The following is a 110,419-nucleotide window of genomic DNA, read 5'->3' as shown; positions in this document are numbered from 1 at the left end:
GGAGGACAGCAAGAGTGGAGGGAGAAAGAACAACGAGAGAATTATTACAATAACCGGATTGGTGGTCATGGAGGTCTGGACTTCACTGGGGAGGCCAGGGACACTTTCCAGAAAGGAGGGGCACTTTGCAAAGGTGCTGTGGGGGCCATGGAGGGGGGCTGTGCACCAGATGGGAGGTGGGCGTTGACGTCACACGGAGGCTGGAGAGAATGTTGCGGAGGAAATCCAGTCACCTGCTCAGCCTGGACTCACGTAGCCCCTTATCCTGGGGGCCAGGGTGGAGGTGTCCTCCAGAAGTGACCTGAGGTCAAGACGTGAGAAGGCTGAGGGGAAATGGCTACGGTGGTAGACACTGTGGGTCATCCCCCACTATCGGCTCTTCCTTTCTTAGAAATAGAACTCCTAATTTGTGTCTAGACACATGCCTCCTACCCCCCCACTCTGAATAAAGACACTTCCCCCCTTTCTGGCATCTAGGCATGGTCCCCTGACCACATCTGGCAGTCGATTTGTGATCAGAAGTGTCAGACTGTTGGAAAGTAGAGTTGTTCTTGCTGGTTGGAAAGCAGTGCGATCTAAGCGGATTCAGTCTTGTAGTGAAAATCAGATTTGAGTCCTGCCCTTCTGATCGGACACACGGAACAGCTTACCTGGCCCGGAACCCACCTACAGGGGTTACTTCTGCAGGTGTCCACTGTTTACACCCTTAATACTTTTACATTCAGGGTGCTACTTTATCCCTTTATTTCTATGTTTTAGGAGATATTTTGTTCTATCTACTAACTGCAGAGGGTAAGTACAAATCAATAGCCTAAAGTGAGGCTGACGTCAAGGGTTAGCTGCTGGAAGGATGGAGGAACCAAGCCTCACGTCCCAACCCTGTGAGGAGGTTAAACTCTAGGTTAAACACCTAGAGGTTAAACTGGTTTTTGTAGGGAGATGGCGAGACGGGCTCCATGTCTGCAGAAGCTGCAGTTCTAATCAATAGCTGGTCATATTGAACCCGTATGAGCACTTGCTTTGTGCCCGGCAACGTCCTAAGCATTTAAACTCATCACCTCACAACTGCTATCCATGCAGCTCCTGCGACTCCCCCCACTTGCAGATAGGGGAACTAGGAGCCAAAGAGGTGAAGCCATTTGCGCATTGTCACACCATTAGCGACTAGAGGAGCTGTCACTTGAATGGAGTGTTTTTGATGCCCGGGCCCTTCAGTATCATTACGTTAGCTGTTGTTAGGGAGTGAAAATATTTTCTTCCCCATAAGCTCCCTCTTATAAGAACATATCTATTCTCTGTGACATTGATTCCATGCTTAAAGGTTTATTTGAGAAAATCCCTACTAACAGGCTGATACTTTCCCTTTCCCCGGTGACAGTGTTTGAAGTTTGCTAGGGGCTTTGCAGGGGTGTGCGGACAAATCCACTAAAGGGCGGTGGGGACAGGGCTCTCCCTAATTTTAGCATTTGCCCATTTCCGTGGTATAAATGCCCCCCCACCGTGATAGTTTTCAAGCAGCTATATTGCAGCTTGCAGAATTCCTTAATATTTAGTCCTTGACTGTGATACAGCAGCTCCAGCTCACTCACCACTGGGGGCCAGAGGATTGGACCGTTGCTAAAAGAGAACCCATGCTAGCTGGGAATTCTAGGACCCCATGGCCGGACTGAGAGAGTACAGGTGCTGCAGAGCTTCCTGTGCTCGTACAGGTATACCATTGAGGGAGTGTCCAGACATTTCTCCCTAGAGGTCTGGCCTGGGACATCTGGGAGGCTGTGCTACGTCCTGAGAGCTCCGTGGCCCCTGGGCTCACCAGGCACCCTCCCTCCTAGGCTTAGGCTCACCGCCTGAAAACCGCCCCTGCGGCCAGCAGGTGGCAGCACCCTCGCGTTCAACGCTCCGTGCCTCAGCAAAACGGGGAGCCTTTGTTCTGCGCCAGAGGCGGTGTCACGAAGAGAAAGGCCCAGAGGGGCAAGCTAATCAGCCTGTCCTTAGCTGACCTTGGCCGACAGAGCCGTGGACAGGCTCCCACAGCTTGATATAATGAGAGCCACCTTAGCCAACAACAGAGATGGGTCAGTCTCCACCCCGCTGCCTGCGGGTCCTCAGGGGTTAGGCCTGGTGGGGGTGGCAGGGAAGCAGGCACCGGGCTCCTTTCAAGAAGGGCGCTAAGTGCCAAGAATGCTGTTTCCAGTCCTAAAGGGGACACTCGATTGCTGCCTGCCGCTACCCACAAGCCACACTGCTGCCACTGACCTTGATTGTTGGCTACTGGATGGTCAACTCCTACTAGGGTGACCAACTGTCCCAGTTTGCCTGGAGACCGTCCTGGTTTTAACACTGGAAGTCCTGTGTCCTGGGGACCCCTCTTCCCCCCCCCCCCCCCGTCCCAGGCACATACGACAGTTTGCCACCATAACTCCTGGTCCCAGTTCTTGCAGCGTGCCTGCCTGGCACGCAGTAGGCACTTTTGTGTTGGTTGCTGCTGCAGGTGGCCCTACAAGGAGAAGGGCCACGCAGGAGTCAGGTGGGACTTCAAGGGACCAAATCCCGCAGACAGGATTTCATTTCATTTCATTTTAAAACCTGCCCCTTTGCTTTTTATCAGAGGTAAGGGCTGGAATGTGTGAGGGGGAAACGTCAGGCTCCCTTCTTTCTCCCCTCTCGCTTTCCATCTTTGACCTCCCTCTCATTCTGCCCCACACCCCACCTGCCACAGCACGTCCTGCCCGAGGGCCAGGGCCCTCCCAGAGTCCAGGGGCCGAGAACTCCATGTTCCAGGGGAGGGTGGGGCCGCTTGCGGGCAGGGTGGCAGGGGTGAGGAGGGCAGGCCAGGGGAGGGGTGAAACAGGTCAGGGGAGGGGTGCAACAGGGGCTCTTCAGCCACCTAGAAATGGAGGAACAGGAAGAACATTGTCCACAGGAGCGCGAGGTGCCCTGGAGCTCTCAGCTGTCCCCTCAGCTCCAAGCAGGGACCAGTGCACCCTTCTCCTGTAACTCAAGCCCCACTATGAGGGGGCTTATCTGCTGCGGCCCTGTTGAACCCTCTAGATGGTTCCCTTCCACTTCAGCTGCCTAGCTCAGGGGAGTTGAGCTCAGCAATCACTGACCTGCTCTAGGGCTTCAATCAGAGCAGAAAGCTTTGCTTAAACCAACGTAAGAAATTTGCAAATGATTCTTCCCTGCTCTGGACACTGGGATAAACAGCAAACCTCGCACTGTAGCCCCCAGGTTCTGTACCGACTGGTTCTTATCGATTGTCCCAAACTTGTCTCGTGCCGCTTTTCCCAGCACTCAAACTGGAGAGCAGGCCTGGGTGTGGCAGGGTGTTAGCTCTTTTCCTGTCACCCGGTTAGGAACGCGTTATTGATGCTTAGAAATACACACTTCTGGTGCGCTTTGTGTCTCAGATTTTCTGCATAAGCCATCACTCCGCCTGTCAAAATCTATCGAGCTCAGCGGGTTCATATTTACATTCCACTAGTGACAGATTAATGCGGGCATAGCCCTGTTCTAGACAAAAATTGACCACGTAGGTGAAATCCTGCTGACTCCAGTCTCCAGCCAACACTTGCCATTGCTGGAGCCTGCGTGAACCCCAAGGTCTCAACAGAAACTTGTCGGACTTGGTGGTTGTTCCTAATAGGTGTAATCGTGTTCACCTTAAAGAACAAAGGCTGTTTTCAGCCACCAGATAATGATAAATGTTTGATTGGAGCTTATTGAAGAAACACTGAGTTTGTGACGCGGAGTTTGCCAGTAAACCCAAATCCTAGATAGAATGTACGGACGGCAATGCTGGTTATTAAGACAGGATATTTCCAAATCACCAAAGCTTTGAGGGAAAGGTGAGAGTCTTTATTGATGTCAAAGAAGGGCCTGCCCCTCGTCTCCAGGGCTAAAGGAATCTTAACTTCCACAGAGGCCATAGCAGGTGACCCTCACTGTAAGCTACAGGGACACCTGGAGGGCAGGCTGCACAGAGGCTGGTACCAGCTGCTCACCAACCCGTCACTGAGCCATGAAAAGTGGAGTGCCTTGTGCATTTTTGAACCAGCCACTTTCAGATCCAGGGGGTGGATCAAGTGTTTGGGTTTAAACAGCATTTGTTCTTTTCGAAGAGCCTGGGTGTATGACCACTTCCTTTCCAGGCTAGCTCCAGCCACATTCCCCAGGTCCTTCTCAGAGGAAGAAGCCAAGCTGTTGGGGACAGTCCCAGGTTCTGGGGCCTCAAGGCAGTTTCAGGGAGGTTGAGTCACGGTTCTTCTTTGCCCCCATCTGTCGTCTAGAAGTGTGAACTTTCCAGGTTGCCATGGCAAGGAGTCCAAGGCTGGGGTGTGAGGGTATGGATGGAAGGAGGGGAAAATGGAAGGAAAGGACCCATGGCACCTGTGTCTGGCTTCCCCCGCCACCCCTGGCTGCTTTAATCCTGCTGTTTCATGTTGGTACCTGAAGAGTTCCCTGGACAGCTCACCTCAAGCACCACCCCACCCAGCACGCCCTTTCACCTCTCCTGCCACTTGCCGCTCGCTTTTCGGTAAGCACCCCACCCTACCCAGAACACAGAGTTCTGTCGCAGAGTTCCGGAAGGTGTGTGGGTGTGCAGGGAGGAGGGGGATGGGCAGCTGGAGCTGGAAGTGAGGAAAGAGAGACTATTTTAATGTTTCTCCCTGACCTACCTGGTTCCCACCTGTTGTCAAGGAGCCAAGGTGGCAGGATTTTCCAATGAAATGACATCTTGCTCAGCACCTATGGTGATCCTTCGTGATGCCCTTGAGCTGGCCCCTCTGGTTCAATCACACCAGCGCCTGCAGCAGCATTTGCTGAGTGTCACTGGGGTGGAGCTCGGCCCAGGGGCTGGGAGTTCATGTTGGATTGGGTTGATGGTCCAGCAAACAGCTAGAGGCGGCAGTGCGTGGTGGAAAGGTAAAAACTCCCTTCTGAGAATCAGAGACAGTGTCCGGTTTTTAAACAATGGTTCTGGAGTTCACCTTCCTTCTTAGAGGAGCCACAGCTGCCTGTTTCCATGAAGCCATCCAGGCAGCAGTCTCAACACTTACTTAAGGTGGGAAAGGAGGGGTGTTGAGGCTGTGCCATCCCCATTGACTGGAGATGTTGTGTCATCCTGCCTGTCCCCTGGGGTCCCCACAGATGAAGGTCATCAGGCCAGACAGCTTGCCCTGCAGGACCTCTTTAAGGAAACAGTCTGTGGCTCAGACAGAACCCTGGAATATGCTGGTGAGCCGCTCCTGTAGGGGCCACCAGGGAATCAAGTCCCCTTCCCAAGGCTCTTAATGTGGACAGAGATTGAGTAAGGAATTAGTTAACTTTAGGTATAAAAAGATAATCAGAAATTGGCATCTGTGTTATGCATTACTGTTCAGTAACAACAAAGAGCCAACTATCGCCACATGCAACACCTTGGATGGATCTCCAAGCAGTTATGCTGAGTGAAAAAAGCCGGTCTCAGAAGGTTACACACTGTATGGTTTCGTTTATGTGACATTCTTGAAATGCCAGCATTATGGAGACGAACAGGTTAGTGGTCGCCAGGAGGTAGGAGTGGGTGGGGAGGGACTGGATGTGGCGATCAAGGGACAGCATCCAGGCGCCCTACGGTGACGGTGGCACAGTTATACGTCTTGAATGCGCTGATGGCCGTACAGTGCTACACAGAAGATAAAATTGCATAGAACCACACACACACACACACACACACACACACACACACACACAAATGCTTGTACAACTGGTGAAGTCTGACTTAGCTCCTGATTGCTCTAGTGTGAATTTCCTGGTTCTAATTGTGGGGTGTAGCTAGGCAGGGTGTTACCATTGGAAAAAGCTGGGGTAAGGGTACATGGGACGCCTCCATTTTGGGGGGGATATAAAATAAACATAACAAAATTTATAATTTAAACTCTTTTGATACAATTTATGTAGTTGTGTAGTTTGGTGTCATTAGGTATATTCACATTCTGCGCATCGCCAGAACTTTTTCACCTTTCCATACAGAAACTCCATGCCCATTAAGCAACGCCCCGTTCCCCCAGCGCCGCAGCCCCTGGCAGCCACCCTCCGACTTTGTGTCGTATGAGTTGCCTACGCCAAGTACCTGATGTAAGTGGAGTCAATACTTCCTGTTTCGTGTCTGGCTTACTTCACTCAGCATAATGTTTTCAGGGCTCATCCATGTTGTAGCCTGTACTTGAGTTCCCTTCCTTTTTTTTTTTTTTATACATAACTTTTTTTTTTTTTAATTTTTATTGGGGAATATTGGGGAACAATGTGTTTCTCCAGGGCCCATCAGCTCCAAGTCAAGTCGCTGTCCTTCGAGCTAGTTGTGGAGGGCGCAGCTCACTGGCCCATGTGGGAATCGATCCAGCAACCCTGTTGTTCAGAGCTCATGCTCTAACCAACTGAGCCATCCAGCCGCCCCCGAGTTCCCTTCCTTTTTAAGGATGAGTAATATTCTATTTTATGTGTGTGCCGCATTTTGTTTATGCATTCATTGATCAGTGGACAATCGGGTTGCCTCCACCTTTTGGCTATTTTGATCCTTGTATTTTTTTTTTTTGCATCTTTCTTTGCATTTATAATTATCTCAGAATACAGGCATACCTCGTTTTATTGAGTTTCACTTCATTGCACTTCTCAGATGTTGTGTTTTTTTACAAATTGAAGGCAAGATCTTCTACCAGCAAAAACAGGACGACTCACTTTATTGTTCCTTTTGTGGTGGTCTGGAACTAAACCCGCAATATCTCAGAGGAATCCCTGTAAAATGTTAAAAAACATAATCAGAAAGAAAACTTGTGAATTAGCTAATTCCTTCCCCTGCTGAGCCGGTAAACCAGTGTTTGTTGTTGAGCTTTGGACCGTTTTCGAGTCACAGAGGTCAAGTGACCTTTATGGGGAAGACAGGCCCCCAACTGTCCCCCTGCTGTTGGGGAAGCAACTATATTGTGTGAAGGTCCACAGGATGGCTCATGGAGTTCTGTAAACTGGAGTCACCCTGCCTGTGACATTGTTTACAGGGGTAGGTCAAGAAACAGGAAAGAAAATTCAAAGCCTTGTTGAAACTGACAGGGGATTTCAATACAAGCAATGGCACTGGCATAGGTAGGGCTAGAATTATACAGAATACGAAATCATTATGACACTACCTGAAATAAACGATCAGCAGGAGAAGCGAAAGCTTCGTTTGCATTGTAAGTGGTGGTTTGGCCACCATCCCTTGGTCCATCTGTGTGTTGCTCTGTGTTTGTCTTAAGGACCCAGAGGATGTTTCTGTACAGAGTGGATAGCGCTTCTTCCACGGGCATCTGGATGGCTTGGAGAGGGCACAGTGAGCGAGGGGACCCAGCGGGCATGGTCCCCTGGGAAGCTGCATCGGGGGTGGACCTGAGGGAGGAAAAAGAGGGTTGCACTCTGGAAGGACAAAGCGGAGGTTCAGCACACAGCTGACGCCATAGTCGCCTTCCCACACCTGTTTCTGGAAGGCTTCACGTTGTGGAGGGGTGCTGACAGAGGAGACACGGCCCCAGCTGCTGGAACACTATCAGCGGAACACAGGGTTTATTTTTATATATTTTTAAGGAAGGTCTTAGGCGCTCAGTGACACTGAATGACACTGGATGCAAAATTTCTCTTTGTGCGTATTTTTCTGGGGAGAAAGCCCATGTCTTTCCTCTATTTTTAAGGGCCTGTGACCCTCAATAACATAACAGACGACCTCCAGGAACATAATATAGGCAGGACCTTAGGCTAATATCTGCTCCCCGGAATCCTCTCCTTAGGAACTGCCTTGACCAGCTTCCCCCCACTTTCTCTCCGTCCTTCCCGTTCCTTTTTCTTCTCATTTCCTTCTCTGGCTTTGCGTCCTCTCTTCCCTTCCTCACCTTTCGTCTTACCCCCTCCTATGCCTGCTCCCCTATCACTTTCCTGCCCTCCTCTCCTATGATATTCTTTGACATTTAATCATTACAACCACAGCGAAAAATTCCACTGCGCTTCATTAATCCGGAGGAAAATACCATGTCAGCTGGTGAGTGCTGTAGGGTACACTCGTGTGTTCTTCCCAGGGTCCAGAATAGTGGAAATTTCTCAGTTTCCATTCGTCACAAAGCAGGAGGCCCTTGTGGAAGGGCACAGTGAGCCTGGTGGGGGATGGGTGAGGGGGCGGGAATGTGGGTGGTCATTCGTCACCCATCACGGACCCTGACAGACCTGGGGCTATTCAAGGACTCGAGTTGTAGAGGCTGAGTGGTAAAACTCTATTCGGGCTGCCAAAACCAGAACAGCGTGACTTTAATGAGGTTAGAGTTTGGCATTTTTACAGCGTCTATTATGATAAGGTTCTTAGTCACAGGATGGGGAAAGAGCTAGAGAGGGTCAGCCCAAACTTAGCTGGTCAGTCCTCGGGGTAGGGTCAGGCCTGGCCTCTTGCCTGGCTCCCGAGGGCGTCCTTTGTCGTGCTGTGGGTCGAGCTTTCCAGCTACACGTTCTGCCTGGCACATTGGAAAAGAAAGCCTGCTCAGCCACATCTGGACTCTGGGATTAATAGGGGAAGTGAATCCAGGCAGCGATTTCCAGAGACAGGCTGACGTGTGAGAGAGAAGCAAACGCCCTATTCCCAACCAAAGGTGTCCTCTGAGCTTGGTCTGCCATCATCAGCCGTCACCCGTAGTAGCAGCAGAGGAGAATGGTCCCAAAGTGCTGCTGGGTTTCGAGGACCTTCGTTAACGTCCTCTGGCCTGGAATATCTGTTGTCCATCAGGATCTGTCCATCCTTCAAATGTCCCCTCCCCTGGGAGGCCTTCCGTAACACATCCTCCCGTCCTGACCCCACAAGGAGTTCCTCCACTCCCACCTCGCTCACAGAGTGGAGGCCATCCTCCGAAAGCAGCACCTGTCCCAGTGTAATGTGTTCATTATGCACGCGCCTTCGGCACCACAAGACGGTGGAGCCTGCAAGGAGGGGGCCCATAAATGTTGAAGGAAGGAAGGATTTAGCAGGAGGCACATCCCTTCCACTGGGAAGACAGTTTACAGGCCGTGTCCTCTATGCACGAATCACCTTTGCTCACGAAGAGTAGTAAAAAGTATAGTGTCTCCAAAAGGTATTAGTTTCTCGAAGGTGGAATTTGCGCCAGTCTATGTATCCATAGCGTCTGCCATCGTAGGTCCGTCAGCGTACATTTCAAATGCATCGGAGGGTCTTCTCTGTGTCCATTATGTCACAACACTGAATCATTTACAAAGTAGAGTCCTCAGGTCGAACAAGTCAAATCAACAGCATCGATTAGGCAGCTATCCTGTGTCAGAGCTGGCACGAGGCCCTGCAGAGAAGCAGAGATGAGAAGGCCCCGCCTGCAAGGAGAAAATAAGAGCCGGAGATGTCCTCAAGTGTTCAGGGCATAGACGTCCTTCTTTGCATGCCAGCTGTGAGCTGCTGTGTTCAGACTCACGGTAAAGGCACAGCACGTTCCTTTGAGAAGCTCTGGTCCCTCTGGGGGGCTGAGCCATTCATGGGTGGATGACCACCCAAACACACCTGAGTATTTCCTTGGTGACAGAGCCCCCCTTTGACTGCTGCCCCAGCAGCATGGCATAGGGAGCCCCCAAGCTTCCCCTAGTTTGTGAAAGCAGGGGAGAGGAATACCGTGGAGGGAAGGGAGTAACCAGCAGGAAGGAAGACCTACTGCGGCCCTAATGCTTGGAGTCTGATGGACTCCAAGTGCCACTTTGGTTTTGTTGCAGAGCCGGAGTTGTTCTGATGGGCCCAAGATGGATGTGAACTAGCAGGGCCGCCGTGGAGTGGAGCTGGCTCTCCTGCTGGGCTCTGGGGGCCCCCTCTTGGGGTTCCTTGGGGGAGAGGTGCCCAGGCCTGGGCTGGACCTCCTGGGGCTACTTTGGACCAGAATGAACCCTACTTCTGGCATATTCTCACCTCAGGACCAAGCCAGCACTATGCTTAATTGTATAGCAGGAAGGAGGACTGATGGGTGACATCTCCTAGGGTGGCCGGATCTAATCATGGGGACACATCACCCATACCTCAGCTCACACACAACCTCAGCCCTTTGGTCCACGGCATGCAAGTTTGTGATATGGCGGCCAGAGAGCCACTGGCGCCTGGGCCGCAACGTGACAGCTGGCAGCTGCCTTCCCACGGTGCTCCAATTGGCTTTTTCACCTGGGAAACTCAAGGTGTTAGAGGGCAGCCTAAGCCACCAGCGGGGTCTTGGCTTCCCTGAGGGGCCAGGAGGGGCTGGGGATTTTCTCCTGTGTTTTCCCAGGAGCCTGGACAAAGGAGGAAATCAAAAAGGGTCCAAGGAGGCCCGGCTCCGATGTGAAGAATGAGGCTGATATTGCAAATGCACTCTCTTGATCCTAAGCCCTCCCTGCCGGGGAACGAGACCCCCTGGGAAAGGCCATTCCTGGCCCCCAGGTTTTCCAGCTGGCCCAGAGAAGCAATTCTTTGCCCTTGGCCACTCCTTGCTCATGAATGAGGCACGTGAAGGCGACGCGGGCACACGCAATAGCTATTTTCCTATCAATATTCCCAGCTGTTCTGCGGGAGGCCTCGGGTTCTTATCCAAAGTACACTCGTTCTTATTTATGAGCTGCATCAGGCGCCATTGGCTGCCTACCTTTGGCCCCTCAAGGCCAGCTTCGTGTTCTTTGTTCCCTAAAGTCTCACCAGAGTGAAATATTAACCAGTGGTGGGACAAAAGGGCCGGGGAGACGGAAGGCAGGGCTGGTGAAGAAGGATACCTGGAGGGGGTGTTGTTCCCTTACTTGGAATTTTCCAGTCCTCTGAACCTCACATGACCAGGCAGTGTTTTCTTCAAGCCACACAACGAAGATTGTTGCCAGGGTGGCGAGTTCTAAATAACGGCATGGTGGGTGACCACAGCTGTTTATAGCACCGTGGTCACTGGGGATACTGGTCTCAGGGAGGCAGGGGTGGTGGAAATGACTAGCCCTGAGAGCCAGGAGCCCCAGGGCCTGGCCACGGCCCTGCTTCCAGAGCAGCCTGGGGAATCCTTGAAGAAACCACTAGATGTCTCAGGGCTTCTGTTTCCTTGTTTGTAAAAGGAGGGGCTAGACGAGAGCACAAAGGTCCTTTCCGGCCTGCACATTTTCTGGTTTAGATGCAGAGTTCCATAAACGCCATTTATAGCCGATTGTCACTGTATATATCACCTCTGAGACGTTATGAGGGCCTGCCCTCTGCTGCCTTTGCTTCTCTCGCCTTTCTGTCCGTCTGCCTCACCGCTTCTTGGCTGTATCCCCTTTACCTCACTTCCTTTCTCTTTATCTCAGGGCTGAGGATGTCTCCTTCGAAGCCAGCACACGAGTTAATCATGTGTCTTTTGAGTCAATTGGACCTGCGTTCATCGCTTTCTAGCTCTGCCATTTCCTAGCTATGTGACCTTGGCCAAATCGTTTGGTTTCTATGGGTATCAGTTGCCTCATCTATATTAGGTGTTTTTTGTTTTTCTGGGTTTTTTTTTTTTTTGGTAAGAATTATGCACAGTGCCTCACATACAAAGTCGCCATAAATGTACGCCACTGTAGGATTAGAACTTTGAAGTTGGCACACCCAGAACTCATCGTCCTTCCCAAAGACTTCTTCTTCAGTCTCTGCTTTTGTTAACAGGGGCATTCTCCTTCTAATTACTGGGCCTTTGGGCTTGATGTCACCTTGATTTCGCGCTTGTTCTCTATAAGAAGCCTTCCTTACAGTCCCCATGGGGTCTGACAGCTGTGGGCAGAAGGCCTGCAGGTCCAGGCCCAAGCAAGGGCTCGGCCTTCTGTGGAGATAAGGGTACTTATTATCTTTGGGAATTACTGGAAGTTTTACACATCCAGGCACTTTTGGGGGGTGGGTGGGAGGGATAAGATGGAATCACAGTTCTTGGCCAGGATTCCCTGAAAGTGGGTGTGAACCTCATTGACTGGGGTCAAGTGGACCAGGCTATACTTTCTTGGATTTGCTACCGACTTCCTTACGGCCCAGAATGCACCCTGGTGCAGAGTCACGTTCCCTGGGCCCCGCAGGTTGTCATGGAGATCGTTCAGAGCGACTTGGCTTGAAACAAGTAAGGGAGGTGGGTACTTCCAGAGAGCCCAAATCATACTTAGGGAAAAAAAATTTTTAATTGCTTCCTCTGGGGGTTGTAGCTCTGTGGGTACGTAGTGGAATGTGAACTGGCTTTTGGTACCCCCTTGGCCAGGAGCATTTGTGCAGGGCCCACCCTGCCCAGCTTTCAGTGGAGACCCTGGCTCTTACCCATTGGATTCCAAGTTCCATAAAGACATGTCTGTGTCTCTCCCATAGTGAAGCCCCAGTGCCTAGCAGAAGGCCTGGCCCAGTGGAGACGCTCGCTAAACAGTGTTGCGTGTTGAATGAATGAAGCGGAAGTGACTTCTAGCTAAGCATGCTTGGCGTAGCTGGTGCCCAAGGCCTCTGATGCCAACAGAGTGGGGCAGTTGAGGGCACATGCTTTGAAGTCAGACAAAACTGAGTGTGGCTTTTGCCGTACGTCTTCACAGATGCATGATGTTCACTTCTCCGAGTCTCACTTTCTCCATCTTTGAGATAGGGGTCCGAGGACACCGGCCCCACTGGTGATGTGTGGTGTTCTCTGAGGTGACGTACGTAGATCAAAGCACCCAGGTCAGTGATTGGCAAAAGCCGTGTCGTCATGCTGTCCCCTGGAGAGCACTGCGGATGGGCGTTCCCCTGGCCACCCGCCCCCAAGGCTTTAGGGTGGGCACACCAGGTGGTCTTTCCAGTCACTCTCAGTGGGGACCTCAGATAGGGATTGAGGTGGCTTGTGGTCACAGTGATTTGTTTGCTCCTGGCACCGATCCCCACACACACTTACTGGGGCCTCAAAACCCATTAGGCACTCAAGCATCCCGTATTTCAATTTCCCAGAAAAGGCACAACTTCTGTGGGTTGGATTACAGATAGCTTCTACAACTTACTGTACCCCCAGTGGCTCTTTGGCTTGGTTTTGGACATCTGCCACCATCATTTCGCTGATCTCATGCTATCCACAAAGGCAGGAAAACAATGTCCTCTCTGCAGGACTCTGCCCTCCTGCAAGCTCAGGGACCACAAAGGCTTCATGCTGGCGTCGAAAAGGAGTGTCCCCGGCTTCTGAGGATGCTCAGCCGCGAAATCCAATGCGCACCCCTACTCCCTGGTGTTGTGTCTGTGTTTGGAGGGGCACAGCTCTCCGTCCGCCTGAGAGACAACCTCGGTACGTTTCATCCTCTGCAGTGTTGCGAGCAGAAGCCTGTGTCAGGCTCTCCAGAGGAACTGAATCAACCCTGAGTCGAGGGGAAAAAGTGGGAGAGGATTTTCTATCGGTGGTCGCATATGTCCGTGGGCACCTGAAGAGGATCTTGCATTTTTTAAGCCTAATAGTTTGCTCTTTAGCGATAGCAATATTGGCCCATGCTAATCGATTGAGCGATCAAATGACTTGGCAGAGACAGGCGTGGGGTGGGGTGCAGGCGAGAGAGGGGAGAGTTCGTGGAATAATGCAATGAGCACAGGACTGAGAATAAAAAATAACTTAGGTTTAGGTCTCTGTTTTGTCCCTGATCGGTTATGGGATGGACTGATGTGACTTCATGCCGGTGCCTCTGTTTCCCCACCCGTCATGGGAGAGCAGCACAGAGATGTGTGCGACTCATCAGAAATCGTGGATTTGAGCTTGTGCCCAGCACATGGTGGGTGGGAAGCCATGAGACATGGGCCGACCTGACCCCTGCGGTCAGCCAGGGCAGACAGCCCACCTTCTCGCTCTTCCACCGCTTTGCGGGGTTGCGAGGACACTTTTGAGGGAGGGAAACAGAAAACAGATCTGTAGAGGATTTGGAGTCTTTTTCCATGGAGGGAGCTGTCTTGATGATTCAGCCAGGGAGCCTTCCTTTCCTGCCCAGATGACAAGATTTCATGACAGGCATTCAAAAGCTTCTTCTGTTATAAAGCAAGTCCGTTGTGCGTAGAAGGGAGGGGGCAGGCAGATAGAGCAGATGACAAAGGACACACAGCCCATGTGTGGAGGTTGGGCTGAGATGGTGTCAAGGTGAGAGAGAGCTCGGAGAAAAGCATCTGTGAGAGCAACGGCAGAATACTCAGCCTGCTGGAGGGGTGGAAAAGGCGCTGGAAAGGCAGACACCAGGAAAGCAGGGCGGTGAGCCTTGCAGACTGGCAGGCAAGTCCAGGTGACGGCCGATGGCCAGCTCCTGCACAGGGAGTATGAGTGGCCCCTGCAATGCACGTGCTGGAAGACAGACCCCACGGGGCCTCTGGCGGTGGGAGGAGGCACAAAGACTTAAGGGGGAACAAAAAAAAAAAAGAAAAGAAAAAGAAAAAAAAGCCTCAGTGATCAAAATAATTGACATCCGAATGTATTTTTTTAATAGACTTTATTTTTTGGAGCAGTTTTGTGTTCACAGCAAAACTGAGCAGAAGGTATAGAGATTTTTCCATATACCCCTGCTCTCCCACACGCACAGCCTTCTCCATTATCAGTGTCCCCACCTGACTGGCTCATTTGTTACAGTTGATGAACTTACATTGACACGTCACCGTCATCCAAGATCCACAGTCTATATTATGGTTCACTCTAGGTGTTGTACACTCTACGAGTTTTGACGAATGTATAATGACATGTATCCATCATTATAATATCAAACAGAATTCACCTTTCACTGCCCTAAAAATCTTCGGTGCTCTGTCTATCCATCTCTCCCTCTCCGCTAACCCCTGGCAACCACTTATCTTTCACGGTCTCCATGGTGTTGCCTTTTCCAGAATGCCATACAGTTAGAATCATAAAGTATGTAGCCTTTTCCAATTAGCTTCTTTCACTGCGTATTCATTTAAGTTTCCTTCATGTCTTTTCAAGGCTTCAGAGCTCATTTCTTTTTGGTGCTGAATACTTTTCCACTGGATGGACCACAGTTCATTTATCCATTCACTTCCTTGGTACCAAAGACATCTGGGTACTTTGATTGCATCCAGGTTTTGCCAGTGAATCAAGCTGCCGTCAACACCTGTGTAAAGGTTTTTGCGTGGACATAAGTTTTCAACTCCTTTGGGTAAATACCAAGGAGAGCAACTGCTGCATTAATGCAGCATTTAAAAAAGCAAAATCAATGTAAATCTATGAAGAACAAGCTAAAAACGATGTAACTAAAGGCAGAATCTGACCCTGCATTTGTTGAACTGGGCCCCCTCACCCGCCTCTAATCCAGCCCTGTTGGGTTTTCCTACTCGATCTGTCTTTCTACCCATCGTATCTCCAAAATGATTTAGTCTTTACTGGGGTGGAATAGTACCATTAGTGATTTCAAGTATCAAGAGAACTCTCTGATACTTTTCCCATTAGAGAAGATTAAACATGCAAGGGGCGCTGTACGTAAATGGGGGGAGGGGTGCCGCCTGATTTTATACGTTGAAATATGGACATGTGCCCAGTTGTTTGCAAATGGTTTCATTTGTAGGTATGTTCACCTTCCTACCTCCTATCAACCAGCTATTGGTCAGAGGCATTCATTCATCTGTGCACTCAGCAAACATTTATCAAGCTTCTATTATGTGACAGGTATTTACTTGGTACAAGGAATACAGAGATAAATTGCATGGGCCCTGACCTGGAAGTGCCCACGGCTTGAGGGGGGAGACACGTGAGGGACAGTGAGGGTAGGAAGGACCATGGTAAAGGATGGTGCAGTTCACAGAGGTGAAATCTCTAACACACCCCCAATACAGTGAGGGGTGGTCATGTGGGCACTGGAATTTGGCTAATGGAGGAGGGGAGGAAAATATTGCAGGCAGAGGGAACGATAAGTGCAAAGCAGTGACTCCTACTGGCCTCAGTGTACCAAGGGGTATGAGGGCCAGGCCCTCTGCATGCACCCTGTATAGGCGCTCCAAATACATCCACGGTCCATGCAAGGAGAAGGCGCCTACTCTGCAAGTGCAGCTTCCTGGCAGGGAGCGCTGAGTCTGTCTGGCTGGCTGTCCCTTGTAAGTGCAGGCATAAGCCCCTGCCCTTCCCTCTTACTGCATTGATCACACTGCCTGTCCTGGCAGGGCCCTTGTGTGCACCCCCCCACAAGGCTCTGCGTAATGATGCCGGGGTAAGTCTGTCCACTGTTGTAGCCCCACTGCCCAGTCCAGTGTGTGGTTCACAGTAAGTGCTCAATAAAATTCCTTTATTCCATGAATGGATGAATGAATAAATGGATGGAAGGATGGATGGATGGATGGATGGATGGATGGATGGATGGATGGATACATGGATGGATGGATGGATGGATGGATGGATGGATGGATGGATGGATGGATGGATACATGGATGGATGGATGGATGGATGGATGGATGGATGGATGGATGGATACATGGATGGATGGATGGATGGATGGATGGATGGATGGATGGATGGATAAATGGATGGATGGATGGATGGATGGATGGATGGATGGATGGATGGATACATGGATGGATGGATGGATGGATGGATGGATGGATGGATGGATGGATAAATGGATGGATGGATGGATGGATGGATGGATGGATGGATGGATGGATGGAAGAGCAACAAGTTTAAGAACTCACAAGTCACTTAGCACTTGGATTCTCTTATATTCCTTTTATATTCTTTTAATATTATTATCTAATGTGTGGACTTCAGAGATAGCCAGTGTCCAATAAATACTTTCAATTAATTGTGATCCATTGACTGGTAGTAGCTTGGGAAAACTAGACCCATGGCCTAGGCCTTATCTGAGAACTGGTAGCCTTCTCTTCTTTCCTTTCTGCCAGTGGGGTCCATATGGCAAATCATTACTTATGGGCTGGACCCTTGAGGTTAGCTGGTGTATTCTTTACAACGTGATACATTGCCCCTGCCTTTTATGTTTAGCTTTCAAAATAAAACATAGAGGGATTAAGAACTATTATGCAATTGTGGACAACACCAATGAAATGATTAAAGGGTCGGTTAGAAATACGCTACTTGAACATTCCCTACCTATTTCAAATAGCTATGCTGAGTAACAGATTCTTTCTGTTACATGAAGCAAACATATCATTTATTAATGAGCAATGTTCAAAGACCAGAGGTTTGGTAATACAACAGCCTGGAAAAGCGTGACCTAAAGCAGAGGTGGTGAAAGAACCCATCGTTTTGAGTCATGGGCGCTCTGTTTACTTTGTATCCATCCCTGGGTCGGTTACTTAGTCTCTCTGAGCATTTCCTCATCTGTACAGTGGATGGTTGGCTTACTCATCTCATCAGCTGCTGTGCAGACCCAATGAAAACACGGAAGTGAAGATATTTGGTGAACCACGATGTGGTGTACAAACACAAAGAATTATTATTAACGGACGTTATAGTCTTACATCAAAAGAGATATGAGTAGCATTCATCGAGGATGCAAAATTGCTAGATTTTTAGAAACATGGGGATAGCAATGAAATTATCCCTCCACAACCCCCTGCCCATCAGCCCAGAACCCGAAGAGCAAGGAAATGGGAAAGCCTTCTAGAAGTTAAACTGGCAGAATCTGTCTCCAACAGATAGGCTTGGCCTTCTGCAATCATAAACCAAGACGCTGTGAGTCATTGACTGACAGGGTGGGAACACCCAAACTCTGGTCGAGGTGACCTAGGTGCAGTCTCAGGAGGATAAGCCTGAATGTGATGGCAAATGAGAAAGCAGGACCCTCACGGCTTGCATTCCACTTTGGCCAAACCACCTGTGATGTGACACTGTGCTTCCCGGTGTGGTCTACAGGGAGCCCACATCAGAAGTACGTAGGGATGGTGTATGTGTGGATGTGAGTTGTTAAAATGCACATTCTGGGGCCCCAGAACCAGGAATCAGAATCTCTGGCAATGAATTCAGGGAGTCTGCACTTTTAAGACATCCCCTAGGTTCCACAACAACTACTTTTTAGAGTCTGTTTGATGACCATCCTTTTAGAGGCATCTCCTTATCTTAAGGCAAAAGCAACCTGGGAAAGATTTCAGGAGGAGAAATAAATGATTTCGGGAAAATAGGACTTGTTTATACAGGAACATTAAATATATAGGATTGACTATATAAAAGACATGACTACGGTTTATAAATATTTGAAAGGAACAAATTTAAATGGTGGAATCTCGATGTTTTATTCAGGTAGCAGACGGCCTAAGTAGGAGTAATGGAAGGACGTAAGCAAAGAGAACTCGGGCCAGACATCAAGGAAAACATCCTGACAGTGTGAAAAAAAAAATGTTATAGAATCATTTCACACTGTTAAGTCAACCAAAATATCAGTCCATTCAGTGGAAAAAAACATTTGGGCAGCATTTGAAAAAAAACAACCAATGGAGTGGTTGAATTTTTTCTCTCTCGTTTTTTTTTTCAACGGTTGTTTTGATGTCTGAAGCTTTGTTATCCTAAGTCACCGGAATCAAGATTCTTAATAAATGAAAATGTAGCTCATGAAGAATGTTTAGGACAGGAAGTGCCTACTGGTTCTGGCTGAGGTCTAAGATGAGGAGATGCAGAGAGTTAGCATAAAACTGCTTCGAACATCATTATCTGGCCTTGGACCCCATCCTGGAATTGGTGTCAGCACCAAAGAAAGTGACATTTATTGAGAACTGACTATGTGCCAGGGCCTGTCTTATTTAATCTGCACAGCTTTGCCAGGCAGGTGTTACACCCAGGTGAAATGAGGAAAGTCAGGCTTGAAGAAGCTCTGTGAGAAATTCCTGTCATTTGTCTCCTGTCAGACCCTGCCATTGTCCACAAAAACTTGATGTTTTGATTGCTACTGAAATCAGAGTTAATGCGGCAGTTAGTGGAAGGGGATGCTATTTGGGCAATCTTTCGAGCCCAGAGGAGGTCTCGGAACCAAGAGCAATAGTGATGGAAACGTACACTTCTCTCTACCACTTCCCCATCTCTTTCCTTCTCCTCCTCATCTTTCTCTTCTTCCTCTACCACCAACCTCATTCCCACCATCTCTACCACCACCACCATCATCACTTGTTTATGAAAAACACTTGAATATTATGTATTTAATATTCACGAACAGTACTCGCCACCACTCCCAAACCAGAACACAGAGCAATGTGTGTGCTGGACAGTTCTTCCTTTTCTATCAGCCACACTTTGGGATCGTGAAGTAGACCAGTTACCCCAAAACAGAAACAAAAACAGTACCATACTTCCTTCCTCCAACCTTTGCAAAAGAACAGCCGTGTACTCAACCAGGTACAAAATTGCTAAGGCTTTGGAATCCCTTTAAAATGAAACTAGATATGAAACAGGTATGAAGGGAGCTGAGCTTTCATCATGCACCCTTGGGGCAGCCCCCGAAGCTACAGACCACCGGTTAAAAGAAAGGAGCGTCTGGTAAGCCCCAGACGTCCCGGTGCCAATTTGTGCCTCTCTTCACCTCTGGCCCTGAGCTGGGAGCTCAGTCACGTGGCCTAAGAGGACGCCTCAGAACCTGCCTCACACGTAAACACATGATGCAAATAGTTGTGCCGTGAAGGCTTTGGCTCCACCGGGAAATCTCAGACTCAAGAACTCTCTGACATAAACAAGGGAAAGGCTTGGTCTGTCAGAAGGCTTGTTTGTGGAAGCTGAACACTGACATGGGCAACAATGGTTCTCCATAGCTCCCTAATTGCACCCTCCCTGGGAGGCCTAGGAGGCTTTCTTGAGGCCCCTGGGGCTTGGAACTACCTAGGTAAGAGCTCTGTGCAAATAAGTCCCCTTGGGCCTGCAGACGGGTAAACAGTTCTCTACTGACATTTAGACACAAACTTAGCATTCAAACCACCAGGTTCCAGATCCCTGAGTACAGGAGAGGGGCTGGCCTTGTGCCTGAGGGATGGGGCTCAGACGGGGAGCAGGGGGGGTGTTTCCAGGATTTTCACTGATCCCAGTGGGCCTGAGGGCAGGTGCTACGAAAAGGGGGGGTCCCCTGCGGGAGAAGGGTGTGGAACCAATTCTGAGAGCACTTGGGGGGGAATATATAACCAAGGTAAGGGCTGAGATTGCTCCAGGAAAGACACGTTTGGCTGACAAAGTAAAAGGAAAGTGAAAGGGAAAGGGATTAGAGAGAGACAGAGAAGATGAAAGAGGGTAAGGTTCAGTAAAGAGCTGAGTGAGTCAGTCAAGTAGTTTTCAAAGAACTTGTCGCAAGGGGCAAGGAGTGAAGGCTCTTTGCCTGGCCCAACGTTACAATACAAAATTGTGGAATGAGGGAACAATCCCAAAGTGCTAGGGTGTCGTGATCAATAAAAAATGAATGAAGTGGAAGGTGAAGCCTGACTGGGAAAGCATATGCCGGAGACACGGCCATCACCGAGGCTGGGTCTCCACATGTGGACATTTTAGACACCTAACCCAAGTCAGTGGAGGGAGACATGTTAAATATGATTGATGGACATGTCTCTCTTCCGTGGCCTGTGTCAGCTTTGTGTCTCGACTTCCCATTCTGGGCGTGGTTGACGGGACACTTGCTTCTGCGTCTTCCCCCCAAGTCTTCCTGCCTGCAACGCTGCAAAAAACTCCCCTTGCCTTCAATTCTGCAAACAGTACGTAACACTGAGTCATGTCCTCCCCATATCCTGCTTGCCCTCAGAGGGATGGATTCTTCCTTCTTCTTCCTACCTGAGTGGGACCCCAACTAGGACCCCTTGTATTGATTGCTGAAAGCGATACTGACTTCTAAGTCTCGCCCTCCAAACGGTCTCTGGTTTTTTTTTTCAGCCTGCCCCTCATTTTATTTTCTCTTTTCACCAGTCCAGCCTGTGAGGGAAAAGGAGCAATAGACCTTCCTGGTTCTGTTAAAAAATGGGGAGGGGTGTGTGTGAGGGGTGTGTGTAAAGATAGAATGGGACATGAGAGAAGCGGGTCCAGAATCCGTGGTTATCATGTCACTTTCCTCTGGCCACCCAGAGGGATTATGTATTTTCTGACTTAAAAATGTTACAGCTCTCTGTCACTGAAAGCAAACAAAGGCATGTTAGTGAGCTTGACAGTAAAGTGAGTCTCAAAAATTCAAAGTCCATTTTTCCACTGACTTCATCACGAGACCATAGCATGTTCCCACGGGACAAGGAAATCCCCCAATAATAGGGGAGGGAAATTCTTCAGGTGAAGAGGCTAAGAAGAGGCCAGGTCTGTGGCAAGCAGGCTAATCTGTAATTCTAGCAGGTTTATACCTGCCTGGAATCCACTGATGGGGTCCAGGATGATAGCAGTGACCAGAGCACAGGATTTGGAGTTCAGCAGGTTTGGGCCCCAGCTCTGCGTCTAACAGGTAATGTAACACTAGGTAAACTAGTTAAATTCTCTGAGCCTCAGTTTCCATACCCATGAAAAGACAGTGCTGCTACCTGTTGAGTAGCGTTGTTAGGAGGCTTACATGAAGTCAGATTGCAAAGTACTTGGTATATAGTAGGCACTCATCAAGGGAGCTTATTCATACCTAACAGCTCTTTCCTTTAGAGATTAGAACTGACTCCTACTGAAGGCCTACTATGTGCTGCCCACTGGCTACAGGCCCTCTACGTATCACTAACGGCTAGTATTTATTCACTCGTCTTTTGGTGTCCAGAGGGGATTGGTTCCAAGACCCCCACAGATACCAAAATCCAAGGACACTCAAGTCCCTGCGTCGGCCCTCCATATCTGCGGGCTCTGCATCTGTGGTTGTGGAAGGTCGACTGTACTGAGTACATGTGCATACAATGTGACAGTCAGGTGCTTGATGATTTCAGTGATGGTGCTTACAGCAATCCCTCTGCACAGTAAGTGTCACCCTCCCCATTCCACAGATGAAGGAATGGAGGCCCAGAGTCTCACACAGCAGACACCCTCGCAGCACTGGAGCCGGTCCAGGATTGCCCTCTGCGGCTCACGCAGCTGCTATCACAGGTCAGGGGGGCTACTTGCATATCTTGGATTTAGGGTTGCCAGATGTTGCAAATAAAAATACAGGGTGCCCAGTTACATTTGAATTTTAGATAAATAACAAATAAAAATTGAGTATAAGTATGTCCCATGCAGTATTTGGGACATACTTAGACTGAAAAAGATAATTTGTTGCCCTGTGTTTCATCTGGAAACTCTCCTTGGATTCCACTTATGGCGTTCTCCGTGTTCTATTAAGAGTGACTGCATCCAGGAAGTACTCTCCTGCTTCCTGGCAAGGGGTGCCCCCCACCACCACCCCAAGTCCTGCTTGCCCTGCACACTCTCTAACTTGGAACCATTTGGAACGACTCTACGCCCATTTTCCTTAAAAATGAGACTCTATGCATGTATTTCTGCTGAGACCTGTAAATATTTTATTTGTTGCTGCTATTCAATTAAAACCCCCAATTATACCATGCTTGGATTGGCAAATGTTAGCAGGGTTCGATATTAAAGCAGTTCCAGTTCCCTTTTGATTAGATGTTTAACTTAATTGGCTGCTAGTCAGTAGTTTCAGAATACGTGTTCTCAGCTTGATGAGCATGGCAAAGGGACCATGTGTGGAGAACACAGTTCACTGCTTGTTTCCAGTGAGGCCTTTGCTCTCGCTGTCCGTTCTTGGCGCCGTGAGCGTGGGCTCCGCAGCCAGTTTGATGTCCACCCTGGTGAGAAGCCATTCTGATGAGTCCTGTTCTATGTTGAACATGCCTGCAGAAACACTGAAGATGGGAGGACAGAGGGGGAAGCAGGGCCAGGAATCCAAGAAATGTGAGGCCAAGTGTGGAGCCGTCAGACTTGCACTTGACAATGTTGGAGCAGGTGCCTCGGCTGCCGTGGGGAGGTGGGGTCCTGGGGAGGAGGGTCGGGCTGGCCCTTTGGTGGTGCCTGGGGAGGGGACATGGGGAGTTTCAGCCCAGGTTCCTCCATCGTTGGGACCCTCTGGTCCCAGATACTCCCACTTGCCCTCTTCCCTGGAAATAAAAAAAAGACAAAGGGATTCCTGCGTCCAAACACCCAGCAAATACTGTCCTTAAGGAGAGCAGATCCTTTGCTTTTACGCGGCTCATCTCTCCACATCTTGGTAAATTCTCAAAACTACACAGACGTGGCACATAATTGCTGTCAGGTCTCCTGTGCCCTGTGCAATTCCCTCATACCTCAGGGCAACACCTTTTCGGCTTTCACACAGTGTTCTACACAGATATCTGTAGAGATTCACAAACCGCTTGTTCTTAGGTTTTTGCAGAGCTTTTGGTCGACTTGTTCATGGCACAGATTTGAGTCACTGCCAACTTGATGTTCTCCTCGACTTGTTGATGGCTCCTATTTTGAGGCATGGATGATGATATTTTTTGAAACTCTCTTTGCTTTCCTCATTGGCACCAGCACTTGTCATTCTCATGGCGTCTGTTTTTTTGTTGTTTTTTTTAATAGAGAAACGTGAATTTTTGTCACTCATAAGAGGCTCTGTGAACAATGGCAAACAGAGGAGAACAAGCCTGGGATGTGATGCAGGTGGCAAGCAGCTGGCTTGGCTCCCTCACCGGTGTCCCTCTACTGGCTCCTGAATAGCATATGTGACTCAGAGTTGTGCCTCAGCAACATTAGAAATTGCTATCTGTTCTAGATCTTAAAACAAACCAGCTCATATAAGATATAGGAACGCCAGCGATCACGTTCTTGGCATTCCTTGGTGTAGTTCTGTATCCCCGACTTGAGTAGAACTGGCAGTGTACCAGATGCCCTCTTTATCACGGTCCAGCGTTACACAGTGGAAAAGGGAGATGATTTGTGGCTTTGGGGAGGTCATAATACTAATTCTTGTACCACTTGCCAAGCACCTGTTGTATGACGAGTGCTTTCCATTAGACTTTGCGTGGTGATTAGGGCTCCACTTCCTGGGTTTGAAGCCTGACTCTGCAACTTACCAACTGGTTGACCTTGGGAAAGTTACTTAATCGCTCCGTGACTCGATGTACTCATCTACAAACTAAGCATATACACAGTGTCTGCTTCATCGAGTTGTTATGAGAATGAAAAGTGCTAATATTTGTCAAGTGCTTAGAACGGCGCTTGGCACACAGTAAGCACTAAGTGTCTGGAATATATATATAGTAGCTCTGAATTACTTTTGGCCCTCTCCGCCAGCAGACCACAGTCAGAGGTTTAGTTAGGGACTGAGAAGCCAGCTTGGATCTTGCAATAAATGATCTTTAGTAACTATGGAGGAAGGGCTTGGCTGGAGCTTATTTATTCATGTGGACAATCAGTAGAACCTGGGCCAGGGCAGCCACCCAGAGGCTAACTGGTCAGATTGCCTGGGTCTGTTTGGGCCTAGATGTTCCTGAGGCCCTGAAATGTGACCGCTTGTCCTGAAGAAAGGGGAGACACAGGCAGAGCTGGAGGGTGGCTGCTGAGGGTCTAAGAGGCCAAAGGGAGACTTTCTCCTGAGAGGGGCCTGGAAGGGAAGGGAGGTTACACGCACAGGCAAGGGAGGAGCACAAAAGGATGACATCACTGGCACCGGGAGTTTTCCATGCTGTCAGAGCTAGGAGTCCACATTAGCCCTGATCGTAAAGCCTCTTGGGGTCTGAAGGTCCAGGACTCTGCTCTGGGGATGGGTCAGGAAAGCCCATCTCTTTAGACACGGCCTCTGCAGGGTCCGGTGGTCCCGTTTTACCCTGTAGGGTGGGCACCCACTGTTCTAGCACCTCTCCTACAAAAGATCCAAGAGCTGATTCCTGCCTCCCTTTTCTGGGGAGGGGCGCCCGGGAGAGGTGAGCTGTAGGGGTCGCCAGGGGCTGGAGTGGGGACGACTGGAGGTCAAGCTGAGATCTTTTCAGAAGCCCCAAAGGCTGGAATTTGGGGATATGCCAAATTGAAGAAGCCAGAAGCAGGTAACAGATCCTGGGCACAAAATCAGGAATTTGAGAACCAGGAGACCAGAGCAAACACCAAGTGGGCTGAGAGTCACGAAGCAGTTCGTTCTTCTTGGCCGGCGTGGTTCATGGATGGGTCAGCGGAGCGTTTGGCAGAGAGCCTCAAGTCATCGATCGCCTGAGATCAATACCTCAGCTCTCACGCTGCACTCTTCTGTCCCCGTGGCCTCGCCTCGAAAGGAACAAGTGTCATTCCCTGGGCTTTCGATCTCAACTGTAACTACTCAAATCCTCCAGCCAGGCCTGTATCTCCCAAGGCTATTGCGCCTGAAGGAAGGGGGGCTTTCCATGCCCTCCTCCCTCCCTCGGTTGTAGCCACAATCACATTTGTCAACCATGTTCCAGAAGCAAGGATGGTGTCTTCAGACCCTTTCTTGTCGGTGACATGCTTACCTAATGGTTGCCTCTTGGGCAGTGGGCAAAGCACCGCAAGCACTTCTGCAATGAGCTGGAGTTAGGAGGCAGAGTAGGACCGGCCGGAAGGTGGGGTCCACTGGCTGTCTTTACTTCACAGCCTCAGACCGATTGCAAGGGCCTGAGCGCAGGCAGGAGCTACGGGCCGTCCGAGTTAAGGTGGGCTGATCAGAGCAAGGGGCCGGACTGCTCGTAACAGCGTTGTGGTTTTTTAACAATGGAGCATGACCCTAACAATTTAAAAACATTGGCGTTGGCCTGAAAATTATAGGACCAGTGACACAGGGTGGGCCTAAAATGGGTCTTCCGAGTTTTCCAAGTGGGAGACATATTTTGAAGTGACTTGCCCTGTTCTGATGGAGCTCACCAGAGCCCTACTGCGCAGGGTGGGAATTTGCTGCTCCCAGATGTGGCCCTGGGCTTTGCAAGCCTTAAAAATTAGCGCCTCAGGTTGTCACAGGCTGGCGGGGACAGCAGTCCCTGCTGGGGATGCCCCAGAGTCATCTGCACCCCCGGGAGGTGTAGACTCTGGTCGTGGAACTGTTCTTTATCCTCTCAAGGGCACCGAGGGTGACCTCCAAGGGCTGCCATGGCGTCAGTCTGTTCCTGAGAAGGGATGAGATGACAGAGGGTTGGGATTCCACTGGCCCTGCCCCAGCTGTGCCCTGAATGCCATCAGCTCAAGTGTCCAAGCAGTGATGACAGAAGCCCGGCAAATGACAGGCAGCTGGAAGGCATTGTTGTGGAAAGAGTCGCAGATGGCCACACGGTCCAGCCTGCTGGGTTGTTCTCTTCACATAGTTTCCACAGAGGTGAAGTTTGTGCTATAAATAAGCTAAGTCCTGGGCAGCTGCTGTCCAGTTTACTGGCTTTGTTTGTGAGTGTGAACATACAGCCTAAGAGGAATGGCAGCGTCTCCCTGAGGAGAAGGGCTGAGACCTTCTGGGCCTGGGGTCTGAAGGCCCTGTCTCCGCCTCCCTTGGGCATGTGGGGGCATGCGTGGTACAGCTACCGGCCTCACCCTTTCTCCTCAGTCACATATTATCATTCCCGTTTTTAATATTGTTTCACCGTCTCCCGACTCAGAGCTAGATCGTAAAGCCCTGCTCACCCCAGGCAGCCTTGGGTCGGTGGGGATTAGACGCTCTCCTGCACCCTGGGTGTCCCCACTTCAGGGTCCTTGAGTGTGACCCTGTGTTGCTCTCTCCCCAGGGGGCAGTCACGGGGCCGCACTTCTGGGCCGTGTATGAGGAAGCAGAAGATGGGAGGAGAGGCTGGTATTAGAGAAACCTGAACTGCAGCCCCTGGGGAAGAGAACTTGACAGTATCTAACAACAGGACACATGCATTGACCCTTTGGCCCAGTAATCCCACTTACAGGACTTTACCCCAAAGATAGGGTGGCAAAAATAGAAAAAGATGCTATTCGAGGCCATTTGTTGAAGCACTATTTAGAGAGTAAAAGACTGAAAAGTAATCAAATGTCCATGGACAGGGAAATGATTAAATAAACTACGTTATATGCACATAAGGGAGTATTATGTAGCTGTAAAAAGGAATAAAGAACAATTCTATATAAGGCTACGCAGTAATCTCCAGGATATAATGTTAAGTCAAGTTGGAAAAAAGATGTGTAGCGTTTTATCTTTTATCTAAGAAAGGAGGGGACTATGAATATTTATACATATTTTCTAATGTTTTTAAGGGAAGCATAAGTCCCAATATATAGAAAAAGATTACTAATGGAGGAGAGAGTGGGCAGAAAAGACAGGATGACGAACCAGACATGGATTGACTGAAAAAGTAATCAAGTTTTAGCTCCAGGACCCCTTACAAGGAGAGACCTTTTTTCAAGGCCCTAGAAGCTCTAGCTATTCTATGTTCTTTTTCTTAAAGAGGCATAAAAACGTGACTCCCTCTTTAGGGGGCTTCTATGGTGCCTCACTTGCGGAAGATGTCCGAAAAGTGCTCGTTGAATGGAGATACAGAATAGGATGAGCTGACGATAAAATCAGCACACCGCGGTTTCAGTCTGGGTCCCGAGAAACACAGAGAAACACAGAGCAGTCCACTCCCTCTTCCACATACCCCCGGCCCCGCTTCAAATGGCGAACACAGTCTCTTGTCTGGCAGTCCCGCTAACTGTTCCTTCTGAAAAATCACTGGGCTCTCCTCTCAATCCTGCTGTATTATCTCTGAACAAGCGTCTGTTTTGCCACAACCGGTAAGGAAGACATCAACTAAAATGGGACCATGGCTTCAGAACGGTCTTCAGAATACAAATACTTCGCGATGTTATCTGAGAAGACCAACCCTTTAATTTATGGTCATCAAAAGCTCATACCCACTTCTCTTACTCATTCATTCATGTACTCCTTTATTTGATAACACTTATTTGGCACTTGTTACTTGCCAGGCACTAAGCCAGCTGTTGGGCACACAAAGTCCGTCCCCATTTAACTAGTGTAGTCTTTAGAAACCCTTTAAAAATTGGAGCAGCCCAATGTGAAAAAAAAAAAAAAAAAAAGCTGTGCGTTATTGTCCCAGGTCCTGTTTGCTGTGTGATCTTGGGCACGTTATGTAACCTCTCTGAGCTTCAGGTTCTCATTTACAAAATGGTTGGTGTCAACAACTACCACAAAGGGTTGTTATAAGGATCGATGCTGGCACATTTGTAAAGTGCTTATTAATGGGACATAGTACTTGCTCGGTTAGTTCATTTTTGTTCTCTTCTGAAGGACTCACAGTTTGGCTGTGTGTGCTGGGGGTGGGGAGGGGAGGCATGGGTTAATTTTGGTGGCAGTGGGTAGGGGGTTGGAAAATCTGGAGCATGGAGAACTGTGTAAGGTGGAGGCCTCTTGGGCAGCCAGAGCAGTGTGTGGGTTTGGGGCAGAGCATGGAGGTAGGGCGAGAGGGCTGCCCAAGGTGTGTTTGTGTGTTGAGGTTGGATGGGAGGGCAAGAGGCTGAAGACAACCTTAGCCGTTTTGCTCAAGACCAGGCTGTGTCTTGTGTGTAATAAACAAGGAGTATAGGTTTAGACTAAAATAACCAGCCTCTGGTACTCTGGCTCTCTGTTGTTGTTTGTTTTCCCATCCCTTTAGGACGTGTGTCTGTTTGAATGAGTGTGTGGGTATGAGATAAAAACTGGATCTAAAATACTACACGGTTACTAGTGGAGTGGCCATGTACACATGGCTCTAGATGTCCCTTTGGTGCCGGCCACGGTGTAGGGCTGCCTTCCAAGCCAGCTCTAGGCATTGGACAGTCCACAGTGGGCCTCTTCGTGACATCCTGCAAAACGGATGAGGAGGGCCGAAGTGTGCAGGGACGAAAGGACTTGGCTTTGGTGCTGGCCTCAGCTGGGCCCCGTCTAAGGAGGGAGGGCAGGCGCAGAAGAAGGACAGTGAGAGAACCTGCTGGCTTCTCCTCCGGGCACAACCCTGCCTCGCCCGTTTCCACAGGAATGGTTTCTCAGGGAGGATCATCCTGGTCTTGACTTAACCACCGTCTCGACCTCCTCCCGCCCCCGGCGCACCTTCCCACACAAAGGCTCTCATTGTCTGGGCCCCGGAGCTTTGAATCTTGGCTTGAGCCTCTTACCCCTCTCGTCTGGACCTGGCTGTTGAGCCAGACCTGCCAATTTTATTCTAACTACACTAGAGACTCACCCCTCTGGAGTTTCCACCCCCAAATCAGGCCTACCTATTTTCATGTCCAGCCTGGGCCCCAGAGAGACCTGGCAGGGGCCTAGACTCTGGCCCCATGTGGGCAGGCAGACTAGACATCTACCCTTGGCTTCTGTTTCTGCTGCCTGACTTCCCTTTCCTTCCCCACCTCTTCTGAAGCCCTTTCCCTCCCTCTGTCCTCTCCCTCCTTTCCTTTCAGTCCCACTCCTCACCTTCAGTATCTATTGCCCCGTTTGCCCACACTGAGCCCTAGCAAGCTGCCAAATAAAGCGAGTGAAGGCCTAGACTGAGACAGGGCTCCTTCCATGAGGGGTCCCTTGGGCGGTCCAGTCTGAGAGGTCAGCAGGATGGTGCCTCACGGCAAAGCCCCCTGGGGCATCTCAGAAACCTGCTATTAAGAGAGACTGTCTGGATGGAAAAGATGCTTCTCTGGCCTGGTTATGGGGCCTGGTTAGGTTATGGGGCCTCCACGTCTACACAGCCGGATTCATTCCTCTCCACTCCTAGCCGGGAGAACCCACTTCTCTCTCCTTCTTTTCCATTCCTCCCCCGGCCCCCAGCCGCTATAATCCCACCAGAGGGAGGGATCTGAATCCAGCTCATCTCACAGCAATTTGGAAAGACAGAGGCAGGTCCCTGGTACTCTGCAGGCTGCCCTTGGTGGGTTTCCAGAAGCAGCTCCCTCCCAAGCTTATTAGCATTGGTGCTGGGTGGGCCACACAGGCAACATTTATACAATATATGGGATCAAGTCTCAAGCGAAGGCAACAGAAAACAAGAGGGGTCGTGTCACTTTAAGGGTAAGACTTAGAGAGTGGGAGTTCCCGCCCCATGGACTCCTTTACCTGCTTGAAACGTGGAGGGCGGGGGAGCAGTTTTCCAGCAGGACTGGCAGCATTTCTGAGATGAGGGTTAAGTTTTGAGCATGCGTAGTAACGGCTCCATCCATGTGGCTGCCAGAATAATAATTGCTAACATTTTATTGCCTGCAGTCCATGTAGCATTGGGCTATGGCAACCGTAAAGCTTTGGTTTTTCTCCACAGCCCCTCTGGCAAGGGTCCTAGGAAGAGAGTGAGGAAGGGAGAGAATTTAGGATTCTGTCCTTAAGGGCCTGGGAGAGTCCTACCGGTTCAGAATTGGCCATCGTCCCACCCTTGTTTTCAGAAGCGACACTAGCCCTGAGGAAGATTCAGCTATGGGTCCAAATCCGGCTTCTGCCCCTAACTCTAGGACTCTGGGGAAATTATTTTTCTCTCTGACTCTCCTTTTTTATCTGTGAAATTCCTATCTCGCAGGAATGCATGAGGACGACGTCACAGAATCCTGTGGAGAGGTTAACACAAAGCTGGTCTGGCACAGCGCAAGTGTTCCATAAGCAGTTATTATAATTAGAATAATTGTCATTTTAGAGAGCTAGAAATCTTAAGAGATGAGGAATATACAATTCTCAAAAAAAAAAAAAAAAAAGGGGGGAAAAGAAAAGCAGGTTTCTTAATTTTCTGCTAACCTGTTCTCCATTTGGGGTCTTTGGTTTACAAATTCACTGTGTCTGAATCCTCCTCGCACTGACTTCTGTTTTCTGGGAGAGACTTTCACAGATGTTTCAGTCTCGGGCCTGTTTGTCAGAGTAGATATTGATTTCTAAATATAATCATCTCCCATTTTAAAGATGAGAAAATCGGGGTTCATAAAGGTGAAGTGATTTCTCTCAGGTGATAGGGAGAGCCAGGACCCCCGTCCAGGTCTTCCGTGCAAACCCCTGTCCTCCCTCTGTCACTGACCGTGCCACATAGCCCCTCCACTCACTCTGTCTCCCACCCTCTCCCATGCTCCCCGACCCAGAGCAGCCCCACGTTGGTTACACTTTGCCATCAGACTAACACTTTGGGAACCTCAAAAGTGACAAGTCCCAGACGTTATGGTTATGAAAAAAAATCCAGAGTCCCACTGGGATTTTCTTGTATTAAGTCATCACGCTATTCCCTTTGTACAACAGGGCAACCACATCAACAGCCAGGCACTCTTATGTTTCCTACAAAATTCCTGATGCCACTATGTATTTCACTCCTTCATCTTTTGCCCTCTGGTCTCTCTCTTTCTCTCTATTCTATTTCATAGGCAGGGCAAAAGAAGCTCCCAAAATGGGCAAGATCCCCATCTAATAAATGGTGGAAAAGATGTGTCACAACAGGGCACAGAAGTGAACTGATTTTCCTGCTGGCTGAGACTCTTGCCTAAGATCCACTGAGGGTTATTAGCTGAGCCCACAAGACGCTGACTTTGCAAAGTGCTGTGATATGTTGGGCTGTTGGCAACGCAGGAAAATCAATGCTTGGCCTGAATTCCGTGGAGAGAGGCAGAGCTGAGGCTGTAGGGAGGGGCCGGCCACCTGATTCTTGGGCCTGGCTTAGCTGAGGGCAGAGCCGCAAGTGGGCAGATGAGATACAGGGAGGGGTGGGGTGGGCTAGGCGGAGGCTGCTTTGCGCACTGTGTCTGCGGGCCCAGCATTTGGCCATTGGTCATTGTCCACCACATCCATCAGACTTTATTTACCAACATATTCTAGAATGTTTCCTTCTGTGCTGGGCAACCACTCTCTGAGCTCCCACAGCACTCCATCTGGAACACCTGTTTCATTCTTCCTGGAATTGCAGTCAGCCTTTTTAATATCCTTCCACTGGTTTTTAAGTTTCTTAGGATCAGGGATTGCGTCTTAATCATCTGTGGCCTTTGAGCCCTGCACAACTAAGTGCCTAATATGCATTTGCTGAATAAATGAATTAATGAATCAATGAACAAGTCAATTGCTTAGTAACTATTTATGGACTATGTCCTATAATAGGGTTTGGGCAGGATAACCCCTTTTCTGGGCGGGCAGCTCCTTAGCAGAGTCCACCTTATAAAGAGACTGTCTTTCTTTGTTATTTGACTGTTCCCTAAAGTAGTTGAAACTCGTAAGCGTAAATAGGAAACTGACGGACACAAAGTGATTATGATTTCATAGGTGGGATTAGGTGCTTAGGCTGTGGTTAAAATATAAGAGCCTACATGGTTTTGAAAGTTTGGGGAGTTGTTTGCAGGTAGGCAGCTCTGTCCCTGAATGATTGGCCATTCTCATTGAGAATCAAAGCGAAGCCCAACTGGTCCCATGAGAGATGGTCAATGTGACTGTGTCTTCTGGAGAGGCTGAAGCTTCAGACACCTCTCTACCTGGTATGTCTACTTAGGTTGCATTCGTATTTGGAGGTTCTGTTCTTCTCCCACTTAGAAGAATCCGGTTTTCTTGGCTGAGACTCACAGGCCAAGAAATGAAGCCCCATACATTCTTATCACGTTTAGCTCGAGCCACACCCTGAATGGACTGATAAGAAGTCATATCCCTTAATTCACCTTTTACCTGGGTATGCTCCCTCTTTCCTAATGGACCTCGGGAGGATCAAAATAAAATCTAACTATACTTGTGTTTTATCAACGTCTGGGTCTTCATGTAAAGGACCATTTCCTAGAAAATTAGTTCTGAAGCAGAATGTTAAAATAACCAGCACTTATGGATTTTTATTTTTTTTTTTACCTGCCAACCACTGGTGAATGCTTTGCAGGCGTCATCTTCCTTTAATCACGAAGCACCACTGTGAGACAGGCATTTTAATTTCTACTCTGCAGATGAGGAAACTGAATTGGTGGCACCTGACTTGTTCCTTTTCCTGGAGTCGCATGGTGAATAAATGGCAGAGCCAGGACACCTTCCCAAGCCTGTCAAACACCAAGGCCTCTCGTCTCGCCGCTGTGGTACCTGGGACTGCTGTGTCAGAGTCTGTGAGCATCCGAGGGTGAGCGTTTTTTTGCTTCCCCTGATACTTAAGGGACAAACAGGCCAAGTTCGTAGGAACATGTCTCAGTCCTCGTTACCCTCTGATATCCTTACGCAATTACAGCGCGAGTTCACCTGGGGTTCCTGGGGCGTGCCCTGTTTGTGCCCTGTCATGGTTAACTCAGAGGGAAGCTCAGAGCACCGTATGCTGAGACTGTTTTAAACATTAGGTGCTAGGGTTTCTCTTTGATTGTTTCTCTTTGAGGAGCGGAAGGCCCTTAGTCATGAATGGTCTCTCAAAACTCCCTTCCGCCCTTCAACCCCAGTGATACAACACGTGGACAGAGGTGTGTGGGTTCTCCTGCCCATCCAGCTTTGCCTGACCCCCTGGAGGATACATGTTTTCAGGGAATTTTACCAGTCTTCCCAAAGGGACAGCAGGCAGGGATGGGCCCTCCACTGACTGAGACGGAGCCTCAATTATGCTTTGGGGAATAGCCCTTCCTATATAGGGAAGGAGCCCTGTGACCTCCGGGATGCGCTTGTGGAAAACCAGTGAGGCAGGATGCTCCAGATGTGGATATATAGCCCCTGAAGGAGGAGAGGGGCCTTCCCGGTCCTGCTGTTCCTTCTGTCCTTGAGCGCTCTGGCCACCAGAAAGCCATCCATGCACCTGCTGTCTCCCCAACCCCCAGCTTGGCCAGTGGTGTTTAAAATTCCTTTAGGATCTAAGGTTTGAAATGCGACTGTTCCTTGAAAAGGCGGTCTTCCATTCACGCTGCTACGCCTACGCCTCACATTTATGTGGCGCTTTACAGTGTGTAAGTCCCTGGTACCCGTGCTCCTGGGGAATGCTCCCAGCGGTCTGTGGAGTATGGCCCTGTTCATATCTCCGTTTACACGTAAGGAGAGCGAGGACAAGAGAGTAAGACAGCGGTCCGAGGTAGCACAGCAGCTAGATGAGAGGCTTTGGTGTTTGACAGGCTTGGGAAGGAGTCCTGGCTCTGCCATTTATTCACCATGCGACTCCAGGAAAAGAGACTTCTCCAAGGACAGTGAGTGACAGAGATGGCACTGAGACCTGGTGTTTACATTTGCAAGCCCAGAGTTCTTCTCGTTACAGAGCTGCTTCTGACTTACCCAAACACATACACTCTAAGTGGCCTATAAATGGCTGTTAGCTCCAAAGCTCGTAGGAAGAGAGGGCCACAGCCTTAGAAGCTGGGTACCTGCCAGTCTCCCGAGGGGATGCAGGCGTGAGGGGAACGGGCATCCTGGGAGAGGTCTGCTAGCTGGATAACCCTGCCAAAGGCTGAGCCTGCTTTTGGCTCGTAAGTTGCCACCGGAACCCCTCCTAGTCCAAAAAAACCTTTCCTCAAAAAAAAAAAAAAGTTGTTGTTTTATGACTTGCCTGGAGCAGCAAAATGTTTTCTCCAGCTAAGCAATAATGGAAGATGGTGAGCAAATGCTAACTCGGTGATCCCACAGGAACCCTCTGGGCTGTGATGTTTACACAGGATGAGATCAGAAGAGCGGCTACTGGCTCGGGTGCACTGAGCACCCAGAGAGAGCCACAGGGTGTTGGGGACACAGCCCGTTCTCCTCAGGCACAAGAGGCCAGGGAAGAGGTTGGAGAGGGAAGTCATCCCAATTTCTTGCCCTGGTTGGTTCAAAGCAGACTAATAGCAGGGCATTGTGTAACCCCAATAAGAAGAAAAGTGAAAGGGGTAAATACCATGGCACCCACACTCATTTTTTTTTTCATTCATTCATTTGTTCAGTCTCTACATTTGTTGAGCCCCGGGTGAATGCACTGGGAAGCTTCTGGTGATTCCCAGATCTTGTCCTGAGGTAGCTCACAGTCCAGGTGAGAGACGGATATGTCAATAAAGGAATGATGGCTCCGAGTGTTAAACCCAAAAAAAGCAGATTGAATTAGGCAGAATGGTGACAGGAACAGTGCAGGATTAGCTCTGAGGGAGGGTAGACACAAAGGCTTCCTGGAGGAAGAATCCTGTGAGCTGAGCGGGTCCAACATACGAAAAACTGCACAAGTCATTTGCGTGTGGTTTGATGAGTTTTCATAAATTGGAATAAACCAGCTCAATAAATGACCAGTACCCGAGAAGCCCCCTTCCTGTCCCCTCCCAGTCACTAGCCCCCTCTTCCTGACCCCCAAGGACTAACCACTCTTCCTGACTCCTAAAACATAAATTAATTTTGCCTATTTTGAACTTTTTATAAATGGAACCATTCTACGTAAACTGCTTGGTGGCTGGGGTGGAGCTAAAGGGTAACTAGGAGCTCATGGGGAAGGGAGGAAGGTGGAGAAGGGCACTGTGGGAAGAAGGGGTGGTGTGCTCAAAGTGGAGAGACGGAATCACATCACGTGTATGCAAACTGCCAGCTTTCACACACACGATGTAATTTGGGCAGGGATTATCCTGCCCAAACCTTGTTATAGGACATAGTCCATAAATATTTACTAAGCAATTGCTAGAGCATGCAATTCAAGAGGGGGAAAGAGATATGAAATGATATTGGAGAGGAAGGCAGGGAGAGATAGATCGTGGCGAACCTTCTCTACCATGGGAGAGGGTTGGGACTTGAGCCTAGACACCCATGATTCCCAAATCTGACTGACCGTCAAAGTCACCTGGGCAACTTTTAAGGCGGATACATCTCAGGACCCACCAGGAGAGACTTCAGTTTTTTAAAGTTTCTCCCAGATGATTCTAAAAATTAGCCGAGTTTGGGACCCACTTTATAGAGAGAATAGGGAGCTGTACACTGAAGCAAGGGAGTGGCGGGGTCTGCTTTGGATTTTGAACGATGACATTATGGGGGCTGTGGCAGTGGGCAGGAGGTGCCCTAGCCCGATCTGGGATTGTGCGCAGGGTTTTGAGAGGAAAGAACAAGCTTAGATAATTGGGAAGTAGAACTAACCAGATGTGTTGACCAGTGGACATGGAAGGTGATGGAGGACCTAAGGAAGGTACCCACGTTTCTGGCTTGTGTAGGCACCACGGACATGAGCAAACCTTCGGGACAGAAAAAGAAAGTTCATGTTTCTGTTTGATTCACTCATCCGTAATAACTTCACCCCAATTTCTCTACCTATCTTTGTTAAACCATTTATTCACTCGGCAAAGGCTTTTTAAATGCCAGATGTATATCTGACACTGTTCCAAGCACTGAGTCATATGTAAGAGACGGAGTCTAAAGGATACAAAATATTGAGAATTCGCTGTTAGTGTTTTAGAAAAAGTATTTGCTCCTTTTTTTTTTTCCAATCCACTAAATACATGCTAGGAATCATCATAGGTCAAGTTATATCCCAGATGAGTATGTATGAGTTAGTGACGAGGAGAAGAGAGAGAGAAGAACCATCTAGTCATAAGTAGTAATGATTATTTCAACCTGGTGTTAAGAACCTACAATACTGTTCTAGTCCTCACAGCAACTCTGTATTTATTGTATTTATTATCTATGTTTGTACAGGAAATGGAACCTCGCAGAAAATGAAGAATTCCCCCCAGGCACCTAGCAAATAAGTAATTAATGCTAAGCTTCAAACGGGCCCATGTGCCTGAGTGCAAACCAAAATTTAGGGAAATAGTTTCCCTCGTTTTCACATGGAGGGACTGAGGCTGTGAGTGGCGTGTTTTCTGGCCGAAGGTTATATAGCAAAGCCCCGCTGAGTGGAAACAGGCCTTTACCTGTCGCCCTGGGCTGTAACCGCACGTAGCTTGGCCATTGGAGGAAGCTTAGCCGGTCCTGAGCGTGACCTGTGGTTCTGTAAACTGCCTGTGAATATTTTATAGTTGGGATTGGGCTGGAGGTCAGGTTTAGGATCTGGCTGAACTTGGGGTGTTGCTTTGCTCGAGAGTCCTCCACAGGCCAAGGACAGGCCACTTCGGGGCAGGGAAGCACTGCCTATCCCTTCCAGAACTTTTGCCCAGATGTACCCCAGGCTGTTAGAGACACAGCTTTGACCTCAGCTGCTGGATAACTCTCTCCTGTGTTGGGTTAGACTGGGGCAAATCTAGAAATGGAGTCAAAAATCAGCACAGAGTTCTTTAGACACATGCCATCAGCAAAGTAAGAAGAGATCTGCTTTGAGATGCGAGGACGGGGAAATCAAAGAGAATGTCGAGATCCATCTTACACTCAGAGGAATGCAAGCATTTAGGTTGCCCCTCCCTCAGTTTGCTCTTTCATGCAGCCCTCGGAGTCCTTCTGCTCAAAGACATGTGGGACATAAAGTGTCCCGTAAGAACTTACTACGGGGGTTGTTGGAACATGGACTAAGGAGGAGACAAGTGACTGGATTCTCCAAAACCAGAGGATCAAGGTCAGGCAGGGTGGCAGGCACACAGAGCGATTTTTCATAGTCAGTGCTGACATCCTGCTTTCAAAAGGGCCAGGACTCTTCGTCCAAACTTACAGGCTGGGGCCACCTTGCAGAGGAACAGGAAGGCATGACAGCCCTACGTGCTCCCTCCCAGGGTGCCCTTTCTTGCCTCTGCCCACTTCCGGGCAAGGTCTCCTGCTGGTCACCATCGCAGCAGGCCACTGAGGACACACTGACCCCCCCTCCAACCTCCGCTCCCAACTGTCCCGGGGAAAAATTATTTCTGTCAATGTTAGGATGTTTAAAGGGAACGTACCATAAAGAAAAACCTAACAAAATGATCAGCAGACAAAAGGAAGGGAGTACAAGTGTCTGCCTCGTCGGAACTGGACAAATCTGACATTGAGCCAGGGGGTGGGGGCTGCTGTAACTTGCATTTTGAAATGGTGGTTGTTGTTGAGCAGTGACAGGAAAGCAGTAGGGAGTGGAGGGAGAAAGGGAAACCCGCCAGGATCTGCTCTGTTGGCATGTTGTCTCCCTTCTCTGCACAACTCCGGCACCGAGGTAAGGTCAGCGGGGCTTGGCTGGCTCTGGCGCTGGGCCTAATACGGTGGCCCCGCGTGCTGGAGGGTGATTTTCACCTCACATTTGCAGGCTGCCCGTTGGCCAAATGGGCCTCATCCATATGAGTTGTATCCTCTGGCTTTATAACTTCTCTCCCAACACTTTCTGAAGGAAGCCCTGGGCTGCCCTTGAGCATGTTAGCTCAATTCTCTCTGGACTGAAGTATGACCCCCAAGGTGGGTTGGGGAGCACAGTCCGAATCTCATCTTGTACTTCCACATCCTCTGGTCCTTCCGGGAGACCCAGAGTAGGACTGTGCCCCCAACTTCACCTTGACTTATATGGAGATAGGGACCAGAGGAACGGTTCCATCCTTCTTCTCCTTCTCCAGTTACTCCTCCCCTCCCTTTTCCGCCTCTCCCTCCTCTCCCTTCTTCCCTCCTCCTCCTTCCTCTTCCTCTTTTCTTCGTCGTCTCTATTATCATCATTATTACCAGCAGCATCTTTTTTATATCTTTCTGGTCATTGGATAAAGAGGATATGTGGATGGAGTCCTGGTGGGAGTTTATAGTCTAAGATGCGTGATACTGAACAAGAAAGATACAAAAAAGGAGAAATAACAAAATAAGCATCAAACTCTACATATACATCATTAAGAAAATTCACTGATATCTTACGTATCTTCATAATGTTTCAGCTCAAATCCTTGAACTAGTTTAGGCAGCCTTATAATGGAGGCCCATAGCACTTTGAACTTCCTCAGTACGATGTATTATCCTTTTAAGTAATGTCCTATTCAGCTGTGTTTCTTGCTCGCTAGACTCTAAGTGAGCTCTTAGGGAACAGGGCGCGTGTTTATCTTACTCACCATTATTACCCGGCACACAGAAAGTCTCTGGCACCCAGAAAGTATCTGGCATCCAGTAGGAGCTCAACAAGTATGTGTTGAATGAATGGACGAACAGCAGATATTAGCATGAGCAGTCCCCCAAAAGTCTATTGCAGTCAACACGATTGGACAATTGTGTGGACTCCTTAGGGAAGATGGGTCTTGAGAGCAGCAAGTTGCAGTGATATGGAGCCAAAGAGGGGTAATTTACTCATTTAACGAATTCCCGCATTTAAGCACACATTTCTTGGGTGCAGTGGGGGTTACAGAGATGAGGAGGAAATGGCCAGACCCTCTAGCTTGCAGACTGGTTGGGAAAACAAACTTGTAAAATGATAAAATGAAATGTACGTATGTAGATATATATGTATGTATGTATACATACGCACACACACGTATGTATATGGTGGAATGGGTCTATATAAATTAGGATAGAACACTGAGGAAGTCTTCCAGAGGAGGTGGTGCTTGGTGGTCTTTGAGATGAGTCTTGAAGGATGAATGATTCTTTGACCAGAATGGGAGTCATTTCAGCCTGAAGAAAAGTTTCAGACACATGCAAGGAGCATGGTGTAGTTAATAAACCAAAAGTAGTTCTGTTTAACGGGAACACAAGAAATGTCCACATCTGAGAATGGAAGAAGAATCTGGGTTTGGACTGCCCCAAAGGAGAGCCAGAGATGAGGACTTGGGTGTATGTAAATTATTTGGGATGTGATCTCAAGAAGCAAAAGTAAGGGAAGGGAGAGAGTAGGGCAGAGAAGGGAGAAGAGGCAATGAAGCATGGTCCATGAGCTACTTGCTCCTGTGGGCTCAGTCTTGCTGGGGACCTTCTGAGAAACTCTGTAGAATGTCCCACCAGAGGACAGGGAGGCTGGAGCATTTACCCAGGGATACCTGTTCTCCTGTGCTGGAGGGTATTAATTGCCAGAACATTCGGATCTCTTCTACGTGTGTTGAGTCGCCTTCCACAGCTTTGGAGGAAGCAGAGAGCACTGCGTGGGGGATTCTGACATCACGCAAGAAACTGTCCAGAATTCAGAAAGAGAGAAGAAAGAGAATGGGTGCGAGGATAAATCCATAATGAAGTAATGGCTGAGCATTTTTAGTACTGATGCAAAAAACAAGTGAAATGACTGAGATAATTAACGGTTGGAGATAAAGAACGTGAAGGACAATCACGAGTGCTAAATGGCTCGGGGCCAGCTTGCATGGAAGAATGGGAAAGGGGTGGTGTGCCTGCTGTGCTGAGTGATTCTAAAATCTGGTTGGTGACAAGACATCCAGTTCCATGGGTCTCATACACAGAACTTCAGTGAGAACAGAGGTGCAAAAGGAAAGCTCTTTGGGGGCAGGAAAATATGAATGTCATTGAACATAATCAAGCCCACACGTATAAATGACGTGGCTTGTGTCTTTGGGAGTCCAGTGGCAGTCTGAGGAACCCCAGAACTAGCACTGGGCTTGCCCCAGAACTAGCAGAAGGAGGGTGGAAACGCCCTAGGCCTCCCCAGAAGCCAGGAGCAGAGGGACCTGGTGCTAAGGCAATACTGCCAAGCGTATGGATTTTCTTGGGGAACGTTCTCATTCCTTAGTTGTTCTCTCTCTTGGCCCCTGTCTCCTAGTTCTTCCAGACATCTAACCTGGACCAAATTCCTGTTGGACTTCATTTCTCCTCGTTGTCTGTCCGGGTTGTAAATTGACGTGATAGATGAATAACCCTCAGGCGTTAACAGATCGTGGTCATTGCTGTAGAGAAAATTCGATAAAACAGGTTCTGAATGCAGCTCTACTGCCTACGTCTCTGCAGTCTTTGGGAAAGTCTCTTAACCTTTTTGATGTGTGGCTTCTCAGTCAATGTGTATTCAGCCCTCCTCATAGCTCAGAAGCACTTATGCCTCCCCAAGCTATTTTTGGGGGGAGGCTGAAAAGCTCTTGTGAGCAAAAGAAATGAATCTCTAATGTAGCATTTCAGCCACGAGTGGGGACGAGCTTGAATTGTATAGCACACCTCTTCACAAGGTCAGTTTTATGGGCAAGAATATTACTAATTTCATCAGCTTTTCCCCTGTATGTGTAATTAGGACAAGGTCAGGCATTTATCTCCAGGAAGCGAACTAGTAAACCTTTATAAAAGCAACATAAGCAGATGGTGCAGCTTGCAAACTTGATCACACTGTGTGTCTGTGGGTGTGGGTGTGTAATTTTTTTAAAATAAATTTTATTGGGGAATATTGGGGAACAGTGTGTTTCTCCAGGGCCCATCGGCTCCAAGTCATTGTCCTTCAATCTAGTTGTGGAGGGCGCAGCTCAGCTCCAAGTCCAGTTGTTGTTTTCAATATTTAGTTGCAGGGGGCACAGCCCACCATCCCATGTGGGAATTGAACCCACAACCTTGTTGTTGAGAGCTCCCGCTCTAACTAACTGAGCCATCCAGCTGCCCCTCCGGCAGCTCAGTGGCAGCTCAGCAGCAGCTCATTATCTTCAATCTAGTTGTGGAGGGCACAGCTCACTCGCCCATGTGGGAATCGAACCGGCAACCCTGTTGTTCAGAGCTCACGCTCTAACCGACTGAGCCACCTGGCTGCCCCCACACTGTATATATTAACTGTCTGAGCATAATTTGCAGATATTATGCTCTTTTATTCGTAAGTATTTTATTGTGTATTTCCTAAGAGAAAGGACTTCCTATTACCTAGCATATAACGTATTAATTTATATGTAATAATAATGTATTATAATACATATATCAAAATCTATAACCCATACATTCAGTCTTAATAATTATTCCAAGAATATGCTTTTTAGCCATTTTTGTGGTGGGGGGGTCTAGATGCCTATCCAGGATCCCACATTTTATTTGGTTATCGTGTCTCTTTAGTCTCCATGATTTTGGAGCAGTTCTCCAGCATCTCTTTGTCTTGGTGCCTCAATCATCGTATACTTTGAACACAGTTGTACAACTATTTTAAAATGTATTTAAACACTACTGTGATCAATAAAATAAAAAAATTAATTAAAGTTAGCTTTATGCTTTTAGGTATTTTTAAGTATAAAAGGCATTTATATGTGAAAATATTAGAAATCGGTGAGATAATATCCGGCACATTAAGTAGCTGCTTAGGACTTGGCAACTGCTGGTAGTAGTAGTAGTAGTAGTAGTAATAGCAGGGGTAGTAGTAGCACAGCAGTAGTAATAGTAGTCGCGGTGTTAGTAGTGGTAGTCATAGTAGTGGTGGGAGTAGTAGTAATAGCAAGCAGCACAAATAACGACAGTAATAGTAGTCGCAGTGGTAGTATTAGTAACAGTGGTGGTGGTGGTGGTGGTGGGAGTAATAGCAGCAGAAGTAGTGATCGAGTATTCATAATGGTAGTGGCAGGAGTAATACTAGTGGTGGTAGTAGCAGCACAGCAGTAGTACTAGTAGTCATAGTGGCAGGAGTAACAGCAGTAGTAACAGGAGTAGTAACAGCAGTAGTAACAGGAGTAGTAACAGCAGTAGTAACAGCAGTAGTAACAGGAGTAGTAACAGGAGTAGTAATAGTAGTAGTAACAGCAGTAGTAACAGCAGTAGTAACAGCAGTAGTAACAGGAGTAGTAACAGGAGTAGTAATAGTAGTAGTAACAGCAGTAGTAACAGCAGTAGTAACAGCAGTAGTAACAGGAGTAGTAACAGCAGTAGTAACAGGAGTAGTAACAGCAGTAGTAACAGCAGTAGTAACAGCAGTAGTAACAGGAGTAGTAACAGCAGTAGTAACAGCAGTAGTAACAGCAGTAGTAATAGTAGTAGTAACAGCAGTAGTAACAGCAGTAGTAACAGCAGTAGTAACAGGAGTAGTAACAGCAGTAGTAACAGCAGTAGTAACAGCAGTAGTAACAGCAGTAGTAACAGGAGTAGTAACAGCAGTAGTAACAGGAGTAGTAACAGCAGTAGTAACAGCAGTAGTAACAGCAGTAGTAACAGCAGTAGTAACAGCAGTAGTAACAGCAGTAGTAACAGGAGTAGTAACAGCAGTAGTAACAGCAGTAGTAACAGCAGTAGTAACAGCAGTAGTAACAGCAGTAGTAACAGCAGTAGTAACAGCAGTAGTAACAGGAGTAGTAACAGCAGTAGTAACAGCAGTAGTAACAGCAGTAGTAACAGCAGTAGTAACAGGAGTAGTAACAGCAGTAGTAACAGCAGTAGTAATAGTAGCAGAAGCTAGTCGTCGTCGTCGTCATCGTTGTCGTATTGCGCACACATTGCTTTGTTGGAGCCTCCCAGTGGTCTCTGAGAGGCAAAGGGCAGAGGTCTTAAACCCATTTTGCGGTGAGAACGTGAAGGGTTAGATAGGGTGCCACCTTTTCCAAGATCTTGCAGTTTGAAGTTGTCAAACTCAGGAGTAGAGCCCAGGTCTTCCAACTCTGAAAGCCCGGCCTGGAGAGTCCAGGGAGGGTGCTGTCTTAGCTACAGTAAAATACCACAGACTGGGTGCCTGAAACAACACACACTTCTTTCTCTCAGTTCTGGAGGCGGGCAGTCCAAGGTCAGCGCACCTGCAACAGATTCCGTGTCTGGAGAGAGTTCTCTCCCTACCTTGTGGACGGTCCCCTTCTTCCCGTGTCCTCGCCTCCTCCTCTTCTTACCAGGACCCTAATCCCATCACAGGACTCTCACCCTCGTGACCTCATCTAACCCTGATCACCACCCAAAGGTGCCACCTCCAAATACCATCACAGTGGCGGGGGTGGGTGGGGGTAGGGCTTCAATACATGAACTGGGGGGACACACAATCACTCAGTCCACAGCAGCAGCCATGTTCGTGTTTGAGGATGTATTTTACATCCAGGGAGAGTGGCACTTCACCGGTCACTGGTCCCTCAGTGGTGCCACAGTGTGGTTCACAGAGCAGGTGACACCCTGGGGTGCTTCCTGTCTCCTGCATTTGGCTTGGCCAAGCCAACCCATTTGCTTTGGAAGGCAGTCAGGCAGGGGTGGCAGTCACCTTACTGAAAGTGAAGTCTGTCCATGAGGCTCTCCTCCCCCTCAGGCTTCTCTGGGCGGTGGTCCAGGCCCTGAGGTAGGGGCTGTTGTGACAGCCAGATTCCTGGGGCACATTAGCTCTCGTTCCAGAAACGACACTGCTCTGGGTGCAGGACCCCTGGGTCCAAGGGATGACTCCATCGCTGACTCCATCACCCCCTTCTACTAAAACATGGGGGCTGGACCTTCTCTTGGATCCATCCATTCTGAGGGTCCCTGGACATCCTGTCTCTGGACATCCTGAGGCCTGCAGCTGTGTGGGGACCACTGTGAGCAGCCCAAGGGCAGGACTGGGGTTGGGCACCAGCTCTTTGGACAAGACAACAAAGAGAAGGCACGGCCTGGGCAAAGAGGGGGTAGCAGAGGGAATGCCTTGTCATCTGATCCATAGCTAATTAATCCTTTGAAAATGCCCTCTGGGGACATGTCCGTGAAGGACGTCACTGAGGTGGGGGAAGAATGCAGCCTGTTGTCGGGGCCCCGGACACAAAGGCCTATCTGTGCACACGTGGGCACTCCCGATCCAGGCTGGATCAGCTGCTCTTGTTTCCTCCTTCACCATCACAATACAACTACACAGTTACAGTCTGCCCTTCTACCCCCGCCCCAGGAGAGCTGGGCAGTGGGATTTCTGCCCACTGGATGCCCGCTGAGCACAGCCAGTAATACCAGCCTCCCGGCCCACTTGGCTCCTGGAGAGTCTAGAGTTTCAATAGCCTGTTTCTCCCTGCCCTCATTTACTGCCCTCTCTCGTCTTCCCTTTCTCTCACCCGCCCCGGCACACGTGTGAGTGGCAGATCCAGGGTGATCTGGACCCAGCTGATCACCAGGGAGCCAAGCCTGGAAGCTTGAGAGATGACCAGCTGGGCAGTAGCCAGCCATGGTGCAGGGTCACTCTGCAAACACTTTCCTCGGGCGGTGGAGCGGCAGCTGCCCTGGCCCACCACCCTGATCCCTAGGAAACCGGGCAAGGGACGTTCTCTCTGGGATGGAGCCCCTGCCAGTGGCCCCAGCAAGGAGCCAGTATGGCATCAGTCAGGGAGCCTAGGATGTGAATTTGGACTCTGATAGTCTGGCTGCTGCAGTATAGGCAGGGCCTTACCCTCTGTGTCTCAGTTTCCTCCTTTATGTAAAATGGGATCAGAGTTCTTACATCACGTGGTTGTTGAGAGCATCCTGTGGGCCCTGGCAGAGGGCCATTTCTAATAGGGGGGACAAGGAATGAATAAGGGGAGTCTAACGTATGTTAGAAGCCGGTAAGGCCTATGGGAGAAGAGCTGAGCAGGACTTAAGCGGAATCAGAAGGTACACGTTGGGGGGAAGGTTTGAATTTTTAACAAGCTTATGAGGAAAGGCCCAGTGACAAGACGACATTTATGGAAAGACTCGCAGGAGGTGAACGAGGAAGCTGACTCCTGGGGGAAGAACATTCCAGGCAGAGGGGACAGCTAAGCAACGTCGTGAGGTGGAGATACGTCTGGTGACTGCTGAACAGGAGGCCCACACGCTGGAGAGGGAGAATGAGGGTGCGGGTGACAGATGAGGGGAAAGGGGACCAGATCGTGGGGGGCCTTTTGTGGGTTTGCTAGGGCTGCGGTAACAAAGTTGCAGAAGCCAAGTGGCTTAAAAGCCGAGTGGCTTAAACAGCAGACATGCATTGAGTTCTGGAGGCCAGACGTCTGAGATCAAGGCGACGCCAGGCCGCGCGCCCCCTGAAGATACTCGGGAAGGATGTTCCAGGGCCCTCTCTCGCTGTCTGGTGACTCCAGTCTTTATACCGCATTTTCCTTGCTCGTGTGTCAGTGTTAAAATTTCCCCTTTTTCGTAGGGCGTACCCTACTGACCTCATTTTAGCTTGATTACTTCTATAAGGACTCTGTCTCCAGATATGGCCACATTGGAAGTTACTGCGGGTTAGGACTGCAACATAGGTTTTTCGAGGGACACAATTTTAACCCATAACTGCTTCCTAGGCCACTGTAAGGATGGCCTACGGTGTGTTTTTTCTCTGAGTGATACGGGAGCCATTTGAGGGTCTGACGCCAGGAAGGCAGGACATGCGTTTAAAGGGAGGACCAGTCTCCCCAGAGATTCTTTCTCTCTCTGGTCTATGGGGTTGGAGGCCTGATGTCCGTCCTGAGATATTGAATCTCCCAACAGGTTTCTTCTGCTAATTACTCTGTGGGAAGGTGAGCTTTGGGGCCCCTTTCTTTTATCACTCTTACATGCACTGATTGCCAGGATCCTTGGGCTCGGCGTCCATGACCTTCCCCACCTATCACCTGTCCTTCCTTTCATCTACCAGCGCTAGCTACTCAGGCCTTGGAGATTTCTTATCCATGCTTACCTGCAGCACTCCGGAGGGTCAGCCCCACTCCTTCCAGCCGTGAGCACCTGGGAACATTCATGCCTTATCTCTGTCCTCCTGAGTGAGATGGGAGCCATTTGAGGGTCTGGAGGCCATTTTCTGCCTTTGGGTTCATTCCAGCCGAGTATTTTGGCCCTGCCCTCAGCTAACCAGCTCCCTCATTCTCTGGATGGATATTTGTAGAAGGATCACCTCTAAACACCAATCCGGTTGTTATAAAAACCAATGATACTTAGTGCCAACGATGGCACTGAAAACCTGGTCTCCTTGCGGCTGGCCATGGTAGACATTGTTGTAATTCTTTAGAAATGTAATTTGGCAATATGTATACAGTGTAAAGAGATCTACGGGTGTGTAAACCCTTTGATTCGGGAATCTCACTTGTGGGAATACAGCTCAAGAAGATAAACCTAAATAGGAAAACACTTCATATAAAAGAAAGTGTACATCACAGAAATTTACGATGTGGAAGAACTGGAAATAATAACACTGACTAGTGGTCATTAAGTGCTTATGTATTACACTAGGCATCGTTAAATTCTTTATTATTTTATGTCGTGGTCACCACATCTCTGTAAGACAGAAGCAGCTATTTTGTGGTAAGAACTGCAGTGAGCTCCATCTAACTTTTGGAATTTCCTGCAGGCACCCACCTAGTAGTAAGGGGGAAGAGTGCTGTCCCCTCGTTGGGACTGCTGGCTTGGGGGCTGCCCTACAGCTAGGCTCATTTCCTCCAGGTTGAACATGACCATTTCCTGTCCTTCCCCCTCTTCAATAATTAGAATGAGACAGGCTAAGTGCCACAGCTTAGCGACCTAATGACGCGAATCATTACTAAGCAAGCTCTGCCCGCCCTCATTTTCAACTTGGGTTTACGAATCTGATAGGACTTTACATGAATCGGCTTAATTTTGTTAATCGAATAAATCAGGGGAGGAGGCCACATCGTTTTCGATCTAGCTCCTCATTTAAACCTTCAAGATCTGCCTCCTGATTTGTTTCATTTAGGATAGTAATTCTCTCCCTCAAGTATTTTCTACTACAGATCCCACGATACGTGCTCCAAGTCTTCACGCCACATGTGGGTTAGCTTAGACAAGCAGGGCAGTGCTAAGAGACCCTCTAGGGTGCGATAATTGTGCTAAAACTCATCCATTACCACCTTTTTCTCTTCTTTTTAAATTACTCAAGAACTCCTCCTACATAAAGCTACAGATGGAGCTTTTATCAGCTATCTCTTAGCTCCAAAGCATAATCTGGGTTGGGTCGTTGGCAAACTGCCTCGGTTTCCTCACTTTGAAATAGAGTGAGCATTGCAACTTCACAGCACTGCCGGGAAGATGACGGAGACTTAGGGGCCAGTACCTCCCACAATACAGAGATGGCCCTCGGTACGCACTCACTCATTTAAGCTGGCGCCATCCATCATTCATTCATTCGGGCATTGTGCAGAACGGTGGATGCTGTCCTGAGCCCTCCCCACCCCGCGGGGAGCTACTGGTGACCGTGGCAATCCCAGCAGCGAGGCAGAGCCCAGGTTTGATTGAGCACCTGACTTTCCTATCAGGAAAGGCGGGCTCCTTTACGCGGCAGTCTGCTGCAGCAGGCTGCCTTCTGCCGGGGGGTGCAGACGAGGGAGCGACGCCCTAGCTGGAGATGAAGGCGGGCACAGAGAAGAAAGTATTGTCCTGGTGGAGGGAATACCTTGGCCTGCAGTGTGACTACCGGCTCTGAGTTAGTCAAGCCTTTTAACCTTTGGTTTGGGGGGTGAGGGAGGCAGGGGTGGGAAAGTGATCTTTATTGAGTAGGTGTACTTATTATAGAAGGCAAGGAGTGTCTTACACTTCGAAATGACAGTCCCTGGACAATTCAGGAGTGATTGCTGCCCATAGAGACTCCAAACATGCTAAAATCACAATCTCTTTCGTTGTTACGTGTTTTTTCCTTTTCTTTTTTTTTTAAAACAGGAGCTGGTGAAAAAAAGAGCGAGAGCGACAGAAAGAGAGAGAGAGAAGAAAAATAAGGAGAAAAGAAAGTCAAAAGGAGTGGGTTGTTTCCTAAAGGAAAATGCTGCTGTACTCATATAGGTGAATTCTCTTCCGGTGGTACCCCCTCCGCTCCCCTGCTCTTGCCACTGTCACCCCTGACTTGTCACTCTTGTTCTAGGCATCCGGCTGTCCTTGAAGGGGTTGGACGGATGAAGCAGAATCCCTAAGGCTGGTGTCCTAAGGGAGTGCCAGAACCATGCATTCATTCGACAAAGACTTTTGGAGGCAGGCACGCTTCTTTGTGTTGGAGAATCCATACCTGAGAACAAGACAGCTCTCATGGAGCTTCCCTTCTAGTGGAGAGAGGCTGGCACCAAACACGTGGCAAGGAGGGCAAGTTCAGAGAGTCGGAGGAGTTGTGAGGAGAAGAAAATGAGGCTTTGATGGATTAAATAACACGCCCAAGTTCATGCATTAATAATAGAGGACAAAGGCAGGAGTCAGTGCCATACTTCTCTGGCACCAAAAATTCACGCTCCTGACTCTGTGCAACACAAGCTCTCCTGCATAGCTAGTCCTTTCATCACAGCTGAAGGAGGACGTGGCCTTACCTTTGCATAGCATTTTATACTCTTCCAGGCTATTTCCAGCACGTCACCTCATTTCACCTTGGGGCATCATTATTTCCAGCTTCTCCTCCGAGGCCTGCCACGAACGCAAAGGAAAATGGCAGGAGCGGATCCTCTAGCAACGGAGCCAATTAAGCGTCTTGCAAATATAGAGCAGTTAAATCCCATGACATGAAGGACCAAGAAAAGCCTTGAGTTGGCCATGACTAGAGCAGAACTTTGCGGGGCCGGAATTTAAATAGGAAAAGACCTTTCCTTTCTCCTAACGTGACCCGCAGAAATTAGTTCCGGGCAGACTCCTCAGTGTTGAAAGAATGTACCAGTGAGGAGCGCCTGTGTCCTTAGGTTCCTTGGGAATGGCAGCCACGCTCCATTTTCCGGCATCTCCAGGGTTGTATCTTCCACTTAGTAGGACTGCATGTATTCCTATAAGCGTCCAGTCTTAGCTATAAGGTCAGCACTCGACTGTTTACAATGTACGTGGACACACTTGATCTTGTCTAACGCTCACATGAACCCCATTGGGTAGGTTCTGATATTCTTCTTCGTTACAGATGGTGACACGGAGGGCCAGAGAAGGCGTCTGACTCTGTGTTTCTGTGGGGTTTGCAGATGAGCTGGGCCGAGACTCGGGATGCCACGTCTTGCCCGCCACCATGCCATGCAGCCACTGGAAGGACACTTACTTTTGCGATGCCTTTGGAAGAAACTCTTTCTCAATTGCTTTACATACGTCCATGCCTTTTGAAGCAGAGGACGTGAGGGGTGAGGAGTGTGTGGTGTGGTGTAACGGTTTCTTGATGAATAAAGAACATATTTGTGAACATATTTCTTTCTGTCCTGCCCAATTTATCCTTTTTTTTTTTTTCACTCTGCCTTTTGATATCGCCGGGCCAGTCCATTGCAGTCCTTGTCTTCTCTTTGTACGTTGAAGCTCTCAGTCAGAAGTCAAGCTTAGTACAAACTTGTAGGCAACTTCCGTAGGCGGGTAAGTTGCTACCACCCTTCAGAGGGGCCATGAGGCAATGAGTTGGAGAAGCTTTGAAAATGTTTATAATGTTTGATCCTGCCATTCCCTTTCTAGGGACGTAGCCTAAGAAGACATTCAGGAGTGTGCATGAGTGCTTCTGTACAAGAGTATTTTCATGATGCTATTTATAAACTTGAAAATCGAAAGCAGTTTTTAATACAAGGGGCAATTGGACATTGACTAAATAAACTACCGCATGATAGAATGTTATCCAATTGCAATTGCAAAAAATTATGTAACTGCATTATGATGTACTCATGATAGATGAAGTAGGTTGTAAAACAGCATGTACATTATGATAATTTTTGAAAAAAGCAATAAACATGGGGATAAATCACAGGAGAATATACACGGACATTTTTTTGGAGTTACTTCTGGGGATGAGTTATGGATGGTTTTTGTTTCGTTCTGTATGATTTTCTTATTTTCTATGTTGAACAAGTGCTACTTTTAAAACAAAACGCTTAAATACGATTTAGCATGAAATATTGGCTGTCTGTTAAATAAGCCATAAAGGCTCTGTGTCGGGCCAGGCGTAAGGGTATATTAGCCATAACCATGATTTCATGAGGCAGACAAAATGTTTCTGCTGACTTCTGAATTGGGGGCTGTGTCTGTGTTCTGAAGGGTTCAGGTAGGGTTTCCAGGCGGGAATTCCCGCCGTTCTCAGGAATTTTTTTTGCTTTCCCATTCCCAAATCCTGAGAAAAGTTGGTTGGGAAATCGGGAAAATCGGCTCCTTGAACCCAGTAATACCCACAATGGGAAATAAACGTACTACTCACAATGTATCTCTTAGACATTTTTCCTATTTATCCCTAGGCTTTCCGGGCGGGAATTCACGCCCATTCTCGGGAATGTTTTTCGCTTTTCTGTTCCTGAATCCTTACAAAAGTTAGCCAGGAAATCAGGAAAATCAGCTCCTTGAACCCAGGTAGTTGGTAGTGTCGGCCATCACTTTGTGGAAACAATTCATCGTGGAGAACAGAAAAGTTTATATCTCGGGATTCAGGAACGGGAAGCGAAAAAAATTCCTGACAACAGGCAGGAATTCCTGCCTGGAAACCCTAGTTTCAGGAAAGCTGTTATGGAAGAAAAAATAGTCTCCTCCTTAAGCATTTCAGTCTTACTGGGGAGAAAAGTAAAAGTCCCCATCAAAGTATGAGAGCACACTGAACAGAACGATGCGAGTACCTGTGTGCATCCAGGAGTGACCAGGAGATAAGTTGCTGCCTGAGGGCAGCTGGGCCTAAAAGAGCGGCTAGAAAGCCAGGGGGAGGAGGAAAAGGGTGGGCAGACCCCGGCCCGGGTGGGAAGAGGCCTTTCCTTCTGCTCCTCCCCTAGATTTCCAAGCCACCTGCTGTAACTCTGCTGTAACCCCATACACCTGTGTCCTCGGGCACAGCCGGTGTTGCCAGACCCTCTGTGAGGTGCCTGACCCAGGCGGGCAGGCGGGTGTGGTGCCAGGGTTCCCCGCTGGAGAGCACGGCCCTGCCTCACACCAGCTGGGGGGGCCCTGTCCCCCTGTCCTTCACGAAGCTGGGTCACAGCTGCCAAAGCAGTTTGCTTTACTCTTGTGCTGTCGCTGAGCAGCCGAGGCAGGAGCGTGGACGGCGCAAGAGGCTGAGGCGTCCTCGTGGCATGTGACGTCAGGGCAAGCACCCCACGTCCCTGCGTGGCCCTGGTCACTGATGATGCCCGTGGTTCATGGGCAGCATGCTCATTGGACTACCAAGCACACGTCGGGATGCAGGTGCCCCAAGCTACCACCCAGGCCCCTCATACACACCCATCCAGACCCTTGGACTCCTGAGCCCCCCTTAAATTGGTGGGTCAGTGTAAGGGAGCCCCTCTCCCCTCCTGCCCCATCCCACAGCCCAGCTCCGAGGTGCAGTCCTGTGAAGCCCCATCTGGGCGGATGTGCTCCAGCCGGTTCATCTCCTGCAGTGAGTCAGCGTGTCGTGGGCCTCCACTGCCCCTAGAATCTGCTTCGTCAGGACAAGCCTCTGCTTCGTGGGGGGCCTTGGGGGAGCACGCACGCGAGCTGACAGACCCCGGGCTTACCTCAGCGTAAGTAGCCCGAGAAGAGAACTGTGACAAGGTTTCACTGCCAATAGCAGCTGTCCATGTTGGTGGACTTTGTAGTCACCCCCAAAATATCGTCTAAGAAAATGGGATGCTTTGATTCATTCATTCAGCCAGTCAGTCCTTCAGTTATTCAACAAATATTCATTCAAGAGCTACTTATTCATGTTAGTTGCTAGGAGAAATGGGGACGATTCGGAAAAGACCCAGCAATTCCACACCTGGGTATACTCATATAGGCGATATAATTGAAAACATATGTCCACACAAAAGATTATACAGGAGTGTTCACAGCAGCATTATTTATCCTAGCAAAAAGTGCTATCAACCCAAATGTCCATCGAGTGTCGAATGGGTAAACAAAACTTGGTATATCCATGCTGGGATATTATTTGGCCATAAAAAGGGATTGAGGGGTTGATAATGCTATAGCATAAACGAAGCTTGAAGACATTTCGCTAAGGGAATGAAACCAGCCACTAAAGGTCGCATTGCATAATTCCACTGACGTGAGATTCTGGAACAGGCAAACCTCCACAGGTTCTGTAGACAGAACGTAGATTCGTGGTTGCCCAGGGTTGAGAAGATGGTAGGAGGAGCTGGGGTGATGGCTAAGGGCAGCAGGATTTTTTTTGTGGGGAGGGTGATAAAAAATGTTCTACATTTAATTATGGTGCAGGGGCGAATGGGGTTCTATCTCTGTGAATCCAACTCCAGATTGGGAGGCCTGGCTCGGCCCTTATTTGTTCTCTTTGGTGGGCCAGGGTGTGCCTGACCCTAGCAGCCTTGCCGCGGCCACTAGACTACAACAAAGCCTTAGTCTCTGCAGATGAAAAGCTAAAGCATGAGGTCAGACCACATGCAGGGCAATGATTCCTCTAATTGCTAGAAAACCAGGCTGCAAAAGGCATTTGCTCCTTCCTCTGCAGGGGCCTTGAAGTAGGGTACCAGCGGCATAGAGAGATGGGGTGACCTATAGGATACCCGTCGGCCCCACAGCTGCTGTGTCCTGCGGGACACCTGGGCTGTCCAATGCAATCTAGCTCCAGCCTCTCTTTTCCTGGTACTGTCATCCCAGGCAACTCACCCCTTTCTCCAAACATCCCTGCGTCTTCGGGTCTTCATCCCTTTGTTCACACTGTTTCCTCTGCCCTGATGCTCTTTCTTCATCGTTCCCTGTGAAAATCCCACTCCTCCTTCAAGATCTGGACCAAAGGCACCTCCCTCCACCTACCACGCGTTCCTATACTATCTGCTTTCCTGCCGCTGTCCAGCGTCAGAATGAGCGTCCCCCTCCTCTGCAACTCCCAGCCCACCCCATTACCATGTGCATGTCTGGGTGACAGCACCGCCCAACTGCCTGTGGTGGACATTTCTGGATGGTGATCTCCTTGAGGGCAGGGCTTTTATATGATGCCAGTTCATATCCTCCCTGGTGCCCAGTGCAATGCCTCACACACAATTATGTCCTCCAGAAATGTCGGCTGAGTTATGGCATGATATTTTTCTAGTCAGGTGAGCTGTATTCGGGGAACAGATTTCACAGATGGAACCTGTTGGCAGAATTTTCAGCTCCCTTAGCCCAATTGTTCACTCGGGGCTGCATTCAGCGGTCACTTCTGCATCTCTGTATCTCTCTGTGCCTTCCCTCAGATCAGCTAGTCCATTGCTACCTGCCAGCAGCCTCTGCAGAGCACCCTGGGAACAGGGTCTGTGTACCACTAGAATGCTCTAAGGACTGGAGAGGGAGTTGCTGAAGCCGAGAGATTTTCAGTTCATTATGTTCTGTTCAGTTAAGCCATCAGTGATATTTCTTCTTTAGACCCTTATGCTTTTCTGCCAAACATAAAAATATTCCAACCATTTGCATTCATATTGGTGAACTTCAGAGAAACACGATGAATCTTTTGACAGAAGACTGGTTTGTTTTTCCCCCTCTGTGAGATTTTTAAAGGTCTGTTGTCCTTCTGCACAGCATTTTATTATGTGTCGGTGGCCAATTTGTTTTCCAGAGGAGCACATCTCCAGATTTATAACGAAAGGCAAGCAAAGTGGGACTTCATGGCCTTGGCCGGACACCAAATGAGAGCTAATATTTTGCAGCAGGAAAGATGAAATAACAAATCCCTGAGTTGCAATTTTGGTTTCTCCTTCTGTTCCAAAACAATTGTTCAAATAACAAACTCCTGTCCTCATCACAATGATTAGTTAATGAAAGTGTGCCCGTATTTCAAAAGTATATTTTTGTTTTTTCGGTCTTAAATGTCATTCTGGGATTGGCAAATACTTTGGGGTTGTTACCTTTGATTAAGGCAGAGGACTCTGGTTAAATGAATTAACAATTCATTGAACCTAATGAACTGGAAGAGCAGACAGAAATCTGGTTGACTAATTGTTATTCTTTCTTGTGAAAATGAGCTGTCATCTAATCTTTAGCCAGTACACAGAAATGATGAGTACATGTATTTAGTAGGATGGAGTTATTTATGCTTGAAACTCTGTATTGTATACTTACTTGATTACTTTCAGACTGTGAAATCAGGAATGTCATTGTAACATAAGCCCTGAACCATTCTGCCATCTCATTTGCTTCTAAGAGCATTTGCTTCTAAGAGCAAATGAGGGTCTTAACTGATTTAATTTCTTCTGTCAGGATATAAGCTTTAAGAGCCCTAGAGATTCCCTCTCATGTCCCCAACCCCTTGCCTCTCACGGTGGTTGTTCTTGGTTGCTCAGATCCCTTATACTGTGGAAACTCTACTTTGCACACATATGTGTGCACGTACACACACACACACACACACACACACACACACACACACACACACTCTCCTAGCTACACACACAGGCTTTCCCGCTTGTCTCTCTCTCAAGTTCCTCTCGGAGGTTGTTCCTTCTTTGTGGACTCTGTTCTCTGCTTCAGTCTTCAAGGGTGCTAATAGATTCATTTCTTTCTCATCCTCCCAAGTGACATATTTCATCAAATCTAAGATGTCACCGATTGCAAGATGTTCCATCAGTTTGTGTGCCATTAAGGAAAAACAATTATAATGGCCAGAATCCTGAGATTTAAAGTGATGTCCTGATTTTAAAGATGTTGCAAGATGACACTATGTGAGCCTTAGAGTCAGTGAAACGTGGCATTTGAATTTAGAAGGGAGGCTTGTTGAATATGGCATCTTGTTGTATCTGCAGAAAGAGGGTAAGAGAGCTCTCTGGTATCCCTTTTATAAAGGACACTAATCTCATTCATGAGGGCTTCACCATGGTGACCTAATTATGTCCCAAAGGTCTCACCTCCTAATATCTTGATACTGGGAGTTGCAATTTCAACATATAAATACGGGGAGGGGAGCACACACAAGCCTTCAGTCTATAACAAGGACCAATGTTCGTTCATGAGAATGAATTTGTACCAGAAGTTGTACCAGATGCTCCCTGCTTCCTGCTAAGACCTCCCTCTTCTATAAGTAGCCCCTTGGGATAACTTAGGAAGTGGACTTGCCTTGTATGTAAGTTTCCTATACGCTGAGCAAATTAACTACAAATGTAATAGCTTAAAACAATACACATTTATTATTTTATAGTTTTGTAAACTAGAAATCCAACACTGGTCTCACTGGGCTAAATTCAGTGTTGGCAGGGTTGCACCCTTTTCTGGAGGCTCCCGGGAGAATCTGTTTCCTTTTCCAGTCTTTGGAAGCCACCTGTATTCCTTGGCTTGTGGTCCCTCCTCCATCTTTAAAGTCAGCAATTATAAGTCAAGTACTTTTCACTTTGCATCTCTCTGATTCTCTGCCATAGTCATATCTCACTCTCGCTTTCTTCTTCTGCCTCCCTCTTCTACTTTTAAGGACTCTTGTGATTACATTGAGCTGATTCGGATAACCCAGTATAATCTTCCTATTTTCACATTGTCTAATTACCAACCTAATTCCATCTGTCATCTTAATTTTCCTTTGCCGTGTAATTAACATAGTCACAGGTTCTGGGTATTAGGACATAGATATCATTGGGGGCCATTATTCTGTCTACAACACTTAGAAACAGGTGTCATAGTGTGATAGGTATTCCAAAGATCAGAAAAGTGACACACACACAAAAGCCATAAAGCCATAAATTAGCTTATTTTGAGTTATCACTTATCCCCATATTGCTGCTAGATAATATTTATTAAACAGGGACCTAGAGAGTAGCAAGTGAGTATTCCATGTGAGAGTGGAGTTACAGGCTGGATTTCGCCAGATGATGGAGATTGCCCTGCAGGACATTTATTAGGGAGTGCTCTTGGGATCAACACAAGGGAACGGAAGTGAGGAAGTTGGTCTGAGCAGGGAGAGCAATTGGGCTGCAAGCAGTCTCAACAAAGACCTTATCTGATCCCCCAGGGAGCTTTGAAGCTGGGGTGAGGGAGCCATACCTTTACACCTATGTTGACCAGTCACTGGATGTGGACTGTACCGGAAAGGGAATATGACCAGGCCTCCTGCTCTGCAGAGGAACTCCCTGGAGAGGACTGACAGCCTGGGGCTATTACCCAGGCACCCACAGCAGCTGGAGGATAAGTCCCTCAGTTCTGGAGGGGAATCTGGGCAGCGCATCACAATGCCCAGTACACTGGGACTAAGAACTCTACTGTGGGGTGGTTGTCAGTGAATTGGAGGAGACTCTCCAGGACTTGGGCATAGGGGAGGATCCCAGAGCAGGTACGGTGTGTAGGAAGAAATGCATGCATCTGCCCAGCCAAGCAAAGAGTTGACTCAGAAGGGATGTTTTTCCTTGTCCCCCTGTACCACAATCACTGCAAAACTCTTAAGCTCCCTGCCCACTGGGAGACAGCTTACCTGCCGATTACTTCCAACTCATCACTGGAAATGACAGCTAGAACAAGTGGTGGTGTCATTGGCCTGAAGATTCTAGACAGCAAGCAGGTTTACACAAAATAAGCAAGAAGCGGGCCTGGCCTTGGGCTTAATCTCTTATCCCAGAAACCCATACACTGACAGCAGAGTCAATTCAGAAATATTTCTGTGCCTTGTTGGCTGTTACACATAGTGACTGTTGCAGGGGACATTATCCCACGATCACATGCCATTGCTCTTTGTTGCTTTGTCATCTGTAGAAGGAAGGATATGATTATCGTTTGTAGGTTCATGTATCATTCACTTCCCCCAAAGTGAATTGTCTCCCCCCTGCCTTGTGACCCTTGGGCTCCCCCGGAACTCTGGGTAGGGGCTGGGAGTCGAGACTAGTCGTAAGTAGAATAGGAGGACAACCGCTCAAAGTTACCATAAAAAACCCCCTCCTATTTCAAAGGAACTTTCCTATGGTTCTTTTCTGATGCCTGAAGGCCCACCATTAGGGCACAACTCTTTCAATTTCAAGCTGTGATTCTGATTTAAATGTAGACACGCTCAGAAAGGGTAACTATATCTCATTGGAAGTACACATTAGAAGTTTTCCTGAAAGAAAATTCTGGAATGTAAGTAACAGTGTTCCAAGTACCAAAACCCTGCATAAGGCTTCTGTGGAAAGCCATTTGGTAATAAAACCAAAATCTCTTACAAACATTCACACCCGTTGACCTAGTAATTCTGCTCCTGTGCATATAACAGAAGAAAATTGGTCCAAATATTGAGAGGACTTTGTACACAAGAATGTTTATCATGGAATCATTTGTAACGGTGTAACTTGGGAAACCACTTGAATGTGAAACATTTGGAAAATGCTCAGGTAAATACGAGCATACCCACCCAATAAAAAAAATATCCTGTCATTAAAAATTATAGTTAGGAAGAGTCTGTAATAACACGGTGAAAATATTTATGTGATAAAAGTGAAAACAACCCGGGGTATGTGCATTTTATCACAGCTATGTGAAATGAAATCCACATCCATGAAACAGAACGGAGGCCCAATATATGCAAACGGCAACACTGATTTGCTTGGTGGGAGAATTAGAGAAGCTCTTAAAATCATTTTATTGTTCTCAGTACTTTCAACACGTGTGATGGCTCTGTAACGCTTCTGTGATGCACTGTGGTGTTAAACGTGGCGCATGAAAGTCTGTGGACGCACTAGTGGGAGATTCTCTGTGGAGTGGCAGCCGCAGGCGTCCTCACGAGGGACCCCGGGGCCGGAAGCAGGGGCGGCGCTCTCGGAGGGAAGAACCGTTGCTCTCCCTGCTGGCCGAGGGCTAGATGGATTTGGAGGCGTATGTAGGTCACGGGGTCTGAGGCCGGACCCTCCGTAGCCGCCGTAGCCTGGAGCCTAATCCGCGTGCCCCTAGCGCTGCACCAGCTGCACAATCGCACCAACCTGGGCGACTCAGCAGCATCCGCAGAGCCCGAGGACCTTGGCTGCTTCACCTGTAAAATGGGTTCCCACCTCGTGGGCCGTGTGAGGACCGGACAAGGCAATGCTTGTGCAGTAATAAGGGGCGTATCACAGTGCCCGGTCCCAGTACGGGGAGCCAGCCCAAAGAGCAGTTGCCAGATGAACCCCTGTCAGGGACACTACTAAGCTGGCAACACTCCTGGCACTGGGCAGGGGACCTTGTGGCCTCTCCAAAGAGATCCCAAGTCCCTTTAATCTGGAGTAAGGATGATGGCTTCAGGGTTGTTAAAACTATTAAATGAGATTACCTCTGAAGGGGTTAGCACGGTGGCTTATGCTAAAATAAATCATTTTCTCGGCTGCCACTGCTCTTTACCACTGTATGTCTGCAACAGCCTCCTGCTGGTTTTCCTCGGTTGTCAGCCGGAGTTAGTAGTGTGCTGTGACAACTGAGTGAGAAAATACACGTCAAGAACCTGCATTTTGGTGGTTCCTAGAGGGTAAGGGGGAGGGGAGTGGTAGAAAAGGGAATACGGGATCAAACACTATATAGGGTGATAGAAGGAGAACCTGCTCTGGGTGGTGAACACACAACGCACTAGATAGATGACGGATTATAGACATGTACACTTGACACGTATGATTTTACTAATTAGTGTCACCCCAATAAAATTAATTTTTTTAAAAAAAATAGAACCTGCATTTAATTAGTAGCAATTCTTTCTTCACTACCGTGATCTACAAGCTGCACCGTAGGAAACACACCCTTAGCCCGGCTTCTTATGAGGGCAGGTGGGCAGAGACAAGATGCTGTGGGAGTAAAGAGAGCCAGAGGGGAGCCAGCCATGCCCAGGCACCCCGCACAGCCTCGACAGGACTGCACAGGGCCCTTGCAGTGTGTCTGCCCTCGGCCCTGCCTGCTGTTGCACTTGCTGCACCCAGCAGTTCCCACACGTGGTCTCTGTGGCCAAGAACACAAGTACGGCTGGTCCTGACTGAGCAGAGCAAGGGCCCCACACACCAGGAGCGGATCGCTAAAAGCCAGCAGGTGAAGGTCCTGTAACCTCAGGTGAGTGAGGCGCTCCAGGTTAGCTTCTTGGAGATACCGTGTTTCCCCGAAAATAAGACCTAGCCAGACCATCAGCTCTAATGCGTCTTTCGGAGCAAAAGTTAATATAAGACCCGGTATTATATTAATTATATTACATTAATTATATTATATTAATTATATTATATTAATTATATTAAAGACCCGGTCTTATATTATAGTAAAATAAGACCAGTTCTCACGTTAATTTTTGCTCCAAAAGACGCATTAGAGCTGATTGTCCGGCGAGGTCTTATTTTCGGGGAAACACGGTGACCCACTCAGGGGCCTGCCTCAGTCAGTCCCTCCTCCTCCCTTCAGTAAATCAGACTTTACAGGGTACTAAAGAAAAGAACACTGACATGTTCCATTGTCCAAATGAAAGGTGTTTGACCTGCATTTAAAGTGAGCTGTAGTCCCAGCTGTATTTCTAGAGCCCTCTGTCTTTATATCCATTGTACTAAGTGCTCTGAACTCTCACTGTATCTGCACAGAGCCCCTCACAAGGTTCTGTCCATTTTACATGTTGGGAAACTAAGACTCAGAGATTGAGAGACTTGCTGAAGCAGCAGAGCAAGAACGAGCACGTGGGCTAGTCTTGACTCTCCGTAGCATACTCTGAACAACCACACTACTCTAAGCAGAGACCCATACTTTCTGCTTTAAATAAAATGTGTTCTGTATCTTAATGTTCAGGACCTCCAATAAAGCGTTTCGCAGAACACATTTTCTAAGTTCTCCTCCGCCGCCCGAAACCAGGCTTCCTTTATTGACCTTTTATTCATTGCAAGCACATAATAAATGCATGCTGAATTTGTGAGCTCAGCACCACGCTTAGCGGGCTTTGGTTAGGGAAGTCAGCTGCAAGCCCCCTGCTGCCCCGCCACACCCTCAGAGCTAAATCTAGGGGTGCAAGGAAGGCCCCTTGGCTCTGCAGTTGCAGTAGCACTGTGATATGATATAGCCTTTTTGGGTCACACCTTGGTGGCCTTTCCACCCACCTGTCCTAAAGAATGCACTTCCCCTTTCCCCACAAGTTATTGGGACAAACTGTCCTATGTTTTCACCTTTTATGTGGCTCCAGATGTCAGATTTAATTTAAAAAAAAAAATCCTGTAGCAGACGTGTGGCTGTGAGTCAGGGATGTGTATATGTGTGCTCGTCTGCGTGTGAAACCAGTCTCTCAGCACCAGCTAAAAATGTGAAGCAGCCGGTCTGCCGGGAATTGAGGACACCATATGCTTGCATTTCTAGGTCTTCCTAAGAGTTACATAACTGCCCCCAAAGCCAGGGGGCAGCAGCAGGGCCAGCCGTGGGAGATGTTTCCCAAGAGAAATGCTGAGGAAGGACTGACCTTGAGAAGACAGGGAGTTGGCCAGGCCATGGAATGTTCTCAGCCTTGGGGCTTAAAACAAAAACTGTATTCAGAGGGTGAGTGCTCTGTTGAGAACAAACCCTGTCTGTCTCCCTGCTTTGTCTTAGGGGCTTATCAAGGTGAGCCCTTACCCTGTGGGGCACTGGATATTGAATTTAGAGCTAGGCACAGCTGCCAGACCAGGCCCTGGTAATCCTCCCGGCCATCTCTAATTAGCAGGCTTCAGGGCCCATGGTGTGTGGCGGGCCAGGCAGAGGTGAGATAAAGCTCCAGCCTCATCTATTCACAGACTAAGGCTGTACAAAGGCACTGCTGGGGGAGGAGAGCTACGGGAGGGGACACAGCCAATCAACAAAGGCTTATCAAAGGCTCACTCTGTGGTCATCCTTGGGGGAGGGAGTTATCTGATTGGCTCCTTCCCGCTGAAGGCCTGGGAGAAAAACTCTCCCTGCCCCCTATCTGACTTGACTAAAGCCTCTTCTTCCAGGCCTTGGTTCAGAGGTCTGAGACCGAGAGCAGCGTTTTCAAACGGTGGGTCATGACCCGTTAGTAGTTTGTGAAATCAAGTTAGTGGGTCATAACCAGCATTAAAAAAAAATAAGAAGGATAGAATAGATTATTCGACCACATTAGACATAATAAAGGTCCATGGTTGTTTCAGTTATATGTATGAAATTAATTCTTACTGGTGATTGTAGGAAAAGAAACTGAAAAGCTCTGGCTTAGAGGCTATATCTGTCTATATTCTTCTCACTACAAACATCTGAAACCCTGGCTCAATATAGTTTAGACAAGAAGGCCATTTATTATCTCACTTAAAAGGATGTCCAGAGGGCAGGCCCCAAGGATGCCAAGCCTTTATGGTGGGTGTTATCCTCAGGCTGGTGGCAAGATGGCTGCAGGAGCTCCATGTCACATCCAGAGGCCATCCACGGGGAGAAGAGACAGACTCTTCCTATTTCTCTGAAGAGTGAGGAAATCTTTTCTGGAAGCCTGCTGTCTGACTTCTCTTTCTTAGTGGAGAATGGATCACAGCTCTAGTCCGAAACCCATCACTGGCCAGGGGTGTACGACTCCCATGAATAACTGAGACTGAGTGGGATTACCCCCTGGAGCTGGGGATGGGAGAGAAAGGCGGATGTCTGCTCATAAGTAGGGTTCTGACCACAGACCAAAACACAGAAGGAGAGAAGATGCTTGCAATGTCTAAAACTAACAAGAGACTGATATCTAGCATACATAAGAAATTGCTACGAATCAGGAAAAAGACAGCAACCCCAATAGAAACATAGGCAAAAGATATGAACGTGCAATTTATGAAAGAATTAACCCTAAAAGCTAACAGACATATGACAAAATACTCAAAATCATTGTCAAGCACCAAAAAAAATATGAATTTAAATGAGACTTTACACCCATTAGATTAACAATTCAAAAGCTGGGTAATTCCAGCTGTTGGCAGGAGGTGGGGACTTGGGGACCCACATGCACTGCTGGACTGGTGTGGACTGGTGTAGCCATTTGTGAGAGCAGTCTGGTCTTCTTCGTCAAATTATGTAAATGCACGTACCACGTGACCAGCAATTCTGCTCCCAGGGAAGTTCTCACAAAGGTCACGGGAGACGTGTGTGTGAGGACTTTCCCTGCAGTTTTATTTGTGATGGAGGGGAATTGTCACAACCCTGCTGTCCATCACTGAAAGAAAGCAGAGGTCAAACGTGGTGGGTCCACCCACAAAGCACCATGCTTAGAAGGGATGGACTCGAAGTATCCATGGTGACGTGGATGAACCTTAAAAACAAAGGGTTTTGTTAAAAAAAAAGAAAAAAAGGAAAAAAAAGAATCTACTTGGTGGTTATGAGTTTTTTAAAGATCATTGTCTACTGGAGGTACTGAAATACTGAAGTATTTCTGGGTGAAATGATATGATGTCTGGAATTCGTCTTAAAATACTCTTGAAAGGAAAAAACGTGACCATGGAGGGCGGAGAATAAACGAAACAAAATTGGCAAAATGTTGGTAATTGTTCAAACCAGTGATGGCTACATGGAGCTTTGTTATGTTATATCTACTTTTGTGTACCTTAGAGATGTTTCATTCTAGAAGTTTAAGACAGCACACGTGGTACCTATAAAGCAGAAGAAAGGAATGAGAGTTGGATAATGGTGAATAAAAGGGAAAAGGAAATATTTGGTGTGCTATCAGGAAGGCTGGAGAACTGGATGCCCCCAGTGAAGATGGGAAGGGTAAGAACAAAGAGGAAGGGGGACAGGGGTGGGGCGCGTATGTTTGCAGGCAACCAGTGGCGTCTGCACAGTGCCAACCTTTATTTTCTCAAGGAGCCTCCTTCCAATGCCCAAGGCTTGGTTAGGCTTCTCCTGTGGTTTCTCCAGCACTGGGGCTTTTCCTGTTCTGGCACTTACTTCACAACGCCTAAAACTTGCTCCCTGCACCACCTTCCCCACCAGACTGTGAGTGACAGGGCCTATGCGTCATGCTTTGCTCACTAGTGCGTCCCTAGGCCTGGAGCTGGGCCCTCTGTAAAATCTGTGTAATGAAAAGCAACAGCCTCATTTTATTCACACAACAACCCTATGAACTAGGAAATAGAACTTTCCCCATTCGGTCAGCAAGGAAATGGAGACTCAGACAGATTAAGCAACTTGCCCAAAGTCGCACAGCTAAAGCATGGCAGAGCCAGGATCCAGTCAGACCATCGGCCATTAGAACCAATATTCTCAATCACTGTCCCCAACCGTCTCAAGGGCGGGATCGAGGCTGCTGGTGCTGAGAGGAGAAGCTCACACACTTTGAGAGCACCTGCAGACACTCCCAAAAAGAGCGGAAGGTGAGGATGATACCAGTATGTTTAAGAAGGGAACAGCGTGACCAGGGGGAGAAGGGAAGCGAAAGGAGCTGGCTAAAGACAGTTGTGGGAGGCCAGCACACGACGATGATGGAATCTGAGACATCTCCGAATTGTTGTGAGGATGAGATGGGAGCTGAGGCCCCGCCCTCCCCGACGGTGTGTTTCTTTTCTTCTCAGTAGTTCTTCATCAGTTTTCAGCAAGGGGTGGTTTTGCCCTCCAGGGGTCGTTTGGCGACCTCTGGGAGGAGAGGGGGTGACCTAATGACCTCTAGTGCGTAGAGGCCAGGGTTGCCGCCATACAGCTACAGTACACAATGCACGACACAAGCCCCCACAACAAAGCATTATCCAAAACGGCAACAGCACTCAAGTCGAGAAACCCTGCTCTAGGCCTATCTGTCGCTCCTAACCTGTAGGATAGTTGGGACTATTTATTTACTCCTCTGCTTCCTTCAGTCCGCCTCTCTCAGCTTCCGGAAGCTCTTAAACCCAGGGGATTGCCAAGAGGAGCCTGACTGCTGGCTGGGCCTAAGGAGCCTCACACGTTGGTGCCATTTCCTTTAACGGTTCCTGCCAGCCCAGGGCTGTTGCAGCAGCTGCCTTCCCACCCTCTGAAACTTGGTCCTAATGGTGTGCTGGTTAATGTTCAACAACTGGCTCCTGGGAAAACAAGCTGTGGTTTGAAGCAGTTGATGATTTCCGAGGTGTAAATATTCCAACCTGGGCTGATTTCAAGATGCAGGTGTGAGGTCAACCGGCTTGCACAATTCCAGAGAATTTAACAATGAAATGAGCGAGTCGGAGCCAGCTCTCACACACCACTTCTTAGTCTCACCTTCTAGTCTTCCCGTAGCCTCTCTTAAACCACACGGACACTTCCCTACCAAACCAACGGCTTAACACAGTGCAGGTTTATTTCTCATACTCCAGCATGCGTGTTCTAATGGAGTAGCTCTCCCAGGTGGTCTTCGTCTAGGCATCTTGGGGCCTAGCTCCTTCTGTCTTGTGTTTACCTTCCTCTAAGGTAGTGACTGTCAAACATCAGCGTGCATAAGACTGAGCTGGAGAACAGGAACAGGCTTCCCTCCCCAGAGTTCTGACTCAGCAGGTCTAGGAGGGGGCCCGGAAATGTGCGTTTTCGTACAAGTTCCCAGCAGCTGCTGCTGCTGCTGCTTCTGCTGGAGGGGAGACACATGCCGAGAACCACTGCCCTTGAGCGATGGGTCTTAACCTTGGCCGCAGCTTAGAATCACCTGGACAGCTCTGACGATTCCTGATGCTGGGTGCCACTTCCGGAGATCCTGATTCTGTTGGTGGGAGGCAGCATGGGCATGGAGATAGTGAAAGCTCCCCAGGTGATTTGGATCTGCAGCCAAGGATGCGAACCCCTGCTTACGGCCTTAACGAGCTCTTCCTTCAGCCTTCCGGTGGCTGAGACAGAGAATGAGAACCTATGTGGAAGGGCTTGTGAGTCAGGCCAGGAAGCAGTCTGGCCATCAGGTTGTTTCGCATGCCATCTCATGGCTGCGCCTCACAGGGGAGGCTGGAATTGGGGTCCCGCCAGGTGCTCAGGAGAAAAGGGGGCTTGGTTTGTTGAGCTGCTGCCATACCTACCTAACTGCTACTTCGGGCTGCGTACACTAGGATGGAGGCCCACGTGTGTGGACCCACAAGTATTTGGGGAGGCTAGGTAAGTGTGTGGGGGTTCCTGGCTTTCAGGTGAGTATGTAGAGGTGAAACCACCAATGGCAACATAGGGTGTTTTTTTCCCCAGAGGGAAGCAGCTTGATGGGGTGGAAAGATCTAAGGCTTACAGGTTCTGTGCCCCCTTCCTCAGCCAGCACCTCTGTTTTCCCTCTCTGTAAAGGGGGAGTAATACCTTTCTTTCCTGCATCATAGGGTTCGATGAAATGAACATAAAGCTGCACAGATGGTGCTAGAAGCACATAGCACATATTCAGTGAACAGCTCCCATTCCCTTAGAGACTATGCCCTATTGACACCAGAGATAAGAGCACTGGAACGGGTGACCGGCAGAGACCCTGGGCTTCTCTCCCGGCTCACACGTGTGCGGTGACATGCGGGCTTGGAGTGTTTTGCTGTTACTGAGGAGAGAATGCCCACACAGAAGGCTCTCTTCGTGGAGGATGAAACTACATTTCTGGGACGATATTTAGTTGGCAACAATGTCTGTCATTCTAGGAAAAATGTAAAACCTGGCAATCAGTTTTAAATGGAGCAGTTATTTCTGCTATGAAAAGATCCTTCGTGTTCGTGAACAACCTCTTGAAACAGTTCTGCATTGCAATGCAGAAATGAGCTGCACGGAGGCAGTCCCTTGTGCAGAAGGGAGGGCTGGGAAGGACGGGTAGAGTCCCTGCCGTGGAGGAGAAGTCATTAACGCAGAGCCTGCAGCAGGTACAGATAGGGGACCCGTCCGGCACAGCCCTGCCACAGCCTGGAAGGGACAGCCTACCAGGAGTGGCAGCGCAGAGCTGGCCTGGGATTAGAGCCTCCACGCTTCCCAGTCGAGTGGCAGCTTGCTCACCCAGCAAGCAGCTCCTGGGGGCAAATCCATTTGAGTAATTGTTCAACAGCATGTGCTTCGTTTCCAAGAAACTTTCCATGATCTTCTGTTTTAACAACAACTCTAACCTTCCCTGTTCTTTGTATGTTTTTTAAAAAATAAAAACACTGCCTTTCCCCAGTTCTTGGCCCCTGTACCAGCTTTCTGCCACAATACCAACATTTCCCTAGCGCTTGCTTATGTACCAGGTCCAAAGTTGTAGGAGCCTGGACTCTGAACTCAACAGTCTGGGTTCGAGGAAGGCTTGCCTACCTCTGCCACTTATTAGCTGTGTGACTTCAGGCAAGTTACTCCACTTCTCTGAGCCTCAGTTTTTTTCACTTGTCAAATGGTTGTAGTTCAGGGCATTGCCAGGCACAGGTAGCTATTTCTGTTAGGTGGGAACACCAAGTAATGCTGTTCTAGATTTGCCTTCAGGGCCCACTTGGAGCACGGTTATGGTAGAGATGTGTGTGTGGTGGGGGAGGCGGTATAGGACTTGAGTTACCCTTTAATGAACCCTCAGGAACAGCCAGGCGCCACACCAAGCCCTTTCCACCTTTTACTCCATTTAATCTTCACAGCACCCTCATATGGTAGGGGTGGTCATTGCCTCCGTTTTGCAGACAGAGAGAAGTTTGGAGAAAGTAAGTTTCTTATCCAGACAGCCCACCTAATAAGCTGAGGGAGCTGGCTTCCCAGGCCACTGCTAAGGCTGCCTCTCTCTCGGCACCCAAAGTGACGGGGTGAGGAATGAAAACTAAGCCAGGTGACACTATGAGCTCCAATGCCATAACCAAGCCTCAGCCCAGCCAGAAGGTGCTCTGTCCCCAGATCATCTGCAAATCTGCCTCCAGGGGGGTGGGGAACAAAGCCACCAGCTACAGCCTTGCCCTCTCTTCTTAACTACCCGAGGTCATAGCCAAGTCCCTTTGCCTCTTTGCCTGCCTGCCTGCCTGTCTTTCCTTCTTCCTTCCCTCCTTCCCTCCCTTCCTATTTATTTTTGATACATTGAATGATTTTATTTTTTACTGAAGTATAATTGACATGACATTATACTAGTTTCAGTGTAAAACATAATGATTCAATATTTGTAGATATTGCAAAATGATCACCACGGTAAGTGTAATAAACATCCACCACCATACGTGGTTACAAAATTTTTTTTCTTGTGATGACAACTTTTAAGATCTAGTCTCTCAGCCACTTTCAAATATGCAATACAGTACACTCACTACTTGTGTAGTCACCATGCTGTACCTTATTTCCCATGACTTATTTATTTTACAACTGGAAGTTCGTACCTTTTGACCCCCTTCACCCAGTTTGCTGAGCCCCAACCCCCGTCCCTCGTCTCTAGCAAACACGAATCTGTTGTTCTCTGTATCTATAGGCTGTTTTTTTGTTTGTTTGGTTTGTTTTGGATTCCACATATAAATGAGATTTTGCGATACTTGTCTTTCCCTGTCTGACTTCACTTAGCATGATACCCTCAAGATCCTTCCATGTTGTTGCAAATGGCAAGATTTCATTCTTTTATGGCTGAATAATATTCCTCTGTGTGTGAGAGAGAGAGAGAGGGTGGCGGGAGAGAAAGAGAGGGAGAGAGAAGAATCTATGAATGGTCACTTAGGTTGTTTCCGTGTCTTGGCTATTGTAAATAATGAAGCAATGAATGTACGGGTGCATATATTTTTTCAAGTTAGTGTTTTCATATTCTTTGGATAAATACCCACAAATGGGATTGCGCGGTCATATGGTAGGTCTACTTTTAATTTTTTTGAGGAACCTCCGTACTGTTTTCCACAGTGGCTGCATGAATTTACATTCCCACCAACAGTGCACAAGGGGTCCCTTTTTTCACATCCTCACCAATACTTGCTTTTTGTCTTGTTGCTGATAGCCATTCTAACAGGTGTGAGGTGACACCTCATTGTGGTTTTGGTTTGTATTTCCCTGCTGATTTGTGATGTTGAGTACCTTTTCATGGACCTGTTGCCTATCTGTATGTCTTCTTTGGGAAAATGTTCAGATCTTCTGCCCATTTTTAAATCAAATTTTTGTGGTTTTTTTGTTGTTGTTGTTGTTGTTTTGCTATTGAGTTGTATGGGTTGTTTATATATTTTGGATTTTAACCCCTTATCAGGTATACGATTTGCAAATATTTTCTTCCATTTGGTAGGTTGCCTTTTTATTTTGTTGATGGCTTACTTTGCTGTGCAGAAGCTTTTTAGTTTGATGTAGTTCCATTTGTTTACTTTTGTTACTTTTGCTTTTGATGTCCAAGACTGATGTCAAGGAGCTTACTGCCTATGTTTTCTTCTAGGAGTTTTATGGTTTTGGGTCTTATGTTCAAGTCTTTAATCCATTTTGAGTTAATATTGTGTATGGTTCAGATAGTGCTGTCCAGTTTTTCCAATACTATTTATGGAAGAGACTATGCTTTCTCCATTGTGTATTCTTGGCTTCTTTGTCATAAATGAATTGACCGTATGGATGTGTTTTTGGGCTCTCCATTTTGTTCCACTAGTCTATGTGTCTGTTTTTATGCCAGTACCATACTGTGCTATACAGTACAGTGTATACTTTTGTAATATACTGTACTTACTATACTTTTGTAAATAGTTTGCTATACTTTTGTAATATAGTTTGAAATCAGGAAGCCTGATGCATCGAGCTTTGTTTTTCTTTCTCAAGATTGCTTTGGCTCTTCAGGGTCTTTTGTACTCCAAAGAAATTTTAGAATTTTTTTTCTATGTCTGTGAAAAATGCTATTGGAATTTTGATAGGGAGTGTATTGAATCTGTATGATTACTTTGGGTAGTGTGGACATTTTAACAATATTAATGTTTCCAATCCATGAGTAGAATATCTTTCCATTTATTTCTGTCTTCTTCAATTTCTATCATCAGTGTCTTACAATTTTCAGTGTACATGTTTTTCACCCCCCCCTTTTTTTTTTTTTTTTGCTGTTCTGATTGGGTGATTTCCAGTGCACTATCTTCTAGTTCACTAATTATTTCTTCTGCTTCATCTAGTCTGCTGTTGAATCCCTCTAATGCATTTTTTTCACTTTATTGTATTCTTCATCTCTGTGACTTCTATTTGGTGTTTATATTTTCTAATTCTTTGTTGAAGTTCTTACTGTAGTCATCCATTCTTCTCCTGAATTTGATGAATATCTTATGGCTATTATTTTGAATTCTTTATCAGGTAAGTTACTTTGTTTCATTAAGGACTTTCTCTGTGGTATTATTTGGAACATATTGCTTTGTCTCTTCATTTTCCTTACTCTCTGTGCTGGTGTCTATGAATTAGATAAAACAGCCACCTCTCCCAGTCTTGAAAGAGTGGCCTTGTGTAAGAGATGAACCGTACCTTTCAACCCTTCCCTAACTATTTGTTGTCTCTCAAACCTTTGTAATTGTCTAAGAAGCCTATTTTATTTTTGGTGGCTCCCAATATTTGGGGATGTGCCAAGACCTATCAATATTTCAAAGGAAAGGACCTCTGTCAGCAACTAGATTCAGGCTGATTGGGAGCCAGAGCCTCAGGTAGCAGCTTTTAAAGTATGCAAATATACATAGTTCTGTGGGACCACAAATGTAAGTCCCACTGGCCACCAGAGCCAGGCAATCTGGAGGTGTCCCCTGGGCAGCAGTTGCAAAAATCAGGGTGCCAGGCAATTGCATAATTTCCTTTCTGGGAAAAACCAGTGACCTGGAGCAAGGCAGAGGGTGAGTGTAAAGATCACATCTCCTTGCATACATTCCCTAAGAGCACCTCTATAGGCCCCTAGATATGTGCCAAATCAGAAGTCTACCCCTCAGGGCGGTAGCTGGCAAAGAACTGTCCCTCCATTTATTACAGTGGGATCCAGGAATGCAAGCCCATCAACCACCAAAGCCAGGTGATCAAGGGGTGTCCCCTGGGCACCTGACATACAAACCAGGGCACTAGACGTGTGTAAATGCTCCCCTGCAGGAGATTCTGGTGCCCTGGAGCATGGCAGAGGGACAGAGTGAAGATGGCACCCGCCTCCCGAGGTGTCTGGAAAGGATTACTGTAGGCCCTTAGATATGTGTTTAATTAGAAGCCTGCCCCTCTGGCCACCGTGATGAAGAGAAGCAAATAAATAGGCCTCCTTCACAGAAAGACTGGGCTCCTTGGACTGTTGCCTCTTGCTGTGCCCTGGGGGTGCTAGCCATTTAAGAACTTGTTCTCCCTTGGTTATAGTTCTGTGGGACCAGTAGGCTTACGCCCTCCTGGCCACCAGAGAGAGCCCGTTGATGTACAGGTGTGCCCTGGGCAGCAGCCAAAAAATGGGGTGCCAGAAGAAGGATACAAGCTCCTTGCTGGGAGCTATCGGCAAGCTGGAGCAAGTTATAGGGAAAGTGCAAAGATGGTACCCACCAGCTAGAGCGAGAGGCATTGCAAGTGCAAAGATGGTGCTTACCAGCCTCCATCCGCGGAGAGCACCCCACCAGGTCTCCAGGTGTTTATTTAATGAGATGCCTGCCCTTTAGGCTGACGCTTTAAGATAAGCAAATAAGCCTCTTACATAAAGTCTGGGCACCTTGCAGCCAGCTGCCTCTGCACTGGCCTCTGAGCTGAGTGAATCCGAGCACGTGAACCTTTTAAGAGCTGTTTCTTAGTTCTCTGTAGCCTTGTGGGTCTTGTGGACATGAACCCCATTGGTTTTCAAAGCTAGATGTCTGGGGGGCTCCCCTCTCAGGTGCAGGTCTTAAAAGTTGGGGTGCCTGATGTGCCTCAGGGATGTGAGTCCTGACCTGATTGTGGGTCGCTGCGCTGGGGGTGGGGTTTATGGCGAGATTGTGTCTCAGATTTTCCTACCCGCTTCGATGTGGGCTTTTCTCATTTGCCCCATATGTAGGAGTTGCTCGGCTAGCTTTCAGGTTTTTTATTTATTTTTTTTTTCCAGAGGAAATTGTTCTATAGATAGCTACAGATTCAGTGTGTCTGTGGCAGGAGGTGACTTCAGGATCTTCCTACGTCACCATTTTGAACGGGAATCCACCCTTCTCTTTAAATAGGGAGTATTGACCACTGTGCCAAGTGCCAACTTCTCTTTTTAAAGTACTGAGCTGAACACCAGGGATTAAATGGAAAAGGATGGACAGGCTGCCAGACCTCATGGAGCTTTACAGGTTAGCAGGGGAAAATGGGTATTAAATTAATTACATAATTGAGTATTAAATAGTTAGAATTGTGAAGTCTATGAAGAAGTAGAGTAGTAATCAACTGTCTAGTGGATCCCAGCCTAGCTGGGGGGTGGAAAAGGTTTCTTGTGAGATCATCTGAGGCCCAGGACACGAATTCAAAAACTTGGGAACCAGGCAGGTCCAAGGACCTGTGCCCCTCTCGGTGTCTGTCTCTTTACCTTCTACCATCACTTGCCCGGTCTCCCACTTGGCATCCTAATTCCATGCATGATCCATTCTTAACACATTCTGCTTTCAGCCGTCCAAGTCTTGAGGGAGAGGCTGAGGCCCTAACTCAGATTGCTGGCAGCTTTCCGTTGGGTGAAGTGTCAGCCGATTCAAAAAAACAGACTCAAGGTGAGGGCAAAGTGTTAAAATATGGCTGCTTGGGCAGTAGAAACAAAGTCTGGTAATAAGCATCCATTCATTCAACGAGCAGATTGTGCCAGATGTTGGGAAGGGGATGGACTGGTTCGTTGTGCTCAGGAAGTCTCGTTCCCTGGTAAGGAAACACACCAATAAGCAGAGGCCAACGTGCAACAGGGAGGCGTGCAAATACAAGGGCCCACTGAGCTTTTCCCAAGGAGGAAGGGCCTGAATGGTATCCAGAAGGGTGAGTTGCTTAGCCAGAATGCAGCTTGGGCCAAGGTGGGGATGTTGGAAGGGAGATGCCAAGGGGATCTGGTAGGTTGGCGGGGGAAGCCAGCCGTGGATAGCACATTAGGACAGCAGTCTGAATGGCTGAGCAGAAATGGGTGTATGTGCTGGGGTGGAGGGTGAAGAGAGGCAACCACGTAGTGGAGTTTGGAAGATGGCGCAGGGCAACGGTGCGCAGATTTTGAGACGTGTCAGAATCACCTGGAAGGCTTATCAGAATAGATTGCTGGGTCCCAGGTCCCACCCTGAGTTTCTGATTCGGTAGGTCTGAATTAGAATGTGCTTTTCTAAGAAGTTCCCAGGTGATGCTGACCTAGAGAAAACACTTTGAGAACCACTGGAGTAGAGGAAGGCAGAAAACAAGATCTTCCAAGAGGCCGTTGTGGATCCCAGATGTGAAAGGCCGGTGGTGGCAGCGAAAAGGATTTATTGAGCACCAACCACTGTGCTAATCCCTTTGTATATAATCTCACTTAATCCTTTTAACAACTCTGCAACATCATCCTTATTCTAGAGTAAATAAAGCGGAGACTAAATTTGTGTGTCCCTGGCCAGTCAGTCAGTGACAGGCCACTATCTGTGTCTAGGCTGTTAAGACATGTTCTCAGCTACCGTGAGAATATTATATAAGACCTGGTATGATATTATAGTAAATAAGACCAGGTCTTATATTAATTTTTGCTCCAAAAGATGCATTAGAGCTGATTGTCCAGCTAGTTCTTCTTTTGGGGGAAACAGGGTACCACACTGGAATCCCCTGATTGGTGACTGACTCGGTGGCAAGGTAAGGGTGAGAAGTCACATGTCTTCCAGGTTTCTGACTTGGGCAAGCAGGTGACAGATGTCATGGCCACGCACATCTTGAGGGCCCTCAAACTGAGGCTTGTGTGTCATTGGGGTTGAGGCTGTAGTGTGCTGTGCTCTTTATGCACAAATACACATGTTCAGGAGACAACTGGATTTTTGGGGTGGGGGCTCAAGACACCACCAGAGCAGAGCTGGAAAGCATCATGTAGGGGATGTTATGTTGTGAAACCCCAGGAAGAATATGAATCAGGCAGAGGGAAGCGGGTGGAGACCTCCCTGCGGAAACTAACAGCCCAGGAGCAGGTGAAAGGGACGTGGAAGCGAAGGAGTGGGCAGAGCTGATGGCGGAATGACAAGGCTTGTGATGGAGACCTAGGTGCGGCAGAGGTCCAGAAGGGACTGGGACGTGCCCACTGGATTTAACAATCAGGAGGTCAGTGGCGTCTTCAACAGAGTTTCGGTGGACTCGTGTTAATGGGAGCCGGAGGAGGAGGTGGAGATGATTGGGGGTGAGGAAGTAGAGGGAAGAAGCGACGGGGACTTCTTAGACGCTTGTCTGTGAAAGGAAAGACAGTAAGAGCTAGACAGAGGTGAGGAGCCAGCAAGGACCCTGAAAATAGCCGGCAAGAACTCAGATAGTGAAGTGGCCCAAGGGACACGTGGTCAAGTGTCAGGAGGGCTTCAGGGCAGCCAGGGTGGTTCCATTGCCCATTTGTAAGGGTAGAAAGTAGCTGGGGTCCAAATTTGGGAGACTGTTTCTGTAATTGTTCTGGAGCAATTCTGAGCCACTCCTGGTGGGGCTCAAGTTTGAATTTGCGTGTGAGGAGGTACAAATGAGAGCTGAGGCACCCGCTCTCGCTGCTTTTGGAAAGTTTGGAAAGATCAGTCCATTGGGAGGCTTGGTTTGGGTACCAGCTTTACCCATCCCTTACCTGCTTCCTCTAGATAGAACATTTTGCTATAGAACTTTTTATTCAAAGGATTGTCAAAGAGAAACAGGCAGACATATTCTGGTGCAGAGGGTGGGAGGTTCAGCCTCCCCTTCTCTGGCGCTGCCCTCCCTCTGGACGTTCACGAAGTCTAGGGCTGCTTAGGGCTGAGAAGCCTGGCTGAGAACCTCTCTGGGGTCATTTGCAAAGTCTCCAGTCTCAGGCTGCTCCAAATTCTTTTAAGGCAGGGAATGCCCATGAGCCGAAGCGAAGCATAGTATTGTGTTCACCAGTCAGCTCCTTCAGGGGTGCCAGAAAAGAGCCATGGGGGTTTGGGGGGCGGGGCCGCAGCAAACCTCTGACAAGACTGACAGTCGAAGCACGTGACGGGGGCAGGGGTGGGGCCTCATCCCCATCATAACTGAGTCAGGGACATCCAAGGCGACCTCAGGGAGGACCCGATTACCACCTGTCTCAGAGCCCTCTAAGCCTGATTCTTAGTTCTGCAGCTTCACCTGGTTTCCTCACATTGGGCTGAACAAGTGGCCCTCTTTAAAGAGGACTTGCCTACACGTAGCGATCCTCCCGGAAGGAGGGAAGAACTACTGGGTTAGTCTGAGAAGTCACAGACACCCCCCCACCCGTTCCTCTAGCTGGACAGGCGAGGGGACAGGGGCTGGCCAGTGTGTGGGAACCACCTGTTCCCCTGCCATCTGCACAGCTGGGGAGCGAGCAGCACTGCAGATCTGCCCGGTGGTCCCTCAGGAGAGACGAGCTCATTAAGCTTTTCAGAGGAAAATACTTGAACCCAGTCTAGGCATCCCCGGCAGCCCATGCCCACTGCTTGGTGCCAGAAGGTAAGGCCTATCTGCTTGGATCCAGGGCCCTGTGGGTGGCCCACGGCACTCGGGATGGCGTGCGGAGCGGGGCCTTTCAGGCAGACCCTTTGAAAGCAGAAGGTACTCTCCCACTTGACCTTGAAGTAAACAGATCTCTTTCACCTTTTTCTTAAGTGCCTTCTGGCACATAACCACTTTCTGAAATGGAGCTCTTTGATGCTAAATCAGGAACAAGTTGTATGGAAGGGAAGCACTCGGACACACACACATGCCCCGACAGACCGTGGAGCACGGGTTTCTGTATCTCAGACTAAATTAAATAACCTTGGTCGTCTAGACACTTGAGGCTGTTGTGGTGACCTGAGCGAGACAGCAGGCGGGGCTGTGACCAGGATGGGAAGAGAAGGGCCTCCGCTGCCCTTTAGTGCACGGAGGGTCTGAAGATCCTTCCTGGGGCGAGATTTCTGTTAAGAGGCAGATGCTAAGGCAGCCGGGGGCGGGGGGGGGGGGGTCACAGCCACACTACCCAGGGGGTGCCACGGGAAGATGCGTCTCTCAGACCAAGAGCTCGGAGAGAAAGTTCCTCTTAGTCGGTGGGTTGGAAGCTGCAGTTGACTCGGTATCACCTGGAGAGCTTATTAAAACCGACTGCCGGCTGGCTTCTGGTTCAGTGGCTCTGGCTTTGCCGTGCTAACAAGTGCCCAGGTGGTGCTGGTGGAGCTGCCGGCCCCGAGGCCCGCCAGGGCCCGACCTATCGGACACAGACCTCGGGCGCACGGAAGTGATGAGGGCACACGACAAATTCCATTATAATCGCCATCTTTATTTGTAAAAATCCAGATATAAAATGTATTCTTTCAGTCTTTCCGAGGTTTCCTTTTTACAAAAACAAAAAGGCACGTAAAAACCTTCCCCACTGTCGTTCCCCCAGATGGATGTTTGTCAGGCAGCCCTCCCCCCACCCCCCCCATATAGCTACATGCTTCATTCGGGGACGTCTGGCTTCCCCCACATGCTTCGGTGCTTTCATACCAGGGTAGAGTTCCGAATTCCAAGACTGAAGTACACAGAGGGGGCGGGTGAGGGGTGCAGAGTGTGTGGCATGATGCTCTGGCGTGCAGGACAGGGGTCTAATAGTAGGTTTCCTTCTCCACCCAGCCTGCGGGCAGCAGAGAGAGACAGAGGGGCGACAGTGAGCCTTCCTCGCTCTCGTGTACAGAGGGGAAGAAGGGAGCAGACCCGCCCCGGGGGGAACACCCCAATCCGGTGTGGGACCACCACTGTCTATTTGTTTCAACGATTTTAAGCACAGCAGGTTAATTGGAAAGACAGTTTGGGTTTCGGACAAAGTCTCCACGGCATTGTACTTGGTTTGTGATGTGCCCGGTTCGAAAACCTTAATTGAGCTTTGACTCTGAGGGCCGCAGCGGTCATCAGTTTACAGGGGGCTGGTCCCACGGCCTTAGCAGGAGGCAGCCCAGACACGTCACAGGAAACGAAACAGAAGCCCAGAGAATTATAACCATGCCCTCCACCCAACTGAAAATGCCGGTGACTTACCTCCAGGGCTTCGCCTGATGATGAGTTTCCTGACTTCGTCATACACGAAGATAAGGAGAGAGTAGGGGAAGGCACAGAACCACCAGGTAGGTCTGGAAACAGAATCAGGTACCCATTTATACATGAACACAATTCAAAGGAAGAAAAGACAGGCTGCACGTCACCACAGTGACAACGAGACCATCAGCCTGAGAGGAGAGGCCAAGGACATTCAGGGTAACCACTAAGCCACTAATACAGAACACATGCAAATGCCTTAAAAACAAGGCTGCCGCTGTGTGCCCAGGGCTTAGAGGCAGGAGGCAGACTGCAGACTTGATAAAGGAATCGATCCCCTACCCACCTTCCGTTTGCTTTGCATACGAGCTGGTTTGTAGGGTAAGTTTAGATGTTTTTGTGTGTGGACAATCCCAGGGCAACTGGACATTTTTCTCTCTTCCCTTTTTAAAGCGTTTAAGAAGTTCAAATGCACGTCTGATGCCCTGGCATTTGAAATGACAGAACTACCAGTGTGGGTCGAGACCCCGTTCATTCACCCCTTGAATTGGGTCTCTGACGATGCAATTTGGGACACTCCGTTGTGTGTGTGCTGAGTGCCAGACGTGGGCAAAGAAAAAGCTGAGCCCTAATAGAGAGCAAGGCCTGCGGGAGGCCAGGGGCCCTGCCACAGTTCCCAGCCTGGAGACAGGCAGGCGCCCTGGGCAGCCTTCGTGGGAGGGTCACACTTTCTTGCATACCAGCTTCCCACAGCCAACGTGTGAGGAAAGCTGTCCCCGGGAAGAACTCTGGCAGTCCCCTCCTCCTGTCCTGTGTGTCCTCCACAGCAGCTAAAATATGTCCTCACTCGACACAGGCACCAGGGTAACGGCACCACCTTCCAAATGGGGTAGAACCTGCACACAACAAACTCTCTAGTCCTAGCTAGACGGCCAGCTGAGTTTTCAGGGTGAGTTTCCATTTCGGCCTTTTAGAGAGCTCTGGCCGCCTCTGGTTCAACAGTGGCCCAAGAGGCTAGCATGCCACCTGGACGTGGCTTGCCCTGATTGCATGGCACCTCTGTGCCGGGGGTACAAAGTCAAACAAGACACTGTGGTCCATGCCTTCAAGATGTTCATCTAGTAGGGAACCAAAACAAGTAACGCCACAGAAAAGGTGCACCTGCACACCCCAGGAAGGCGACACTGCACGGGGACAGCCCCACCAAACACACGGGCGGGGGATGCGCGTGTGGAACTCACCTAACGTAAGCATGGGTGGGAGAAGGTAAGGCTACAAAGGCAGGCTGGGACCCTAACGGGAGAGACCCGGGCGGCCCTGGCACACAGCAGACGCCTGCATGTACGCAGCAGGGTGTCGGTGAAGCCAACAGGGTTTGGGTTCCTTCAAGGATGAGACAAGCGGAAGGAGCTGAGGGCCAACTGGCTAGTGGAGCGACGTCCACATGGGTCTGAGCAAGGACGGGGAGACTGATGTTTTCAAGCAAAAGCTCGTGTTGGATGGGTCCCACATTCTGTGACTCAGCATATTTTAATCGGGTTGTGGCTGCTTAGCCTCCACCAGTTAGCAGGTACCAAACATACTCAGTATTTTAAAAAGCTACTGGAGAGTTCGTGGCAAATCCTATAGGTGCAAATTCAGGTTGACCCGAGTTACAGTCGGTTGCTGTGTTTAAGGCCAGTCTGGGTGTCACCAAACTCAGGGGGCTGGCTTCCTCTGATCGCGTGTAAAGCCAAAAGGACCTCAGATCTGCTGCTCTGCTCTTCTTCCTTTGCGAGCAGAAGCCCACAAAGGTCGGGGGCTTGCGAGGGGACACACAGCGACTAGGTAAGCAAATCAAGATTTGAATCTGGGTCCCCACACTCCAGGATACCCCCAGTTGGCCTCTAAAGACAACTGGACTATGGCTGTGGAGAGGAGGGGACCCGAGTGCTCAACGCAGGTAAGGAGTCAGCCATGACCAGGCACGGAGCCTGTCTCCCTACCTTAGGCCAAATCCCAAGCACCGAAGACTCATCCAGTGTCGGATTTACTGATGAGTCAGCCTTTCCCTAATTCCCCGTCCAGAGGAATTCCTGCACACGACACCCCTAGGTTCTGAAAACAGCCACTGGCGGATGCCAGTCCTGAGACGAAAGACCACACTTACTATTTCACACTTTTGGGGGCTGGAAGGGGATCAACTTACTTGAGGGGATACATCCGCAGGGCAACACCCATTCCGGGGCAGTAGGAAAGGAAAGCAGCAAGGGCCGTCTCCTCAAAGAGGCCAAATATTAAGATCTTGTTCCTAAAAGCAAGGGGGGAAAATGCTTAACGAAAGGCTAACAGAAGTTTATCTTCTCAGGCTGTGTTCAACGGCAGACCCATGTCTTGATGGATTAGCTGTATTTCGGAACGCGAGGTCAGGTGGAAAAACCCCAGGAAGACCCCACTTTGCTTCCCCCGGGTGCTCCAAACACTTTGGGATGCGACACGTCGCCGAGAAACCACCAGCTCCCCGCCTGTCCGTCCCTCACTCACTTCATGCCCTGCTGGAAGACCGAGTTCCTCCTGGTCTTACAGATGACCAGGTCAGCCCACTGCACCACCACGATGCTGACGAAGAAGGCCGTGTGGCAGGTGAACTCCACGATCTTCCTCTGCTCGTACGTCTGAAAGGCAGAAGGCAGACAGCTGAGCCGGGCGCTGCGCCTGGTGGCGGCTGGCCCCCCGCCCCGGGCGCCCGGAGCTGGCCGGGCCCTCACTCACCCACTGCTGCCCATAGCTGTCCTCCACGTCGTTGACCCAGCGGTCGTCCCAGTCCACTCGGATGCCCAGCAGGTGAATGGGGAGGAAGCCGTTCTCAGCCAGAATCACAAAGTAAGTGAAGAAGCCGCCCAGGGCCTGGATCATACCTGACAGTTGGGAAAACAACTCAGCGCTCGAGCCCGACGCACAGGCATCGGCTCCACACCCTTCACCTGACCAGGGCAGCAGGCCTGCGAGGGCCCGAGCAAGGTCTCTGTCACTAGGCTCGTCGCCGTGACCGGCAGGATGGGGGACCCAGGGCCACGGCCCTCGCCCAGGGCTCTCTCCACTCTGGGTCACTTTTTAGGAGCTTAAAAGGAGAAGACACATGGGCCTCGGTCTTCAACACCCACTTCTATTCCTTAACCATCTGCTTCATTCAGGGCATGACCCTTGGGGAGAAAAATCTGCTTCCCCACTTGTTGCTCAAGTTTTCACACATTGCCACTGTGCCAGCCACGGTGGAAAGAATGACTTCGGCACTTTCAGGATCCTTACCCCCGGCACCCAATCGAACGACACTACCCTAAATGCCTCAGGACAAAATCTCATCCTACACTCTGGACCTGGCCCTTCCTTCTCTGCTCAAAACTAGGTCTCCCTGGCTGCCAGCCAATTCCTTTGTTGTCGGCAACTGTCAGATTCACCCTTGCCGTATTTCCATAAAGTACTAATCTGTTCTGTTTCCCCCAAGTGTTCACAGCCCAATAATCCGTAAGTGGCTCCTGGAGGCTTCACCGGGCTGCCCTGGTGGAGGATTTGGGATCCAAGAGCATTTTCGTTGCCTACCGCCTAGAGTACGTGTTAGCTGGTCATGCTCCACAGATGGAACAGAAATCAAGCCCTGGGGGGTGGATGGGGGTGCAGGTCACCATTTGGGGGTGACCTCGTTTTTTCAAAGCCTTCCTCCTCTCGATGCAGATTAGTGCCAGACACTGTGCATCCCCGTGGAAAGCATGCATCTCCCTGGTACTGTGCCCGGCGTTCCCACAGGCTGAGGGAGGAGGGCACCCTCGGTTCTCAGGCAGTGACTGACGGTCAGTCTAAAGAACCGCACTTCCCACGAAAAAGTAACTGGGCAGCTGGCAAAAGATTGCTTCTCACAGAAAAAAAGACTCTTAAGAAATCTCCAGTCTCACCCTAGGTCACGGCGGGGAAAGACACCCTAGATTTGGAGTCTCAGAAAGCTGTGGCAGACACCACCACTACGGATCTGAATTCGCCCGCTTCCTGCTCACCAATCTGTCCATAGGCCATGCTGATCAGCCGCTCGTTCACGAGTTTGTCCGTCTTGGGGTTTCTGGGCTGTCTCTTCATGATGTCACTCTCAGCTTGCTCATAAGCCAGGGAGATAGCAGGAACCTGGGGAGGAAGGGTGAGAACAAGTTACCAAAACCAGGGAAGGTGACATTGTCAACCTTTGTTATGAAATCCTTGCCCTCCCCTTTAGAAATCTGTGCGGTATCATAAGTCACATTAAAAAGCCACAGCAAAAATTGTACAAAAGGGAAGGTTAATATCTGATGGATCGTGTTGGCAGTTGCCTTGTTTAAGAATGATGACATTGACTCTTTGATGCTGGATATCACTACTGAACGGGTTTTCTTTTCCTAGGGCAGTCCCATGGACCCCGGGCGTGCGGTGCTGAGCCCTGACGTCACACCGTAACACTAGGATGTGTGGACCTGTGACAGTCACTTACCATGTCTGTGCCCAAGTCAATGCAGAGGATGGTGACGGTCCCCAATGGTAGCGGAATGTTGGCGATAATAAATATCAGGAAGGGGGTAATCTCAGGAATGTTACTGGTTAGGGTGTAGGCAATGGATTTCTTCAAGTTATCAAAGATCAGACGACCTAGGAAAGCAAGATGTTTTCACTGTACCGCGGGAAGCGGCAGGCCCGCCACTGCGTGCCCCACACGCACGCAGACGTGGATACACTGATGGCAGCCTCAGGACCAGTTTCTGCTGACGCTGAATGTAGCGCTCTCACCTTCCTCTACTCCAGTCACAATGGAGGCAAAGTTGTCATCCAGGAGAATCATGTCAGCAGCCTGCTTAGACACGTCGGAGCCAGCAATCCCCATGGCAACCCCAATGTCCGCCTTCTTCAAAGCCGGGGAGTCATTTACACCATCGCCAGTTACAGCTACGATAGCACCCTGCCAGGGAAAAAAGGGGGCGTGGGTTAAAGAATTCAGAGAGTCTGGAGGTGGAAAAAAGTGAGGTGCCTGCCTCCATTCACTCCTCACGACAGACATTGCTCCTTTCCCCCGGCTGCAGGGAGTCTCAGAACCCACACAGCTGCCACCAAACAACAGAACTGAGGAGTGACAGCAAACGCACGACCCCATGAAGGAGGGCGACTCGAAGTCATGACCTTGGCGAGCGGCACCCCGGAAAACCCCACCTCTCTTACACAACCTGCCACCCCAGGTGTTTTCAAGGTGTGGGACGAGCGTCTCCTGGCTCTTCACCTGGCCAGCGTCGACGCCAGGAGCTGGGATGGCTATTCCAGGCCAGCGCCGAGGCTCAGACGTGGGGCCACAGTGAAGACCTGTACTGTTAAGTGTGCGTCTCCACCAAACCATGATCAAACCACGCTTCTCTCTGTGCCCGGTGCTTCTTCCGGGCACACATACCCTAGGCCTGAGAAGAGCTGGGTCGCGCTTCCAACACCGCTGCTTTGTGTTCTCTGTTTGCTGCAACGGTGACCTCTGAGGTCAGTGGCGCCCCAGGAGAGTCCGGCCCTGCCGGCACACTGACCTGTCTCTGGCAGCCTTCCACAATGATAAGCTTCTGCTGAGGAGAGGTCCTGGCAAACACAATCTCAGTGTGGTACTTCAAAATGTCATCCAGCTGTTCGGAGGTCATGTCCTTCAGGTCGCTTCCATGGACCACGCAGGCCTTTGCATCCCTAGGATGAGGACCGGGAACAAACGCCCCCCGTCACGTCACCAGCGTGGTGCTCATCCCCAAGGGGGACGCTGCTATACAACGCAGAACGCGGCGTGAACAACGCGAAGCCGGGGGCAACGTCCCCCAGGATGGAAAAGCGAGTCTCTATCCAGTTACTTTACAGGTTACATCGCCTTTTCACGCATTGGCTCATTTCAAGACTCACAACCACCTGTGGGGACAGGCCTGTCTGCCATCTTCCTTTCCCCGTCTTTATGAAAGACATGTTGAAATAATATGACCGAGTTTTAGGCAGTAGGAGAGCTGATGAAACACCAAACCCTTTCCTAAGCCCCATGTAAAGGGAGGGCCCTAAACCTTCACAAAACATGCTCCCCCCCCAGAAAAAAATCTATCTCCATCATGTATTTTATTTTGTCAAAATGTTCCCTTTTTGGCTTGTGTCTTCCCCATTTCACTTCGTTACTGTGGACCTGGAAATTGACAAGGCGCTAGGAGTACCACCCCGTGGGACAGGCCTGTCTGTCATCTGAGCAGCGTGAAACCAGAAGCTAGACGGCTACGTGGGCGGCGGGACTAAGCCTCAGCTTCCCAGCTCTGCAAAGGGGGACTCACGCCGACCTTAGGGCGTGTCGTGTCTGCATCTAGTGCTCGAGACAGCAAAGCACCAGCTAAGCGGTGCTTATGAGAAAATGCTACGGGTGATTTCTGGCACTGGAGGGACAGTCCCTGTAGAGAGCGAGCTTAGAAGCAAACCATTATGGAACCAGGCTGAACACTTCTGACCAGCACGAAGGGCACACGCAAAGGAGACTGTGCTTCCAACGTCCTGCCGTACCTGGGGTTCACCTGGCTCACGGGGATGTTGAGGCGAGCGGCAATGTCCTCCACAGTCTCATTGCCCTCTGAGATGATGCCCACACCCTTGGCGATGGCTTTGGCGGTGATGGGATGGTCTCCGGTGACCATGATGACCTGTAACAAGAAACAGGGAAACTGACTGAATGCGGCTGCTCAGCAAATATCCCCTAAGAAGTCTGACGTAAGTCCTCAAGCATCAAGAAATCTGAAGGATGATTCAGCTTGGAAAATCAAAAGAAAAGGAATGTACACGTGAACCTGACCAACATTCACCAGCCACAAATACAAACGTGTTCCCAGAAAGAAAACAAAGCCAATACCCAGATTTTTATCATGTACATGACCACAGAGGACACACAGTATCTGTTTTTCCTTTTATACAGTCATATGAAAATACTCAAGTGTACCAAAACAAGCAAAACACGATAAAAATCTAATGTAGGTGGGATTGTAGGGTAAAGATGCCACATGTTGCTGGTTGCATTCTCCGACGGGCCCAATTTGGGGGGAGAGCAATATGTAACAAGAATTCAAAATTGTTACTATTCTTTTTCAATCCGATGATTATATTTAGAAGAATACTCTTAGGATAATATAATCAAAGTGATGAGGAAATAATTTTTACAGAGTCTTTCAGGGCAGTATTACTTATGAGAATGAAAAAGACGCCTCCAACACCCAGCAACCAGGAAGACTAACTGAACGACCCGGCATTAGGACGCCTGAATAGTGAATAGTATTCCACAGCTTAAGGAAGGAAAAAAAACAGAGACAGAGAACACCAACCATTCATAACCAGGTCCACAGTTAACTGAAAACACCGAAGACATGCCATTCACTGCACAAATCAATTTAGAATTACGCAACTATTTCAAAATTGAAACCCTGACCGAATCTTTTGCCCTTTTTAATTTGCTTACGTTTACTTCCCCCAAAAAGTATTATTTGAATCCCTCATCTGTTTACACCAACATTTTAACACTATTTGGTCTTTACTGGTGGAAACTAAAGCTTTGGAGAAGAGCATCCTCTCCAGGTGAGAAAACCAGCTGGACACATGGCCCCCCCAAGGGACCACATCACTCAGCAGGGTGCTGCCAGGCACTCGGGGGTGCCCCTGAGGCAGATGGGACACTACCTTAATTCCAGCACTCCGACACTTGCCCACGGCGTCGGGCACAGCAGCCCTTGGAGGATCAATCATGGAGATGAGTCCCACGAAGCAGAGATTTTCAACAGGGAAATTCACTTCATCGGTGTCAAACTGGAACCCTTCGGGGAACTGTTCGTCCGGCAGCATGAGGTGGCAGAAACCTGCAAGGAGGCCAGGCAGCCTGTGAGGACTCAGGGACGGAGGCAGCAGAGGACAGTGGCAGCCTGTTATTCACGCCGTCTACCTTTGGCTGAATGTTTACTTTGGACTATTTTTGAAAGTCTAAGTTTATCACAGAATGAAGGTTTTGTTGAACATTTATGAATGATACAGAGTCACTGAAAGAAAAAACATGCAAAAGACAGACTCTCTATCACCAAGCCTCCGAGGAAGAGGAACTGTTTAATTTGGGGAAGACGGAAGGATGACCCCAACTCTGAGGGTTCTAGACCCGCCCGCTCCTGGACCTGTTGCTTTGATTTGGCACATCACGTCCTTACGTCGTCTCAGCTTCCCTCTCTGGAAGAATCAAGGCCACATCTCGGCTCACTGTTCATTTAACCAAACTGTATTACTGAGCGCCCGTGGGAGCCATCTTGCTAGCTACTTTGAGGGTAAATGCAGATTGGACATGTTCCACCCAAGGGGTTATCATTCTGGCATTACTGTTAATACAAGAATCGTGACACTCAAGACATTCCTTCCGATGCTGTCTGAGGCTCCAGTGTATTTTCAAGTGGTTTAAGGTGCCATGTGGGCTCCCAGAACACTGCCCCTACTCTGGAGTGGAGGAGGTGGGGAAACAGAAAACACTTGAGAGAAGAGAGGGATCTTTCAGTTGGACAGAGACATCAGGGAGACACCTCTGGAGAAGGAGCAGGTATGAAACCAGAGTATGGAACACCAGGCAACCGGGTTTCAGTTACCCAAGCCAAGGGGAACCGGGAGAATTTTTATCTGTCAACCTACAGAACATTGTAAATGCCACCTGCCTAATTATATTCTACAATGGTAAACGTCCTTTTCATCCACAGGGGCTGGCAGAGGAGAAAGGACAGGTAGTGTCCTAGGCCCGAGTTTACCATCCGTCTCATGCATGGGCTGACTGCACTGTTCCCACGTAAATTCACAACCATTCTATGTCAGCCAGGAAATGGCTTTATTCTAAACACCCTAGGAATTAATTTTAGTTTCATTAAGTGTATATAGATCATGGACATAGCAGCAAAGGTTAGAAAATGACACTCTTCTCCCATTTTTTTTTTTTTTTTTTTTAGGCAAACAGAACTGAACAAAGGTCTAAGTTCAAGTCAGAAAGCAAACGAGCAGGATTCTGCTGCCCACGGCCCAACCCACAGAATACTTTCTCCGGCACCTACTGTTTCCAAAACAAGAGGGGGCAAATCAAGAAGTAGGAGGATTGCCCCAGAAAGGCCTACGGGGATGGGTGGGTAACAAGCCCGAGAGGTTAGCAGGATGGCTGGTCGTGGGACCGGGTTCTCTACGTACCCAGCACTCGCTCTCCCAGGCCGCCCAGCTCCAGGTAGGCGTTTTGGAAAGCATCCTTCAGTTCCTCGTCCAGGGGCTGCTCCTTGCCATGGAGAAGGATGGAGCTGCAGCGGTCCAGGATCCTTTCTGGAGCACCTTTCATCACCAGCAGGTGTCGGGGCTCAGACGTGTTGGGGTTCTTGTGAATGGACAACTGGAAAGGATCGTTCACATGTCAATGGGTGTGGCCTCCCACGGGGGGAAAACAAAGCTCCCTTACTATCTAGTCTTTGTTGCAGAAAAACATCAAGAGCCCTTATGTCTGAATTCTGACAAGCCTCACTCCTTGCAGCACACTTTGAATGCTACAGAAAACACAAGCGCGATGATCGATTCATGAATTCCTGAAACGCGTTTGTTTCAGGAAAATACACAATTTTCCCGAAGAAAAACCGGGAACAAAGGGACTGGCAGGCACTTGTGCCGCTCGACCCTGACCTAGCCCCCTCCCCACACCAAACCGCGCATAAATATGCCCGAACAACATTTTAACAGCGGCTTCATTTATCCGACCGATATTCCAATAAAATAGGGTTTTCAGCGGCAGCTTTCAAAAGAAGCTTGAATAATTTTAGAGAAGCATTGAAGCTTGTCAATTTCCAAAAGGGGGACTGGTTCTTCCAGCTCGTGTTCTCTCGTCCCCTGTCTGTCCCGCTGCCCCCCCAGCGGCCCCCCCCAGCTCTTCCGACCTGGTACTTGTTGGTGGAATTGAAGGGAATCTCAACGATTTTGGCGTATCGCTCTCTCATCTCCTTCACAGAACCGCAGCACAGCTCGATACATTTTAAGAGTGCTGACTCAGAGGCGTCGCCTGCAACCGCCCGCTGTGAAGAGAGACAGCATCTGTTAATCACCCCGAAAGCGCTTCACCCAGGCACCACTGCAAAACAGAAAAAATGGAATGTATTCCAGGCTCGTCCGAAGTCGGAGAGGGTGGGAGAGGGGCAGCAGCGGTGGGAGGGACAGGACTCCCTGTCGCCTACCGCCCTCCAGATGCAAACTCACACCTCCTCCTTGCCAGCCCTCCCCGTGCCCCCCGCCCCCAAACCGGCTTCTGGTAAAAGAAAGGCACCTGAAGGTGTCACCTACCCTTGGGAGAAGCAAAACACACCCTTTCCCACCTACTTTAGCCTATTTTTTATCTTCTGCTGTTGAAAAGTCTCCAAGCCAACACTATTCCCAAGTACAAGTTTTGGGTTATGAAGCGGAACACACCGACTGAGAAAGGGAACATTTATTTACAGCATCGTTTATTGCCTCACCATGTAAAAGAAAAGGCTGTTGGTTCTCAGGACTGGGGACAAACTGTGTCAAGGGCAGAGTGGAGGACTCTGTATTCTAAACATAATTATGCAAAAATATCTGCACTTGAAGGACGTGAACTGAAAGCTATTATCTGCTCCAACAGGAAGGTTTTCGTTAACACGCACACTGCAAGTAACACATACGTATCTTTTGTGTGATACACTTGTGGTGCGACGTATATATATTTGACACACTAACAACATTTTCCGTTGCAAACTTTTACACAAACGTTTTAGAACTTAAGAGACCTGCAAGGCTGCATTTACAGATGAAAAAATTAATACCCACTTACAAACAACAGTGGCCCTGTTTAATAAGAAAGGAGACCCGGTTTGGTTAAGAAACACGAAATAAATGGTATCATTTTTAATAAAAGCCAGTCATTAGAGCAGAATAGGGCTGCCGCATGATGCTGGCGGGGTGGGGGGGGGGGGGTAATGCCGTTAACATAGTCCCAACTCCTGAAATACTTAGAAATAACATCTACAGCTATCTCCCCGGGGATTTTAAATCAGGAAAGATGTGGAGCTTGTGCATCCCACCCACCCCCCTTGCTCAGAGCCTAGAGAACTTCCTTTTTGAGGCAAGGAAAAACATGAAGCAGGCCCCCGAAGTTTTATCCTAAGATAACAACACCCTCCTTGAATCAACATCAGTTCAATGACAAGACAATCTCCTTTTTAAAGAATGACTGAGCCCTGTCTGCACAACAGAAGCCGTCTAGCTCAGTTCCATGTCCGCCACTTTCTCTCTGACAACTGGGTTTCTACCCAGAGCTACCACAGGCAGCCTCGCCTGGCGGAGAACCAGGGGGCCCCAAGGCCCCCCACGGCTCGTCCTCGTCCTCAAGAACCTTGTCCAGCTCATGGCCTTTCTAAAATTGTCTTCACCAGGCAACACGGCAGAATCGCATTTCGAATTTCATGTGCATTCCATGAGGCTGAGCTTATTTTTGCATCATTAGCAAGCAAGCTAAGAACACGGAAGATAAGAGAGATAGCTGAGCTATTTTAAGAAAATAAATGGCTTACAGGGATTTATTGGACTCTACTGTATCCTAACATGCAAATGTAATCATCAAGCCCCACGAGTAGCCCTCACTGCCTGCGCGGGTAGGTGACAGCGTCTCGAGTCAGAACAGTAAAACTAGCGTTTTCACCAGGAAAGACTGCCTCCCACCTCCTTCTTCCCATCTCCCTCTACTCGCCTTTGGTCAGTTTTTAAGTATAGATTGCCCTTTTTCCAACCGATACGGAGCACCGATACTGTCAGAACTTTGAGGGCTCGAGGCAATGCGAGTTACACACAACCAAGCGTCACATGGACCATTCTCAGTGTCCTCCTATGAACAGTTATTTACAGCCCACAAAGGTCACGTGCTGTTCAGAAGGCGCACTCACGGGGTGACCCTCGTAAGGTACCTACATACCCCAAGACAGCCTAAGGGCTCACAGGAACTCCTGGGCATACCTTCAGGATGGGTAGGTTTTCCTGGTTGGCCTGAAACACGGCCCTGTTACAAAGACCCGCGATTCTGGACAGAGCGAGCCAGGTGGCTGAAGACTTGTCGAACGACACACCTGATGGCGGCAAGAAGAAAAGGCAGGAAAAGAATGCATTAACTTTGCATTCAAGTCCTCTAACAATGGAAACGCTGCATGTCATTTCCCAGTTAAACAAACTAATCAGGTCTTAGGTATTTTCCAACCACATCGGTACGGCAAATTCAATTTTTCTATTGACATACTACAAAACAAGCACGAACCAAAAAAACCCAAAAAACACAACACAAAACAAAACCTAAAACCCATGCCCTTGACGCTTTATCAAACGAGTTCAAAAACAGGCAGTGTGAACAGCTGTGGCTCAAGTGTGGGCCGGGCCCTCATCGTACCACTCTGATTCTCCGTGGTGTCGGCTTCATGGATTTGATTGTCGAACCACATGTGGGCCACCGTCATCCGGTTCTGAGTCAGAGTTCCAGTTTTGTCGGAGCAGATGGTGGACGTGGACCCCAAGGTCTCTACAGCTTCTAAGTTCTTCACTAAGCAGTTCTTCCTGGCCATGCGTTTGGCAGTAAGGGTCAGACACACCTAAAAAAACATTAGGGACTGGATTACTTCAATCTCCACCGAGCTGGAGTGCTACACAAACCCTGGCTACACCCTAACAAAGAAGATATGTGTCTATAACTAACTCTCCAACTTTCCGGCAAAGTCGGAAGAGTAAGGGTGACCTGTATGTATTTGGATGGGGCTTTCCTTTCCCCCCAAATAAGCTATGTAGTGACGAAAGTGAAAATAGCCAGGATTAGGCACATCTGACTTCCCCCATTCGCCCCCCACGTTCTCCTTTCCCCTTGTGCTGTTCTGGATCACGTGAGGACGTACGAACAAGCTTTATGCTTTTGGGTGACTATCTTCCAAAGGAAACCACACTGTCAGTTCTCCCACTGTCTAACCCCACTATGTGGCTCTCAAGAACACCTCTACGCCAACATGCGATGAAACGTAAGCAGGCGGCCCCTCGGGAAAGGGGAGCAGATGAGGCTGACACTCACACAAGCTGGCCTGAGTCAACCCCGAGCGACCACGGCTTTCCCTGAGCCTCTTACCGTGACAGTGGCCAGCAGACCTTCTGGCACGTTGGCGACAATGATACCAATGAGGAAAATGACAGCCTCAAGCCAGGTGTACTCAAGGATCAGCGAAAGGATAAAGAAGGACACCCCCAGGAACACAGCCACGCCCGTGATGAGGTGGATAAAGTGTTCAATTTCGGCAGCGATAGGAGTCTGGCCCCCTTCCAGCCCGGAAGCGAGCGTGGCGATTCTTCCCATCACAGTGCGGTCCCCAGTGTACACAACAATGCCCCGGGCAGTGCCTTAAAAAAAGACAGGGAGGGAAAATCGTACCAAATTTGACCAAAGAAGTCACACAATTTGCACTGTTATCGGGCCTGGTGAAAAAGAGACAGAAACACACGTGTTTAAGGGCCGGCTCTTGGGTGGTATGTGCTATTTGTCTTAAACCACAGAGACAGTGGCGAAGGGATTTCTATCCATTAGCAGGAAGCAGTTCCAAACTCCAGGCTACATGAGCGCTGCCAACAGAAAGGGCACACTGGAGGTGGAAGACGAGGGGAAACAGCCACAAGGTGTCCCTGGTTCCCTGCCAGCAAGGGAACCACTTCTGCTCTGTGCACGAGTGGAACGGTCAGAAATAGAGTCAATAAAACGAGAAACCGTGTCCATGGCTTTTTCGGGCTAACGACCAAGCTCAAGGCCAAGCCGTGCGGAACAATGCCTGAAAATGGTCTAACCTTCAACGCAGTTGGTGGAGAAGAAAGCAATGTTCCTCGTCTCCAGCGGGTTCTCGTTTGTGAAATCTGGAGACCGGGTCTGGGGTTCTGATTCACCGGTGAGGGAGGAGTTATCCACCTATTGGTGAGAAAAAGGAAGGAGTGTCGTGAGTACACGGGCCTTGTCACAGGATGCCGGACCCCACGACACGCTCTGCCCCAACAGCAGAGGTCAACCTACCCACCCAGGTCAACCTACCTTGCAGCCGTTTGCAGATATGATTCTGAGATCAGCGGGGATGCGATCTCCTCCTTTCACTTCCACCAGATCCCCGACTACGACTTCCTCTGCATTTATGCTCATTTTCTCACCATTTCGAATCACCAGGGCTTGCTTTGGAAGCGGAAAATCGTTCACACCATTAAAATAGATCAAGATGGCCACCAACCGGAAAGGAGCGTCCAAACAAGAAAACCAAGCTACCAAAGACCCGCAGTCCTAGTTACCTGCATGTATAACTGAGATCATTTTCATGTGCCCTAACAGAGATTATCCATCTTTTTATAAGTCACAACGCTTGGTCCACCGTTATCTAGGAGGCAGCCCTCTCATCCCTACTGTGCTTGCTCTTTCTGGGTCCGTTCACAGGGCAGATAGCCATTTTCTGGGGTGGTTTCGGGTGGGAGGTATAAGCACCCCTCTCTCTGAGGGAGTCACTGAATTCTTGGAGAACCTGAACCTCACTCTAGTTCACATTCTTGAGGCTGTCAAGTCACCCGATGGGAAAGGACAAAGCAGCAGGTACCTGAGGAACCATGTTTTTGAAGGATTCCATGATCTTTGAACTTTTCGCTTCTTGATAGTAAGAGAAACAACCCGTTATGATGACGACAGCAGACAGCACCACACCGAGATACAGCTGGGAGGGAACAAACAAGCCAGGACCTTAGTTAGGACCGCACGGCTCGGAGTGAAGAACTGGAAGCATTCGGTTAATTTTTGATGGAATGAAAACCAGAAATATAGAACTCATGTCTCCATATTTCTCTTTCTAGAGACCATATATACAGGAGGGTCAGAACTGGAGTCACACAGACATGGTCACTAACTTAACAGTTTTTTGGAATGTTCTAGATGAATCAGTTTTTGCTGTTTTAGTAAAACAAAGATATTTTCGGGAACAACTTGTGACTTTTGAGAAATGGCTACCAAACATTTCCGGACACGCGTAATGTACGCATAGTAAAGCTGTGCCCTGTCGCCTAGGAAATGGCAGCCGGTCCAGGTGAGGACTTGGGCAGAGCCACCTGTTCACAGAAGCAACGCGCAGTGTGGACGTCCAGCCTGCAAGAGCCCCTGCAGGGGAGAGCAACCTGAATCGGAGGAGGAATGGCCGGGTCTTGAAGGCAAGTTACTGACACTGCATTTCCCCGGTGTTGAAAACCACTCAGCAACTGAGCTGCCAGATGGAAGGGGTCTGGAGGGCGGGGTGTAAAGGTGGTGGGATCAAGGAGTACAAACTGGCAGTTCCAAAACGGGGAAGCAAAAGTACAGCACAGGGAATACAGTCAATATTGTATTGACTGTATACGGCGCCAGGTGGGTACTGGACTTCTGGGGGGGGGACCACTTTGCAAGTCACATACACGTCTAACCACGAGGCTGTACATGAATATAATAACTGAATGTCAAATGGAATTGAAACGTAACAACTACAAATCTTAGCAAAGGAAATAAGCGGGTGGCAAAGACCGAGAGTGTGATTTATGCACGGACGATAATCCAAGTTCGGAAGTGCCCGACTCACGTTATCATTCTGAGGTTCCTCCTCTGTGGCAGCTTGGATGCCGTAAGCCAAGAAACACAGGATCGCTCCAATCCACAGTAACATCGAGAACCCCCCAAACAGCTGCCGACAGAATTTGACCCATTCTGGCGTGGTGGGAGGAGGCGTGAGGGCGTTTGGCCCATCGCGGGCCAGGATCTCGGCAGCTCGCGCAGGAGTTAAGCCCTGCGAGGTAGAGGAACGTAAATAGGACGCACGGCCCCAGCCCTTACAAGGTAATATAGCTGGAATGCTGCAACAAAGGATTTAGGAGGAAACAACGCTTCCCAAGCAAAGGGGAAACGTGCCAAATTCTGATGATCCCCATACGCTTCAGGCAAACAGCAGCCCGAAGTTTCCCGAGGAGCCCACCAGCCAGACCAAAGTTCTTTTTAAAAAATTGATCCAGGGACAAGTTTGAATCCAGTCTGGTCTCTTCTAAGTTTTAGATAAAACCCTCTGTAAATATCAATGGAGGGAAAAAAAAAAATCTCGGTTGCCATCTAACCTATTATTGGGTTCACAGCCAAGTTTTAAGTATAGAACTTTATTCTTTGGATAATAATTAAACCAATTATCTGGCAGGGAAGAGTTCACATATGTGTATATTTTAACTAACCCCTAGGACACCTGTCAATTGAAAAGTATTCAGTGGAAAAGTCCACTCTATTTTCTAATGGGCCTTGAAACCAAGATTCACTGACGACAGACAGTAGACATGTGTCCTGTTACAAAGGGAAAATGTGATTACTTTCACATTATCAAAATACCAAGTCCGAAAAAAAAAAAAATCACATTTTTGCCTCAAGTGTCTGTTAATATGTAGTTTGGGTTCGTGTTATTTTTAATATTTGAGTTAACTAGAGAGTGTGCAGAAAGGGGAAAGGAAAAATCAAACAGTAAGGGATAACAAGGACGCATTTAGGACCCTCCCTCCTGTCTCAAGTTCATGATGTACGAGATCCTGGGCAGAACAGACACCAGCACCACCAGACGTCTGAACGCTATCTGCGTGCCAGGCACGGAATCCAGTGCTTCAAACCGACCTGTCTGATTCTCACGATAACCCTTTTTAGGTATAACTAATCCCATTTTACAAGTAGGAAAACAGACCCACAGCACTGGAGTAACAGACTCTGGGTCAAGGAGAAGACGCTTTCTCAGAATCTCATAAAACTTAAGCGCGATGACCCATGAGATGCGTTCAGACTGCCTGACAGTAACTGTCAGCGAGGCCTGGCTCTAGGCCTCCTCCCGGAGCTCAGCCTGCTTAGAACTTCTTGATAATTTATTGAAACAATGGCTACATAGTAGCTGGGATGCAAGCTACTCCCCAGACTTTTTAGTACCGTGTTTCCCCGAAAATAAGACCTAGCCAGACAATCAGCTCTAATGCATCTTTTGGAGCAAAAATTAATATAAGACTTGGTCTTATATCATACCCGGTCTTATATTCTATAAGACTTGATCTTATATTAATTTTTGCTCCAAACGACACATTAGAGCTGATTGTCCGGCTAGGTCTTTTTTTCGGGAAACACGGTAGTTGTCTCGAAATAACAAGCTCCACCCCCTCCCAACTGGTTCCTTTTATATTGTTTATGGCAAATTTCATAACAAAAACCCTTGACTGAAAGGTTTCTGTGGACTGTGTAGAACAAACCAAGAACCAAGGTTTTGATACACTGCAATGAGCTCTCTGGTAAAGTGCAAAAATCTGAATTGTTGGAAGTTTCACCTCGGTGTAACATGGAGAAGAAGAATACAGGGTAGACCTGCAGTCAAAGGGCTGGGAAACGAGCGTGGCTTTGCAGCTCCTCAGTCTCCAGTCTGGTGCTCCCCTCACTGGAAACAAAATATTTAAAAAGCATAGGAAATCCCTAGCTCTGCGCATGGCACATAGCAGATATCCAGATGGTGGCTGTCATTCTCCTCCTCCTCCTCCTCGAGTGCCTGAGGTTAGGCCTGTGTGTGTGTGTGTGTGTGTGTGTGTGTGTGTGTGTGTGTGTGTGTGTGTGTGGAAATGGGGTTAAGAGGAAATTAGGATTCTGTACACAATGTTTCAAATTGAAACTTACTCGGCTCAAGTCTGTTCCATATTTGCGATGAAGTTCATCAAGGCTAAGTTTATGGTCATCCTAAGGGAAACAGAAACAAAGAATGAAACACTGTATCATTAAAAAAAAAAAGTTTTAAAGAGCATCAGTGTCACTCATCATGATCATCTGCTAGCTCTTCAAGCCTGATGGGTTCCTTTTCATTCCAGAGAAAACCTTCGGTCTTGGAGAGCTAGTAAAACCTCCCTCACAGCATCTGATAACCAGGAAGACAGACTCTGGACAGGCTGCCAGAATGGAAGCCTCCACAGTCAGCTAAAGAGCCTGCAAGTGCCCCCTGTGTAATCCAGAAACACAGAAAAGCAAAGGCCCACAGCCTCGAGGACTTCGGTGAGGCTGGAGTGGTTGAAAACTTCTCCAACCTCTAACAGCGTTTCAAATGCAAATTTTCCATACCCACACCTCTACAATTCACAGGAAGGTCTGTACAAGTGCAACGTTCGCTTTATTTTAAATCTCTGACTGGAGGACAGGGTGTGGGTTGGAGGGCAAATCGTATACTTAAGTGATAGATGAAGACACGATGAATTTCTAAGAAGGAGAACAGAAAGCAATCGTCCTCCTAAGTACTTACCATAGTAACTTCTTTCTTGAGCTCATCCATATCCCTCTCTTTCTTGGCCTTTTTTTTGTCGCCATGATCTGACACGGCCGCGGGTTCATATTTATCACGTCCAATCTATAGGAAAATGTGGGAAAGGTATGGTTGGGAATTATGAACCGCGTCTCAACACCAAAGACTTGGGAGCAGAGCATTTCGGCGGTTTTTCGGATCGCCATCCTTTTGCACGGTTGTTGGGATACTGCTCATGGAAATGTATGCGCTTATGCCACAGACTGAGCAAAGCAACCCATCCATTATTAACGCTGCCATCATAAGCTCAAGACCCGCCATCTGCATGCACCTCAGGGCATTGAGACCAGTGGGAAAATCGTGATGAGCCTCTGGCTGGCCCTGCCAGCAGTCACTTCTACTTGGGGTGAATAGGGAGTGGATGTGCTGTCAAATATCTATGCTGCGGCCTTCCGTCTTCTCCACTGAAGGAAGGAAACCATCTTCACATTATTAACTTATGCCTTTGCATTCCGAACCAGACAGGTCTGATTTAAAAACCTGGGCTCCTCCATTTACCAGCTGTTGTTATCTATCCTTGGGCAAATCACTAATTCTGAAGTCTCACTTTTCTTCTTCTCTAGCATGGAGATAATAAGAGTGCCTACCTCATTTAGTGTTCTTGAAAGGACTAGGTAATACAATACATCTACATACGAACTACTTTTATTTAAATCCTTAGCTTGGCAAAGAAGTCATTAAGTATCAAATTTAAATATGTTTAGGGCTCACCTAAGAACACTGACCTTTTCATCTCCTCATTAAAAAAAGTCAGCCTAAGAGTCCTTAAAATTCTTTAAGTGAAAGACATAAAAAAGGAGTCCCCTCCCCAATGTGCAGCCCGAAAAGACCCCCCCCCACACACCCACCACCACCAATGAAAGTCCCTAGAAATGTTTTGACATTAAGAAGGATGTCGGCGAAGCATGTGCCTTATCACAGAATTCACAGGATCCACCTACGCCTCTTGAAAACCAGGAATAATTTTTAGAGAAAATGTTGATTCTATAGTTTAAATTTAGATTGTTCCACTCTCCCACCCTGTTTGAAACACTTGAGCTCATCTACACAAAGCCTCAATTTGCTATAGACAAAAGCTCAGTCCATGAAGAGGCCCTCACTCCAGACAGCAAGCCCCGACTCCCACGATAACCACCACCCCAGAAGGACAGAGCAAGGAGGTATTAGCAACCTTCTTCAAGGGATCTGTGCTGCTATTCCTGTTATTCTGTGTCTCTCCCTTATTCATTTCTAACGTTCAGAAGGACGTTAGCAGCTACTAAATCAGTAAGTAGGAAAGCGTGTCCAGATGAAAAAATCTTACCGTGCTGGGGGGAAAAAAAAATCAGAGTAGGATAGGTGTGTTTTCCTCATAGCTGATATGGTTGCAAGTAAATGCGACATTCTCTTGAATTTTCAAGTAGCCTCTGAAGACTCTTCAGAGAAACCCTGCCCCCAATGAGTTGGCGTTGCTCACATGCACAGACACGTAAATCTCATTCCCACTGTTCAGGTTCCGTGGTCCCTTCTGCAGTATTCCTCGACTAAGACCTTCTTCCCACAGAGAGAGGAGCTCTTTCGTTTCTATCTTCTCTGTTAAGAACAAAGCAGGTCTAAAGATAACCGACATTCTTGACATTCCCTCCACTATGAACCGCCACACAAGTAAGTGCCTCTTTGTACACAGCCCCTGGTGCCAGCTGAAAGCAAACAGACAAAAAGAAAGGACACGGCTTCTTCCCCAGAGAGGAGCCAGTCTGAAGTGCTGTTTCCTTCATATACTTAACGGGAAAGCACAAACCTTAAAGATCATTTTAAAAGACATGGACTAGGGATCTCTAAAGGACTTACGTGACCAGTTTATACTGATGTTTAAAATACAGTTCACAAATTCTCTTTGAGCAAGTATTGTTAAAATATATTTAATTTGAATATACGAAAATCAGAGCTCAAGTCCTCTGCCTCACCATCTGTATGCTTTGATTATTCTCAGACTTTCAATAATTTCCACTCCAAAAGAGGGAGGAGAGAATTATTGAAGCAGCTGGGCCTTGGATGGCTTCCAAAGTTTTATCCCCATTTACATAATAAGTATCTTGCCTGCAGCCTCAGTTATCAATGGTTAAGTTAGCTGGGAATCTAGATTCCCTAATAACCCTCCCCTGCCTTCATCCATTCATGCTATATAGGGCGGAGTTTTAAATGAGGACATTTGTGAAAGAGACACATGGGAAGTATTAACATGTGAGATGTGTTCATTTTTTCACTAGGCAACGTTTGTCCAGAACAGGCAACTTACACAATTCAGTTCTTCCCTACAAGTAAAACAATAGTTTAATGCTAGCTTATCTTGATGGGGATTACACATTACTTAAGTCTCTCTCAGTCTCAATCATTACAGTTTCAAACCAGAAAAAACATCTGTGCCCACGTGGGACAAGGGAACAAAGCAAAAAATGGGTAGCAAGATGACATGCGCTTTATTCTTTCTCTTAACAGCATTTTGGAAGAACCAAGGTCACGGCAAGGGGCCTTCCCCAATCTACTCCAATGGCTTCCCACTCCTCTGGGCACGCAATTCCTACTTTTTCAACATTGGAACATTCTGATCACTTCTCCCACTCCCTGGGGGGTCGGGGGGGAAGGAAGCACCCTCCATATCTCTAAAGAAAGGTACAATGGAAGCTCAACATTATAGCCTTCTCAGAAGGGCCACTTGTGAAAATGAAGTAAGTGGGGTTCTGGGTTTTTCTTTTCCTATCTAATTTAGGAAGTGGGAGGTCAGAACAAGGGCAGGGGCTTGCCCAGCGTGACGTGGCTTAAACCGTGTCATTACTTCGTCCTGTGCTTCCTAGGGGTTCCATCTGCTCAAAGATGCACTACCCTGAGTTCTGCTACCATTTGATCTCGGCAGAGGGAAAGGGTGACCCAGGAGACGGGAACGGAAAATTCTTGACAGGAGGAACCCAGGTTAAGGTGTGTAAGGAGGTTCGCCCATTTAGAAACACGGCAAATCCTTACAATGAGTGAGGCATCTCGGAGACCTAGAGGCACGCCTTCCTCGATGCTTCAGCAATTCACAATTGGAAGGCGGTAGAGTGGGGAACAGATAGGACAGGTCCAAAAAGCTAGTCTCCCCACGTAATAAGGCACACAGAGAAGTGCAATGAGGATTCGAACAGAAGCATCCGTCCCAAAGGGTATGTCCCTTGAGGTCTGCAAGAGCTGAAGCTGCCAGCCAGGCCTTCAGACCCATCTCAACCAGGCAGGCGTCAGGGCATTTCTCTATTGTGCCTTATGGGAGTTCCGGGAGTTCTGGCCACTGTCCCCACCTTATCAGCCCTGGGGCCAGCAGGGAGTTCAGAGTTCTTCAGACTTCCCAAATTCCAGCGAAGGAAGTCTAAAGGGTCCATGGAAGCTGAGCTGTCCACACCCTTTAGATGGTGCTTTTAAGTCAGCCCCAAGTCATTCTACCTCTGCCTATGCCAGCTGCAGGACCCTGAACAGCCAGGCATGGCTTCCTGGTCCCTAAAATGGAGGTGACACTAGGTGTTAGTACTAAAGGATCTCGAGACGGCAACTGACAGTCAGATGAATCAAGGGGCTGACATCGACTCTGAAAACGAAACACCTAAGAAACTGTACTGTTTCCCAAACCCACACACAGAAACTATGGACTAGCAAGAGGGGCCAGCAGGCAGGTAAAAGTAACTGCCCCCACGCAGCCCATTTCAACGCTGGCCAAGAGGGTCGTAGAAATGGCACCGCTGAACCCAATTTGGCAGAATCTGCCTTAGCAGGTATGTTGGGGGATGGTCGCCTAGAGGTGCCCTGGGCCCCATCTTTCCTTGATGTAAAAAGTGGGGCTTTTCCAGTCTTCGTGGGATCATATATTAAATCAGTATCAAACGCAATCCTCTGTGTAAAGGTCCTCAATCAAGTGCTACACAAAGGTTATTATTGTAACGTGGTTTAAATTAACATCTGAATTACTGCCATTCCTCACTGTGAAAACTCCTTTTACACCTTAAAAAAACCAAAACCAAAAACCAACCTCATTTTGGGTAGTTTTAAAAAATTTCATCTCATCAAAGCTTAAAGAATATGCAAGAAATGATCATCAAGCTCAATTCATTAAACCTCCCATTGCTCCTAAATGACTGAGTAGTTTAGTTTTCATACCAGGAATCTTCTAGCCAGGGACCTGAGGGCTAGGAGATGGCCAGGGCTGAGCGAGAATACGCCCTGTCCTACTGCAGTTGCTCTGTGGTCCAGAGCAGCAGCGAAAGCACAGCTTTTCTCTGCAGAGATGACCCGAGGGACCACCATGCCATCATCGGCCTCCTCTCACTCACCTAAACATGCAGCATGCTGGGGGATGTCATGTAGCAAGGACAAAGCAGCGGGTCCCTCTGTGAGCCCAGCTCAGCACCTTCAAACTGGGGCTGCAGCCCATTAGCCAAGAGGACGCAGAGAAAACAGCTCTGGCTCCAGCTCCAGCCAGAGGGCTCCCTCAGCTCCCAAATCAAAGAGGCTTGACCTTCCTCCCTAACCTGCCGGCACCTAAATTTTTAACCAGCCTGCCAGCCCAGTCTACCTGCAATAGTTAGTATACATCCGCGATTATTCAAAAAAAAAAAAAAAAAAAAATCTAAGATTTCTAAAGACTCTAAATAGACTTTAGATTTACTCCCTTTTTAAACACGTGCTTTGTTTTTCCAGTTCATTAAAAAACAAACACACCCCCTTTTTTAAATGGGTACTCTACCTGTACATTAGGCACCTGGGTTATGAAGAGTTAAAACTTTCTACCTGTTCCCTCCATCTGCTGCCCTCCTCACCCCTTTCTTTCTTCCCTTTGCCAGACCACTCTTTGGCTCATGCGACTCAAAAGATGTCAGTTTGAGAAGCAATGGATTAAATAAGTGACCCAAGTGTTGAAAGGGGACTGAATCAGTTCCTAGTAAGTCCTGATCGCTCCTCAGTTGGTACCCTGCAGCCTAGGGTAGGAAGTGAATCAGAAGCCAGGTGAAGAAGATAAAGGCAGCACAGCCCCAGGGAAACATGCTTTGAAACAATAAAACAAATATGGCACCAGGGAACCCTCGCCTAGGGTGGAAGATAAAAGACAAAACACAAGACAATCCCCGAAGTGCTTGAGGGCCCTGCCCTCCCCAAGGGGACAGACTGGAAAGACACACCAAACGGATCCAAAACCTTGCACTCTGTGATTACCAGGTCCCCAAATTAACACAAGTCCCCAAGACAAAGCGCCAAGAATCGACTTTCCTGATCACCAACAGAAACTATCTAATAGTTGTTACTAAATGGGGTTTGAATAAAACCAGATACAGAGATAATTAATGTTCAGCTAAAATTCATTTGTCAAGTCACAAAGGAAGTAAGGAATGAGGTCTATTGGCCAAAATTCCCTTGGCTCAGGATCCAAATGAAAGCAGAGAAAAATTGTGGGGTGCAGGTGGGGGAAAGAGGGGGCTGTCGTCTCTCTCCCAGAACTTGCTATTCCCAACACCAGTCAAATAAATGTGAAGAACTTCTTGTGGATTCCTGACAACAGATTTCAGCACAACTAATGAGGTGAGTCATATGCAAAGAACAGTCTCTCTCTGACTCCAGCCAAGGAACACACTTTCCCTCATACGCTCAATTCAAGGCAACGTGAGCAAAGTTCAAACCTGACTTGGTTACAAGTCTCCTTTTCCAAAAATATAGAAAGGAAGACGAGCTCTTGAAAAAAACGCTGGATTTGAAAAAGCCTCTTTCCTTCCCATTATCACTTACTGACCGCATATTTTCAGCATAACCCAGAACTGGACAGCTCTGGCAGGGATGGGGACACAGTCTGCCCAGTGTTTTGCTGTCCAAACACAGCCACTCTGATTACTGTAAGCCCATCTGATCGGACACTCGTGTTTCTTCTTCTGGCCTGTTGGCTGGCACAGAGCCCTGGGCAGCTAGATGAAGGCACCACAGTGCAAATGTTCACACTCCTGCCCATCACCGAGGGCTGAGAAGCCCAGGTTCTTCTGTACGTCTTTCACAGAGACTTTAAAAATGCTGTGAAGTCTGGTGCGTGAAAAGTGAAAGTAGATGAAAACTAAGCTGCTCTTAAATAGGTGAGCAACGTCCACTGACATTTCCACTTGGATTTCTTTCGGTGAGTAATTAATAGCATTTCCCATGATTTTCAACCCTGACTGTGTTTTTCAGGCGAAAGAAAACCTGCTCTCTGGTTTTGAAAGGGCTGAAGAATGGCTGATGAAAACCCCGTCTAGAAAGATCGGATCTCTAAGGCCCAATAATAGCCACACTCACGCTTGCCCTGCACTCACTGAACAGAACAGAGATGGGTTCGCCTGGTCCTCACTCAGCGTGAGTCCTCTACCCACGGGCTATTATCATCTTTTTAACCTTGTTGTCTTTAAATGAAGAAATGAATTTTACTTTTCCATACAAAACCCTTCAAATATTTCCTTAAAGCCTCTTTCTCACTCTTAAGTTTGGATTTATCGAAAAGAACATAGCCTGATTTGAACAGAAAACTCACACAGAACTGTTAATCTGTTGCTAAAATAATCAGAAGATAATGATTTAGAAGGGTTTTGGGATGGAGCACGAATGCGTACCAAGTCTATTGTGCTTTATGCTGTTGAATTCCCTTTTTGTTTTTAATTGCAATTTAGGAATTACATTTCCAGAGGTCTGTATATTTTAAGTTTTAGTCCTCACCTGGATAAACATTTTACTGGAGTTTTACACCCGCCCACCCCTCCACCCCCCTGCCTTTTTTGGGTTGTCAAGTTTAGCCTACTCTCAGATTCTCAGATTTATAAATGCAGACCTCCCCCTTTCCTACCCTCCCACCCAAAGGTGAGTCACTGGCGTGTTACAAACTTACTGGCAGAGAACACTACAAACTAACAAAGAGTTAAGTTACCAAAAGAGGATACACCCTCAGGACAGGGTACAGCTAGAACCTCCCAGAGCCTCCCAGAGCCGGGAAGCTGTCACATGCACACCAACACTTAACAGGCAAAGGGCGTGATGCAAACCAACCCTCTTCTCTACCCCCAGTGCTGTCAGTCCCGAGTTCCTCTTGTAACCGGCGGCCAGGCCTGGGCACCTTTCCACATCGAGCACTCTGCCTTACAATGTTTTCCGTCTAAAGTACTAACTTTATAGCAGCCAGAGAAGATTTAGTCACACTTTCAAGTTGAGCTCCAAAAGGGCAGCTGATAATGTTACCATACAACCAGGATTTCTGCTGACATGTGTACCCCTCGTCCAGCCTTCACCTGAACCCTTTTCCCTGCTCCTCTTTAAACCAGTACCCACGAGCTAGGATTTATTTTCTAGGTAACTAAGTTAATATTCAAACAATGGAGAACTGCAGTGAAGGACCTGGTGACATCCCTGCCTCCCCCCCCCCCCAATCTTTTGTAACCGAGAAGAGAGCGTTTCTGTGTACCTTGGTTGAGCTAAATAGTTGTGAGTGGCAGGCCTAGCTAGGGATTTAAGCCAAGTCACTGGCAAAAACACCCAATATGAAAAAAAAAGGGGACAAAATCCTATTTCATCCAGGAATGATTCAGCTGTTCTTTCATTTTCCTACCGAAAGCTCAGGAACTGGAGTTTTAAGGAGAAATAAAATCACCTGAAATATCATCAAAATCTAGGCAATCCGAAAGTAGGAAGAGGGGAAGAAATTAACAATGACCTTAAAAATGAGCCGCCAGCACAGGTTTCCTGGCTAACCAATTATCAGCTGGGCTTTAGTCATCACTCCACCCACATTTTAATCCTCATGTGGAAAAATCCCAACATTTCAGCATAAAATATCCTTCTGGACATTTGGACTGTCACAGTAAGTCACTGGGGACAAAAAGGGTAACTTTATCCCAGGAGAATCACCACCGATACACACACACACATACACCCTTAACGTTCAAATTATCAGAGTATCCAAGACACTAATTACAACCCAGCATATAAGGGGCATATCATCCTGTGTTAACCAGCTATAATTCAATTTTGTGTTTGCTCGCCTCTAGACATTTTATTGGGATTCACGAAACACCTTGCTTGAACCTACCTCCCCAACAAGGTATGTTGCTGACTTGACCAATACTATGTATGTGTGTGGTTATGAAAGAGACACACAGAGAGACATAACTTACTCAAACATCTCTCTGGTCCATTAATTCATGATCAGAAACACCCCCGGTTCATCTGAAGAATGACTTGAGCGTTCTACATATAAGGCAACTGTTAAGCAGTGAGTGAGTGTTCAGGCTGCGGAGGCCACAGGCTGTTCAGGAATCAGGGACATCTGGTGTGTCATTAACCAACCATTTGACCTTGAGCAAGTCACTTCACCTTCCTAGGCCTCGGGGAGGGTATCTATGAGCTCTACACCCGCCCAAATCAGCACTGTCCAGCTCAAGAAACAAAACTCTTTTTTATTTGAGGGGGGGCAGAGATAAAGGAATGAGCTTTTAAAGAGCTTGTTTAGCGGCATGACCTAAGGTTTGACAGTGCGGTACAAACACGGGCCACTAACCCAGTTTCCATCGTGGGGAGTAACAGGCTGGCACTCAGCTCTTGGCCTTCAGCTTCTTGACCTGCGCCAGCCTTCCCACATTTTGTGCTTTGAAAAGATACAAGTTGTGCATTTCCCACTTATCCCTCTCGGGTCCTCCAAGCCTTGCAATTGTCTCCTTCAAAACCCATTTGGAAGTCAGGATGCACCCTCCCTTTTCCCCCAGCATTCACTGCACCGGGAAGAGCCCTGCAACATTCAAAGGCCTACTAAGTGCAGGCACAGCGCAAGCCCTAGAGCTAAGGGAGTGGATTCTCTCCTACCAGTATTCTCACGACCTAGTCATCTTATGCCATGAATTGATGCTTTTGGGGTTATTTTGTATAATTTTGTATATTTTGTATATATTTGTATACATTTGGTATATATTTGTATATTTTGTATATATTCCTCAACTAGATTCTTTGGCCCCGCTGGGGTCCCGATTATCACCGCTCCCAGTGACAGAAAGGTAGGAACCAGACGTGCTCTCCTTTCCTGTCTCGGATCCCCCTGGATACCTCGGGAACCGCTCTCCCGCGGCTCCACAGTCCTACCACCGCCGACTTGTCCTCTGCCTCCAGTCCTTTTTAGGGTTTATCGTACCCAGAAGCCCTCGTCGGCCAGCCTGTCCTCCTCCAAAAAAATCTACATACCCCTCCCCACTGCAGTTGCCCCGGGCGCATCCTGTGTTTGTGGAAAGTGTCCCAGTAAAGCTCTCGGAAGTATACCTTAAAGGCCATCTTAAGGCGGGTGAAGGCACACCCTTGCTGGCACCAGCCCGCACGACCGGCTCCACAGTCCGGGGAAGCCAGTTTTTTCCTTTGGGGGAGGGCGGCCGTCTCTGCGGGAAGCTGGCTAAGCCCCGGCGCCTCCAGGAGAAGGAGCCTCGTACCCCACGGCCGCCCCCGCGTCGGAAGCCCCTACCGGCGCCCCGGGCCGCGGCGGGAACCGCAGCCGGGAGGAGCCCGGCTGCGCGCCCCAGGGGAAGGGGAGGAGCGCGCCTGGCCTCCGGGCACGGAGGGCGGAGGGAAAGAGGAAGGCGAGAGATGGGAGGTGAGGGCGGGTGGAGGGAGGGAAGCGGGCTCGGGGATGCCGCCGGCGGCCGGCTGCTTCCTGGGGCGGCCCAGCGCCCGTTCGCCCTCCTCCCAGCCCTGCGGCTCAGAGCGCCGGCTCCGGGCGCCCCGGGCCACGGCGCGCTCGGAATGGGGGGGCCCGCAGCCCCTCTCCCGGGGCCGCCCGCCGTCTCCCCAGCGCTCCCTGCCCCCGCCCGCCGTCCCCCACTGCTGCGCTCCCTCCATTTCCCAAGTGCGTCGTCTTTTAAGCCTGGCCGCTGTGCCAGCCCCCGGCGCGGCGCTTCCTCCTCCGCCGCCTCTCGCCGGCTGCGGTCGCCCTCCTGACTTCCTCCCCGGCCTCCGGGGCTCCCCGCGCCCCCGGCCCCAGCTCTCCCGACACTCACCCCCTTCCCCATGGTGGCGGTGGTTAGTGCGCGGCGCGGGGTCCCGCCGCTTGAGAATCAGCGAGAAAAGCAGAGAGCAGCTCGCGGCCAGCGGAGCAACGAGAAGGGAGCTAGGGCTGCCGCGGGGCGGGAGGGAGGGAGGGAGGACGGCCGGCGGTCGGGCCGATGCCGCCGCTGCCGCCGCCGCCGCCGGGCTGCTACCGCTGCTGCTGCCACGTGTCCGCCTCCTCCCGCCGCTCCTCTGCGCCCCAGACCCCGCCGCAGCTCCAGCCCGCGCCTCCTCCTCACTTCCTAAAATATGCAACCTGCGTGCTGGCCCCGCCCACGCCCCTCACGTCACCGTTACCGGAGCAACCTGACACCCGCCGCCGGCCGGACCCCGCCCCCTCTGCAAACCCCACCCCCCAGACCCGGGCCGCGCCGGCTGCGGCTAGTCCCGACTCCCGGCAGGAGGGCGCCGGCCCCCCGGCGCGCGTGCCCACGTCTCGGGAGGCCGCGGCCGAGCCTCTGCGGGGCGCGGGCTGGCCGGGCAGCGCGGCCTCGGCGGCCATGGAGCTCCCGTGCTCCTCCCCCGCGCCGCCCTGCGTGACCGGCCTGCTTTGTAGGGCCCCGAAGGTCCGCAGTGGTTGCGGGGACGCTGTCGGAACTGGGCTCCCCGAATCTCCAGGGAACCGGGACAGAAACCTCTCGCGGAGGGGCCTTTCCACTGCATCAGGAAGCTCATCTGGGATGGAGGGACGCGCCGAGGTGGGGGTGGGGGTTCAGGTGTGACTGCAGCCCCCGCCCGCCTGAGGGACTCCGCTTCCCGGCGTTGTCCTGGCCCCGAGCCCACCAGCTTCTCGGTGCCCTCCCGAAGGCCTCCTTAGGTCTGGGATCCCCGTTATCCACTTCCCTCTCCGCCCCAGGAGGAATGGGTCTGGGCTGGCCTTGCCGGAGGCCCCAAGCGTCCTCCCCAAATGACAATGCAAAGGACGTCCAATGAATTCATTCAGGCAACTGTGTGAATGAAACCTGCTTGTCCAGTTTGGTGATTCGCTTTTTAGAGGAGGAACACCTGAAACCTTAAGGAATGCATATCGTTAGCGAAAGGGGCCGACTGGAGGGGAAGATGTTTGACGACATGGCTGGTGCCTCCCTATGCCGCCTACTGGCACAGCAGTGCTCTTCCAGTGCCGCCTTGGGTGCTCTGAGGGACCCTGGGCACGAGTGTGAGGATGAGCCCCGGACCTCCACGCCCACCCCCCACCCACCCCCATCCCCACCCCCAGAGAGCCCTGGCCTGGCTGCCTTATGGGACTTCCCTCGCATTATGGCTTCTGCTTCTTAGCAGAGGCTGCAGTGGCTGGAAGTCTCCATTTAGAAAGCAAGGTAGTAGTATTATTAACAATGCTTTCAGGAAGTCAGTATTCTCCGGAGAAAGTCATTCCACCTCTCTGTTAAATACTACAAGAAACAAGGAAAATATTAACTTCCTAAGCAAGTAAAAGCTGGCCCTATCAACTCCAAGTATTCATTTAACAGGAACAAATAGAGATGGGAAGCTTGAAAGAAATAGGGAGGAAAGGGAAGGAGGGAGGGAGGCAGGGAAGGAATGCTAAGGTTTCGGTAATTCTTAGTCTTTCTTAGAAGAAACTGTTTCTTCTCTTGCCCAAGAATGTGTTGCTAAGGGCTGGACCCTCCTCCCCTGATCCTGGATCCTCAGGCTTCGTTAAATCATTCCATGCCAGGAAGAGCAGAAATTGTAAGTGGAACTCAAATTTATGACTGCTGGGGAGAGAGAGCCCCAAATCCAGAGTCCCCAACACTGCTAATTCAACAGAAGGCATTTGCAGAACGTTATCAGGGCTCCATCTCCAAGGGTCTAGAAAACGCTTTCTTTACAGGCCCCGTGACTGCTGGCCTGTAGGAGACTTGTGCTTTTTACGAGATCTCTTAGCTTGTCTAAGATTCATCATCCCTTGGGCCCTGTTCTGAACGGAAAAAGTGCAGCAAGAACAACAACCAAATGGAGAAAGCAAAACTCTGAACGATGTGGATGTCTCCTGCCAACTGAGCTCCTTGTTCTCCATAAGTAAAATTATCCTTTTTCCTTCCACAGTATAACCCTGATAGATCAAGGCATTTTCCTTTGTCGCTAGAGCTGTTTGTTTGGCAGCTGAAGGTCCTTCCAGGAGGACCTCCAAATTCTAGCTGTATTCCAGAGAGGGGAAAAGTTAAAAAATTGTTAACTAAAATCTGTATGTTGCTTTGGCCTCCCCATAGCACTTTTTCATATAAAAATCCTGTTGGATTCTCATAAGTTTGGACGGTAAAGGGCTTTAGCTGCATTTTTCCAGAGTGGGAAATGGGAGGCTGGGGGACTTTCTTCTCACAAGACCACTGAGTTAGTGATTCGGGGAGTTTGTCCTCAAAATTACAAAATAACATCTTCCCACTTTGAAAGCTTGCTCTCAGAGCGCAGCACCAAGGAAGTTTGGGTGGGAGAACAGCCATTGTTCTCAATGTTGCAATCCTCACAAATACAGTGTTTCCACATGCCTCCCCTTTTGTATTACCAAGAAGACCTCAGCTAGAACCTTTTCTTCCTATTTCCGCTTTTCATCAGTTTATGGGGCGCATACGCCCCTCAGTCCCCGGTTTCTGGCCCACCTGATCCCCACCTCCAGAGGCAAATCCCATTCCATTTTCAAAATTCGTAATGCCATTTTCCATGTCAGTCCTATGGAAAGAAAGATATTCCACAGAAACTTTTTAGAATATCAGAAAGGGCCTGGCGATTGTTCCTCTAAAGTCAATGCTTTCTCTAAACGTGATCCCCCCATACCAAGTGCTGTGGTCTAGGCACTGGGCAGTCTTCAAGGGTGTTTTTAGGGGTAAAGATTATTGCCAGGACTTGAGGACTAATTTTAGGAGGTAAAGGGGGAAAATATGGTAAAGAAGCAGGCGTTGCCAACTTTTTATGGGAAAGAGTGTTGGGAAGAAACCCTACCCTGTTGTAATATGGAGCCCTGGACACACCTATGGAATTAAAGACACAAGGACAGCATGGCCAGGACCAAGGTTTCAGAAGCAGAAGTTTCAGATGCAGGAGAGGTACCTTGGAACATAGGCAACCAAGGGGGGAAATGTCCTTTTTTTGGGAAAGACTTCCTTTTTCCTCTTGGGAGGGGCTTCTGATTGGAACCTTAGCGATCAAACACGCCCCTCTTTTCACAATGAAGAAACTGAAGGCCAGAGAGTATGGGCGCTGGATAGTCCCAGGAGAATAGCAGAACCTTTGTGTATCTTTTCAAACTCCCAGAGAGGACGGTACTTCCAGAAGAGAGGGTGGGGTGAGTTCTGCCTCCCTATTCTATCTGCCTCCGTTCAGCTCTTTTTAAGCACCTAGCGTGGAAAACAATGAAAGGAATTGCCCTAGAGACTCAACATTTACAGACCCCAAGGCTGCCAAGTGTTGAGGAGGGTTTGACACCACCATGGAAGGTTGGCCCAGTCATTGTGAAAAGAATCAGCAGATGTATGAAAAATATGATGCAAGTCAGTATTTTGAGCCCAAGCGCCAGCACTTTAAGTATTTGCTGCATTGAACAAATACACCATTGCAATTAAGGGCTTAAAAATACAGGTTGCAGCCTACACCAAGTAAGCATTTTCCATAGGCAGCAAACGTTTGGGGGATCGATGAGCTAGGGATCTGGAAGGACAGATCTAGCATGGAAACAATCTGATGTTCGCATCTTTATCTTTTTCTATTTCCTCGGCACCCCAGAAAGCTACTTAGCTGCCACTCTCCCTGCGTTAAAGCCAACTCTTCTTACCACCCCAAAGTTCCTCCTCGCCAGTGTACATCCCACCACTGCAAATCTATTTCTTCTTGTCCAGCAGCAGACGTATTATCTCCTGTTTTAAAAGCGTAGTTCTAAACACTCCACTGACCATCAAAAATCTGTCAGCTAAATAATTCTGACCCTGTAACTTTTCCTCCAGACTCCATTTTCTACTCATCTCTTCATTCTCTTTTAAAGCTCTTTAATATTCTTCTAAGCAGACTTTTAGCTTTTTAAAAAATTGAATTTATTAGGGTTAGTAAAATTACATAGGTTTCAAGTGTACATTTCTATAACACATTATCTATATATCACAACTTCTTTTCTGTTAATGATTTTGAAGCCCTCAAGTTTTGCTTCCTGAAATCTGGAAAAGTCAGCCTTCACACGGTACCTGGCCTGGGGTCTGTTACCAACCTCACAGAGTCAAGTCCTCAGTCTTTTCCTCGGCTTCCCTTTAACACAACTGCCACTGAAATAATTGGCTCTTATTAATGGCAGACTTTGTAAATAAAACAGTGTTAAAGGACCCTTTACTTGGTTCTCATGTGTTTTACATCAGATCCTGAAATTAACAGCCAGGATTCCGTCTTCTCTCACTCTCCCTCATACCCTTCTTTGATGCCCCTAACGGCAGTTCAAAACACTATGAAGTGTTACAATATCCTGCCATGTACGAACTCACCCTTGGTTTTCGACCTATCAACAACCACTGGGGCATCACAAACAAAAATCAAATGTCAACAAAAAAGCAATTTGGACCGAAAAATATTCTATTGCCAGAGTCATCTGCATCCAGACAGTAGAGATGACAGTAGAGACGTGGCTTCAGGCACAACCCAGCACGGGCAAGCCTGATGCAGAGGAGGTGGCAGCAGAAAAGTGTCATCTAACCCTTCTTGTTCCCAGGGGAATGAACATACACGGCCGTGAGCCCTAACTAAGGAAATGAGTGCCACCATTGGAGTGGATAGATGTGCTAGTCTTGGACTTCAAATCTTCCAGGGGAAAACAACTGAGCAAGTTCTGTGAAAGCTGGTCCTACGGGGAACAGTACTCTTCCACAGATGCCTTTGCACCAAAACTGAGATTCAAGGGCTGTGCAGATTCTCCTTTCACTAGAGGGAAAGGCCATATTAAGAGGAGAGAACACGAAAGTATAAAACAGTGGTTTGGTTCGTTTACAAAAGTCTGGGGGTTTTTGTCACAGCAGTAGGGAGTAACCCAAAAGTAGGTCAGGCACAAAAATAGTAACCAGCGCAATTCATGTTTAACAGCTTAGGTTTTACTCAGGAGGCTGCCATTTTAGTTGATGGGTGACTTCTACTTGTGGACCCTTAGAGAGAAGCCCCTCAGAAAGGCTGCCTGTCTTTCTTCCCCTCTCATAAAGAACCCTCTCCAACCCCTACCTCTGGCACTCTACACCATTTCACAGAAGTCAGAGCTAGTTCATACAAAAAACCCGGGACAGCCATTGTTGGGAACTATAGCACCATGCTAGGTGCTGGCATAGAAAGATGACCAAGACACACTCCCAACCTTCAAATAGTTCACCGTCTGGCATAAAAGAGAGACATGCAAAGAAATACTGGTAACACAGCGAGAGGTGCTGTATCTATGGAGGATATCATGGGGGCCTGAAGGAGGACATGGTCAGCTCTTCCTGAAAGGCTGGGAGCCTTCTCCGGTTAGCTCGTGAACGATGGATAGTCGTTCATTAAGTGGAGGGATATGTGTGTGTATGTGTGTGTGTTAGGGGTGCGATTGGAAGCAAAAGCAACAGCATGGGAAAAACCTCCAGGATCTAAATAAACTGAGCCTGCTGGAGGGCTGGCCAGTAGTTGAAAATTCATGGCTAGAACATAGGTTGTGAGAGCGCGCGCAGCAGGAGGTCAGCCTGGAAACGTGAACAGGGTCCAGATTCTGGAGGACTTGGACGCCATTCTAAGGGCTTGGACTTTATCCCATAGGCCACAGGGAGACATGACAGGGTTTGAAGCAGGAAGGTGGCATGACCAGATCTGGCTTTGGAAAGATTTCTCTGGCAGTGCT

The 110,419-nt window shown here is 48.6% G+C and overlaps 1 protein-coding gene and 2 long non-coding RNA genes across 3 annotated transcripts; 1 reads left to right on the top strand and 2 right to left on the bottom strand.

Moving 5' to 3' along the window:
- The first annotated feature begins 4,819 nt into the window (after window positions 1-4,819).
- On the top strand, window positions 4,820-49,041 carry LOC117014343 (uncharacterized). The gene is made up of 5 exons (XR_004421490.1): window positions 4,820-4,926; window positions 5,385-5,538; window positions 32,728-32,894; window positions 48,041-48,160; window positions 48,240-49,041. It is a non-coding gene; the product is annotated as an uncharacterized LOC117014343 (long non-coding RNA).
- Window positions 6,566-7,400, bottom strand: LOC117014345 (uncharacterized). The gene is made up of 2 exons (XR_004421491.1): window positions 7,167-7,400; window positions 6,566-6,777 (listed from the first exon to the last, which is right to left on the bottom strand). It is a non-coding gene; the product is annotated as an uncharacterized LOC117014345 (long non-coding RNA).
- Window positions 49,042-75,293: 26,252 nt separating the features above from the next.
- ATP1A1 (ATPase Na+/K+ transporting subunit alpha 1) lies at window positions 75,294-104,820 on the bottom strand. The gene is made up of 23 exons (XM_033092040.1): window positions 104,541-104,820; window positions 94,444-94,548; window positions 93,831-93,890; window positions 91,735-91,938; window positions 90,733-90,846; window positions 90,186-90,320; window positions 89,948-90,065; window positions 89,241-89,509; window positions 88,521-88,719; window positions 88,097-88,206; window positions 86,011-86,145; window positions 85,283-85,475; window positions 83,759-83,934; window positions 82,598-82,734; window positions 81,607-81,757; window positions 80,834-81,002; window positions 80,541-80,695; window positions 80,077-80,200; window positions 78,800-78,945; window positions 78,572-78,702; window positions 78,237-78,338; window positions 76,052-76,143; window positions 75,294-75,650 (listed from the first exon to the last, which is right to left on the bottom strand). Exons 1-23 carry the CDS (start codon window positions 104,550-104,552, stop codon window positions 75,622-75,624), a joined length of 3,066 nt encoding a protein of 1,021 aa, XP_032947931.1. The 5' UTR covers window positions 104,553-104,820; the 3' UTR covers window positions 75,294-75,621.
- Between the last annotated feature and the right edge of the window lie 5,599 nt (window positions 104,821-110,419).

This window comes from Rhinolophus ferrumequinum, chromosome 22, assembly GCF_004115265.2.
Source record: "Rhinolophus ferrumequinum isolate MPI-CBG mRhiFer1 chromosome 22, mRhiFer1_v1.p, whole genome shotgun sequence".
In the NCBI taxonomy this organism is placed as follows: Eukaryota; Metazoa; Chordata; class Mammalia; order Chiroptera; family Rhinolophidae; genus Rhinolophus; species Rhinolophus ferrumequinum.
Note: the sequence above shows the minus strand (reverse complement) of the source record. Positions and strands in the feature narration are given on the sequence as shown.

Bases quoted from the DNA above. Each gene is read 5' to 3' on its own strand.
- ATP1A1 (XM_033092040.1), bottom strand. The intron at 81,758-82,597 runs GTACGGCAGGAC...TCCTCATCCTAG, and splicing joins GTGAGCCAGGTGAACCCCAG to GGATGCAAAGGCCTGCGTGG. The intron at 80,696-80,833 runs GTGAGAGCGCTA...TTGCTTTCCTAG, and splicing joins TGTGACTGGAGTAGAGGAAG to GTCGTCTGATCTTTGATAAC.